Raw genomic sequence first — 118,451 nt, forward strand, 5'->3', positions numbered from 1 at the left:
TAGCTTAAATTGATACATCAGCTGATATCCAAACCAAAATAATCATCCATTCAGAAAGCATTCTAAACTTGTGCATTTGTAACTGTCTCTGCCAAGGAGAAGACAGCCTTTGAAGACGGTTTAAAAACTTAAAATCTGTTCAAACTTCAGGGCAGTGCTAAGTGCATTGCGACACCCTGATTCTGTTGCACTTAGATGCAATTCAATCTTTAAAGAGCTGAACAGTTTGGGGAAATGAATGGTCATCTTCACCTGTGTAGTCTTGCCAGTTTCTCAAAAAATAATAAAAAGATTATTATCCCACACACGTCTTTAAGATTAATTAGGCTAATAGATGTAAGGCAGCCTTCATGGTAGTAACTTCAGAGTAATTCACAGCCCTTGCTATGAGACTAATTGTGCCTCCTATGGCAAAGTCCTTTATTATATCCGCAAAATCATTTCAAAAACTGCCCATTCTGAAGCAATGTTTTTATAAAATACAGTGTTCTTATAATTTTATACATCTTAACTATATTTCATTTTAAATGCATTTGATCCCTGGTGGTTGGCATGCTACTAATAGTCTCTAAATACTTGAAATAAAAATGGAGGGGAAATTTGAAACCCACACATTAAATGTTCCAGGGGGACACAAAATTACAGAATACTTCATGGGTTGTTGTGTTGTTAAACACTTTTATGGTTGGAATCACTGGGTGGCTGTGAGTTTTCCGGGCTATATGGCCATGTTCCAAAGCATTCTCTCCTGACATTTCGCCCACATCTATGGCAGGCATCCTTAGAGGAAACCGATATATCCCACAACCTCTGAGGATGCCTGCCATAGATGTGGGTGAAATCTCAGGAGAGAATGCTTCTGAAACATGGCCATACAGCCCGGAAAACTCACAGCAACCCACTTCATGGGTTCCTGAGAAAGACCTACAGTAGTAAGTGGGCAGGGAGAAGAAATGTAACGTTTTTCCAATTCTGATCTTTGACCTGTTTTTCGTTGAAAATCTGTTTTAGTACTAATACCATTAAAAAATGAAGGGTCAAATGCAGAGGGGTCACTTCTTTTCTTGCTGAAGACAACCCTGTGAAATTCATGACATTGCCACAAGTCAACAAGCAACCTGAAAGCACTCACACACACATAATGTACATGTTAAATATAAGCTTTTAAAACTCAACCACAATGTACATTTACAACAATAGAAGTTATTTTGAAAGGCTGAAAGATATGTTACTGCATAAAGTACAAATGAATCAGAAATGCATTTACAAGCTGTGTTTATTGAAATAATAATTTCCTCATTTTCTGTGAGGTCTTTTATGCTCTGAGCATGTTTTTCTTTTGTCTATTTGAATGGTTTAAAAATCAAGGTTACTAATTTTTAAATAATTTTTATTAAAGATTTTCATACTACTTATACAGCAAAACATTATTTTTAGGAAAGTTTGAAAAGTTACTATTTTTATTAACTGAACTGCGGAAAAAGGTAGCTTTGTTGGCCTAGCCTACAGGTTAACTCGGAAACAGAAAATGTGACTTCTGGGAAGCAATCTGCTGATTTTCCATTCACTGTTCTACATGCAACTGCTGACATGTTGCCTTTTTGAAACCCAGCCAAAAGGGAGCTTTCACTTCGAGAGATGCTGTTTCTTCCCTGTGCAAGTTCTTTTCTTTCACAGTCTTGTAATTTATCTGGATATCAAATTTGAACAGTGACCTGTGAAATCTTATTAGAATGTCACAATGTAAACTTATTGACTTCTGAATCCCTGCTTATTTACAGGAATGCCCTGGATAACATTAAAAGCTAATGCAGTGGGCTCATGGTATTCTCTGGGTTTGGTCCCAGAACCCTTTGTGGATAACTCAATTCTCATTATATATCATAGTTAAGTAAAATGGTGTTCCTTACACAAAATGGCAAAATCAATGTTTATCTTTTGGAATATTTTGTCAAATATTTTCAAGTTGTAAATAGTTTACTCCATGGCTGTGGAATATGTGAATATGATGGGCGAACTCCTTTCTATGCCTTCACTGCCATCTCTTGACTCAAAAAAGGGATCAGGTTCTGGGGGAAGGGGGAGAGAGTATATTTCTAAATTCGGAATGGGGCAATTCTCTAGGGAAAAGAAACCATACACAAGCTTCTCCCAAGTGCCGAGGAACATCCTATATTCAGACATCTACCACAAGCCAATGGGCAGGCAGTCTGTGTGTCTACTTATCAGGAAAGATGTAGAAATTGTTTATCACATTTTGCCAGTTCTAGAAATGACTTGTTTACATTTTTAGGAAGCATTTTTAGCTTTGTTTTCTACAGCATCACTGATGGGTCCCAGAACTAGAACCTGTCCAAATGTAATGATATTGGATTGCTTTGAAATAAATCTATGCTTATTTAACTTTGCTTTTATTGAGGCTCTGTGCAGAACCCATCAAACCCCATTTACAAATTATATATTTCTCAGAGAAAAATAGAAAGACTATCCTTAAACGGTAAGCTGGAAAACACAATTTATGAAATCCTGTTGTGGAAGTTTAAGTGCCATTAATCCAATCCCCCAAATTAATAATACTAGGGCAGATACAGACTATAGAAGGAGAAATACAATTATTTCTTTCTCCATCCAAAAAGCAAGGAAGTAAGGAAAATTCAGCAGAGGTTTAAAGGGAATGATCTCATTACATAAACTAGTATGCTTCTCGGGTTTCAAAAGTATCAAAACATATATAAACTAATACTGTGGCAGATTGGAATATTACACCACAATATGGATGACAACATAAAATTCATCCATCTGTAACTATAATTATAAGTAAAGATTGTGAACTTTGCAAAAACATTTTCCTGACCTATACAATACTTGAGGTAGGTAAGGAATCAGATGTTTGGTTATGAAAATGAAGACTGACAATGAGAATGATATCTGCAATTTTGCATAAAGGCACTTACTTATGTGCCAAGTGGTTATATTTGTCGGATTGAGAGCATATTTGCCATTACATGTATGGAGTCAAATTAAAGTTCAATGTTCTGAACTTTCACACAATACATATATTTTCATTCCATAAAATATATCTGTGCAAACATTTTTCTCAATTTAATTATTAAAAACAACAAATACAAATACTGCTTTCAAGCCAGTAGCAATACACCTGGAAGGAGATGATTATGCATTATGTGCATTGTGTTTCATGAATGTTCCATTTAAGGGCACATTTAAATATAACACTACTGTGTTAAGAGTTGTATTTTATATATATATATTCATTTAATTAAATTAAGTTCCACAAACCAACTAGGAAATCTTTTCAGTTGCAAATAAAAGGACACTTTTGTTTACCGTACCGAGTGTGAATATTATGTGCACATAAAAAAGTTATCATCCTTTTGCCAGTATAGTTACTTCCACAGGTTTGCTCCATTACAAAACTTTTCTCAAAAGTTTGTTGTGGGTGGAGAATGTGGTTCACTATAGGGGATGACGTCTGGAAGTAGCCATTTTACATGGCTGCTACAAGTTGGTTGTTTCTTGGAAAGCAAATTTCTTAAACCTTTTTTACCCACCAAGATTTGGTTTAGAATCCCATTGGAACTCCTTCACTGGCAAAAAATGTCTATTGCTGAAAGGTGGAGGTTAACAAGTAACAGAAAGTTTGGGGACCCTTTTGAAAAGTGTGAGAGGGGGTGCAGTGAAGAGAGGAAATTGCCAAAATCTCCTATCTCCCCTCATTTTACTGGCAAGTGTCATTAATGGAGATTGCCAATTGGATGTCACCCAAAAGGCCAACCTACCCCACTCCCACCCTCATGTATCGTTATTCAGGATCATATCCTAGAATCGGTGCCAGCCACTTTTCAATCTCTGCTACAGACATATTTTTCCTTAAGGCATAATCTTCAACCTGCAGAATGAAATAGAGGATCACCAAGTTAGCATTTAAATTTCAAAAGCTCCCATTTGCACATGATCAGAATATGTGGAAAAGCACCTTTTCATCACGGGTCTGAATGAAAAGAACAATTTTTTCACTTTCCCATACATCTGTGCTCTCTATGAACATATATCAACATTTCAACTTTCTTCCTATATATAAAATGATACAAATCATAGCTACATTAAGAAATAAAATATTCAAATTAGGATTTCATAAAGTACAGATCTAAAACGGGCATTTTACACTAAATGGTTTCCTATATAATATACACTAGCAATTTTTATCATCTATATCATATTTTGATCTTTAACTACAGATTCTATGCTTGCCCTACCCTCCAAACAGTCATATGTATCTGTTCCCCAATTTCCACCCACAATTTAACACTTTTTGGTCTCTCAGTTAATTTCTAAAATTTAACAAAAATAATCAATGTACACTAAATCAATGGTTCTTTGGAGGAAAGTTCCTTAAATTATAGGTCATGGGGGTCCAAATAGGTTCTTACTACAAAGAAATCAATTCAATCACCATTTTAAAAAATACATGGTTGTCTACACACAACTTTCATCAGATGTGACAGCTATACTTTGAAGGCTCAATTGGCACAAACATTACGGCTGTTTAGGTGAAAACATTGTTATTTAAAAAAGCTTTTGATCCCTCACTAATTTTGCACTAATTTTTGGTTCATTTTAAACTATTTTAATACTTCTAATTTGCTGATTGTTTGATAGGTTTTTAGTCTTTTAAAATTACCGTATATACTCAAGTATAAGCCAGGTATATACTGAAAAGGCCTCCCTCAGTCTATACTTGAGTGAGGGTCCTAGCCAGCTTATATAAAGGTCGGCTTATATTCGAGTATATAGGTAATCAGAATTTGACAGTCTTGTCTTATTAAAGTCTTATTATCTAAAATTATCGTTTTATGTAAATATTCAAAAACATTTAACCTACAGATGCCTCAATAAATGTAATTTTATTGGTATCTATTTTTATTTTTGAAATTTACCAGTCACTGCTGCATTTTCCGCCCTTGTCTTATACTCAAGTCAATATGTTTTCCAGCTTTCTGTGGTAAAATTAGGTGCCTCAGCTTATATTCGGGCTGGTTTATACTTGAGTATATACGGTATTTATATTAAATGTTGTTGGATTCTTTTTATCCTATTCCCCTCTGTGACCTTTGGATAAAAGACTGGGTATACATATAAAATAAATAACATTACAAACTCTGGACATTTTATATGCTCCCCATGGTAGCTGGCCAGTCTTACCTGGTCTTTTAATATTTTGCCAACAGCAAAGTATTGGGAACCAGGATTGGAAAAGTAAAGGCCAGATACTGCTGAAGCAGGTAACATTGCAAGGGATTCCGTTAGCTGAATACCTGTGGGGAGCAAAAAATATGAGAACTGAATCTTTACGAGAGCAGATACAATATTATGGTTAAGACAGTGAGCTGAGATAGTTCTGGTACAAGTTTCATGTCAGCATGGGCTTCAGACAAGACACTGTTCCCAGTCCTTATCACTGCATACACCCTGTAATAAGGGTGCAACAACACTGGTCTGACTCATTATTGTTCTGAGGATAACATATCTTAAATACATACTCTATTTGTTACTCCACATTTGCAGTTTTGAGAATTGCTAAAGTGCCTTTCTCCTTCCTGTGCTGCCAGAGCACCACAATCGCAAGGCTTAACAACATAATGATAAGCAGATTTGGAGAGTGTTGCCCCAGGACTCATGGGTCATACAAATGCATACCAATGATTGAAAATTAAAATAGGAATTGGCCAGAAGTACACTTCTGATTGCAAATGTGTTTTGGGAATTTATTTGAATTTAAAGGTGGGAGCTTTGAAGAGTTCTCTAACCTCTTTTATGGCAAAAAAGTGAGGAATAAAAATTTTGACAGAATGATGGGTTTGTTTGGTTTTCAGACCACATGTTAAATGGCTGCTCATGGGTTAGGAACCACAAAAAACTTTCACCTTGCCCATCTTTGGCCTAGATATCAAAAGACAGCAAAAAGAGGGCAGATCAAGACTCTCCTGTAAGCAAATTCCAAAGCTTAGGAACAACCACAGAGAAATCTCTCTCCTGTGTTTGGGAGGATGGTAAAGTGGAGAGAAAGCCCTTCCTGAAAATTGTGAGCCTCGGGCAAGACTTGTACAGGAAGATAAAGGCTTTGAGATAGACTGGACATAAGCAATAATAACAACATCAACAACAATAACAACAATAATATACTTTTTTTCTGTTTCTCCTAATTTGTAAAATGCCAGGCTTACAAATCTACTGAAAATGGTTAATTTCTATCAAAAACATTTTGAAAATAAAGCCTTCATAGCCAAATATTCAACCTACCAGTTGCTTCCTCAATGTCTGCAAACTTCCACATAGTGATTTTTTCAGTGTGGTCAGGTTGACATGGATAGCCAGGTGCTGGTCGAATGCCATTATATCTAATCCTCCGCAGGTCTGAAAACTCCAGCTGTTCATTTTCAGAATAAGCCCAGAATTCTTTGCGAACTCTTTCATGCAGTTCTTCTGCAAATGCCTTGGAATAAAACAGAAGCAAACTGCAATGTTGGCTGTGCTAAAACCAGATACTTGATTCATACATAGCTTTAGTCATTCCTTCACTATCGTACGTTGCCCTACTTAGACCAATGGCGTCCCACCCACTGGGAGAAGACTCTCTAATTTAACTAGAAGCTTCTGTCACTGTAACAGGAAGAAGCAATTTTAGCTTCTCTCTGGAGTCCCTTTAATCTATTACTTCAGTACATGGTAGGAAAGAATCCTGAAGAAACCACACTATTTTCCATTTCTCTGCCTGCAAAAACGAATGCAGTAGGCCTTCTACATTTGCTGAGAAAGTGGGGGAAATGTAACGCAAACCTACTTTTTACCTATGTGAATATCATAGGTAAAATCACATTTCGAGGAATATTGAAGTCCTCCAGCAGTTGTCTATAGAATTTCACTGGAGGACCTACTAACTGCCTAGAGAAGTGCTACTTCTAGGAATCTCTAGGTCCTCCAGTGTGACTCTATGGTCAATTTCTGGATAAGTTATACTAGAGGACCTAAAGATTCCTACAGAGAGTACAGCGATTAAATAATCAAATCCACAAAAGTTAGATGTGCAAAATTGCAAATGTGAACGGTCAACTGTAATTTCATATGCTTCTTCCCCATCTGAAGGATTACACAAGTTTCCCTGCTTCTGGGAATTTTTTGATTGAAAACTCAATATTGTGGTATAAAAGAAAACTTTTTTTGCAAAAAGGGGGGGGGAACTAAGAAATGGGGGTTATTTTATACAAATTAATTTTTCAAAAGGACTGCAACTATATAGTATCTGGTGGCAGTTAAGACTTTTTCTTAACAGGATGTCCCAATGTCTTCTAAATATTTTCTATGACATGTACAAGTCCCTACTTATTCATAGGTTGCCCCTTTTCAATGGTTTGAGAATACAGAAAAGTAACCAGGGCCATGATTTCTTTCCTAAATAAAAGCTATCTGGAAGCCCTGATCAAGCCACAACCTTTAAAAAAAGGGGGAGGGAAGGCAGGGAAAGAAATTGCAGATTGTAGGTATGAAATTATAGCTTTTGGATCCACAAATGACAGTAAAATAGGAAAGCTAAATTCAATTAGTTTTTCACAGAAGTACTACTGAAACTCGATACTTTCCATACAAATGGTATATTTATTGATTATATGGATAAGTATTGAGTGAGGGAAACTAGGTTTTTGGTTCCTTTCAACATCTCCAGATGAAGTGGTCATTCTCCTGAATCTCATGAAAACAAGCCCTTATGGATATTATTGAGTGGTAGCTTGCTCATAACATAATCATAAAATTTATTATCATCTTTCCCAAATTATTACGGTATGAATTACAGTTATAAAAACCTGAAGTAAAAATATCAGTATCAAATAAAAAAAACAAATCCCTTGGGAAGCACTGAAGTCCCACCTCATGCTATCTTAATTTAAATCACACATCTATCTCAAAAGAATAAACTCAGTTGAGGCAACTCTCCCAGCTTGTCCAAGCTTGTTCCCAGAAAGAAAGCCAGAAAGGATTTTCATGCTGTCAATACAGGTCAAAAAATAACAGGGCAACATGTCCCAACATGTCAGCCCACTGACTTCAGAAAATCATAGATATTTACAAATTAATAATGATTATATGGAGAACATGAGCAGAATACAACTTGCTTACTTGTCAGCAACTCTTCCGTTTGTTTGCCATACATTGGGTCCAGACCAGAGCTTAGGACCTTGTCACACTAGGATATACATCAGTATGCATCCTGTATTTTTTTAGGACTGGGATTCATACTGACCCCATCACACCCAATTCTTACAGTTTGAAAATACTGTACTTTTACCCATCACACCACAGAAGACTGGTTCTTCTAAATCTGTTCAAATGCCTCCCTACATCACTTAAAAAAAAGTTCCTAATATTGCACAGTGACGTAACCTGGAAGTCTCAATCTATCATTCTCACGATATTTCAGCTAATCTATATATATAAAAGAGTAATGGAATCAGGGCACCGGACAAAACAACAAAACTATAGGCCCCCCAACCTCGAAATTTGACAACACAACCCATCATCCACAGCTCTAGGTTGATACAACAAAAACAAAATAAAGTCCTAATTAGAAGGACAGAAATAATTGTTTTTATCCAATTGCTGCCAGTTAGAGGGCTAAGCTCCGCCCACTTGGTCTCCTAGCAACCGACTCAACCCAGGGGACAGGCACAGTTAGGCCTCACTTAGGCCTTTTCCACAGATTATCTGATTTTAACTGGATTATATGGCAGTGTAGACTCAAGGCCCTTCCACACAGCTATATTACCCATTTATAATCTTATATTATCTGCTTTGAACTGGATTATCTTGAGTCCACACTACCAGATAATTCACTTCAGTGTGCATTTTATACAGCTGTGTAGAAGGGGCCTCATATAATCCAGTTCTAAACAGATAATATAAGATTATAAATATACAGTAGAGTCTCACTTATCCAACATAAACAGGCCAGCAGAACGTTGGATAAGTGAATATGTTGGATAATAAGGGATTCAGAAAAAGCCTATTAAACATCAAATTATGAAATGATTATACAAACTAAGCACCAAACATCATGTTATACAACAAATTTGACAGAAAAAGTAGTTCAATAGTAATGCTATGTTGTAATTACTGTATTTACAAATTTAGCACCAAAATATCACAATGAATTTAAAACATTGACTACAAAAACATTGACTACTAAAAGGCAGACTGCGTTGGATAATCCAGAACACTGGATAAGCGAATGTTGGATAAGTGAGATTCTACTGTAATATGAAATAATTACTGTGGTAATACAGTCCAACCCAATTCTGCCATGGAGGACACAATCCAAGCACACCCAACAGATGGCCACCCAGCCTCTCAATAATAATAATAATAATAATAATAATAATAATAATAATAATAATAATAATAATATACAATCATAAGGTTAGGAGACACCCCTAAGGATCATCCAGTTCAACTTCCTTCTACCATGCAGGACGACACAAACCAAGCACTCCTGACAGATGGCCATCCAAGATCTACACAGTAATAATACAAGTCGAATCATACAATCAGACAGTTAGGAGAGACCCCTAAAGGCCATCCAGTCCAACCCAACTCTGCAATTGGACGATACAATCCAAGCACTCCCAACAGACGGCCAGCCAGCCTCTCAATAATAATAAGAATAAGAATATCATACAATCCTAAGGTTACCAGATACCCCTAAGGATCATCCAGTTCAACTTCCTTCTACCATGCAGGAGGACACAATCCAACCACTCCTGGCAGATGGCCATCCAATATCTGCACAATAATAATACACATCGGATCATACCATCAGACAGTTAGGAGACACCCCTAAAGGCTATCCAGTCCAACCCAATTCTGCCATGCAGGACACAATCCAAGCACTCCCAACAGATGGCCACCCAGCCTCTCAATACTAATACTAATAATAACAACAACAATAACATACAGTCCTAAGGTTTGGAGTGACCCCTAAGGATCATCCAGATCAACTTCCTTCTACCATGCAGGAGGACACAATCCAAGCACTCCTGACAGATGGCCATCCAGCCTCTACATAATAATGATGATGATGATGATGATGATGATAACAATAATAATAATAATAATAATAATAATAGAAGCATAGAATCCAAGAGTTTGGAGAGACCCCTAAGGGCCATCCAGCCCAACCCTTTCTACTATGCAGCAGGACACAATCCAAGCATTCACAACACATGGACAATGTATAAATACTATACAATACTACACAGGGACATAGACCCCCTCTATCCTCTACCACTTTCACAGTACACAAACAACCAAATGCATACTAAACATAAAGACAACCATACAACAGACATTCAATACCATCACTACCTCAACAATTTCTCACCAACACCACCAGACAACGCCACAGCAACGCATGGCCGGGCACAGCTAGTGGAATATATACTGATTTTCTGACCACACATAAAAACAGCGCCTCGAAACTGTATGAAATAAAAAACACAATTAGAATCCTGTGTGCAATTATTCTGTTTCTGTGACATTCTGCAGACTGATTCCAGCTGATAGAATGGGGCAAACATCATGTGATAGGACCTGTTTGAAATTGCGTTCAAAGAGTCTCAAAAACTGAGTAAAATGCAATGTCATAAGGTCCTTATGGAAGTTACTATTGTGAATGACAATTCCCAAAATATCCCAAGCCTTAGCTGTCATGCTGGTTGGAGGATTAAGGGAACTATAGTTTTTTTAAAAAAACATTTTTTCCACTGTCTGGCCTAGGGTGCTCTCATTCTGTTCATAAAGAAAAAGGTTCTCTGAAGAAGACTTGGCATGGGGTTGAAGTTAGAAGCACCCCCACCCACTACTTCCCAGAGGCTAGCCCCTACTCACTAAATAAGGAGTGATGATTAAGCCACAGTTTAATACATGAGTTGAGCATAATATTCCTTAAGTCATGGATGAGTATAAGTCAATGAGCGGTGAAGAAACATAAGAATGTAGAAGTGCATTCATTCTCTTATTTGGCATGACCCAATAGACCAGCAGATTCGGACTTATGCAAGCAGTTTCACAAGTTGTTTTGAAAGTAGTGAGGAAATAGGGAAGATTGGAGAGCTGCAGGCAGGACTGCAATAAACACCTATCATCTGAACACTGCCTCAATAAAAACCAAATATGCAAATTCTGTACTTTCCAGCAAATAAGTAAAGGGAAGGCAGGCTACTGCTCTCATGTTTTGGATCTTTTCTTATGGTGACAATTTCATGCCGAGGGAATGTTTTCTTCAGCATTTGACATCAGTCCTCAAGTCAAATGCATGCTCATTTTTGCATGACTGCAACTGTATCTCAGGGGTTTTTTTTAAATATAATGCTGCTTTTCTTGTAAATACTGGAAGTCATTACCTCTGCTAAGCGATCTGCCAATGCTTTTATCATTATGATGTTGTAGTCATCACACTGTTTCTCATACTCCTTGCACAATTCATCTACTCCAAAGCATGCGACAGCAAACAGGCCCAAATAATCAGGAATGCCATATTTCAGAGGGCTTATAAAGTCAGACAAACAATAATAGGGATCTGTGGAAGAAGAATCTTTCTCAGCCTGAAAGAATAAATGGAACAAGGCATTACATAAAAAAGAATTCTTACTGACCAAGCTTCAGTATAATATAGAACATTCACTGCTTTCCTTCCCTAGGGATATATATGATCAAAATTTTTAAATAGAAAAAAGGACCTGGTGGCACAGTGTGTTAAAGCGCTGAGCTGCTGAACTTGTGGACCAAAAGGTCCCAGGTTCAAATCCCGGGAGCAGAATGAGCGCCTGCTGTTAGCCCCAGCTCCTGCCAACCTAGCAGTTCGAAAAAAAGCAAATGTGAGTAGATCAATAGGTACCGCTCCGGCGGGAAAGTAACAGCACTCCATGCAGTCATGCCAGCCACATGACCTGGAGGTGTCTATGGACAACGCCGACTCTTCGGCTTAGAAATGGAGATGAGCACCAACCCCCAGAGTCGGTCACGACTGGACTTAATGTCAGGGGAAACCTTTACCTTTTATACAGGTGTAACATTTTACAGCTTCAGAGCATTTATTTAATTTTAGCAGTGATGTTTAAGTAATTGCAATGTTCATCTTAATGAATGCTATAGTTTTTAAGCTGTTACTTTAATTTGCTTCCTTTTATTCAAATAAGAACTTCAAAACTAAAGCTAGGAGCACAGGACTCTTAAGTTTGCACTCATAAACACAGTTTATCCACAAATAATAACAAAATGCAACAGCAACTATTACAACTAGATATGGGTACAACTGTACTTTAAAAATACAGGTTGGTCTCAAGAAGAAATTACAGTGAGCCCCAGGTATCTGCTAGATTTTGGTAGGATCTCCGGTGTGACTAGAATCCATGAGTGAATTTGCAATGGCATTGTAAAATTGTGTCCCTTATATAAATGGAGCAATCAAGGTTTGTTTTTTGGATGAAAAATGTTTTCAAGACATGGATGCTTGAATGCATGCATACATACGGAGGGCTGACTGTACAGAGAAAAACAAGGAGCCACCAACTGAGCTAAATGGGAACTTACCTACTAAAGTAAAACTGAAAATGTCTCTGTATTGAATTTCATAAGATATCTAGATTAAAAATGTTAATTCAAGTGTTTCACATTTAATGAAACCAGAAAATTTGTAGGTGTTTATTACTTATGCAATGGTACATATAGCAAAATCAAGTCATGTCTCGCATAATGTAACATAAATACATTTGATCTATGTGAAACTAAGGTTTGTAGTAATAATAATAATAAATATTTATTTATACCCCGCTTTATTTATACCCCTCTTTTCTCCCTCACAGGACCCAAAGCAGGTTACACACTACCTGTTGCCTTAAGCCATAGAATTTAGCTACTGGCTCTGAAGATTCCACATCATCGTCAGTGTCATATAAATAAATATCATCCTGGACACTCCGTGCTGGCCAAAATCCAACTAGACCTTTGGCTGTCAGTTTTTTTTCTGCAATCAAAATTCTCAGCAAGTTCTGAGCTTCATTGTAGACTTTTTTTGCCTCGTCCCCTAATAAAAGTAAGAATGCATTAAAAGTTGAAGCAATGTCCCAACATAGCTTTTAAAAAGAATGTCTATTTCTGTTTTTCCCCACTATATCATTATGGAACTTTATTTTCTCTATTATGGTCAACATCTCATTTCATGTGGACAACCTCAGTATAGCTACAAAAGGGGTTCGTGCAGTTAATGCTAGAGAGCTGCAATTTTCAGTAGGCCTATCCCCTAGAGCCAACAGTGATGAATGCTGGGAATTGTAGTCCAAGAACATCTGGTAGATCTATAAGGCTGCAACAACACCAAAAAATATATATTAAGACTTACTGGAAGCAATTGGGTCAGAACAAAAAATAAAGAATAGGGAGTAAAAGCTTGCATTCTTCCTGGAGATTTTGCTGTATAAAATTGTATGCTTGCAGAAGCTCAAACAATATACATAGAACATCATTGCCATTAAGTCCACAAATCCTGGCATTTGCATTTTAGGAAGGGGCATTCAGAATTCTCTGTTCTAGTGCTTCTCTAACTATAAATCCCAGAATCCTATCAGTTATAGTCACAACGGAACACAGAAGTATAACTATGTAGAATGAAAGGACCCCAGACATGTGGCTCTTCATAAGGATTTTATAACATACTAGCTGTACCTGGCCACACGTTGCTATGTCCCAGTCTGGTTCAATGGGAAAGAAGATAGAGAATCATGTTATTTTCCTGCTGAGAGAGGCCATCGGCCCCTTCCTGGGACCGATCCCAGTGCCCCCTCCTCCCTTTTATTGAAAATCTGGCTACCAATATTAAAAAAACTCTGAAATCAGGACAGTAAATGATGTACACCACTCAGAAAACAAAGGAATTCCAGGCATGAAACAATCAAGACAAGCTAACACCTCCCAACAAAGGATTCCCTTTGGCAGGAAGAAGCCAGGCTTTAAAGCTGCAAGGCTATTCAATGCTAATCAAGCTGGCTGATTGCATCATTCAGACTTTCTTTCTCCCACCCCGGACCTTCCACAGATATATTTATATTATTATTTTATTTAATTATACTATAATACAATCATAATATGGTATTACAATATACAATAAGTGTAATAATAAACTATAATAATAATGTAATACAATTATAATAATATAATATGTAGTGGTATCTCTGGAGCCCCCTGTGGCACAGTGGGTTAAACCACTGAGCTGCCGAACTTGCTGACTGAAAGGTTGGCGATTCAAATCCGGGGAGATGGGTAGCTCCTGCTGCTAGCCCCAGCTTCTGCCAACCTAACAGTTCAAAAACATGCAAATATGAGTAGATCAATGCCTCTGTGTCTGTCTAAAAACTGAATGTTGTTTGTCTATTGGCATTGAATGTTTGCCATATATGTGTTCATTGTATTCCGCCCTGAGTCCCCTTCGGGGTGAGAAGGGCGGAATATAAATACTGTAAATAAATAAATAAATAAATACTGCTTTGGCAGGAAGGTAACGGCGCTCCATGCAGTCATGCTGGCCACATATCCTTGGAGGTGTCTATGGACAACGCTGGCTCTTTGGCTTAGAAATGGAGATGAGCACCAACCCCCAGAGTTGGCCATGACTTGACTTAATGTCAGGGGAAAACCTTTACCTTAGTAATATCTCTCACTCACCTCGTTGGAGCGCATGATAAGGATTTTCACTCTCAGTACCCCTTCTTTCCATGGCTAGGCCACAAAGCCTTGGCTTCGTGTAACTTGCCAAGCTGAACTGAGTGGCGAGGAAAAGGGCCTAGCCGTCCCTTTAGCAACCCACACTAGTTGCTAAAGGGAGGAGACTGCTTGGCCATTGCTAGCACCGTTGGTAAGGGTAGGAGCTGTCTGCTACGGCGGTTGCGAAGGGAGGAAAGGAGTGCTTGGCTGTTGCTAAGGGAGGAGGAGACTGATTGGCCGTTGTTAAGGGGTATGGTTTTACCTGTCTCAGGTGTGACAGATTTGTGATAGTAGGCATGTGAATAGCTTAAAACACTTGTAGGTTCAAATACTACATTGTGTCTAAATTTTGTAGCAATCGGTGAAATAGTTTGGGAGATATAAGATTCTCGCAAACTGACATTACATTTTTATTTATATAGATTATTCAGAAAAAATTATCTACAATTGCCAAAAATGAATAGGGAGAGGTGAATTAGCTAGTAACTCTTTTGTCGAGGACTACTAATGGACAGTTATAATGTTAGATTAGCATTTTCTTTCTCTCTCTTATTTACACTATTAGTTCTGCTTTGTGCATATTCACACAAACTGATGGTGCTTTAAATTATCCTTGATCTCCCTTATAGGTTATCCATTACAAAACTTCAGTGGCTACTCACCCACAGTTTTATCATTGAAGATTTTAGGAAATCCCCTGTTGGGGTATCTGCCTCTAAGCTGCCAGACATCAAAAAAGGGCTTCCAGTCAATGTATTTCACTAGCTTCTGCAAGTCATAATCTTCAAAGACTCTGGTGCTGAGGAACTGTGGTTTAACTGCAGAAACACAATGAGAAGATTTTGCAGCTTAGGACATACTTGGTAGGCTATACCTATCTCTGTTACACAGCACATACCATTTTATTATATTCTTATAGTGTTATTTAGTCTCATTACTGTCACCTCTTGTTAAAGGTCTCTTACAAGCACAGTAAAACACTTTGCTTCAGACACACTGGCCCAGAAAAGTCTGCTTCTTGAAAAAATAAGGAAAAAGAGTGCAAGGAATACCTGATGAGTTCAAGTTACAACACAGCCAGAAGATGCAGATTTCTCTTCTCTTAGTTCAAGAGATATTTTTCAAATTTTACTTAGCTAGATATAATGTTGTAGTGCCTGGCTAGGAACAAGATAGCACCCACTTTGCATTGTATACCCAGAAGCAAACAGGACAAGGACTTCACTCCAGCAATGAGATGATGTCCTCTATCAGACTCAAGGACATGCGAGAAATACAGCTCTAGCCTTCATCAGAGGAAACAGCTTCACCTGACATTAGCCAACACAACATTCTCATGCAATCTTTGTGAAGAAAGGTACCATTTTTATTTCTTTAGCTTTCTTTAGCATGTGTTTTTTTTTGCTTAAATAAAATTGTATTCTCCTATTGTAGCTTATTTTAATGCCATGTCCTCTCAGATGTTATTGAAAAGATATATAATAACTTTTGATGAAAGCTGACATTCAGTCACCCTGTTAGATCTCTGTACCAAAGCAGACATTCTTTATAATACATAAGAGTGGGTTTTTGAATATTTGAGATATGAATATTGTAGCTGAAGCAACTAAATAACCATATACTTCATTTTGTCAAGTGACTACCTAGAATATCACAATAGAGAGAAGCAGATGAAAAATGTTATATATATATTGAGGTTTCTTTTGTAACATGAAATTGTAAATATTTATATCTCTTTTCATACCAAGGCAAAAGTTAGAAAAATAGAAGAGAAATATGCAACAGTAACTAGAGGACAAGACTGATATTCACACCACTCTGTTTCCTCTGAGGATAATAGATCTGTGATTTAGTGAAACACAAATATTTTTAAAGATAAATTAACCTGGTCTGCAGTCATTTAGCCAGTCAAAGGAGAAGCCCTTGTTCCTTGCTTGCTGTAATGATAAATATTTTCTTTCCTGTATGGAAAAGAAACAGAAGTTCAGTTCTGAATCAGTAAGTTTGTTGATTTTAAATTGGTATGAAAGGACCTGTAACTAGGGATAATAAAGCACAGTGTTAATGTGATAATAAACTAGTGACAATAAACCACTATTGACCATAAGAGCGAGTCCAAAATCTGTATTATGGCAATATGTCAAGCAAGGAAAAATATGAAAATCTCTTTACAAGTTTTTAAAACCACAGGAACCTTCATCTGGCAAATACACTGGAAAAAAGCATACAGCGTAAAATATGGATTAAAATCTTGAGACACCTTTGTCATGTCCAAAACTTCCCCTACCTGTATTTAAACATCGTCATTTGATGAAATTTGACATTTTGACATTTTTGCAAGGAGATTTCAATGCCTTTAGTTATGTTGGTTAAGAATTGTTAACAAATATCTTACGCCAATATTCATTTAATGGACTTAACATCTTTTCTACTTACTTTGAGAGAGTCATAGTGATCCTGCCTAATGTCTTCATACTCTTCTTGTATTTCTTCAAAGAAGTCATCCTTTACATTTTCATCCAAAAGTTGAGAGCACTAAAACAAACACAGAACGCTCTAAACCTAATTTCAGTCTTAACCTCTCTGTATGTGTCAACCTGTTAAATTCCCTCAGCATATTATAAACGTGTGTAAGAATGGCTATTTATTTAGATAGTTGTTGTTATGTGCTATCAAGTTGGTTCTAATTTACACAGAGTTTATCACAGAGTTTTCTTGCCAAGATTTATTCAAGATTTATTATGCCACTGACTTGTCTAAAGCTGAGCGAGCATGACTTCTCTACTAGTACAGTAGAGTCTCACTTATCCAACATAAACTGGCCGGCAGAATGTTGGATAAGCGAATATGTTGGATAATAAGGAGGGATTAAGGAAAAGCTTATTAAACATCAAATTAGGTTATGATTTTACAAATGAAGCACCAAAACATCATGTTAGACAACAAATTTGGCAGAAAAAGTAGTTCAATACGCAGTAATGCTATGTAGTAATTACTGTATTTATGAATTTAGCACCAAAATATCATGATATATTGAAAACATTGACAAAAATGCGTTGGATAATCCAGAACGTTGGATAAGCGAGTGTTGGATAAGTGAGACTCTACTGTATTTACATAAGGAATATTGCTTGAAAGCAAGGAAGGTCAATACACAAAACTGATAAAAGATTTAAAATATATAGAAATAGCAAGCACCCCTTTACATTCTGGTGACAAAACTTAGGGGACTTGTATTTGTAATAAGCAGCAGTCTGGAAATGTAAGAGCTGAAAGTCTAGCAACGCAAATGCAATATATTTTCATCTACAGTCAAGCTGTATCTGAAATTTCTGTTATTCATTAATCAAGCTGTTCTAGTCAGATTTAATTAAGTCCCTGACTGCCTTAAACATCCAAAAGCACTGGTCCAAACAGAAATATGTACTGCAACATAAAAAGTCTTTACAAAGATAATGTTCATAATTCTTTATATTTTATTAGATACATGATGACCATGTTGCAGTGTTTTTAGACATTAACAAAATAATTTGAGAATCACTTATACTACTGGTAAAGAGGATTAGCAGCTAGCATATAGGGAATAACTCAAGGGTGCCTGTGTATTTTTTCACATCAATTATTAAGTTGTGGGCAATAGTTGTACAGGTGAGTGGGATGTCAGCAAGTAAGAATAAATTGGGATGATCTTTTAAATCCATGTACTTGCTAGTATAATTGTTCTGTATGAACCAAATAATGGTGGCTGCATTACAATAAAGCACTAGGCATATTGGTGGAAAGCAGCAACAATTCCACAGCTTATGTCTTGGAGAAAGATCATTAACAAAGAAGCCTAAAATGATTTATTCGTTCACAATATACACAGACCTTATAGAACAGCTGCTTTTCACAGTAGCAAATGTATTTTAGTGATTTTTAATTTTTCTTTGTAAGTAGCTTTGAATAACCCCTTTTTGAGGGGAAAACAAAAGCATCGATTTCTTGACTGAATAAATGAAAATATTTCACAGATGATTACTGCAATCATTCAATCTCCTAAAATAGACGATATAGGAAAGCTCACATTTCCATCCGAAATAAGTACCTCATGTGAAAGTAACAGCAGGCTTCTCTTTATGTGGCATTGCTAAAACTGTGAAGTATTTTAATTTGATCACTGTACTGAACGGGACAAACATGAAGAACAAAGGGGTGGGGTATGAAGGAATCCAGAGGCACCTTTGAGACTAAATGGTTTATTTTAACATGAGCTTTTGGAGTCTCAATGTACTTCTTCAAAAGTATTGCTGAATTTCTTAACCCTGCTTCCTTCTACTTATGCTGTAACAGACTAACATGGTTATCTATTTTAGAACTTTGAAATCCACTAAATGAGACAACAATCTTATTCAGTAAAAGACTAGGCCAAAGATGCACAAATTCCCCAACTTACAACCACCACACTCTTTGATGCATCCAGGACATGAATGACAGGAGCACTGTATCGAGGAGCAATTTTCACAGCTGTGTGTGTTCTGAAATGACAAAGAGGACACAGAAGGTAACAACATTATGGAAGACATTGCCACGCATTGAGTTGCTGATGTGCAAATCGTTTTATGATTCAATAAGAAAGCAATAAAGAAAACTGCATAATGTTCTCCAAGCTCATTTTCCTTTCATGGATATTATAGCCCATCTGTAATTCATAAAAAGGCAAAGGAGCACATCCCATGTTAATTTGCTACAGTGTGGATTCTCCGTGGTTTTCAGAGAGTTCACTAATCCTTGAAGTGAAATTATGACATGTCAATATTTAGTGGCAAAGGTTGTCACAATTATTTATTTGTTAGTTACATTTATTTCCTTCAATGAGCTTAAGTCAACATACACAACTGCATGCTAATATAACCTTAAAATGTGCCATATAACCTAGTAGTACCTACAGACTGTAGAATGGAGACCATGAGATATGTAACATTATTTCCTACTTTCCGTATTGTAGCAGCTCGCTTACATTTCAGATTAGGAAGACTGCCATGTTATAGAGGTTGGCTGGAAATTTCCCTATGAATCAATACATTGGACAACATATGGAACAGGCAGTGGACAGATTTTTTAAATGTACATTGGTTACTTGGTAAAGATCTGTATTGTACTTTACAAAAAGATAAGATTTAGAGCTTTTAATAACCGATGTACTAGTGAGGATTAGGGAAAATAAAAGATATAGGTAAAAGCCATAAATTAGGCTATTCATCATGTCTCCAACACAGAAAAGAAGGCAATAATGTCGTCTTCCAGCTATGCTGTTCCTATCAACCCTTGCTGGTTGCCCTACAATGCAGATTGATGTTGATATACATCTAGACAGTACTATAGAACAGGTATTTGCTTAAGTAGTTACAATTGATATATGACAAATATAGATTAATATAAGATAGACGGCATGCAATATATTATAATGGAATTATCATGACACTCCCATACATGAAAGATGTTTAAAGTGGAATAATATTTGACATTAATCTGGCCTGATGTTATGTGATAATCTCATCAGATTTTTTATTTATTTACTTTGTTTCATATCCCACCCTCTTTCCCTCATTGAGAGAATGAGAGCAGCTAATATACAGCAGCTATTCGATGCCATTAAGCATACACCACATCATAGTCCAAATACAAATCAATAAATACATATAAAATTTATCCAGCTAATGTAGAAACATGAGATCACGAAGAGCCAGAAATGACTGAACAAATAAACAACAAAAATGTAAAAACAATAATACAGGATATCTGATTTGAATGGGATTATCTGAGTCTCCACTGCCATAAAATCTGGGATAAGGAGATAATCTGGGATCAGATCCTGGGATATAGGAACAGTGTAGAAGGAGCCTGGGTCTCTTAGAAACATTAACTTCAATCTACTGTAGATTAAAGTGATGCTTTTGCTCATTTTTGGCATTTTTCATTTTTTGGTACTTCCAATATCACTGAGGAAGCGAACATGTCTAAAAACCACCCTCCCACTGTAGAGCACAAGCTAGTGTTTCTGAGATACTGAGTGGGAGGGAAAATTTATGCATACCTATTCTAAGCCAGCATCTTCATCTGTCACATTTCTCTAAAAATCCCTTCTGAAAACATTTTCCCTCTAGAATAACCTTCTTTTCAGTCCTGTAAATATATTCCCTTAGGGCTTTGATGGATATATAACAGAGCTCAGCTCCATATTGCTCTTGAGAGAGCTTTCTTTAGCAGTCTGTCAGGTCTTCTGAGAATCCTGGGATGTTAGTTGTCATTTAAAAAAAAAACCAAACCATTCCATGATTTGTTATACAGAGAAAATCTGACTACAAGATGGCAAAAATTACGGCATGATTTTTATGACAATGAGTTATGAACTCTCCGTTTTACAAATTTCTGTGCAGACTGTGTCCTAACTAGAAGGAACTGTTATGTATCTTTCTAACAGGTAAATTTGTAATTCAAATTTAAGCAACATTTTTCTCTTGAGTTTCTGGGCTGTATGGCCATGTTCTAGCAGCATTTTCTCCTAATGTTTCACCTGCATCTGTAGCTGGCATCTTCAGAGGATCTGCTGTTAGAACATGACCACACAGACTGGAAAACACACAACACTCTAATGATTCCGGCAATGAAAGCCTTTGACAAAACATTTTTTTTATTCAACAACATAAACTATGACACTGATATAATTACACATCTTAAGTATTTTATGTTTAGATGTACAGCTTCTACAAAATGCATATAGTGTTTCCCTTTTTCTTGCAGTTTCCACCCCGTTGGTCACCCATTATAAAGTTAGAAAAATCCACAGTATAAATCTCTTATTTATCTATTTGTAGGGCTTGTATGCCACTTAATATACTAAAATCTCAATAGGAATTCCCACTATTCCTTCCCCCGTGAAACTTAGGCATCAATTGAGACATTGTATGTTTGCACTTGTATATTCTATATTTTGTAATTTTGTTAGTATCATATTACCCAATGGTCCTATAGTATAGGTCAGGGGTCCCCAAACTAAGGCCCGGGGGCCGGATGCGGCCCTCCAAGGCCATTTACCTGGCCCCCGCTCTCAGTTTTAGACTTAGGCTTGCCCAAAGTCTGAAATGACTTGAAGGCACACAATAACAACAATCCTACTTAATGATCTCATTGGCCAGAAGCAGGCCCACACTTCCCACTGAAATCTTGATAAGTTTACAGTATGTTGGTTACAATTATTTTTATTTTTTAAATATTGTATTGTTCTTTCATTTACCAATATTGTAAATGAAATATTGTAAATGAATGATATGGTAATAATATATTGTGTATACATATAATATTAATAATAATATTATAATGTAATACAATATAATATTTATTTATTTATTACAGTATTTCTACCCCGTCCTTCTCACCCAATAGGAGACTCAGGGCGGCTAATAATAATAATACAATATAATAATATTGTATAATATAATAATATTAATTATATATTATATATTAAATGTAATATTACTAATAATATTACGGTATAATGGTATAGTACAATATAGTAATATATAATGCTAATATTGTGCTATGCTAGTAATGTAATATATTGTATGTACAATATATTATATTACTAACATAGCGCAATATGCTATGTGGGGTATAAATGTAGTAAATAAATAAGTAATTGTTGCTATTATTTTTTTTGCACTACAAATAAGACGTGTGCAGTGAGCATAGGAATTTGTTCTTTTTTTTTTTCAAATGATAATTCGCCCCTCAACAATCTGCGGGAGTATGAATCGGCCCTCCACTTAAAAAGCTTGAGGACCCCTGGTATAGGTATACCCAGATGGATTTTTGAAAATGTGTCAGGTAACCTAATGGAAATGCAAATATATTTTAACATTTAAAATATATATTAACATCTAAACATTTGAACAGCTAAAAATACCCCCAATGCCTAAGAGTGTTGATTAGTGCGAATGAACAGGAGAGGGCCATTTGGTGGCTGCTCCCAGACTGTGGAACTCCCTCCTAAGAGAGACCAGGGTGGCCTCATCCCTGCTGGCCTTCTGCAAGAAGATCAAGACCTTTTTCTGCCAGAAGGCATTTGGAGAAGGATAAGGGGCACACTGCTGGGAAAATTGTGGATGAGATTTTGGGGAGGAATTGCAAGAAATACCATTAAAAGAACAATGGCTAGAAAAAATAGATGAAATCTACGATATGGATAAATTGACCTTCCTGTTAAAAGAAAGCAACAGATTGGAAGAAATATGAAGAATATAGGAAATAAAGCAAGGGTCTAGAAAATAACAATGAGTTCCTGCAAATTTGCATATGAATGAGTCTAGTAAACTTTGAAAAGAATAAACTTAACAGAACAATAACTACATGAAGAACAAAGAACGGAAGACCAAAAACTCCCCCCATACCCTGGATCTCCTCTCCCCTCTCTTTTCTTTCTCTTTTTTTCCTTTTTTTTAAACTTAGATATTTACCCCTCCCCCATTTTTTCCCCTTTGCCATATATCCCCTGTTTACAGATTGTGTTTCCCCCCCTTTTATGTATTGCACCTGGAAACTGAATAAAAATTATATTAAAAAAAGATTTGGGGGGGGGGGGGCTAAAATGCATTTTAAATGGTATTTATTATATTTTAACTGTATTTTTAACCTAACATACACAGTACTGATTAATTGTTTGGTAACTTTTGTATTTGCTGTATTTTAAATTGATAAAAGTGTGTGGTTATTAACTACCTTGAGTCCCTTTGGAGAGAAAGATTGGGTATAAATAAAATAAATATAATAAAATAAAATAAAAGATGAAGGGTATTCTGTATCAGTCAACTACCCAGAGTTTTGAATCCTACTTTGGGAGAAAGGCATGACAGAAATTCAATAAATAAAATAAATACATTTTGAATAGCTGACAGTGAGAAGATACATTATGAAACTGTAGCATCTGTTGCCATACTTTCTGCTTTTCAAAAGATTCTAATGACATTTTGCAATCATACAATGTTTCTAGATTATATTTTTCTTTTCTGCAATATTCTGAAGTCATTTGCTCCTACCAAAAGCTGAACTTTGAAAAAAATACTGATGCATTGGGTCAACATGCCTGATGACCCCAATGATGACTGATGTGGGAATATGTGACATGTGGCTAAAACCCAGGAATGTTGTTTATATCCCTACATGTGGCAACGTAAAGCAATATTTTTTCTTCGTGTACTCTGTGAATGCACACTAATGGAGAAGCTGCGCCTGCGCAGGTTCTGACGGAAACTCTTCCAAGCTGAAGTTCAAATTTTGGCGGTAACCACGCCCCCCCTTCCCAAGGGGCATATAAGGCGGCCCCAGGCGCCCGCTCTCCAGTTCCTTTTTTTCCGCCGCAAGGTTCACTTCGGACTCTTCGCATGTCTACTACTCGTTTCAAGCATTGCACGCAGTGTGCTGCTAAAATTCCTGACTCGGACGGCCACGCCAAGTGCCTCTTCTGTCTTGGCGAGGCTCATGTGGTCAGTACCTGCCGTTTCTGCCTAGCTCTCACAGCTCAGGCCAGAAAGAACAGAGCCGCTAGGCTTAGAGCGGCACTTTACGAAAAATCTCTCGCGCCAGAACCGACTCCGTCGACGTCGGGTACGTCGTCGTCTTCAGCCCTAAGAGCTATGTCGGCGCCACCAGCTAAGCCTCCGTCAGCTAAAGCCTCCTCGGTCTCGTCCAGGGCGTCCAGGACCTCCAGGGCCGCTAAGCCGGTCAAGCCACCGTGTACCGTGACGACGGCTACCGTATCGACCCGCTCCGGAAAGGTGGGGCCTTCCTCGACGTCGAGCTCTTTGGCTTCGGTGACCTCGATCCGCTCTCGTATCAGCTCCCCTCCGTCCTCCTCTGCTATCAAAATAGCCTTTAAAAGGGCTCACGAGGAGTCTCGTCGAGCGCAATCTGACTCAGCTGTGGTTCCTCCCACACCTGGCAAGTCCTTGAAGGTTGCTTCCAAGCAACCGCCGACAAAGAAACTGCTGACTCAGCGCTCCTCTTCCTCGGCCTCCTCAAGGAGAGACCAGCCATCTTCCTCGGCAACCTCCTCGAGAAGATCCTCTCCAATTGTGCCAGCACAGAGGCCTAGAGATGTTTCTCAATCTCCATTGCACCCCCTGTCTGACGGGGAGCTGCAGGACTCACCCCACCACTCTACCCAAACGGTGGTCAGGGTGCCGGTGCCGGAGCCCCTTGCGCCGCCTCACTCGTCGCGCCAACAGCTCTTCCCTCCCACCTCGACACCGGAGCGTGGCAGACAAACGGCTCGCCTGGCTCGAGCAGCTCAGGCCTCAGCCTCCAAGGATCCTCGGCTTCCGACCCTCTCTTCCCGCGAGGCCATGCCTCCTCCCGAGACTGTGCTTTCTTCTCCCCCTCAGTCCCCCCAAGGGGCTGAGGAGGAAGATGTTGATGTTGACCGCCCAGACTCTGTCCTCTCGGCCTCGGTGGTCTCTCTCGGTCTCGACCTCTCTCCTCCCCACGATGCGTATGAGGCGGACCCGCCTTCTCCTACTGACAATATTCGTGCTTTCTCTGATCAAATGGTCAGAATGGCCGACGCCCTGGGTTTGGAGATCAAGCAGACTTCCAAAGCAGTGTCTGATCCAGTTTTCAAAAGGGTGCAGGCCCAAGCTCCGCCGGCCACGCTACTCCCTTTCCTGCCTTATCTGTTGGACGTTATCCAGGCCTCCTGGAAAACCCCTTCCTCCATTCCTCCGACCTCGAAGAGGATCGAGACTTGGTACCGTACCGACGATGATACCTTGGAATGGCTCAAACACCACCCCGACCCCAACTCCCTGGTCGTTAAGGCCTCTCAATCCTCAGGTCGTCAGTCGAACACTCCGGCCGACAGAGAAGGGAAGCGCTTCGACGCCGTGGGTCGAAAACTTTACTCCGGAGCCCTTTTGCTTTGCCGCATGGCGAACTATGGAGCCTGCATGGGTGCCTACCAGCAGATTATCTGGGAGAAGGCACAGCCCTTCTTCGCTAAGATGTCGGACGAAGACCGCTCCGTCCTCACTACCCTCCAACAGGAAGCAGACTCGCTTGCTCACCACCAAATACAAATGGCGAAACATACAGGTGATACTGCGGGCAAGATGATTGCCCACGCGATATCCATCCGCCGCCACGCCTGGCTGAGGTCTTCGGGTCTCTCCTCATCTTCCAGACAGGTCATTGAAGACCTTCCCTTTGACGCGCTCGGACTATTTAACTCCGGTACCGATGACAAACTCAAGTCTAATCATGACTTTAAAATTCTTGCGTCTAAATGTGGCGACCAACCGCAACCTCAGCGCACCCGCTGGTTCCCGCACCGCTCCCGCCGCTTCCCGCCGCAATCTTTCAGACACCACTCTTTCAGGCGGCCTTCGGGCTCGAATAATCAAACCCATCACCAACCTCGTCGGGGACCTCATCCGCAAAAGCAACGTGGTCGAACCACCCCCGCTCCTCCGCAGGCTAACCGGCGTACCTGACGCCAACCCCTGCCAAAGCTCCTCGCCCGCTACCGATGCAGAGCCCACGCTGCCTCGACCCTCCGGCGCCTTTGCAGACCGCCTAGCCCCCTTCTACAATCAATGGGAGTCTATTACTTCAGATGCATGGGTTCTTCGCATTGTCCAAGACGGCTACGCCTTAGAGTTCACGGACCTCCCACCTACAGGTCGCATTCTCCACTCAACTCCTTCCCCAGAGATACTGGCCGAAGTCGAGGCATTACTGGCCAAAGGCGCCATCCGTCCCTCCCCTCCCGAACTGGACCCTTTAAGTTTCTTCTCCAGATACTTTACAGTCCCGAAGAGAGGAGGCGGGCTACGGCCCATTCTGGACCTAAGGGCCCTCAATATATTCATTCGCCCTTCCAAATTCAGGATGGTCTCTATTGCCTCTATCCTCCCGATGCTGCAGCGGGGAGACTACTTTGCCTCCATAGACTTATGAGACGCCTACTTCCACGTGGCGATACGGGAGGCGCACAGACGGTTCCTCTGTTTCAAAGTTCTCGACCAAACCTACCAATTTACCGTTTTACCCTTCGGTCTCGTTACGGCCCCGAGGGTCTTTACCAAGGTCGTCGCCGCCGTAGCGGCCCACCTCAGGCTACATGGCATCACGGTCTTTCCTTATCTGGACGACTGGCTTCTCGTCGGGCCCGATCCGGTTCTTCTCGAAAACCACGTTTCCTTCACGCTGCGTCTTCTAAAATCTCTCGGCCTCCAACTCAACTCCGAGAAGTCAAATCTCTCCCCGTCAACCCGAATCCGGTTCATCGGGGCCCTCTTCGACTCCGTCACAGAGACTGTTTCACTTCCGTTCGACAGATTCCTAGCTCTCCGTCACCACATCGCCTTTTGTCGATCTGCCCGGAGGGTCAGAGCCCGTGCCATCCAAGTCCTTCTGGGCCACATGGCCTCCACGGTTCTCACGACCCCGTTTGCCAGGCTGCGCCTTCGGGTCCTGCAAAGGTGGTTTATAGACACTTTCAAGCCGTTCTACCACCACAACTCCAGATATCTGTCGGTACCGTCGTTCGTCCGCCAGTCCCTCTTCATGGTGGACGTCTCACCAAAACGTGTGCAGGGGCCTCCCATTTCATCCAGCCCCGCCGTCGCTAACCATAACCACGGACTCCTCCACCTACGCTTGGGGAGCCCACATGAGCGGTCTAACGGTTCAAGATCTTTGGTCCCCATCCGAGAGGGCCAACCACATAAACTTTCTCGAGCTTCTCGCCATTCTCAAAGCCCTGAAAGCATTCTCCCGCCTCATCCGTCACAAGTCCATCCTCATTCAATCGGACAACCTCGTAGCAGTATTCTACATCAACAAACAGGGCGGTACGGGTTCGAGGAAGTTGATGCTCCTCTCCTCCCGTCTCTGGGTTTGGTGCATAGCCCACGACGTACAGGTCTCTGCAATCCACCTGCCGGGCGCCCAAAACGACCTAGCAGATGCCCTCAGCAGGATGACATCTTCCTCTCACGAGTGGAAGCTCGATCCCGAGATCCTCGACGGTCTGTTCCTCGACTGGGGACGCCCTACTCTGGATCTCTTCGCGTCTCCCCACAACGCTCAGCTACCCCGCTACGGGGCGAGACTTCCCCCGAACTCCTTCCCCGGCTGTCTAGGAGATGCCTTTCTACTGGACTGGTCGGCGGAGATGCTTTATCTTTTTCCACCGATTCCTCTCATACCGAAAGTTCTCGAAAGACTTCTCTCGATCTCGGTCACAGCGATTCTCATAGCTCCGGCCTGGCCCCGCCAACCGTGGTATCCGGCCCTTCTTCGTCTCTCCAGAGCAACGTTTCGCCCTCTGCCTCCCTCGCCGCACCTTCTCTCAAGGGAGGACGGCAAAATTCTTCACCCGGACCTCCCTTCCCTTCATCTCACTGCATGGAGGATTCTTACCTAGCCTCCCTTCCGCAGAACCTGCAAGACGTCCTTCGGGCAGCCCATAAGCCGTCTACTACCAAGGCTTATTCCTATAAACTCTCTCGCTTTCACGCCTTCCTTCGATCCCGTAACGTCGACACCTTCCCGACCTCGGTATCGGTGGTCCTCGACTTCCTCATGACCCTCGTCGAGAAGAAACTCTCTCTCGCTTCTATTAAAGCTTATCTCGCAGCTCTTTCCTGGTCTTTTCAACGCCACGGTCAACCATCTCTCTTTTCTCACCACTTGATCAAAACCTTTCTCCGAGGCTACAATAACATCTGCCCGCCGTCGCTACCACCTACGCCGGGCTGGAATCTCGAACTTGTACTTTCTCAACTCACTTCTGCTCCCTTCGAACCGCTTGCCTTGACCGATCTCCGTCTGCTTTCCTGGAAGTTGGCCTTTCTAGTGGCGATCACGTCGGCACGACGGCCATCCGAGCTTGCTGCTCTCAGGGTCGACGAGCCTTATCTACGTTTTCACCATGACCGCGCTGTTCTTCGCCCGGACATTACCTTTCTCCCTAAGGTGGTGTCAGCTTTCCACCTCAATCAAGACATTGTCCTACCAGCTTTCTTCTCTAACCCCTCCTCTCCTCTAGAGCAAAAACTGCACCTTCTCGACGTTCGAAGGGCACTTCTCTTCTACAGGGACTGTACCAAAGACATCCGTAAGACACAAAGACTCTTTGTCGCCTATGCCCAGGACAAGTTGGGTAATCCCATCTCTTCCCAAAGACTGTCCCACTGGATCGCTCAGGCCATCGAGTTGGCCTACGAACTAGCCAAGCGACCTCCTCCTCCATCCATCCGCCCGAGGTCGACTAGGGGCCTCTCGGCTTCAACCGCCTTCCTTAGGGGTATTCCGCTTGACTCCATATGCAAAGCGGCTATCTGGTCAAACCCTCTTACCTTTGTCTCTCACTACAGGCTGGACAATAAAGCCTTAAAGGACTCGGCCTTCGCAAGATCAGTACTCTCATCTTGCCTCTCCTGACTCTCAAACGTCTTTTCTCCTTATATTCACCCACAGGTGACTCTCTATACCTCTCCTTCAAGTTTTCGGCCGGTCGTTTTCCCCATACCTACCTCTAGGGATGTGTTTTTCCCTGATTGTGTTGAGCAGTTGCTCTGTTACTTGGTACCGCCTTATTGACCCTGGCGGATATGTCAAAGACCACGATGTGTTTGTCCCTCTCCCCCCTGGGAGAGCGTTTATATGCACTATACGCAATTGTCACAACCCAGGCTGCAGAGCACCAATAACCATACACAGAGGCCAGAATCTATCTAATATCTTTATTGTAGGAATATATAAAGTTAATAAAAACAAGTGTAGAAAATAGTCCAGAATTAGACCTTTCAGGAAAGGTCAGAATTAGTCCAAAAAAGCAATGTCCAATAAGAAATATTAAGGTCCAAAGTTGTAATCCAATAACCGAAACACTCACTTTGCCAAGCAAAGTGAGGGGAGATGACAAGGTCCTTTAGTCCATGAAACTTGAGTGAGGCTAGGAAATAACTTGATACTTGAAACAAGGCTTGAACGTGGAACAAGGTAACTAAGAACAAGAACAAGGTCCGTGGAATAACTTGATAAATCCGTGGAACAAGGCAAGGATTGATCCTGGGAAACAAGGCAAGGTCCGTAGATAAACAAAGGCTGGGAAGCAAGGCGAAGGCTGGATAGCAAGGCAAGGCTTGAGCAGTAGCGAGGCTTGAACCGGAGCGCGCTGTCCAGACACAACTCGCTCCGTAGGCTGACGAATTGACTCCGCGAAGTTACTACGCGGGCAAAACACCTATATAGAGTCTAACTTTCCCACCGAAGCAGTTCTCTGGGAATCAGAAACGAAAGCTAAACTCTGAGACCAGATGTTAAACTCCTTAAAGATTCTCACGAGAAGCAGTCTTAATTGGCTACATTCTTAGCTGCAATTCTTGCACTCCTGCGCGAAGCTGAATCTAAACTTCTCTGTTGTTTACAAAACTCCCGGCGCAAGAATACGGGAGAAGTAGGCTCTGGGCTTGTTTGACATACTTCTGGGAGACAACTTTCTTGCAGGTGCAAGGTTCCCAGATCTGCCTGGGAAAGATCTGGCTGAGAGGAATCCAGTTCAGACTGGGAAGGTAAAAAACCCAAGTTTTCATCTTCATCAGGAATTACAATGTCCTGAGCAGGACTACAAGGCCCATGAGTCATCACACTATCCCCCTCCTCAGGGCCCCTCCCAAACTGGGACTCTCTCCCCGAAGCGCGAGGCCGCGGTTTGGTGGGATAGGTCTGATGAAAGCGACGGGTTAGATCAGGAGCGTGAACTGTGGAGGCGTCTTCCCAAGAGCGCTCCTCAGGGCCAAAACCCACCCAGTCAATGAGATATTGTAGGCGGCGGCGGTGAAAGCGAGAATCCAAAATGTCCTCAACCTCGAACTCCTCCTCCCCATTCATCAAAACAGGAGGGGGGGCCGGTTGGTCTGTATCAGGACGCACACCTTCCGCCGGAAGGAGCAGGGAGCGGTGAAACACTGGGTGAATGCGCATTGAACACGGAAGTTGGAGTTTGAAAGTCACGGGGTTTAATTGCGCCACCACTGGATAGGGGCCAATGAAACGGGCATCTAACTTCCGGCAAGGGCGGTGGGAGGGCAGAAAGCGAGTGGACAGGAAAACCCGATCTCCTACCTTGATTTCGGGACCCGGCTGGCGATGTTTGTCAGCGTGGCGTTTATAGTCCTCCTTGGCTTGGTCCAGCTGCTGGAGCAAAAGTTGTTGCACCGCTGTGAGTTCCTGCAGCCAATCCTCTGCTGCGGGAACCTCTGAAGTTTCAATGACAGGGGGAAAGAAACGTGGATGAAAGCCGTAGTTTGCAAAGAACGGCGTTTCTTTTGTAGAAGCTTGAACTCCATTGTTGTAGGCAAACTCAGACAGTGGTAACAGAGAAGCCCAATTGTCCTGTTGATAGTTTACATAACAGCGAAGATACTGCTCCAAAGTGGCATTGGTGCGCTCCGTTTGCCCATCTGTTTGGGGATGATGAGCTGAAGATAAGCGAGAGTCTATGCCCAATAGTTTTTGTAGTGCCTTCCAAAAACGAGAGGTGAATTGAGATCCACGGTCTGTGACTAAACTCTTGGGCAATCCATGTAGTCTGAAGACATGTTGAAGAAATAAATCCGCAGTTTCCTTGGCCGTGGGGAGGCCTTCGCAGGGAATGAAATGGGCTAACTTGGTGAATAGGTCCACCACCACTAAGATCGTGGTGAACCCACAGGAAGGTGGTAGGTCAGTGATGAAATCCGCGGAAATTATTTCCCATGGGCGAGATGGGGTAGGAAGGGGGTGTAAAAGCCCTGAGGGCTTCTCCCTTCGTATCTTGGAGCGCTGGCATACTGGGCAGGTGTTGACATATTTTTCCACATCCTTGCGGATCTTGGGCCACCAAAAATCCCTTAGGATCAGATGCATAGTTTTAAATAGTCCGAAGTGCCCTGCTGGTTTGCAGTCATGACACAGACGAAGCGCCTTTTCCCTGCCCGGTCCGGGTGGGATATAGACATGATTTCTATAGCAGAGCAGCCCATCTTTAAGCGAAAAGGGGAAATGCAGACCTTGGCGAAGTTGGTCCTGCGCCCAGGCATCTGCTTGCTGACTAGCCCTGATTTCTTGAGCACAGATGGGTCCTGGAGTAGGGGAAGTTGAACCAATGGGAATGGATTTGGTGTTCCCCACCGTGAGCGTGGCAAAGTTCTCAGGTTGTAGCAGTTGGGATTCAAAGGTCTCCTTGCGTCCTGCAGCGTATTCCGGTTTACGTGACAGGGCGTCTGCTTGCTTGGTTTGGGCTGGGGTCACATAATGGATCTGGAAGTTGAAACGTTCAAAGAATAAAGCCCAACGTTGCTGCCTCTGATTTAGTTTGCGGGCAGTTCTTAGATGTTCTAGATTACGATGATCAGTGTGGACTTCAATGGGAAATTTGGCCCCTTCTAGCCAATGTCTCCAAGTTTCAAAGGCTGCCTTTATGGCCAGTAGTTCTTTTTCCCAAATGGTGTAATTCCTCTCTGGTGTGGTTAGTTGACGAGAATAAAAGGCACAGGGGTGGAGGTGATCTCCCACCGGTTGTAAGAGTACAGCCCCAATTGCCACATCAGAGGCGTCCGCTTGCACCACAAAAGGGGTTCCAGGATTTGGGTGCTGTAGAATTGGCTGGGAGGTGAATAGTTTCTTTAGTTGCTGGAACCCTTTCTCTGCTTGATCAGTCCAGCGGAAAGGCTGCTTACCACGGATGCAGCTAGTGATGGGGTCGGACCAGCGGGCAAAATCTGGAATGAACTTGCGGTAGTAGTTCGCGAACCCCAAGAAACGCTGCACCTCTTTCTTGTTAGTTGGCGCCCGCCATTCCAATACTGCTGAAACTTTGGCTGGATCCATGGAAAGCCCTAGAGGCGAGATGCGGTAACCAAGGAAATCTACCTCTTGTAGATCAAAAGCGCATTTTTCCAGCTTGGCATAAAGTCCATGATCCCGCAATCGTTGTAACACCATTTTGACGTGGTTCTCATGTTCTGATTGTGATCTGGAAAACACCAAAAAATCGTCCAGGTAGATTATCAAGAACCTGTCTAGATAGTCCTGAAAAATGTCATTGACAAAATGCTGGAACGTTGCGGGGGCTCCGCATAAACCGAAATTCATAACTCGGGACTCAAATAATCCGAATTTGGTCTGGAAGGCGGTCTTCCACTCGTCCCCTTCCCTGATGCGAATTAAGTTGTAAGCCCCCCGAAGATCCAGCTTGGTGTAAACCTTGGCTCCTCGAAGCCGATCCAGTAGATCCGAGATTAAAGGCAGGGGATAGCTGTTCCGCTTGGTGATATTGTTCAATGCTCTGTAGTCCACCACCAAGCGTAGTTCCCCTGACTTCTTCTTCACAAACATCACTGGGGAGGCGGCTGGGGATTGAGAGGGTCTGATGAATCCCTTGCGAAGGTTTGTCTCTAGGAATTCCCTGAGAGCTTCTTGCTCTGGTTCAGTCAGGGAGTAGAGATGCCCTCGCGGGATTGGGGCCCCCTCCACCAAGTCAATGGCACAGTCATAAGGTCTATGTGGGGGTAATTTTTCGGCTTCTTTCTCATTGAATACATCCCAATACTCGGAGTACTTCTTTGGCAAGGTGATGATGGGCTCGGTGTCTGTGGCATGGCATACCTTGGCTACGAGGCAATGGTTTTGGCAGTACGGTGAAGCAAACTGCAGTTCTCTGTTGGACCAGGAGATGTTAGGGTCGTGGAGAGTCAGCCATGGAATTCCCAAAATCACAGGGAAATGGGGAACCTCGGTAACAAAGAAGGAAATCTCTTCCATATGTTCCCTTATCCACATCCTGGTGGGTTCCGACCACTGACTTACGGGGCCCGTCTTGAGGGGACGGCCGTCTATGGCTTGCACCACACGGGCATTCTTGAAATCATGATATTGTAATCCCAGAGAGTCGGCATACTCTCTATCGATGAAATTGTTGGTAGCTCCAGAGTCTATCATGGCGTGGATCATGACGGGTCCCCTTTTTGCTGACCATAATGTGACCACGAGAAGGAACAGGACCCCGGTTGGCGGCTCTTGGATGGATTTTTTGACCGGGTTGGCGAGCCCCTCTACACCCGGTCGTTGGCTTCCCCCGCCGGCTGTGTGCCAGTCGGCTCAGACGCCTTCGTCTCCGTGGAGGACGCCGCCGCAAGACGGGCGGCAGGCTTCCCTTTGGCTGGGCACTCTCTGGCGAAGTGGCCCCCGTTCCCGCAGTACCAGCAGAGGTTTAAGCGTTGACGACGGGCCTTCTCGGCGGCATCTAGTCTGGGACGCACATTGCCCAACTGCATCGGCACCTCCTCGCCTCCTCTGGGGTATGGGGTTGGCGGTGGGGGTCTCCACACCGGACGTGGCTGAACGCTGGCGGGAGCGGGGGATTTTGCCCCGGCTCTACCGCCCTGGCCTCGAACCCACTGTTTCCTGTTGGCAATCATGACTTCAGCCCGTAAACATTGATCAATGAGTGCCTCGAGGGTCTGGGGAGGATCCACCTTGGAGATTTCTTCCAGCATTTCAATGTTGAGACCCTCCCGGAATTGTCCCCTGAGGGCTACATCGTTCCAGCCGGTGTTGTGGGCCAGCACTCGGAACTCGGCTATATACTGAGACATAGGTCTGTCCCCTTGGAAAAGGCGACGGAGTTTGTGACCGGCTGCCTCCAAATTGTCCTCGATTCCCCAAGTCTCCTTGAGGTGGTCCAAGAAGTGTTGCGCTGATCTTAGGTGTGGAGAGGCTTGGTCGAACAGTGCCGTCGCCCAGCTGGCCGCTGGCCCGTCTAGAAGACTGTAAACCCATGCCACTTTGATGTCTTCTTGGGGAAACTCGGCAGCACGGGCCTCCAGATAAGCTTGACATTGGCGACGGAAGACATGAACCTTAGAAGCTTCTCCAGTAAACTTGGTTGGCAACGCCATGGCCGGAAGACGAACTCCGCGTTCCTTCAAACCCCTTATTTCTCCATCCTGTGCATTGAGCTTATCACGGATTCGGTCCACCTCTTCCTTGTCGATGGTGTAGGTAATCGGCTGGCCGCTCGGCCCAGGTACGGTTCCGGTAGACATTCTGGCCGAGGTTAATTGGTGCTTAGGGTGGCGGAGTCAAACTGTCACAACCCAGGCTGCAGAGCACCAATAACCATACACAGAGGCCAGAATCTATCTAATATCTTTATTGTAGGAATATATAAAGTTAATAAAAACAAGTGTAGAAAATAGTCCAGAATTAGACCTTTCAGGAAAGGTCAGAATTAGTCCAAAAAAGCAATGTCCAATAAGAAATATTAAGGTCCAAAGTTGTAATCCAATAACCGAAACACTCACTTTGCCAAGCAAAGTGAGGGGAGATGACAAGGTCCTTTAGTCCATGAAACTTGAGTGAGGCTAGGAAATAACTTGATACTTGAAACAAGGCTTGAACGTGGAACAAGGTAACTAAGAACAAGAACAAGGTCCGTGGAATAACTTGATAAATCCGTGGAACAAGGCAAGGATTGATCCTGGGAAACAAGGCAAGGTCCGTAGATAAACAAAGGCTGGGAAGCAAGGCGAAGGCTGGATAGCAAGGCAAGGCTTGAGCAGTAGCGAGGCTTGAACCGGAGCGCGCTGTCCAGACACAACTCGCTCCGTAGGCTGACGAATTGACTCCGCGAAGTTACTACGCGGGCAAAACACCTATATAGAGTCTAACTTTCCCACCGAAGCAGTTCTCTGGGAATCAGAAACGAAAGCTAAACTCTGAGACCAGATGTTAAACTCCTTAAAGATTCTCACGAGAAGCAGTCTTAATTGGCTACATTCTTAGCTGCAATTCTTGCACTCCTGCGCGAAGCTGAATCTAAACTTCTCTGTTGTTTACAAAACTCCCGGCGCAAGAATACGGGAGAAGTAGGCTCTGGGCTTGTTTGACATACTTCTGGGAGACAACTTTCTTGCAGGTGCAAGGTTCCCAGATCTGCCTGGGAAAGATCTGGCTGAGAGGAATCCAGTTCAGACTGGGAAGGTAAAAAACCCAAGTTTTCATCTTCATCAGGAATTACAATGTCCTGAGCAGGACTACAAGGCCCATGAGTCATCACAGCAATTGAGTGTCTTTTTCTATCATGTTTATTGAAAAATTTCTATGTTATGTTTCCTCTTCTACTATGCTCATGTTTGCATTGCACTGGTCCTTTCGGACAATTGATTGCACTGGTCTCTTGGGACTGTTATCTCATTATGTCCTAATAAATATGTGTTTGGACATTCACTAAATTGTCGAGTTTGCCTTGTCCCACCATCCGGGACCTTAGCGTGTCAGTCTCCATTAGTGTGCATTCACAGAGTACACGAAGAAAAAGGACAGGTTGCTCACCTGTAACCATGTTTCTTCGAGTGTACTCTGTGAATTCACACAAACCCGCCCTTCCTTCCCCTCTGGCAAACCTCTCCCTTTCTCGTTGCCTTGGCGGCGTAGGAACTGGAGAGCGGGCGCCTGGGGCCGCCTTATATGCCCCTTGGGAAGGGGGGGCGTGGTTACCGCCAAAATTTGAACTTCAGCTTGGAAGAGTTTCCGTCGGAACCTGCGCAGGCGCAGCTTCTCCATTAGTGTGAATTCACAGAGTACACTCGAAGAAACATGGTTACAGGTGAGCAACCTGTCCTTATCTAGTTGGTTGGATATGTGTGAAATCTACAAAATAGGATTCTGTTGTACAATAATATCCAGACTGCTATGGTAAGGATTAATGCAAAAAAAAAAACCTACAAAAAAGGGAATAGTGGATGAAGTAATTACATTTTTTTAAGACCATACTAAATTAACATGCCTCAAACCAGTGATAAAGACAATATATAGGATTTCAAACAACATTAATAGCAGCAGGCCAGAGACAACAAGTGAACACAGCTGCACACAATCTTAACATGATAAAAAGAAACAGAAAGAAGTACAGTTTGCATATATATAATCTGTAGGGTGACTGGTGTGGGAGTTTTCCCTCTTCCATTGGCAAAGGAATGAAATAAGCTGTGCCATGCATGTCTAAAAGCTTTTCCTCAGCCATATGGGTAAGATAAAAACAAAGTATTAGTTCTCAAGCAGAAGCAGGCAAACTGTTAAAGTACTCACAATACTCCTTTGCTGCCATCGTGTTACAGAAAGATCTAACAGCCTCTGGTCTCCCGCCTCCCCTTCCTTCTTGGGCATCTTTGCTTTTCATGTTCCCCCTTTTCTCTCTTTCTTTCTTTCTCTCCCTCTTTCTCTCTCACATACACTCTCCCAAGCATCCAGCTACCATTTATCAACAAGCTTTGAACCGGGGCTTGTGTTTCTTCCCACAATAAAAGGAGACCCAGGGTGGGACCCTCTTATGTGAGTCATTGGAACTGTAGATTTATTGCATTAGTCCCCTCAAGTAGAATAATTGGGGAAATTTACCATGTCATTTCCTAATAGAAGAACAATTCCAATAGCATAATTCTCATAAACAATACAATATAATGCCTACAATGATAAAACATTTTTAGGGAGGATCACTTGTTTTATCTCTTTCTGTGTCTCTTCCACTACTGCGGAGGTGGATAATAAAGAGGAGGGATGGCATGACTTCGACTATGGCAATGAGATAGAGCTGGTTTTAATAAAGCTGGCTTTAATATTGTTTTATTATGCATTGTTGTTTTTATGAGTTGTTAAAAAAGCTTTGTGTTGCTTGATTTACATGTATTTGAGTTTGTATTGTCCTAGGTTTAAATGGCATCAAATTATTTCCAACTATTAGCCATTCTGAGTCCCTCTGTGATGGAGAGAAGGCAGGGCATAAAACAAAGTAAATAAAATAAATAAATACTTAGGATTGAATATAGTTCGTTTCCAGGAGTGTCTGTAATCTATGTTAGAAGTAGCAGAAATTAGTCTGGCGTTTTGCCTTTGCTATCATGTGTCTTCAAGTCATTTACAACTTATGGAAACCTTATGATGACCCTATCTTGGAGCTTTCATAGCATGATATATTCAGAGGGGAATTACTATTACTTTCTTCTGAGGCTGAAAGAGACTTGCCCATAGTCACCCAGTGGGTTGCAGAGTCCTAACACTCAAACCCCTACGCCATGCTTGCTTCCTATCTGCCTTGCTTTGCTTATTACCTATGTGGGTTGTTAAAATTAATATTGTTTGAAATAATATACCATGTCTATCTTTTGTCTAATTTATTTACAATGGTCTTGTTTGTTAGAACTTCCTTTATTTAAGATATTTCCCTCGTGGATTGGTTAATTATACAAAAGGTACAACAGAGTATTTAAAAATTATATTAGAAAATGTTTAGGGAATAAAACCTTCCATATTTACATTGATTCCTTCTCAGGGAACATCAGAAAGAATTAAACTTACTTGGACGTAGTTGCTCCTCCAATAAGCAAAGGAATCTTTATTTCTAATCTCTCCATTTCCTTGGCAACAAAAATCATCTCATCCAAAGAGGGAGTGATGAGGCCTGACAGCCCAATGATATCTATTATACATAAATAATTCAAAAGATTTATATCCATAAAATTTCAGACATTAGAAGAAAAAAAGTCAGCTGTGCAATGAACTAATATGTTGTAATCTAAATCAAACTTCAACTCATTGCCGTAATATAATTTCCATAATCCTCAACCAGAAAAGAAAAGATTGGGGGAGACTAATGTGAGTGTTTCCACAAACATATTAAAATAGCATTAAGCATTGGAATAATCTGCGAAATGAGTATCAACAGGATACAAGATCCAGGATGACCCTTGAGTACCAACACTGTTCATCTTTCAGTACCAGGAAAGAATATGTTGGTTCTTCTAGATTTTTAATATATTATATAACTTTATTGTAATTTAATTTTGATCTTGTTCATGTTTTGATATATCACTCTGGGAATTTTCATGAAAGGTGCTATTTTAATCTTTTCAATAAAGAAAATACAGTTGTAGGTTGGGATGTTAAGTGATTCACTACATCTCTGCATTAAGATACATTAAGGATGAAGAAATAGCCACATACTCCAATAGAATACTGATTATCTAGATCAAAATAATAATCTGTTATTTAAACTTACTCCATCCTTATTTTCCTGACAAGACTTATGGCATTTTAATCAGACTAATGTCTAAACACCTGATACAGCATGAATTTATCGGCTGAGAACATTTCATTTTCCTGAGATCAGTCAGCATGAGCCTTCAAAGATATGAGCTCAATATCATAATGACAAAATCTTTTTAAAAGACATATACAGATGGAACCTCCTCCTACCAGCTTTGTTTTCAAGAGCAGATCTCAGTATCTTGTCACATGGCGTCATGACTCCCAAATCAATAACCCTGAGGAGAAAACGTACTTTGCTTGTCATCATGCATATGGACTCAAATAAACCAATTCTGTTATAGTGGATCATGAAGAACAGTTACTCTTTCACAGAAGTCCAAGTGAACAGAATGTGTTTCTCTCATGCACCAGTAGTATGGAACTTTCTGGCACTAGTATGGGATAAATAAAGGTCTTACATCAATACCGTGTTTCCCCGAAAATAAGACCTCCCCAAAGAATAAGACCTAGCAGGGGTTTGGGGGGATTGCCAAATATAAGGCCTCCCCTGAAAGTAAGACCTAGCAACTAAGGCTGCAGCAGAGTTCCATTGGGAAGCATGGCTGCAGGGCTAAAGCAACACTCATACGCACACCGGAGGGAGGGAGGGAGGGAAAGTGCTTGCTTTCTGTGCCTCCCTCCCTCCCTGCCTTGCCTTTCCTTGCCTGTCTCCCAGCCGCGGCTTGAAAAACCTTCCGTGGCTGCTGCTGCGCTGCCGTTTCTTCCTTCCTTCCGTCTCCCTCCTGGCTATGCTGCCTTGCTTCCCAGAGGCTTCTGATTGGCTCCTGGAGCCCGGGCAAGGGAGGGTGGGAGGGAAGGAAGGAAGAGGGCTTTCCACTCATCCCTAAGGCTTCTGTGCTCCTTAAAGGTACAGGACGCATTGGGATTCTCCTCTCATCCTTATTCCTATCCTATGCCATGAAACTGATTATTTTATACTATTATTCTATTGCCATATTATTATCATCATATTCTGTTACTATTATTATATCCCATTATTATATTATCCTATTAATATATTTTATATCATTATATTATATTTTTCTATTATTATTATTATATCATTATATTATTATTCTATTATATTTCCATATTATTATATTATTATTCTGTTATTATTATATTCCATTTTATATTATCCTATTAATATATTTTATATCATTATATTCTATACTATTATTCTATTCTATTATCATATTATTATTTTATCATTATTAGCATATTCTGTTATTATTATATTCCTTTTTATATTATCCTATTAATATATTTTATATCATTCTATTCCATTCTATTATTCTATTATATTATCCTATTATTATTATATTATTATGCTATTCTGTTATTATATCCCATTATTATATTATCCTATTAATACCATATTATTATCATATTCTGTTATTATTATATCCTATTATTATATTGTCTAATTAATATATTGTATATCATTATATTATTATTATATTATCATATTATTATTATAGTATATTATATTATTCATCATTCATGACTACATTGAAACTAGAATAGAGAGAAATCAGCGTGGAAACCTTGTGAAACCTAAACTGCAAGAGGTACCATAGATTGTTGCACATGTAAATAATGGTAGTAACAAGAAATTCTTGATAGGATTCACAGTTTGTCTGGTTATGCTGGTTTGTGATGACAACTACTTTACAGTATATAATAAATGTTCATTTTGTTGTTCAACAATAAATGTGAGCTCTTCTTCATGGAAAAATAAGACATCCCCTGAAAATAAGACCTAGTGCATCTTTGGGAGCAAAAATTAATATAAGACCCTGTCTTATTTTCGGGGAAACAAGGTAGGTGTGTGTGATCCACTGCATTCTGTCAAAACAACAAGTGGAATACAAATGAAATAATAAAAAATTAAATTAAATTAATGTAATATGAGTATTTCTTGAGGGCCAGCTATTGAAATGTCCTCACAATGAAAAAGTTTTATTTATTCTCGGGGGGGGGGGGGGGGGGCAGCTGACCACCAGAGAATGTCACTTCTGTGATGATGCATTATGATTCACTAAAAATCAGCATGACATTTATCAACAAAGTTGTTGCAATGGTTTTTTCTTGTTTACAATTTGTGTAAAATAAAGTGACTGAAATTCAGGGACACCATTTACAGGTCACAGTGTCACAGAATCGCTACACTGTGGTTCTAAGTCTATGTGGATTTTACTACAAAGCATATTTAGGAGACAAAAATGTTATTTTTCCAGTGAATGAGTTAACTGAATTTGCAGATTTCAACCTTTCCTAAGCACCTCATCCTCTTCCAAAAATCCGCTTTTTCCTTGTTACCACACCTGTTTGAGACACACATCTAACATGCATGTGAACCTGATAACATGTCCTGGAAGCAATTCCCCTCTGAAAGGCAGCTGATGTAAACATCAGTCTGGTACTGGGAAACTAATTCCTTCTCCTCAAAATACCACATTGCCAATCTGTCTGGTAAAATTCGTAGAGCAAACTTGTCCTTTAGTCAATTTGCCCACTTGAAGGAGATAATTCTCACAATAAAGAACAATAATGTAAGGGGAAAGGAGAAAGCTTTGTTACCTGAAATTATTGCATCCCAGGACAACTCCCACAATGTTCTTGCCAATATCATGGACATCACCTTTCACAGTAGCTAACACAATTGTGCCATGGTAAGGGTCCTGCAATAATTAAATATTATAATCAGGATTTATGAAAACTTGAGAAATTCACACTACATGAAGAAGGCTGATGTACTGAATCAGATTTAGCTTTTTAAGCAGAAGCAAATCTTTCAGAATTAAACAACAGATGTTTTTTGTATGTGGATATATCCTCTGGTTTCAGTCAGCTACATTATTGAGAGAATGTATCTCCCTACTCCCTCCACCAGTTCACTTTACAATTTGTAAGAATCTCCAGTGAGACAGATGCAGTGAGACGGATGAAACAGAACATTCAACAAAGCATAAGGGGAAAAAAGGCGGGAAATGCCGCAGAAACACAAAACAAAGAGATAGCAAGGTATTGTTCGGTGTTTCTCAAAGTAGTGCCAGGAGCCATCTTGTGTGATCCATGAAGCTCAGTTTTTCCTTCTATCAGCTGAGAAAGAGAAATCCTCTGCCTATTCCCTTCACTCACAGGTGGAAAAGGAAGAGGAGGGAGAAATTACAAAGAAATTACAAAGAAATTACAAAACACCTCATCCCTCCTCCCTTCAGGGAGAAGCAAGTGAAACCCCTTGGTAGAAAAACAGAAAAACACTGACAGTACAGCTGCTGCTATGAAGTTGGAGGAGATGGCATGATAACTATTTAGGTCAGAGGAAAAGCATCACAGCTTCCAGGGCAGTAGTTGTCTTTGGGTAGTGGAGTGCAGACATCCTCAAGTCCTATGGGGTGGAACGATGGGGGATTTCTAAAGAAAACCCAACTAACTACTGTTACTCTCAATTTACTCTGGAAAAATCAATTTTGGCACAACTGAGAAAAATACTTTGAAAATTATGCATAGATGGTACTACTATCCACTGAAACTACATAGAATTAATAATGGAATTCCCAAATTATGTTGGAGAAAATATAGAGAAATAGAGCCACATGTGGCCAATGTGTCCAAAAGCATGAAGATTCTAGGATGAAGTTCTAACACGAATAAGGCAAATAATGGGGGAAACAATACACTTCAAGGGAGCTCTACTAAGGATTTCTGTATTTGAAAATAAGAATAGAATTTGTAAACAAAAATCTTATATTACCTATGTTAAGTTAGGTCAGGCTTTCTCTGCCAAAGATTGCTTGTACCTTGTCATTCATTCGTTCAGTCGCTTTTATGTCTAACTGCAACCCAGCTTTTGCACTTCCTTCTTTGACTTTGGTTAAAAGGCTCCTCAGCTCCTCCTCGCTTTCAGCCATCAAAGTAATATCATCTGCATATCTAAGGTGGTTAATGTTTCTTGCAGCAATTTTAACTCCATCCTTGGATTCATCAAGCCCTGCACATCGCATGATGTGTCTGCATACAAGTTGAATAGGTAGGGTGAAAGAATATAAACCTGCCATACTCCTTTCCCACTCTTGAACCAGTCTGCTGTTCCGTGGTCTGTTCTTACTGTTCTTACAGTTTATTATGATCCGCACAGTCAAAGGATTTATTAGTCAATAAAATAGAAATAGATATTTTTCTGAAACTCCGTAACTTCATCTATTATCCAGCAGATATTGGCTATTTGGTCTCTTGATCCTCTGCCTTTTCTAAACTCAGCTTGTACATCTGGCAATTCTCACTCCATATATTGCTGGAATCTACCTTCCAGGATCTTGAGTATTACCTTACTAGCATGAGAAATAAGTGCCACTGTACGAAAGTTTAAGCATTCTTTAGCGTTTCCCTTCTTTGGTATGGGGACATAAGTTGATTTTTTTCCCAATCTGATGGCCATTCTTGTGTTTTCCATATTTGCTGGCATATGGCATGCATCACCTTGACAGCATCATCTTTCAGGATTTTAAACAGTTCAGCTGGTATTCTGTCATCTCCTGCTGCCTTGTTATTAACAATGCTTCTTAAGGCCTATTCAACCTCGCTCCTCAGGGTGTGGTTCTACTTCACTCACCACACCGTCAAAGCTATCCTCGAGATTTTTATCCTTTCTATACAAATCTTCTGTATATTCTCGCCACCTTCTCTTGATCTCTTCAGGTTCTGTTAGGTCTTTGCCATCTTTGTTTTTGATCATGCCCATTTTTGCTTGAAATTTACCTCCGATGTTTCTAATTTTCTAGGTCTCCTGTCCTTTCTATTCTATTGTCTTCTTCCACTTCCATGCATTGCTTGTTTAAAAATAGTTCCTTCTTCTGGCTAACCTCTGGAATTGTGCATTTAATTGAGCATTTTCCCCCCAATCACTGTTTCATTTTGCTTTCCTTCTTTCTTGGGCTACTTTCAGTGTCTCAGCAGACAACCATCTTGACTTCTTGGTTTTCTTTTTCTTTGGGGTGTACTTTGTTGGCGCATCCTGAACTATGTTGCAAACTTCTGTCCATAGTTCTTCTGGGACTCTATTTACTAAATCTCGTCCCTGAAATCTATTCTTCACCTCTTACTAGGAATATTAGTGAGATCATATCTAACTGGTTTGTGTGTTTTCCCTAATCTCTTTAGTCTGGTTCTAAATTGTGCAATAAGAAGTTCGTGATTTGAACAACAGTCAGCTCCAGGTCTTGTTTTCACCGACTGGATGGATATCCACCACCTTTGGCTGCAAAGGATGCAGTCAGTCTGATTTCGGTGTTGACCATCTGGTGAAGTCCATGTATAAAGTTGTTTTTTAAGTTGTTGGAAGAGAGTGTTTATTATGTACAGTGAGTTTTCCTGGCAAAATTCTATCAGCCTACATCCCGCTTCATTTTGTTGTCCCAAACCATGCATGTCTATGATCCCAGTTGTCATTTGACCTTAGCATTCCAGTCTCCTGTAATGAACCTTAGCAAACTATAAATTCCATGATTTCATAGTATGTGTCTGCTTGTGTGTGTGTGTTAACCATGAAGAGGGGAAATAAGCCAGGATATATTTGTGGGCATCTCTTTTGTTCTTCACTACAATATCACCATCCCTAGCCTTGTCTGCGATTGGCACAAATCTGGGTTGAAACAAATGGCACTGCACCATGATTTGTAATTTGAACTTACTGCTCTAACCCCTTTATTGTTTCTGTGTGTATATATGTGTTGTCTGAGAAGTACTGCATATGGTGTAAAGGTCATTCTCTTCTGCCTTTCTAAAATGTGGCGATTTCAAGAATGATCATCTGAAGCATTACCAAATGACTATGCAACCCGGCATCATTCTCCATAAATGCTGGAAGGCTCACACAGTTAAGGCAGAAAGGCAGGTTCATTTAATTCCATCCAAAAATAATCAATTCCTATAGTGAAATGGTCAAAAAACAGCTGAACAGTGAGGAAACTTCTAAGAAAAACAGAACGGGAAGTACTGAAAAAGAAGGAAATGCTCCCAACCCCAATGAATGCTACAATGTTGAAAACAGCATGTATTAGGTTTTGAGAAGTCTCCCACATAAAAACAAGGAGCTTTCAAGCATTAAATGAATTGGAGCACTCCAATGCTGGGAACAGAACCAAATAGCTTTCCTTTTCAATCCTGGCAGAAGTCTGCAAGCCCAACCATTCACTCTAAAAAATAACAATCAGGCTTTTTAATGTTCTGGCACTCTGGAGAGAAACCACACCAGGAGAAATGTATTTGACTTTAAGGCAGAATGGCACAAGCTACTTCATTTTTAATATACATTTGTAACATTCATTCTCTCCCTCTCTCTCTTTGTTTGCCTGCAAGAGCACTTTGTAGCACACACCAAGTATTAATAAACTATAATACAGAACCAACTTAATGCTGTACATATTCCTCTTTTTTATAGACATACACCTTTTAAGAAATAATAAAATTCCTTGCAATAGGTCTTTTCCTGTAGCTGTGTCTGCATTAGAATATTTCACTCCCTTCCCACATGTCAAAAAAGGCATAACATGCTCAATTTCATTTTAGAATTCAGCCTAGTCTCAATTTGAACTACAAGAACAACTGCTGCTATTTCATTTTCATGCTTGTTAGGACAAAAAAAATGCAGCTACAGCACAGACCTACAGGTTTTATTGAGCTCAAGGATTCTGTCCAAAAAAAGAGGAACTAAATATCCATTTAGATATGCTTTCCTAAGTGGCTCGCATGTAGCTTATATAAACCAAGAACCATTTTGTTCTAGAAAGCATCTAGGTGTTGCTATCTCTATAACTTTGTCTTGTGGATTAGCCTTCAGAACATATTCTGCCAATTCGAAGAAAAAAGGGGGGGGGGGGTGTTGTGATGATATAAGGCTACATTTGATCAACATTTGGAAAAAAATCTGATGATTCAGACACCCCAAGTGATGGGTAGATCAGGACAACAGATTTTAATCCCAACACAGTTTCTCCTTGTGTGGTTAATGGGAAAGCATAAAATATTTTCACCTTGCCATAAATCTCAGGGAGATTTTGCAGATTTTCAAGAATGATTTTCTTTTTTGAGACATTTCTTCACCCTGTCCTTTTGTATTTGTTGTGTATGTTTAACGTCACAAAGGAAACAATAATTCTATGCAAAATGAGAACACAACAGACCCCATCTTATATTGGATAACAAACCCCTCACAAGGGTTGAAATGTACTCAAGTGACTGTATCAAGATGCCAGAACAGCCGGGCTCAATCAAAATCTCATCAATGATGCAATTTTTCCAAATCACCATTATACTTCTCTAAATTTAGTAAATTTAGTGGTTTTGAACCTAAAGAAGTACAAAACATGCTCATGAAATCTATCTAGTGTTTGCTATGCTGATTCATATCAATCATAAGAAGTGTGAATGCTGGGCTAGTCCTACTGAGACAAGACACTGTGCCTTAACCTATTTTTATGAAGCACTATATGGGCCTCTCAAGATGCATGGTGAAAAGCAATGACATAGCAGAATGACTGTCCTACCAATTAAGAACTATGTTTATGTTACAGATCACTGTACACTGTTACCATATATCTGTTTTTATTAGCAACTTGTCAAAAAGCCAATTTTAAATGCTACCATAAGTTTTTCATTGTTGTGATTAAGAGCACAACAAATGGATCAATCTATTCACAGACACTGCTATACAAGCAACAGAAAAATAACATGCACACAAAAAATAATTCAAGACAACCAGGCATTATAGCATTGTAAACTTGCCTCTTCCTCTGTGCTATTGGACATGGCACGCATTTCCTCTCGCTCCTGCTCCATGAAGGGAATGAGATGCCCAACTGCTTTTTTCATAACTCGCGCAGATTTAATCACCTAAAAAGCCAGATGAAAGGACTTTTGCAGTTACTGAAATACTTATTTAAGGATACATCAAAAGAACATGCTTTCCTTTCCGTAGGACAATCATAAGCTCCACTCAGGCATTTGATGATCTATTTTAACATAATATGAGAGGAAGAATATATGCCAACTCTGCCCCTCTCAGTTGTCACTCTCCATGTTTAGGAGTAGAGTTTGCAACTACAGAGAGCACCTCCACATGCAAAACCGAGTCTCCACATTAGACTAGTTCTCCATGGAATGATGATGGACAAAAATAAAAGCTCAGCAGTAACACATGCCACAGTCAATTTCTGGTATCTCCCGTGAAAACTGGAGCAGGGGACATATTATAAAGGAAAATCCTGAGATGGCAAAGAGTCACTATCATCCACAGTAGAAAAGATCAGATGGAGACACATTCAGACCTGATGTATGGCAAGTGCTTTCTCAAATTTTCATTATCAGACCACAATCAAGAGTAACATTCTTAGTTGAAGAGACTACTGGTCTAACCTGGTATTAATTAATTAAGGAGGCTTTTGGTCTGTAATTCTTAGATTCATGCTATGCTTACTTCTTGTTTACCTGGGGAAGAAACATCTTTCCAGCTCCAAAAAGATCACCAACAGTTTTCATGCCATTCATCAGAGGTCCCTCAATTATATGCAGTGGTCTGGAGTATTTTTCTTTATTCAGTCTAGCTTCCTCTGTGTCCTCAACCACATATTTTTCAATGCCCTGCAAATAAACCACACTGATTGAGGTACAAACAAAAATATAGTGAAGCTATATTAACATTGACAAATTCTTATTATACATATTACATTAGAAGTGTGGACCTGAAAACAATTGAACTATTTGAGCAGACTCTTCCTTCAAGTTACAGTTATGAAAGTAACCATATTTATGACATATGGTGACACTAAAGCAAACCTATTATGGGATTTGCTTGGCAAGATTACTCAGTTTTCCTTTGCTCTGATGCTGAGAGTTGACTTGACCAAGGTCACCTAATAGATTTCCATTTCCAACAGGGGATTCTAATCCAACACTCACACTACACTGCACTATGCTGGCTCTCTCCTTGGATAAATCTTCACTCAAGATGTGTAAGAAATTATACCACCCATTTCAAAATTCTCTTTCTACTGATTCAATATATTTGGCAATGATATGGACAAGAAAGCAGGATTTTTATAAAGGAAACAGATTTTAGCTTTGTTAAGGAAAGAGGAAAATAAGTTCACCTTGACGAGAGCATACTCCAGTCTTTCTTCTACAGAACTATTTCTCCATTCATCAGTCTGTACCACTTTCTTTCCTCCTTGAGCATGTGTCTAAATTGAGATTACAAGTGTTAAATAACAACAACAACAACAACAACAACAACAACAACAACAACAACAACAACCACCACCACCAAACCTTAAGGGGGGAAACATGTATGCATTTCCCATGTTTTCTTAGAAACATACTATCTGATTCTTCTCAAAGGTGGGCGTTTTATGGTCCAGGACACAAAATACTATATTTCCTATCATTTCCAAGTCTGCTTGGGCACCAAACTGAGAATGGTTGATTCAGAACAGTGGTTATCAAAGTATGGACTTCCAGGTGCTTTGGACTTCAACTCTCAGGAATCTTGGCAATCAGTCATGTTGTCTTGAGGCCTCTAGGAGCTGATGATCAAAACATCTGAATGACCAAAGTTTGACAATCACTAGTTTAGACTATTGCTTGACATTCCACAACAGCTATTACTGTAAAATGGGCACATAATATGGTGAGTTTCTCTTTGTTTTCTTTTTGGTGTCCATGTTTGGGACTTTTCCACCTCTTGTCCAACACATTGCAATCCTAAGCTTCCCTGACTCTATCAGTCAACTAAAGAACTAAAGTAGACTTTACTCAATAATATATATATATATATAGATATAGATATAGATATATCCTAACTCCTGTCACCTGAAATAAATAATGCAAGACAATCCAGAAAAAAGAAAGAAAAAACTAACCCTGGCAGAATCAGTGATTGGCAATGAAGGCATGAACAGAAAACTAATGTTCTCCTATTCCAGTACGAGGCATGTTCTTACAGTGCAAGCAGGGTTTTTAGTTCCACAGATTATATTTTGCTCACTTTGAACTTAGAAATATATTGCTGTTGGATATATATATCCAACTACTTGGATATTGCTTGCCATGGGCATAATTACATAGATGGCTTGGTAGAAAATTGATGAATGGACAATACAGTATATATGGTTTTGCATCAGTGTGTTCTGAACTAGAGTCAGCCATGCCACAACAATGTTGATCTGTCTATATAACTGCAGACATGCACCTCAGCAGTACTGATGTTATGCATAGAAACTTTTGTATACATTTGGGAATAAAAGGCTGCTAATTATTTTCAAAAAGTCCTTATTTTTAAAACAGGAATGGCATCATACAATTTATCGTATCATAAATGTTCCAAGGACAGGAAAAGATATGCTATAAGGAATGAAGCATTGGATTTTTATTTCTGGAAATTTAATTTAAATTTATCCCTAGTCAGCCAGAGAGTAATTCTTTTTAAAGGTCTAACAAATTAACTTGGCATCAGTACAGTTCTTGTTTGCGTCAGTTATAATGTCACGTAACAGATCACTAATGAATCAAAAGCTTTACTAAACTACAATACTTCATCAGCCTAAATCCACAGCCTATCCCTTTTCACTTAATTTGGGTCACCTCCCACCCTCTACCCCCCCCCCCCCCCCAAATATAATACTTAAAATCTTCAACTCTTACCTAAATGTCAAGTGGCCCCTGCAGTGGGTTTTGGGCATGTGCCAATGACCTCTGGGTTCAAAGCTACTCCAGGTAAATGTAACATTAGACAATGAGCCATTTGTCCTGAGTATTCTGCTTAGACATGGAGAACAGCAACCAACCTCACCGCTCATAAGAACAGACAGTCATAAAACTTTCTGCACATCAAAGGTCCATTATAAATTAAGAGTGTGTATAGTTCTATAATCAGTCCTACACAATTGCAGGTTTGATGCTTACAGATTTGAATATTAGTGGATTTGACCTAAAGATTCCTAGAGAAAACACCTCTCTAGGAATCTGTAGGTCCTCTGGTACAATTTTATGCTTATCTTCCAGCAGAAATTGACCATAAAGTCATGCCGGAGAACCTAGAAACGCCTACAGATGTGCTATTTCTCAGGTTAAAAATGTATTTCTTTTTTTTTTTTAAGTATGCATTTTCCCATTTTGCAGGGATCCTGCACTCTTAACCCTCAAGAATGTGGAGGGCTGACTCTATTTCTTGTTATTAATCGCCATCAGGTCAGCCTTGTCTTACAGCAACCCATGAACAAGAGCCTTCCAAAACAGCCTGTCATCAACACTCCTGCGAATTCAGGGTTGTGGCTTCTTTGATTGGGTCTCTCCACCTGTAATTTGGTCTCCTTATTTCCTACTGCCTCCTACTTTGCCAAACATTATTACCTTTTCTAATGAGACTATATGTAGGATAGAGGATCAATTTTTGTTCCATGTTTATACTCTCCATTCATCCCCCCACTCCTCTCTCTTTCTTTCTCACACAGCTTTTTATCTTACTCCATACTATTTTTCACCCTTCCTTCATTTTTTCCCTTCAGCGTATACATTATTGAAACTGTGGTTGGCCACCTGTATGAATTCCCACTTGTTTCTGAATCCACTCTATCAGCTTCAAAAGTAGTGAAGAATGTGTATGCTGTCACTTCTGCACTGTCAAAATTCACTGGTGGGTGGGGAACCATGACACCAATGTGAAAGCTTCCATTCTCAGAAGTTGTCCACTACTCTTATGAATGATAAAACATCACTTCCCCTGCTGCGTGTTCTCTGTTTATTTAGATTGTAGATTGACATTCTTAATGTCGGCTTTCCGATACTGAGCACTGACCTCCTTATTTTTAGTCTTGTTTCTTCTAGGCAACAAAACTCCAATCCCCAAATGTTCAGAAGACAACAGTATAGTATCTGTACATGTTTGCTTAGAAACATGTACAGCTTGAATTCACACACAGTTGCTGCGTGTATGTACGTATGTCCTAGTAATAAGGCAATTAGATACAAAAAACGGGGTTTTTTTTTCCTTTCTGGCCTGCAAATTAGGGGTTCTAGACTGTTCTCCTTCTAGTAGGCTGGAACTTTAAAATTTCCCTTCACTGTAAGCACACCCCTGTAAGCTGGAAGGAGGAGCCTGGGAAAAATCTGAGTCTCTGGAATTGATCGGACAGGCATTTACCAAGGGAGCAGTTGTTTTACTCCATCCTTTAAGAGTTTATAAGCAAAAAGGTAAGAGGAATCCATGTAAAGTTAACATAAGCTTGTTCTTGCCTTCAGGGAAAATTCTCATGCATCAAATTACAGATTACTACAATCATACACATGTTCAGCAGTATCACACAGCAATATCTTTTTGAGGCTAAATCATTTCGCAATATCAAATATTTTTAATAAAACATTTTAACTTTGGGCTTTTGTTGCCTAGAAGAAACAAGATTCAAAATTTAGAGTAAGGTTCTCAACAGCAGAGTACTTATTCAAAGTAATACTCAGTCAAATAACCATCACTGCCTCATCGTACAACACTGAACTAATACTATTTTAGGAAGTCTTATTCTGAATACAATGACTAGTTTTGATATTCACACAGGCAATGTGAATGTGAGTACCCAGAGGGTGATAAGAGGCACCAGATCCCATCTGATCTTGGAAGCTAAGCACGAACAGCCGTGGTTAATATTTGGAAACTGCCAATGAAAAGCAGATGCTGTAGGCCAGCGGGTCTCAACCTGTGGATCACCAGATGTTTTGGCCTTCAACTTCCAGAAATCCTAACAGCTGGTAAACTGGATGGGATTTCTGGGAGTTGCAGGCCAAAACACCTGGGGAATCACAAATTGAGACCCACTGCTGTAGACTGTATTTAGGTGGAAGGAACTGGCAAAACCATCTCTGGGTATTCTCTGTATAAGATAACTCCATAAAATGAATGGGGCCACCATAAATTGACAGGCAACTTGATGAAGTGTGCATGCACATACCCAGAGCTGAATTAATTTAAAAGCTTTCTAAGGATTAGTTAAACCTGATAGCGCCGGTTTCTTGTTACAAAGAGACTTCATAAAACTGTATTATCAAAATATGCCTAGAAGTCACCTCAGTACATTTGTGACTTGTGTCAAGAAATGTGCAAGTACATGGGGACAGGTGGGGACGCTGGGGGCATGAAATGGTGTATACCTCTAGCCTCATAAATTTAAGCTTTTAGTCTTATGAAGTCAGGGGGCACACCTTGAATTTTTAGAGTGTAACAAGGTCTTTTGGAGATCCCTTGCTTTTAGGATCAATACATTATGAAGTCAATTGTTATCCATTAACAACAAGAATAATACAAAATAAGAAAACAAAAAAACAATCCTTTCTAAAAAGGCAGACTTAAAAGGGTGACTTTCTAAAGAGCTTAAATATATCCACCTGAGCTCTAAAACCACACTATTGAAACAATACATTTGCTTCAATGAGCATTTCAGAGAAGCCACAAAATGAACAGCAGTTTAAGCCACAAAATGAACAGCAGTTGAGGAAATGGCAGTTTGACCTCCCCAATTGTGATTTGTTTCTGGTTTATCTGTTATTTCCCACCGTCATTAGTTTTTGTTTTTTGGTGGGAAGCTGGTGGAATCAAAAATGATCAGAAAGATACAGGGACACACGCTACTACACATTGTGATTTAAAGAAATAAAAAAAATTGATTCAAATTGTGGCTTGTACCTGATCAGAAACCATATCTTGTTGGGAAACAGGTTTATATACCAAACTAAGCAAGTAAGCAATATTATTCCTGCTGTATCTTGTTGTGAGTCTGCTAATGTAATAAATGGTTTGAATGCCTAAGAGAACTTTTTGAAGCTCTGCTGACAGAAAATGCCATCCATCAAGACAGACAAATTTGGAGAGCATTTATTTTTAATGTATCAAAAATGTAAACGTTACCTGAGCATAATGCAAAAGCTTTTCTGTTGCATCTGAATCTTTACTCCATATCAAATCTTCACAAAGCTGCAAAAGCTCCTTATGGATATCATCGTACACTGGCAGATTCCCAGCATTGACAATGCCCATGTCCATTCCACACTAAGAAAAAGGATTTAAAAGGAGAGGGGAAAAAGATAATACATGCCTGTGACAAGTGTCTCCTGTCCACATACTATTCTGTCAAGATGCCTGTCTTACCTTAATTGCATGGTAAAGAAAAACTCCATGCATCGCTTCTCGAATAGCATCCATGCCCCGGAAGGAAAAGGATAGATTGGAAAGGCCACCACTTATTTTCACTCCTGGAAGAGTTTCCTGCCAACAACAGCATGGATATCAGCAAGTGTATAAAACTTCATACAATATACTTCCCTATTAGAAATCTAAAAGCAATCAGTAAATATATTAATCACATTCTCAAGAGAAGAAGTAGCTAGCTACTAGGTAACACGCTGCTGCAGTATATGAACAGCAAAGAAAAAGAAGATGAGAAAGCCATACACACATTCCTCGGCCTGTTTACTGGAAGAGAAATGAAGTTATATCATAACAAATAGGGGGGAAATGGTAATAGGTGGCTGTTTCAGAACATAGCTTATCCCACATTCAAGACTGTTTGTCTTCCACATTGTGCTACACAAAATCATGCTAGTATCATTCCTTTTAAGACTTTTTTTTAATGCAGGAACATTTGGAAGTTGTTCAACATTAGATCTGATTTTCTGGACTCCTGTTCTCCACTGGCATTGCATAATTGTCAGGAAGTGGGGGGGAGGTATCCAGATTGAAAACAAGTAGGTCAAGGGTATATGGAGCAGTGCCTGGTGGAAACTTGCAATTTGCCGGGGAAATGCAGGATCTTAACCTAACATCCCAAAAGAGTGGATGGGTCAGAATCAATGAAATAAATGCAACTACTCTTCCTTTTAACTGCCATGGCTTTATAAATAGGTCAAAGAAGCATTCAGTGATTAATTGGTTGCAAAAGTCATTTTTCAAGTGGTGTGTTTCTGGGTTGTATTTTTAACCTTATTGTTATGTTTCAAAATGATTTTACACTTTTAAAATAGCATGGGATTTTAGAGTCACAGAAACAAGAAGGACTACAAGGGCATTCTAGTCTACCCCCCTGTGCCCCTTCTTTTACACTGTTTCTCAATTTGGGGGTCGGGACCCCTGGGGGGTCATGGGGGGGTCAGAGGGCTGCCAAAGACCATCAGAAAACACATATTTCTGATTGTCTCAGGAGGAACCCCTTTGGCAGAGAAGACTGAAGATCTCTCTCAAAGACAATGCCCACCAAAGTCTTCCAGTATTTTCTGTTGGTCATGGGAATTCTGTGTGCCAAGACTGGTTCAATTCCATCATTGGTGGAGTTCAGAATGCTCTTTGATTGTAGGTTAACTATAAGTCCCAGCAACTACAACTCCCAAATGACAAAACCAATCCTTTCCAACCCCACCAGTATTCAAATTTGGTTGTATTGTGTATTTGTGCCAATTTTGGTCCAATGAATGTAAATACATCTTGCATATCAAATATTTACATTACGATTCATAATAGTAGCAAAATAACAGTTATGAAGTAGCAACAAAAATAATTTTATGGTTGAGGGTCACCACAACACGAGGAACTGTATTATGGGGTCACGGCATTAGGAAAGTTGAAAACCACTGTTCTACATGATATTCCAGCCATTTAAAGATGGCTGCTATGTCACTTTTTAGATTTCTGTCCTCCAAGCCAAACATTCCTTGGTTTTCACATTTTTTTACCATCTTAGTCACCTTCTTCTGAAAAGTCCCAGCTTATCAATAACCTTATTGAACTGTGCTGCTAGTACTGGGCATAATATTTCAGATTTTTTTCAACAAAATAATTCATTACCTTTACAAGTTTTGCAACATTTGGAGTCCTTTCCTCGTCTTTCCACCACCCATTTTAGTTAATGAGCCAAATGTATGTCAATATCTATCACTGTGCATCTGACATATCTTCCCAATATTAACTGGTTTATGTTATAACATAACATTCAGAATACATTTTTTCCAACAGAAAATTAAATCCAGAGTTCACGCAATTTACATAAATAATAAAATGCTTCCAAATGTCTTGAATTTTAAATTAATTTCTCTTCTTCTTTATTTCATTTTATATGTTAAAATGCTCAGGCAAACTATTTTCTATTTTTGTATTGAAAGTTCCTCAAATGTTTCCCATGATTTCACTATTTCTAACCTTGCAGTGTTTACCAACAGGGCTACAAGGTCTTTATCTAGCAAACTTCCAGTTTTGTTTTCAAATATGAAAATTAACAATATTGCTCTTTTATAATGCATTATAGAGGTGTAGAGTTTTAAACTGACAATGATATATGTGGTTTTTATGCTTAGTTATATTTTTGTAATTTGGGTTTATACAATGTGTGATTTATCATTCATATGTTGGGTTGTGGGATAAGGGGTTTTTGTATTATGTATTTGTTGCGGTCTTATGTACACCACTTTGAGTCGAATCATGGAAGAAAAGCAGGATAACAGTAAATAATAATAATAATAATAATAATAATAATAATAATAATAATAATTCTTTCTCCTGGTACTTTGCTTAGTAATTTTCCCATAAACGTATTATTTGATACATACGTGTCCAATTTCCAATTTTACTCCCATCCTTTCTAGCACAGTTTTGACAGGTCATTCTTAATTTTATAGATTTCAAGTGGATAAAACTACCAGTTGTGAATTATCAATACATTTTCTTTAGCCTGGGCAGAAATACAATCCTAGGATGGGGTTATCTAAATATGTAGCATTATCCAAATCTAAAAGATTACTCAGATTTGGGAACATAGTTATCAGAGAAACAATGTGATACAATTTGGCCACAGTATTTCAGATGGGCTCTAACCAAAAAAGAGCAGAATGACACGAATAAATTCCCTGGTCTTGACACTATACTCCTAACTGATGCAGCCTAGCATTACATTAGCTTTTTGGCTGCCTTATCTCATGGCTGACATTGATAATAGAACTTGTTTAATTGAATTTAACTTTTTTCTATCAAACTTTTAGCTTTTCTAGTATTTTTGTAAGCTAGAATAAATCTCACCTCGGAGAGAGAGGATCAATATTAAAGAAAGGCATAATAACACTGTAACAGAGGCTAATAAAGATATAAATAAGTAATAACAATTTTTGTTCTATATGCATGGATATGCAAAAACAAATATACATATATAGGTGTATATACAGCCACACATGCTAGACAGAATGAAGAATATCATTTTTCTAGGACACAGTAGAATTATATTGACAATACTAGAGCTTGTCCTAATTAAATGAGTCTGGGCAAAGGCTTTTTGGCTAACTACCAACATTTTGTGAATGTTGTTCTATTTAATTACTGTATTTACAGTACAGCTAATAGTCAGTAATATTCTTAGGCTGCTATTTCTGCGACTGGAAATAATGCTGAGAAAACAGTTAAGTACAGATAGTTGCTTAATTTTAGTTAGGCGATTGCTTATGTTCTCCTTGCTTTTTATGCCCCTCTTGCCAAATACTGTTAGAAAAGAACCAAAAGCTAGATATTAAAGAACTTCCTGGACTCACTTTTATGGTTTTAGTTGCATTGATAAAATTAATTGCATATAAATTATGTTCTTCCATTCCAGTACCTATGGTCAGAATGTTTGGGTCAAAAATGATATCATTTGGATTGAAGCCCACTTTGTTCACCAGGAGACGGTAGGCTCTGGTGCAGATTGAAATTTTCTCTTTCGTTTCTGTAGCCTGAAAAAATAATAATAAATGAAATGAGAGTGGAGGGAAAAAGTAACATATATAAATATAAACAGAACAATTGAGTTTTGTTTATCTTAATGTCTAATATTACTTTTTACACCATTACAAGTACTCAGATATCATATGCAAAAGCAATAACACCAGAAATAATATCACTGTTGCATTTCTCTTATTCATTCAATATCTTTGGGACCTAATGCTAGAAGAGAATTTCTAAATGTTGATAAAACTATAACATCTTCAGGTTTAGATCCAATGTATGAGCCATAAAAGTATGTTGTTCCTACAATACGATAGCAAAGCAAGCTAACCTCATGCTTCCCACTTATCTCAGGTTACAAATACGCTGTGTAAAACGAATCAAAGGATCGTATTGGAAGTCTGAAAACAGATCATACAACAAACAGGTAATAAAATAAAGGAGCATGCAAATCTTACACTTTCTTGTGCCCATGAAAAAGGTCAGGGGAGAATCATGATCCAACATTTGGAGGCTACACATTTCCCACTCCTACTGAGAAATCAGTAAAGAGAAACCACTAAAGAAATATATTAGACCTGAGCTCTTGACAGACCTGGACAGAACTAATCTGCCAAGATCTGTCTGTTAAGTGAAGCTATTTGGAGAAGGGCATAGATAGTACAAATCCAAACATTTTTCTTATACCATCAGCTTCATGAAGAAGTTCATTTCAACATCGCTATGAAATTTCTATCCCCTCAGGCTTTGGTTCAGTATACTGCTTAAACTGAGAGCAATCATGGGGTAGTGCTTTGGGCACTGCACTTTGGCTCTAGAAACCAGGGTTCGAATCCCCACTCAGCCATGGAATTGGAAACCCACTGGTTTTGCCATAAGGTCATCACAAGCCAGAAATGACTTGAAAGAACGTATTGACAGTAATTGTTTAAACTATATGCATTTTAATGCATAATTCTACACTACACACATGGTTTCTTTCTTTACCAAAGCTACAGAAAACATAGATCTCTGCAACAAAATGCATTTTGTTTTGTTGCCAGTCCTGGGAAGCATTTTCATAAAGAACCCTGAACTCAGCAAAATCCTCTTCTCTCCTCAACCAGGGCTGAGAATTATTCTCAGAGGCTTTTGCTGTGCACTGCTTCTTTACTATTCTAGGCTACAAATGAGACACTGAGACACTACAAATGAGAACCACTGCCCTTAAGGCAGTGGTTCTCAACTTGTGGGTCCCCAGAAATCCCAACAGCTGGAAAACTGGTTAGGATTTCTGCGATTGGTAGACCAAAACACCTGGGGACCCACAGGTTGAGAACCAATGCCTTAGGGTGTTATTTTTAATAAGCCACAGAAGTCCCCAAGCATCAAGTTTAAGGATTCTGGGCATAGCAGTCCAAATAACAACTTTTTCAGGCCGTCCGAGAAAGCCAATCTCAGACATGTTAAGGAAAAAACAAACAGCACCAACCTGACCCACTTCATCAAAGGCCATAACCACCACAGCTGCTCCATATTTCCTTATTTTTCTGGCTTTTGCAAAGAAATCCTCTTCGCCCTCTTTCAGACTGATGCTGTTCACTATGCATTTGCCTTGACAACACTTCAACCCGGCCTCTATCACAGTGAAATTGGATGAGTCAATGCAAAGTGGCACCTGATACCAGTGGACCAAAAATAAAAGGGTTAACATCATTTAAAAAAGAAAACAAACAAAACTGGTGATATGCTGTTTCAAATATATTTGAAAGGGGGAATCATCATGTTCTCTGTCAGGATTGAGAATGTATCAGGAAGTGTTGTTAAACTGCAACTCCCAAAAACCTTAGGCAGCCTAGCCAATAGTGATGAATACCAGGAGTTGGTTCTTTGACTTTTGGAAGGCTACACAATTCTTTTTTCTATGTCGTTGGAAGAGAGGAGGCAGGACAAAAAATTGTAAATTTCATGTGCATAGTTGATAGAGATAACTCAGAATTACTTAGCAATTATATGCAACTTTGTATTCATGACTTGAAGTTCCCAGATAGCATTCCTAAGAGTTGATGTATGCTATGACCACAGAAATAAAGTAGGAGATATTTATTTATTTATTTATTTATTTACAGTATTTATATTCTGCCCTTCTCACCCCGAAGGGGACTCAGGGCAGATTACAATGAAGATATATATGGCAAACATTCAATGCCATCAGACAAACAACATACAGTATAGACACACACAGAGGCAATTTTTTAACATTTCCAGCTTCATGAGAGTATGCTCAATTCCAGCCACAGGGGGAGCTATTGCTTCATTATCCACGAGTGACACTGAGTGCTGTACTTCCTCATTCCTTTCCACGTGCTGGCAGTTTTATGGTGTTGTAAATTAGTTAAATTAGCCTCCCGCATGAAGCGTACCTAAATTTCCTAGTTGACAGATGCAGCTGTCTTTCGGGCTGCTTAGGTAAACAGCAAGCTGGGCTATTTAATGGTCGGGGGCTTCGAACTCATGACCTCTCGGTCAGTAATGATTTATTGCAGCTGGTTACTAGCCAGCTGCGCCACAGCCCATCCCTTATGGCATGACACAGTTTATTTTGTCACTGTACCAGCAGACACCAGAAAAATCTATCCTTACCACACTAGAGTAATGTGTGGTATGCCTTAAGGTCTACTTTTCAATCAGCCAATGACCTTTTCACATGGCCCTTTCGGGCTGGGCAATCATCAGATGGCAGAAAGGGCAGCAACGCATGTTGCCCCACCACCCTTTCCTCCATCACACAAGAAAATGGGAAGGAAAGTGTGGGTAGCTTCATTGCAGCTACCCAAAATACACTTTCTTCCCCATAGTTGTGGAAGAAGCGCCTTTTGGCATTTCCCCCCAACTTTGGGAGAAAAGTGGGCAAGGCCTGTTGTGCGTCGTGTGAGGGTGCACAGCAGGCCCCATCCTTGCTGTGAAGCAAAGCAGCAAAACAGGGCAAAATTGCCCCATGTGAAGTGATGGTAAGAAGCCAGAATACTCTGGGCCTGCACTTTCAAAGGCAGCACATAGATCTCTCATTTTCTGTCTGCATACAATTCCACAGAGAAGCCCTCTCATTTGAGCTAATGCCTATCACTGTTGAAGTCACCAGCAGTCTTCCAACCTACTCCATGACTTGCTTAATTTTGCCACTAAGAATCTAATTCCTTTGTTTTCTTTCCTCCTTCCCAGACCCTTTTTATTTCATGATACTTCTTTTTATCTGCAAATCTGTGGACAGGGATTACATTTTTTCTTCACCCTTATTAGTTTCTCTGAGAGTCTTTTCATTCAAAACACTAAGGGGAAACAAAAACATTTAAATAAACAACCTTATCTCAGAGATGAGAAGAGAAAGTATTAACACAGAGTCACCAAGAAAGAGGAAGACTCAACTTTGATTTCTATTAAAGCAGGGGTATCAAACTCATTTTCATGGAGAGCCACACCAGCCTTATGATTGCCTTCAAAGAGCCGCTGAATCCATGGACAGAGAATCCATAGATACAGAAGGCCAACTATATACATACATACATACATACATACATACATACATAGCAGTCTTTAATTTTTACAGTTTGGGTCCCCAGATGGTATTAAATGACAACTCCCATGAGTTTCGATTGGGAATTTGATTGGCATAATGGGAACTACAATGCAACAGCACTTGTGGCTCTGAAGATGGGGTTAAAGGACATTTTAAAGTCAGATCATCATAGCTAAATTCAAACACCACTCTCCTGACTAAACAGCAAACTGCAATATTCCCAATCCCATCAGCTCCAATCATGATGTCTAATGATGACGAATACAGGACTAGGTTGAAAGGGTGCTTGGAGGGCCACATAAAATGGCACAATGGGCCAGATTCAGCCCGCAGGTCTTGAGTTTGACACATGTATTAAATGGAAGACACTATAATAGTTCACAGCATGTCTGTACTGAATATGGACACATATTATACTGCCTTCCAAGAGCTCATTTTGAGATGCTTTTTGCATAATATCCTCTGAAAACACTTCTTGCCAGTTACATCAATATTAGGCTGGCAGAGATATTGAGATTTATGAAGGACATTAAAAAGGTACAGCCAAAGAGAGAACAGTGAGCACATCATTTTCATGCCAAATTCCAAATGGCATGCACCAGTTGGATGGCCAAAAAGAAAAAAGATTTCAGGCAAAAACTAATAAGAAAAGGTACATTCCTTCAATGACAATTTCATTTCTTGCTTTTCTTCATATCCATCTCACACTGCCAGAGGTGGCAGCTAGTTCCCTAATGCTCATGACCACCAGAAAAACAAACAGTCATTAGCCTATGAATTCTTCTAGTGATATTAGAATGCACAAGTATATTAGAAGAGTGCACTGGTAGGAAAGTGAATTGGGTTGTTCACACTCAAGCTCCATTAATTTCATTTAAAAAAGAAAGATTTTGATGCTGATTCAGTCACTGTCTGGCTGCAAGAGAGAGATATTCTCCTTCCTGTCTGGTGCACTAAGATATTGCTTACCTATCTTCAAAACTGCAATTTGTGGGTCCTGATTAAGTGAGATTCACTCTTCAAGGTTTGACAGAGTTAACTATGTAACACCAAGCCATAGTTCTAACATTATATCAAAATTAACTAAGGATTGATTACATTTTCAAGGCAAGCTTTGCCTTCTTTATGTAAGACTGAGAATATTACACCTCTTGAATTCAATGCAATCAAAGGCCACAATGAGATACAAAAATAAACAAGCGAGTGATAGCAGCTCTCTAATTCTACTGCCAGGTATATATCACATCACACATCCCCACACACTATATATCATTTTAAGGGGGGAGGATTTACTGGTTGGTTGGCTTTTAATTTAGTACCTTTCAGAGCAAACACTCTGCATTATAACTGTGAAAGAACTCATCTGCTTCAGAAGGAAAAAAGCAACAATCCTGCTTTCCAAGGGCACTCATTTCAGCAGCAGCATGAAAACTGTTTTTAATACCAAGGGACTGCTGTAACAGGTGAGAAATGCAACCCTCCATGTGGTGTTTGTTTTACTGTCTGTGCCCCTATTCAGAAGATTTCACATCACTTTCTGTCCCTGTGACAATTGAATTTTGACAAATTTGACTTTTTGTGGATACAAAGATTGGTGAGAAAGCTTCAATGAAGACACCTTTCCCCCATGAGAACACTTTCTGGAGTGAACTTCCCTTCCTAGGAGTACATTTCTCTCACTGCCTGTTGTCTTACCCCCATTCTTAACTATGAGTCATTTATAAGTCAGATGTGTGTAACTTGGGGCTGTCTGTACTTTTTTGCAAAAAAAAAAAAAATCTTCGCCCTCTACTACATGCACAAATATTATACGAGACACTAGAAGCTGTACAATACAACCTTAGCAATATCAGGTTCCGAAGCAATGTAGTTGCAGAATCTAGCCATGGCACTTGGCCCATCTAACATGCCATCGTCCATATTGATATCCAAGATTTGAGCTCCCATCTCCACTTGGGCCTTGGCTACACTCAGTGCTTCCTACAATTGATCACAAAATCATAACAAAAAAGTAGTTAGTCTTCACACAAATACCTTTATCTCCTTCTGATGTATTCCGGGGTTGTCGTTGATAGAGAATAAAGCTCAAACTATTTTTATTTAGAGAATCTTTATCTCCTCCTTAGCTACAAACACACTCAAAGCAACGTACAAAATTTTAATTTGCCCTCAAGCTTACAATTGGCCTGAAACAGTCCTATTTTTCTTCCTGTAGAGCTCCAATTGACACATTACCACAGTAGTGTGGAGGCTGCTTCTCCATGGCCTCCTCCCACACTGCTCCAGTATTATTTATAACAGTGTGACTACATTTGTTCAGCATATGTTCCCATCCCATTGGGCAACTCAGCAACAGCAAATCTAGCAACACAGTAGTAATGGGTGCAATTATCAGTAGGCTTAGAGACTCCCAAATGATCTCAGGCTTTTACTGATAGGTTGCACCATCATGTCTGCAGTGAGCAATTCAATTACAAATGGAAATAAGATTGACTAGTATTCCTTTATAGTTGATCCAAGATACAGCCAAGCTCAACAGCTGCTTCATGCATTACTGAGTATGCATCAACAGCAGAAGAAAGCAAGGGGGGAGATAAGGCTGTATCACCAGTTACCACTAGCAAGTCTGGGCACCCAAACAGAAATCACAACAATAAAGCCTTCTAATAAAAGAAAAAGTAATCCCTAGAAAAGGCCTTCAGGTGGTCTCCAGAAGGTTCAAAATGTTTTTAATGCAAAGTTTACCTGATCTGGTTGTTCAATTCACATGTGCATGCTCCTACTTTTGAATTTAAAAATTGCTGGAATATGTTGAACTGCCTCTCTTTTTTGTGACATTGGAATCAACCCTATTCTTTCTACTGCTGGTACCAAATATTACATCTAAAAAGCAATGGCCGGGAACACATTTATTTCATTAACTGATGAACGATCCCTATGACTGACCTCTTACCCACACCGTTTCTTTATCCATTTCACTCATTTCTACACAAACATCACTCTTACTATGCCAGCAGTTGCACCTTCTCTAGAGTCAAGATAACAGTGCTGACAGAAGGCAGATAGCAATGTACTTATCGAGTGTCTTCATTCCTTCCTATTCACAGCACCCATGGCCTATTGCCTCCTGCCACCAACTCCTAAAACTGTGTAGCTACTCCATGAGGATTCTAGTTTAGATTAAAAAGGTAAAGGTTTTCCCCTGACATTAGGTCTAGTCATGTCTGACTCTGGGGGTTAGTGCTCCTCTCAATTTCTAAGCTGAAGAACCGCCGTTGTCCATAGACCCCTTCAAGGTCATGTGCCCTGAATGACTGCATGGAGCGCCGTTACCTTCCTGCCAAAGCAGTACCTATTGATCTAAATTTGCCTGTTTTCGAACTGCTAGGTTGGTAGAAGTTGGGACTAACAGAGGAAGCTCCCCTCCCCCGGATTCAAGCTGCTGACCTTTCAGTCAGCAAGCTCAGTAGCTCAATGGTTTAACCCACTGCGCCACCAGGGGTAGTTTAGATTATCTCATCCCAATTAGAGAAGAGGACTCACAATTTATTACAAGCTGTTTATTTCATATCTAATGGCTGCACTTCAGATAACTGGAAAACTACCTCCTGGTTATTTATCCAGTAGAAACTACATACATAGGAGGATTATATTATATCAAATCCATTCTAGCATCTTAAAGTAAACTTACTTCATATTTGTTTGCCATGATGAGCTTAGCAAACCTTCTTGACCCCGCAACATTGCAGCGTTCCCCAATGTTGACAAAATTGGTGTACTGCCCAATCCTGAATGGTTCTAGACCTAGAAAGAAAGTGTTATGAGTACTGCATAAAGAAAACGAATAACAAGGGAAGGGAGATGTTGACAAGCTCGAATGTGTCCAGAGAAGGGCAACTAAAATGATCAAAGGTCTGGAGAACAAGCCCTATGAGGAGCGGCTTAAAAAACTGGGCATATTTAGCCTGCAGAAGAGAAGGCTAAGAGGAGACATGATAGCCATGTACAAACATGTGAGGGGAAGTCATAGGGAGGAGGGAGCAAGCTTGTTTTCTGCTGCCCTGGAGACTAGATGCGGAATAATGGCTTCAAACTACAAGAAAGGAGATTCCACCTGAACATCAGGAAGAACTTCCTCACTGTGAGGGCTGTTCGGCAGTGGAACTCTCTCCCCCAGACTGTGGTGGAGGCTCCTTCTTTGGAGGCTTTAAAACAGAGGCTGGATGGCCATCTGTCGGGGGTGCTTTGAATGCGATTTCCTGCTTCTTGGCAGGGGGTTGGACTGGATGGCCCATGAGGTCTCTTCTAACTCTATGATTCTATCAACAACAACAACAACAACATTAAAAACTTATATCATTCTATATAGATGGTCCTTGTATATCAAGAGCGTGCAAAGTGCATCCTTAAGCTGCGTGTGACTCCTAGGATTAATTTTGAAATCCCCAAAGCAGCCCAGTCAATCCCCACCCCCATATTATAATCAGTATCTAAATTTATGAGATGAATATAATAATTCTAGTCTCCAGCAATTCCACACTTAGAATGTAAGCATGAAGTCCTGGAGCAGTGTCATTGCGTGCTTTTACTTACTCTATTTATACCACGCCTTTCTCTACCCCGCAGGGGACTCAAGGCGGCAATTATTCGATGCCTTAAAACATATACAATTTTAAAAAATTAAATTAAATTAGATTTAAATCAGGCATATTAAACATTTAAAAACATTACATTACATTAAAAAAATCATGCCATCCATAGTCGTAGTACAAGCCTTTCCATAGTCATTCCATATATTTCAAAACTGTCATTCACTAAAACCCTATTCACTAAAAGCCTGATCACACAGCCAAGTTTTTACCTTTTTTCTAAATGTTAAGAGGGAGGAGGCTGATCTAATGTCACTGGGGAGAGAGTTCCATAGCTGAGGGCCACCACTGAGAAGGCCCTGTCTCTTGTTCACACCAGTCATGCCTACGAAGGAGGTGGGGCCGAGAGCAGAGCTTCCCCAGATGATCCTAATCTCCAAGATGGTTAATAGGGAGAGATATGTTTAGACAGGTAAATTTCACCTTATGGCAAAATTTGTACAAAGTAGTTTGCTTCTGCCTCCTCTGAGGCTGAGGGCAAGTCTATGGGCCAATCCACTAACTGCTCCTATGATGTTTGCCAACTTTTAGTGCTTTACTCTGACTCTGCCCACTTTGGTAAAATTGGGGGACATTCCAGGGCTTGCTAGAAACTCCAGAGTATCTCAGAATTGTCTGGACAGCTCTAACGGGTCCAACTCCACACAATATGCTATGCAAAACAGAACTGGGAAAAGGAATAGCTCATTCCATGTCACCATCACTGCGATCTCCTGTCTTCTTGCTGGTCATGTAGGTGGCTTGTTCATTAGGAGAGGCACCCACAATGACCAAGAGACTGGATGAAGATTTGTGTCTAGTTGAGAATGGCAGAGGCAACATGGAAAGTGATGTGGTGGTCCAGCAAGGGAGATGTGGTTTCAACCTCACTGGATCAGCTAGATGCCGTCAAATACCACTGTGGGTTTGGCCAGGTGCATCTGGCATATCTGGAACCAGTCCAGAGCTCCAGGTTCGCCCCGGCTTTAATAACCAGACTTACCCTGAGAGAAAGCAACTTGATTAAGGTCATCCAATGGTTTTTCCTGGCCAAGTGGGGATTCAAACCTTGATTTTCAGAGTGATGACACTCAAATCAGTATACATACTGGCTCTTTGGCATTTCAGACTTTACTTTATAAACAAATAATAGCAAAGTACACTCTACAGCTGAGAGGCTATTGTAACACCTCATCAATTTTTGTCTTTGCATTTGATATCTCCAAGGGGAATAAAACAGCTGTCACGAAGAATTCTGAACACATTCAAACGAGTGCATATCAAGATGTCTGCACAGACATCAGGTTCTCTCACCTGACAGCAACATGTAGCCTTCTGAGAAAGCGGAGTTAGGTATGCGAGGCTTGCATCCCTTTACTGCTTCAGCAATCTCCCTGTATTATAAAACAAGAACAGAGACAATTATAGCACAGAGCTTTACAAGAAGGAACTCAAATGAACACATTTATGTTTTCTTTTTGGGGTTTTTTTTTTACTATGCTCTACTCTTCTCTTACTCTTCCAGTAAGGAACTCACAGGTGAAGAGATATCTATCCATTTGAGAGCAAACATTACAAGGACTAACAGAACTTTAATAAATTAAAAAAAAAAACATTACAGCCTCTGCCATCTTTGGTTGTAGAAGCCAAATTTGTGAGAAGTGCTGTATGATTTTTTGTGTGTGTGTGTGTGTGTGTGTGTATATATATATATATATACACATACATATATACATATATATACATATATATACACACACACACACACACACACACACACACACACACACACATATATATATATATATATATATATATATATATATATATATATATATATATATATATATTCTCTAGTGGTAAGGCCACAGAATTAGAACTTCAGAACTTAAGCCAATACTCAGTCCCTTATGGACTACTTTTAAGAAGGCTGCCTCCTTTGTTTTTTGTTTACATTTAGCATTCACAAGAGCTTGTTTATATTTCTGTATTGTTTCTTAATGACAGTGTTTTGATCATTTATTCAAGTTTTCTGTCAACAAATAGCATGAAGTGGATGAGCCAATAAAGAGTCATTATATTGCCTGTGCTGTATTTTTCGTTCTCTGGGGTGGTAATGCCACTCTTTACCTCAATAAATTCTTAAGGCATATAAAAAACCTACCATAATAATCCCATCACCTTTCATTTTTTCCTTCCACCTCCTCCCACCTCCATCTTAGTGTTTGCTCAGAAACTCTTTAAGCTCTTGCCTATCAGTTTTTATTACAAGAGGGAAATGGCTAAGCTCTTGCCATCAGCCAAAGAGTGAGAATTTCCAATTAACTAGATATGGAGGTGCTGAAAAACATTCATGAAAGCAACTCTAAGTAAACAAATTATTTATTTAACTTAATTACATTGTGCTGTCATGCATTGCTCAATCAACAGCCTCCATAACTGGCACAGAAGTTCTTTGAATCATGAATAAAAGGTGCCGAGCCTAAAGCACAATGAACCGAAATTCTCTGGAGATGGTTCATGGCCCAAGTCTCATCTTTGCAGTCTGCTTGTGAACTATTTCTGGTGGCTGTTCCTCAACCAATATCCAGCACATGGATGGTATAATGACGGTCACTTTCTGGTCCCAATTCAAGGTGCAGGTAATCACCTACAAAGCCCTGTACGGTTCAGGACCCGTCTACCTTCGCAACCGCCTTTCCCCTTATGAGCCTGCATGATCTCTTAGATCTTCAGGGGAGGCCCTCCTCTCGTTCCCGTCACTATCGCAGGCTCGGCTTGCTGGAACGAGGGGGAGGGCCTTCTCTGTAGGGGCCCCTCGGCTCTGGAATTCCCTCCCTAGGGAGATTAGACTGGCCCCAACCCTTTCTGTCTTTATCAAACAGCTGAAGACATGGCTCTGCCAGCGTGCGTTTGAATAACCACCGATTTGATAGACCCCTATCACTGAGTGTCAGGACCCAGGCTGCAGAGCACCAATAATCTTACACAGAGGCCAGAACCTATCTAATATCTTTATTATAGAAATATATAAAGTCAATAAAAACAAGTGAAGAATAAAGTTCAGAAGCAGACCTTCCAGATGAGGTCAAATATAGTCCAGAAATGTATTGTCCAATATAAGATATTAGAGTCCAAAGTTATAATCCACTTGACCGAAACACACACTTTGCCAAGCAATAGTGTGGGGGATGACAGAGTCTTTAAGGTCCAATGTAGCTTGACAACTAGGCTGGAAAATAAACTTGATTCTTGGCTAGATCAAAGACTTGGAACGAGGCAAACATGAAACATGAACAGAGTCCAAGGAAGTCCGTGAAACAAGGCAAGGCTGGAAACTTGATCCGGGAAACAAGGAACTGGGGTTACGAAGTCCACACACGATCTCTCTCCTCAAGCTGAACAATTGACTCCGCAAAGTCCCCCTTGCGACCAGCACCTATATTGGGTCTCGTTTCCCGCCAACAGAACACTTTCCCTAGAGAACGAGAAGTGAAACCCAACTCTGTCCAGATGCATGACTCCTTAGAATTTCCCAAGGGAAGCAGACCTAATCAACTAGTTGTTTGGCAGCGATTCTCAGGCTTTGGCGATTAGCCTCTCTGGCTCCCCTATCTCTATTATAATTGTCCCTCCGGGAAAACGGGGGGGAATTCTGCCCAAGGCCTGTTTGGCTACATTCTTGAGGACAAACATCCTCCAGGTGGAGAGGCTCCGGTTCTGGCTGAAACGGCGGAAATCCCATGTTTTCCTCTTCGTCTGCCACAATAGTACTAGGAACAGGACTACAAGGCCCATGAGTCATCACACTGAGACATTACTTTCTAGCACTTTCTTTCCTTCCTATATATCCTACCCCGCTTTATCCCAGCCAACTCTCTGACAATTGTCCATGCACTTTATCAAAAGCCCTTGAAATTGTGTATTTTCTTATGCTCAACCCTTTTTATCCATAGTGGTTTATGTTTGTATCATTACCTCATTTTGCTTGGTCATTTTGTTTTATTGTATGTTATGTTTTAACTTATTATTTTACTTGATTGTTGTACTATTGTTTTTAGTTATTGATATGTGTCTTAAATTGTTATACTTTGTTTCTGTGTTGGGCTTAGCCCCATGTTAGCCGCCCTGAGTCCCTCCGGGGAGATGGTGGCAGAATAGAAAAATAAAGTATTATTATTATTATTATTATTATTATTATTATTATTATTACTATTATTTATAATGAAACCTCATTGCTTCAGGCACTGCTTATTCCAACTCCAGATTATGCTACAGTATACAGGCTTTTGTCCCTCATATACAGTCCTCTATCCACAGATTCCTTTCCTAGCAGCCTCATGCATGCAACTTTCTGAAGGACATAATGAATGGTGTCACCACTACATCCGGTGAAAAAGCTCCCACAGGTGGCTGGGAGAGGGGGCCAGTTAGCCCTTGTCCCTGTCACCTCTGTGGAGATACACCAGCAGGATGGGATAGCCACTGCTACCAAAGAATTAGGTCAGTATATCCTATGGTACATTTTCACATAATACCTACAGGAAAAATGTGTTAATTATGTCTTAAGAATATGAATCACCTTCTCTCCAAATTCCAGCCTGCCAAAATAGAATGAGTGACACCAATTGACAACAGGAGATGTTAAAGGGATGTAGGAATCTTAGTGGACCCCAAGCTCAAAATGAATCAAAAGTGTGGTGTGGTATTTCAAAAAGTCAATGTGATTCTAAGATGCACCAATGAGAGTATAATGTCTAGACTGATAAAAAAATATCAGTGCAAGTCTATGCAATTTTGGTTAGACTTCACCTGGAATACTGTGTCCATAGAATCACAGAGTTGGAAGAGACCTCGTGGCCCATTTATCCAACCCACTGTGAAGAAGCAGGAAAATTGCATTCAAAGCACCTCGACAGATGGCCATCCAGCCTCTGTTTAAAAGCCTCTGGGGCAGAGAGTTCCACTGCTGAACAGCTCTCTCTCACAGTAAGGAATTTCTTCATAATGTTCAGGTGGAATATTCTTTCCTGTAATTTGAAGCCATTGTTCTGCATCCTAGTCTCTAGGGCTCCTAGTCGCCAAGTCCAGACCTAGGCAGCACAAGTGAAAAAGGATATTGACAAGTCAGAGAAGGGCAACCAAAATGGTAAAAATCCTGGAAGCCAAGCCCTATGAGGAATGGCTTAGGGTGCTGAGTACATTAGCTTGGGGAAGACAAGTTTAAGTTTGATATGATAGCCGATTTCAAATATTTGAAATTATATCATAATGAAGCTGGATCAAGGCTGTTTTCTGCTGTTTCAAAGACTAGGCATAGAGCTGTTTGGCAGTGGAATATGTTGCCTTGGAGTGTGTTGGAGTGCATGGAGCTGTTTGGCAGTGGAATATGTTGCCTTGGAGTGTGTTGGAGTCTCCTTTTCTAGATTTTTTAAAGTAGAGATGGGATGACCATCTGGGGATTGGACTGGATAGCCCTTGTGATCTCTTGCAACCCAACAGTTCTATGAAAATTTGTCTAAATATGGTAGAAACCTTCAACTGTACTGCAATATGCCCTAATAACCTCTTGATTGTCCACCCATACATATAGGCGAGGTTGCTGTTAGTATATAAGTGAAGTTACCGGATATGTGCTGGAGTGGTCCCACAGCAGCCACCAACTATATTCACCAAGCCATCTAATGCAAAAGTCTGCAAATGAAAAAAAAATCACCTTTTAGATACCAGTTAAAGGGAGAAGGATTTAATGTTTACTAAAGGGGGAAAAAACAGGATGTTACATTGTTTCATGTATTACTATGGGGTATTAAAATAATTAAAATGAAATTTGATTCATTATGGATACTTGCTATGGGCACACTCACTGCCTTTTTCAGTAAAACTGGAAATCATCACTGTTGCAATGGTCGTACAACAAGATGCCTGTTCACTTCATTCTCAAGCATCTTTGACTCTTAAAACGCCTTTGAACAGGGCAAGTGCGGAGGAGGGTTAAAGCAATTATAAATTATAATGAATCACACATAGAAATAAGAATGCAGTAAATTTATCCAAAACAGCCATTTTGAAGCTTGAAACTCCGCCCTCCAAGAAACACAGGTTACAATGGGGATGAGCCCTAAGCATTTTGACATAGTTTCTGGAGACAGGAAATGCTTACTTTGGTAGTAATTGACACAGATATACTTTTTTACAACGATTTTGTGGTTAGAGACAATATTTGTGCATAATGAGATTTTCCCCATGGGGAGAGCAGCCTTAATAATAACTGACTTCCTTCCCCAGCCTGAACGTAAGACTGATTTTAAGTGGTTTCAATTGAAGCACAAGCCATTCCATGTTCTTTGCTTCTCTCTTTAGTTTGTATTGCTAAGAACTGCTGTTTTTGAGTTTTCATTCATTCCTTTTCCCTCTTTTGTTTGATTCTGTATTTCCAAACTAACTTGTACAATGGTGAGAAACCTAATTCGTGTAACAGGAAATGAAAACTGAGATAGTGTCATGGAATCTTCAAACAACCACTAGCTGAGATGAAGGCGAATGAAGCTGCCTATGTGTGTGTGTATGTGTATGTGTATGTGTATGTGTGTGTGTATATATATATATATATATATATATATATATATATATATATATATATATATATATTAAATACTCCTATCTTTAATCAGCCACATATTTAAAATGTGTGTGTGAAAGAAGCACTTAAGCCTGTCTTAAATTCTTACATCACTCTTCCTTCTTCCAAAAACAGATAAAAGTGTTAGGATAAAAGCCCAATTATTAAAACAGCATCTCCCTCCTATAGTTACTGAAAGCTTGAGTTCCTCCCCTCAAATAATAGATCTGGGTTCTGTACCAAGATAGAAATTAAATTAAACAGCAATAAATTAATAAACAAATAAATAAATAAAGCCATTTCCTTCACAAGTATCTATTTTATATCACTTACGAAGCCCTGTCTTATAAGTAACCACAGAGCTATATCATAAAATGCTGCTACAAGTTGGTTGACTGTGATTCAAATGGGAAACTTTTTCACATGTTACATTTTCATATCATTTTCACACCTTCCCTGTGATTGATATTGGTAATCTTGGATATCTGAAGCATCTATTAGAAAAAAAAGAGATTGAATCCCTATGCAGAATTACCTGGAAAAAAAGTCCCAGTGCATTTAAGAAACAGGGCAGCCTTCTGTATATGAACTACAAAAGATTCACTAGGATTTACTTTCAGTTAAGTAAATATCAGATGGCTCTCTAATTTAGACTTTTAGAAAACTGAAACAAAAATACAATATTTCCAAAAATGTATATGTACATAAATTAGATTTTCCCACACACCAGGAGCAATATTATATGCCATACCTTAAGGTGTTTGGCAGTCACTTCAGGTGTTTCATCATAACCACCAAAAGTGTTTGGAAGACCTAGAGAAATATTATAATACATTTAACTCAATTATAATCTATACATGAACATACTCTTATTAAAGTTACAATTTTAGTCAAACACCATTTATAAATTTGCTATATACAACATGTAGCAAAATTTCCGTACATATGGATCCTTCATATGCATAACCCTTAGTAAGTTTTTTTTAATTCTAAGAAGGATAGTAATTTGCTTTGAAACAATTTTAAAGCATCACTGCAGCAACATTATTCTTTGGTTAGTTTTTTTTAAATAGACTTTCCTAGGCAATCACTTAGCTTTAAAATATTTACTTTTCAATATTATCCATAGGTCTCTATCTTATTTTTGAAAACAAATTTGTTTATGTATTCAATAAAACCTCAACCAAAACATTAACACCCTGTAGTGTAGAAACAATTGTTGCACTTTTTAAGTGACCAGAATTAGTTTCAATGTGGTTGACAGATTCATTCACAAGCTGGACATCTTCTTCCACAAATATGGAGTGGAAATGTTTACATTTTATTTTTTATATTTCCATCTTACTACTTAAAATTAGAAGCATTCTAACTGTATAGGGAGGCATCACCAGAGCTGGCAAAATTTACTTTCTTTGGGAACATAAATCATTGTGTTGACAGTAACAAACTGTTCTGAGGATGAGAACAAGAATATGTCCAAAAACTACACCGCTGTAAAAGATTCTATGCCAGGCTTTGCATAGGTGGTAAACCCATTTATAAGAATTGCAAAGACCATTGAGAACTCACATTTATTATGATGTATTGATGTATAAGAACATGGATCAGTTATTTAGAAAAGGGATAATATGAATGCAAGGACAGAAGAGCAGTCCCATCTCTTCCACTGTAAATTGCCCATAGTACCTTATATTCAAAGATGATATAAATAATGTGGCCAGCTTCAGTACCTGATGGATTGTCCAGAAATATTTAGCAATTATATAGGCATCTTTCATTCTTCGTATAAATGATATGAGATGTATAAAAATTATCAAGAGAAGCCATAACAGTAGTTTTACTCTCTTCCACAGAATTCCCACATATGATGGTATTATAATCCAACATTTTTGGATGTTTTTGTATAGCACTGTTTGCATAATGATTATATTGACTATTAAATTATATCAAACACACAAAGGATAATGTTTAAATATATATGCTGTGGTTGATAATACATATGACTTGTACTGATACAGAAAGGTTAGATTTATATTACCTGCATTGGGATAGCAAATGATGTAGGCAGTTGTACACTTCCCAATAGTTTCAATGAAAGGTCTCATTTCCAGTGCTCCCAAAGCACAATTTAATCCAATGCTAGAAAACCAAAACACAAACAGAATATTTCGGATGTTTACTGCTATGTAAACAACAACAAAAAATAATTGACTGCAAATATTAGTATGTCAGCCTGATGTAGGCAACATATTTAAGAAACACGAACACATACTTTTCAGCCAATGACATAGCTATCTTGCTGAAGCTAAAGACAACATTACCTAAACTGATATAATCTTGGGATTCCAGGGAAAGTGGGATATACATATACTACACAAATAACCAGTACTGAGATCATATATAATGTGAGCTAGATGTACAAAAATTGAATACATGGATAAGTATATACAGTTATTCAGAAAAGGTACAATATGTACACAAGGGGGGAATGGCAGTTAGATGAAACCATTGCCAGTTCTTCATGTATGTGACCCTCTGAAAAGATGATACTCTCTTTCAAGTGAAGGTTCCTCATTTGATTAAGGATCCTGAAAAATCTGGGTTCCCCCACACTCACAGAATGATCAAAGAGAAACTATTTGTATTCTCATGCTCTTCACATTCTCAAATGAACTTGTTTACAAACATCTGAATGCCTGACATTGAAAGAAACCAGGCAAAAAGAATATACTATAATCTAGGTTAGGGAGGAAAAGTAGAGAATTGTGCGGAAACTGAAAAAAAAAACCCTTCCAAAATCAATTCCCTGCTCTTTAAAATGTTTTTAGGCAAGACAAACTTGAGAATGCATCTGCCTAGAGCTAGCATTAACAGTGTGGAATTGAATTATCTGCCTCAGTTCTTATGCAGGAAAGGTTTCTCTTCTGTGAATAAAGAACATCCAGCAATGTTCAAGAAATTATTAGTGAGAAAATATCAATACCAAACATGGGAAAGAAATCAGACCTTAATCTCAGGGGTAGGACATCAGAGGTAGCAGTGGGAGGAGGGAAGAGCAGTGGGAAGATTTTGCAGTAACCACTCTTATAGTAGTGAACTTAATAAGGAATTCCAAGAATGTGTGGCAAGCCTAACTATAGACAAGACTGCAGTCCTCATTAAGTCCCGAGCTGCCAAGACTGCTGCTGTAGAGCAACTCTCACTGCCCTTGCCTTCCTCCCACCATCACCATCATGCCCACCTGCCCTGGCCCTCTCTTCCCCATCACACTCTTGGTCTGCTCCAAAAACCAGTGCAAAGCCGGACTCCTTCCTCTCACTCACTCCATCCCATTCCATCACTTTCTCTTCCCTCCTTCCACTCCCCCATTCAATCCCTTTTGTCTCGCACCCAATCCAGAGAACAAGCAAAACAATGCATATGTAGCCTGGCCCACTTTGATATCTTCCCACACAGCACTGGTGTTATCAAAGTTTCTCTTTAAAAAGGCAGCAGAGGAGGCAGAAGCAAATGCAGCAATCTGCAAGTAATTAAATCTAAGAATGCTTACACAGCAAATGTGAAATAGCTGTATAAAGAAAGATATTGCTTGACTCTTTTTCCCAAAGAAAAGAATCAACAATACAATATAACTTATTATAAGTGTATATAATCTAAGTCAACAATCCCTAACACACTTTCCTGAGAACAAGCATCTAGGAATTTAATGGGAATTACATCTGAATAAACAATTGTGTCAAAGATAATAAAGTATTTTTAACACAAATTCTTATAAAAACTGCGAGTAGCTAGCTATACACACAAACACACACACACAGTCAAAGGTCAGACGCCAGCCAAATAGACAAATATAGTTTATTCAAAAATAACTCAAAAAAGCTCAGCACAAAGTCCAGAGAGCTCACAACACTTTAACTTCAGTGTGATTAAACAGTTCAGAGCAAAGAAATCTCAAAAACGCAAACCGGAATATAATCCGGATTATCCGGAGATATAATCCGGATTAAAACCAAAGCGCTTGAAAACAGCTCAAAATTGCAAGGCAGAGTCAAAACGGCAAAACAAACCAGGGGAAGAAATCCCAAAGGCCCAAAACCTCCCCAAAACCCCAAGAGTACAGCAGAAAGCCCAAAACTAAAAAGAAAACTAAAAAGAAAGCTTGCTATCTACCTAGCAACATGCACGTCTGACTCCTTCGCCACCCCGGGCGCTGGTGTTGCCGGCCCCGGCGTGACGAAGGAGCCGAGGCACGGGTGGGCAGGTGGGTGAACGAATGAGCTTTCTTCCTTTGGCGAAGGCTTGGAGCCAGGGAAGCGGGAGTTGCTTCCCTGGCTCCAGGCCTCCGCCAAAGGGAGGGAGAGCCCCTTCATTCCGCGGGTGCTTCCTTCAAGCACCCGCCGAACGAAGGAGCTTTGTTCCTTTGGCGAAGGTTTGTAGCCAGGGAAGCAGGAGTCGCTTCCCTGGCTCCAAGCCTCCGCCAAAGGGAGGGAGAGCCCCTTCATTCCGTGGGTGCTTCCTTCAAGCACCCGCCGAACAAAGGAGCTTTCTTCCTTTGGCGAAGGCTTGGAGCCAGGGAAGCAGGAGTCGCTTCACTGGCTCCAAGCCTCCGCCCAAGTGAAGGAGAGCCCCTTCGTTCCACGGCTGCTCCCAACCACGGGGAGGCCTCTCCATGGGGACGAGGGCTGGATCAGGAGGTGCTGCAAGCGCCTCCCGATCCAGCCTTCGTCCCCACGGAGAGGCCTCCCCGCGGTTGGGACGAGGGCTGGATCGGGAGGTACTTGCAGCGCCTCCCGATCTAGCCTTCGTCCCCACGGAGAGGCCTCCCCGTGGTTGGGACGAGGGCTGGATCGGGAGGTGCTTGCAGCGCCTCCCGATCCAGCCTGCGTCCCAACAGAGAGGAAGCCTGGTAATCCGAGTTATCTGGTTGACCGAGTTGAGGTCCGCCTGTTTAACTCGGACTACCGGGGTTCTACTGTAGTAATAACAATGCAGTCCAAACAGAAAACCTACACAGTTCCAGTCCTCCGTCGTAGAATAACCCGGATCAGACTTACATTGGTTGCAAAGTCCCAAGCCAGTCTTCGGAGTCAAATACAGGAAACCCAATGGCGCCCAACAACACCTTGCCACACGCAAGGAACAATGGCCAAACCCCCCCCCCCAATTTATTTAGGTTTCCTTGGGCGTCCAAACAACCAACGCCTTAGGATCAGGTGTCCCAAGTGCCTCATCAGAATCTGAGCTCCAAACAGCCAACGCCTTAGGATCAGGTGTCCCAAGTGCCTCATCAGAATCTGAGCTCCAAACAGCCAACGCCTTAGGATCAGGCGTCCCAAGTTCCTCATCAGAGTCAAAATCACTGTGCCTACACCCAACCCTGTCCACACATGTGGAATTGCCCTCATTCCTCCAGGCAGACCATGTGGGGTCTGCTTCTGAAGAAACCCAAGCCTCTCCTGCGTCCTCAGCATCCATGGGCCCAGTTTCCTCCCCAAGATCCTCCGGAGCCCGTGCCCAGTCTATGCCAACCCCTTCTGCCACCACCGGGTCCTCAACAGTCATTTCCACCTCAGGATTCCCTTCCAACTCCCCAAATAAATCCTCATCTGAAGATTCCTCATCTATCTCCCTGACTCTCTTCCTATGTAAATCTTCCAGCGAGCCCTCCTCGCAAGGATTCTTCCTTCCCCTCCTGATCCTACCATTATCACTCACAGCCTCAGAAGACTCATTCACAACACACATACCATCTCTTTCTCTCACCAACACATGAAATGAAATCCAAAGTTGTGCATCAAATGTACATTGAGTTTATTTTTCTCTATTACGTGTTGTTTTTGTGATGAGGCTAATGAAATAATTAACGCATTTATGCACTGATATCAATTAGAACTCCAACTTGACATCCCCAGCACCATGGCATGCTTATGAGCAGAACACCTTGGCAATTACTGGGTAGATGTGCATACGGCTTCCATATTTTTTGACATTCTAACGGTCCTAGGACTGCCGGGGATTTTCTTTTCAGTGTGGATCCAGTTGCCAGAACGCTATAGTAAAATTGTTTTCTACTCTGGTATAGATGCATTCTGACCGAGCATGAAGCATGCACAGAACTCTTTGCATTGTTATCACAGAATAGTTGTTCTGATAATACACTTGAACAACAAAGCCCCAATATTCACCGGTCCAACTCATGATGGTACTGAAAATGACAGGGCCTAACCTACTCCTGAATTACACCTGCCCCACCTCTCTACCCCTACTACAGCCTCCTCAAACTATGGGAGATTTCTATTCCCCAACCTGTATTATCTTGCTGATAAGTCTAGCAGATTGTCTTGAGGAAAGACAAACTAGAATTGCATGCATAAAGGATCAATTCTCTCTACTTTCCTGTAGTTGTGTATATAGATAGCCTCAACAGAAAGGATATATCAAGGAGCATGCCATGACAAAGAGGAAAATAAGACTGACGCTTTCTTATAAATCAATTACTGAAGAAATACTAGAGCCAAGATAAGGATAGCTACCTTGTCAAAATATACAGAAATAGATTTCAGCCTATGCTGTTATCTAGGCTGATTTATAAGCTTCCTCCACTGCTTCCTCCCCACATTCCAGGCTTATTGTCACTCTAAGTTTCTATCTTTTTCTTTATTTCTTTTCAACACCCCATCTGTCTCTGTCACACACTCCAAGTCTCATGCTTAATTTCTCCAGAGCTATATGTGGAAGGTGACAATAAATGACTAGAATTATAGTATTATTGTTGGTGTGATGGGCATTCAAGTCATTTCCAACTTATGGAGACCTTATGGGGAACCTCTCTTGACAATATTTGCTTGAATTTCTTTACCTTTTCCAGAGGCTGAAAAAATAGTTTAACTTTCCCAAGACTCCTCAAGTCTTTCCTGCTCCTCTTGTCTGGAGATGTATTTAACATCTAGGGTTTTCGCATTAGGGCAAAACTTCATGATGCATATGCAGACTACAGAATCCATATAATCTCCTTCTGATTAGTTATGCAGTCAAATAATAATAATAATAATAATAATAATAATATAATAATAATAATAATAATAATAATAATAACAACAACAACAATAACTTTATTTTTGTATCCTGCCTCCATCTCCCCGAAGGGATTCGGGGCGGCTAACACAGGGCCAAGCCCAAACAATTACAGTAAAACAACATTAAATATAAACAAGGCACATGACCGCATCCAATAAAATGCCTATATAATAACTGAGTAAAACAAAACAAAGTGACAATGGCATAATAAAACAAAGTATAAAAAACAGTACAAAGTTTAAAACGAAGGCGAGCTGGGCCAAAATGTAAAAATTGTAAAACCTGTGGGTAAGGTAGATAAAGTGCTGAATGTAGTGAGATCTAGTGAGAAATACAGAAAATGGGGAATGTGATGCATACCATACACATTTAAACCTGGCAGCCAGAGGATTCTTTGATGTAGTCCAAAGAAAGGCCTTTTCGCTTTAACTACTATGGCAATTTTCTATGGATACCATAGAGAACTAGAGCTCCATGACTAGAAATAATGTTAGGTAAAGTCAAAGGCAGTTGGACAAAAAACGAAGAAGACACCCAGGTAGATTCACTCAATAAAGGAACCCACAAATCTGAATGTTCAAGACCTAAGTAGTGACAAACTGCATTCATTTTAGTGTCAATGAGCTCCAAAATTTCCCTGAGCAAAAGAGTGCATCTGCTTAAGGAGGCCTTCCATCATCTCTGTTCCTCTGACAATGTCCAGTTATGTTAGACTGGAGGATGGACAATCACAAATAAAAATGCATGGTCAACACTGTGAAAAATTCAAAATTTCTGAATCTATCTTAGAAAAACTAGAAATATATAAATTCTACAACTTAATCATTAGCAGATTCTGGAATATGTTATCTCACCAGAGAGGTTCACTGTGAGATGTACTGATGACAAATGCTTCCCCAGTCTGACCAGAGAGAGTACGCCCACTTTTATCGACAATGGTTCCAGACACCTAAAGAATGCAAGGGTAGTGGAAAGAAAGGAAAAATCACAAGTTGAGAAGTCTACAAACAGCAGAAGTTAAATTGAAGCAAACAATGCCTAATTAAAATTCAGAAGAGGCATCCACTGCGCTGACCGTTCTGTGCAGCCACCTCTGAAAAACATTTGTCTGGTCACAAAGTAAAAAAAAAATGTTATCTCTCTTCTTCTATCAAAAGGTAAAACAAGGGGAAGGAGGGAAACTTTTAAAATATATATATACTCTTTGGGAATCTGAACAATATGTAGAGACCATCACAGAAACACTAATGAAGCACTAAATCATATTTTTCCACTTTTTAAAGAGAATACAGTTGTCACTTCATATTTGCAATTTTTACTTCTGCAGATTTTATTCAGATTTGTTTAAAATGTTCTTTCTAGGTCTCTCCAGGTCCCTGGTGTGATTCTATGGTCAACTTCCCCCAGTCATACCGTACTGGAAGTTCTAGAGATTTCTAGTGAGAACATTTCTAGGAATCTCGAGGTCCCCCAGTGCGATTCTATGGTTAACTTCCAATGGAATCCAATGAGAGTCATGCTGGAAGACCTACAGTTTTCTAGAGAAGTGTTCTCTCGGGTTTAAAAAAGTGGTTTCACGTGGGTCCTGCGCCTCAAAACTTCAGCAAACGTGGAAGGCCATTTCTACTTATGGATTATCTTAATTGGAAGGAAGAGATGGCTCCTCCTCTTCCTCATCCTCATCTCCTTCAGTCTACAATTTGGCATTTTGGGAATCTCATTTTGACGTTCTTTTGCTTTAGCATTATTTTTTCACCATTCTATATAAATGGAGCCTGACTGATGTAATATTCTCAGCACTCTAAGAGGATTGCCATGGAAACAAATAGCATATTACACAACCAGGATTAACAACAAAATTAACTGCAAAACACAAGCCTTTTAATTAATTCCAAAGTTCTGGTCCATCAATGGAATTTCTTCATGTTCCAATCAGATCAAAAACCAACACAAACAAAACTGAGTTCTCTTTTTGCTGATGTTTTTCCTAACATGCTGGTTTCAATAAAAACTCACATGAGTATATCTAATGAACAAAAGCCATAAATTAAAGGGTATCATCATGTAGGCATTTGAGCACTTGGCTATGCTTATGGAAAGAAAGATTTTATCACAACTTGGCCATGGAACCCACTAAGTAACCCTGAACAAATTATTGCCACACAGCACCAGAAAACTCAATGATAGGATCACCTTAGGGTCACCGTAAGTCAGAAACAACTTGAAGCCACACAAACATTTGGGATTATAACTAGAACAAGTTAATAATAAAAATAACAACACCAAGTTAAGACTGATACCAAATAATAATAATAATAATTAATAATAATAATAATAATAATAATAATAATAAAAGCCAAAATTGAAAATTCGACAGATCCCAAATGTAGACTCTGCAAGGAAGCAGATGAAACAATAGATCACATCCTCAGCGGCTGCAAGAAGATCACACAGACAGACTACAAGCAGAGGCATAACACCGTTGCTCAGATGATTCATTGGAACTTGTGCCACAAATACCATCTGCCTGTGACAAAGAACTGGTGGGATCACAAGCCAGAAAAAGTTACAGAGAATGAACATGTCAAGCTACTCTGAGACTTCTGAATTCAGACAGACAGGGTTTTGGAGCACAATACTCCTGACCTCATGATCGTGTTAAAAAACAAAGTATGGATTGTCGATGTTGCAATCCCAAGGGACAGCAGGATTGAAGAAAAACAACTTGAAAAGCTGACACGATATGAGGACTTAAAGATCGAATTGCAAAGCCTCTGGCACAAGCCAGTGATTGGCACACTGGGTGCAGTGCCTAAAGACCTTGGCCTGCACTTAAACTCAATCGGCGCTGACAAAATTACTATCTGCCAGGTGCAGAAGGCGACCTTACTGGGATCTGCATGCATTATTCGCCGATACATCACACAGTCCTAGACACTTGGGAAGTGTCCAACGTGTGATCCAGTACAACAGCCAGCAGAGTGTCTGCTGTGGACTAATCTTGTTGTGTTTCAAATAATAATACAGTAGAGTCTCATTTATCCAAGCATTGCTTATCCAAGCCTCTGGATTATCCAAGCCATTTTTGTAGTCAATGTTTTCAATATATCATGATATTTTGGTGCTAAATTCGTAAATACAGTAATTACAACATAACATTACTGCGTATTGAACTACTTTTTCTGTCAAATTTGTTGTATAACATGATCTTTTGGTGCTTAATTTGTAAAATCATAACCTAATTTGATGTTTAATAGGCTTTTCCTTAATCCCTCCTTATTGTCCAAGATATTCACTTATCCAAGCTTCTGCCGGCCCGTTTAGCTTAGATAAGTGAGACTCTACTGTAATAATAATAAAGACTCTGGCACAGGCCAGTCAAGGTGGTCCCAGTGGTGATCGACACACTGGGTGCAGTGCCTAAAGACCTTGGCCTGCACTTAAACACAATCGGTGCTAACAAAATTACCACCTGCCAGATGGAGAAGGCCACCTTACTGGGATCTGTACGCATTATTCACCGATACATCACAGAGTCCTAGAAACTTGGGAAGTGTCCAACGTGTGATCCAAAACAACAGCCAGCAGAGTGTCTGCTGTGGACTCATCTTGTTGTGTTTCTAATAATAATAATAACAATAATAATAATAATAATAATAATAATAATAATAATAATAATAAACATTGACAAAATTACGATCTGTCAACTGCAAAAAGCCACCTTACTGGGATCTCCGCACATCATTCATCACACAGTCCTAAACACTTGGGAAGTGTTCGACTTGTGATTCTGTGATACGAAATCCAACATATATATCTCCGTTGCTGTGTCATACTCTGTCTTTGTGTTAACAACAACAACAACAACAACAACAACAACAACAACAAGTTAAGAGTGATACCAAATGTTACATACGTATTACTTCAGCCATATACCTAATAATAGCTAACCCATGCATCACTGACCCTGCCACCAGAAGAAAATATGGGAGGCTTTTGTGCCAGGCACAAGATCATGCGTGTTATTTCATGTGTATCCCATAGGATCCTGTGACAATACAGTAGAGTCTCACTTATCCAACACTCGCTTATCCAACGTTCTGGATTATCCAACGCATTTTTGTAGTCAATGTTTTCAATACATCGTGATATTTTGGTGCTAAATTTGTAAATACAGTAATTACTACATAGCATTACTGCGTATTGAACTACTTTTTCTGTCAAATTTGTTGTATAACATGATGTTTTGGTGCTTAATTTGTAAAATCATAACCTAATTTGATGTTTAATAGGTTTTTCCTTAATCCCTCCTTATTATCCAACATATTCGCTTATCCAACGTTCTGCCGGCCCATTTATGTTGGATAAGTGAGACTCTACTGTATTTTCCTCCACAGTCAGCTGCCTTCAAAGCAGGATGCACTCCAATGAATATAGCCCAACACAACTAGAACTCATCTGCACTTAATCAACAGCACCCTCATGCAAGCCGCTTTCCCTATGTATGCAAGCTGCTCCTAGCAGGAGCACAGGGTAACATATGGAGTCATAAGGGAGAGTTGTAAACATAATGCCAGTGGTAAACCACAGGAGAGCTTTAGTAGTTCCTGAACAGCCCAGCAGAGTCAGAGCATGGTGGAAGAATACGCACAAAAGACACACAGAATCCAGTGACTATGTAGAACTTTACACTATGGATAATAATACTATTTTCATTGTGCTTGCCCACAATGCTCTGCCTCATGCACAGAGGAAGAATTGTTGAAAGGTACAGACAATGCAGTCACTGTTGCCTGTTTTTGGTCTAAAATTATTTAGCCGCTTGTGCTTCCTGTATTTTATCAGTTTCATACTTATTTATGCAATGCTTTTGACATGAAATAAATAGAAATAGTATTTCTATTTTTAGCCTGGTCAGGAGATACTGCATTTTAAACATTAAGTACTGGTATATTTAGTAAGGAAAAAGATAATACAGTTGATGAAATCACCGCTTCCCCTCTCCAACATTAAGACTTGTTACGAAATGCCACCACAAAGAAGATCTTATGTCCAGTGGCAATTTGCAAGTCTCCAACCTGGAGGCCCAGGTTTCTGCAGTGACCAGAAGTGCTTTTGTATGTTAAAAACTTAGACATCAACTGTCCCTGTTCCTTGCGATGCCAGATCTGGCCACGGTACATGCCTTAGTTATATCCTGTTTGGATTACTGTAATGCACTCTACATGGGGCTAGCTTCAAAGAGTGTTCGGAAACAGCTGGTCCAAAGAGCTAAAAGAAGGAGATTTTTAAGATCAAGTCAGACGGGGCTGAATAGGTTTTTAATTGGTTTAAGGGTTTTAACTGTTTATTTTTAATACTGTTATTATTTAATTTAATTTTAATGTTTGTATATATTTAGGTTTTATACTGTATTGTACTGGTTTTATTGTGAACCACTTTGAGTCTCTTTTAGAGAGAAAAAACAGAACACAAATACTACTACTACTACTACTACTACTACTACTACTACTAATAATAATAATAATAATAATAGCCATTTATATAATTTAGTATAAGGACAGTATCATTAACAGACCACCCTCAGTCAATGTGAAAGGCTGCATGGAGACAAATGCTGGAAACACCTCATTCAAACTTCAGGAAAAAAATTATTACACTTTGTAGATTCTTATGCCAACATGCCCAGCACTTATCCAACCTAACAGATTCCTAGCCCTTCTTGTCTGCCATTGTCATGATAGTGTTTTAAAATATGCATTTGGAAACTTAAGAAAAGTACCTTGAAAAGAGATAGCTGGGAAGTAGGTAATGTACAACACATAGTTGTCTGTTGTACTCCAATCAATCATGTTAGGTAAGTGAGAAATCAAAAATGAACTTCTAACAATTGGCAAACCCTAGTGTTCAGAGGGAACGACTAACAAACAAACACATTGCAAAATTGTTCGTATTTCATAAAAACTCTTGCTTCTTAACAAGTGGCTAGTACAAGGAGTCAAGACAAAACATGATAGGTGCCTGTGTCCACAGATGAAACAACGTGTTGAACTACTACAGTTGTACGGAATCCAACTTTCTTTAACTTAAATTGATTGAGGTGAGCAAAGCTGAAAGTTCTACAGTTGTGCCTCAGCAAAAGGAAGGTAAAGTGTTGATATAAGATAGGTAAAGCTCTCCCTATGTACGTATCTTAAATTATGTATTGTTCTTTCAACTGTAGTCATTTTTGTTACATATGAGGAAAGTATATACCATTTCCATTACATTATTACAAATATTTCAACAAAATAATCTCCATATAAAGCTTGAAGTCTTTGAACACCACATTTAAATCAAACATGCTACATCTGGTGACATTATTTAAACCACCAGAAAATGATCTAGTTCAAGTGCATAAGCTAAACAGAAGCATTGAGGCCTCAGTCACAGAAACTGTAAATTTATCATACTCACAAATAACGGTCTGGGCTCATACTCTTCTTCAAACAAATTCTGGAGAGCAAAGAGAGCAGCCTGTGCAGTAAAAAATGTCACAAACTATTAGCATTTTAGTTTCATCCCATTTTGCAGTTGTCAAAGTCCTTCACATAATTTGACAGAGGCCTTTTAATGCAGGAGAGAAATAAAAATACAAAAAAAACTCCCCCCGCCCCCTACCCCTAGAGAAGGCTCAATTTCCCCCAAATCAAATTAGCTACAGAGGATCACAATGGAACCAAAGGCTCTATAATTGCAGTGAGAAAAGCTGCTCTACTAGAAATCTGCAAAGAAATGCAGGTCAAAGTTATGAGCCTGTTTGAAAACCAACTTTTATAAAATGCAAAACAATGAATTGCTTTGAACTCTTTACATCTCTGTGTACAACACATAAAAAGTTGGCAGTTGGCACCCAAAACAAATGAGCTCTGAACAGGATCATCCAGGAGTCCAGATGCCCCAGAAGCACCACACACTCCGTCACCAACACGTAGCAATGTTGGGGCAAAATCCAGATGGTCTGGTTGGGCTTCTTCACCCACTTTAGCCTTGCTGGACCATCACCTTACTGTCTGTGTCATTGCTATCACTCCCAAATGGACATGGAGCTCTGCAAAAGCTCCTGACCATCGAAGACGTTCTGTACTGATATCAACAGAGATGCCAGTGCAACCAAGAAGGAGAAGGAGGCAATCTGACTCAGACCTGATCCTGTTGTCCACACTGTGCCAAAGTCACAGTGTTGCTCTCACATTTTAGTAACACTTCTTAACACAGTTTTTTGTAATGCAGCGCTAAACGTAGTTTCCACTGTGACAAGCACCAGAAGTTCAGGAATGTAATGAAGACAGCCAAGAGCAAATATATAGCAAGGACAGGCTTTTAAACCTCAAGGTGATATTCGGGTCTCAAAACAAAAGGTGGTAGAAACTCTCTCCCATCTTTATGTAATATTTATGCAAAAGGCTCAGGTCTGGGGCTGCCTCCCATCCTGCTGCTATTATAGATTGAGCATTCCATATCGGTATTCCAAAATCCAAAATCCTCCAAAATCCAATGTTTTCCACACAGGTTAATGGGATAGTGACACCTTAGCTTTCTGATAATTAAATGTACCCAAACTTTGTTTCATGCATAAAATAATTAAAATATTGTATGAAATTATCTTCATGCTATGTATGATGCATATGAAATATGAGCGAATTTTGTGTTGAGACTTCAGTCCCTTTCCGATGATATCTTAGCATGTACATATATGCAAATATAAGTACTGTATTCCAGTTTTTTAAAATCTAAAATTCAAAACACTTCTGATCCTAAGCATTTTGGACAAGTGATACTCAACCTATATCATCACCACTGTATCTTTTAAGCTTTCCTTATTCCCAATATTCTTTGTATAATGCAAGGGGAATTTTTCAAACCCTAGGATATATACCCCCAGACCCTACCTCCTCAAGGACTCTACAAGTATTACACCCACTTTGAAATTAACTTGTCCAAAACATACTGCATTTTTGTACATGAGACTATGGCATACTATAATCTCATGTACAAGAAATACAGTGTGCTTTGGACTCTTGTCATCTAAAGATACAATTCACAAACTTCCAGTTCACATATGTTGTGTATGTTTGTCTATGTGTGAAAAAAGTCATTACCGGCATTTCTATCACATATTTAGTTTTTGGCTTAGAATTCTTACCTTGGCATTGGCCGTATCAAATATGGTTTCCACTAACATGATATCTACTCCGCCATCTAGAAGTCCTTTGGCTTGTTCTGTGTATGCTTCGACCAACTCATCAAAAGCTGTATTACAAAAAAAAAACAAAAAACAGATTCTCTCATTACATTGAAAAATTCATTCTAATTCCAATGTGAAATGTGGTATTTATGCAACATATGTGTGTGTGTGTGTGTGATGAATCAACTTTGTCTTATAATTTCTGTTAAATGCAACTTATGACATGATACGTTTAGCTGTCCCCAGATAAAGTTGGACTAAACCTACAGAATCTATGAGTTCAAGTCCAACTTCTAGTGACTTAAGTTTGAGTATTAATGTGTTACAGCTTCTTCTAAATTTGCCTGACTACAGACTAGATTTTGTCGCCCACCTCTGAGTTAGTGTCATATAGTGGTTTGAGTGTTAAACTAGGACTAAATGAGATCAGGGTTCAAAAACCCATTCAGCCTTGGAAGGCACTGGGTGACCTTGGGTACAACATGCTCTCTCAATCTCAGACAAAGCCAATGATAACACTCTCCCCATTAATCTTATCAAGTAAATGCATGAGGTGATTTGAAAGCAAAGAACAGCAATCCAACAGATACCACAAGTATTTCTAAATCTGGAAAAACAATTTTACTAGTTGTAGCAAAAACAGAAAATTTATCTCAAAAAGGGTCTTTGGGCTTACCAACTGCACACAATAACAGCATAGTAGTTTACAGTGCAGAATCAGTGTGACAAAGGCAGCAAAAGTAATTATATTTACTAACTAGAAAAAGAATAATTAGCAATACTTACTAACATTCCTATAATCTGGCTTTTCCACTGAAGGAGAAACAGAAAGGGTCTTGTTTGTGGGTCCCATTGCCCCAGCAACGTATTTTTTATGTCCTTTAAACACAAGAGACATAAAAACACAACATTCATATGGCAAACTTTGAATCATAGGATGAATACATCACAAGAGATAAGAAAGAGGACAGGGAATAAGTCCCTATAAAGTGACTTAAAAATTATAGAACAGATAATTGTCTAAGAAAAAGAAATTAACACTAGGAAACAAAGTGTGAGGCAAAGAAGAAAAGACAGAGAACTGAGACAAGTAGTTAATTCAAGAAGGAAACATTTCATAATGTTTGAGAATAGGACAAATATTACAGTGCTTAAAGAAACAAATGCAAGCCAGGCTAATCAACAAACGAAATGGATCCTTGGAATAAAACCTCATTCAAGCCTTCGGAGATTAATCCCTGCAATAGACAGATATGAAATAATGCAACATGATTGGAATGGATACTGGACTAGAATTTGTATCTGTGTGGTTTTAATATTTGTTTTAATGTATTGATATTGATTTCTTAATTTAATTTTATGGATTTTAAGGTATGTGGTTTTTTGTATTTGTATGTTTGTTGGTATGGCATCTAATGGTTGCCAGCTTATAAGCCGCTCTGAATCCCCTTCAGGATGAGATAGAGCGGGGTATAAATGTAGCAAATAAAGAAGTAAATAAATAAATTCAAATACCATTTGTTGATAAGATAGGTTATGATTTTTTTAAAAGAGAGAGAGAGAGAGAGCTTTTTCAGTGGTGGCATTCGGGTTTTGAACAATTCCCAAAACAAATCACAATGTTTTTAAGAGTCAAGTCAAATCATGTTTATTTGTTCAGATATTTACATATATTACTTTCTGTGCTACTTAACAGATTTATGGTCCTCTGTAATATGTAAGTTAATGGTAAGGCTGTTTTTTTTAATGCAGTTGTTATTTGTTTGTTCAATGCCCTAGATTTTTTTCAGAATGACATGTCGGTTAGGTAATCAAGAAAGAAAGAGACTCAAAAAGCAGAAAAGGGAAAAAATGATTTGTGAAGATACATAATTGAGGAAATAATGGGCATAGCATTGTAAGACACACATAAAACCTAGATAAATAAAAGAGGACCAACAGGAATAAAGGACTGGGCAAAATAATGCAATCAGCCCTCCACTTTCATGAGGGTTAGGGGAGTGTGCCCCATGAAAGTGAGAAAACTATTAGTAGAAATGTTCTCTCTAGTATCTTTAGTCCTCTAGAATGATTCTATAGTCAACATTTAGCAGAAAGTGATTGCAGAATCATACTGAAAAGAAGTGTTCTCTCAAGTTTAAAAAAGTACTTGCAATTTTTATTTATAAAGTCATGCTATAATACCATAATCAGAAAATTATCAAATATGTCAGTGCTGAACCCAAATATGGGGAGGAATGACTGGCTACACATGTGGCCTAGGGACAGGAAGAAACCAAGCAAAGCAAATGCCAAGAGGACTCAGTATTGCTGGTCTAGGATCCAGCATAGCAGAAAAATTCTGGCAGCTGTGATTTTGCTCTCACTACAGCATTGCGATGATAGAAGCCTAATGGGCCCAAATGAGCAGGAAGCCTGCATTTTACATACTGATAAATTAGCAAGTCTGATTTGAAGACTTCTAGTAAAAACTGAAAATCTACTCTAGAAAGCTGAGTGGATATGACATGATAAAAGAATATAGCAACTTTGAAAATACTGGAACCAGTATGCTTTTTAAAAATGCTTCTATGCCCTAAGGTGAAAAAGATGGAAGGAGCCTGACCTTAGCAATTACTAGTCCCTTTTACAATATTCCTGGTTTTAAAATAGCAGCACGTTTTTCAAAGCTGCTGAGAGACCACAAATCCTATTTGAAATCATTTTTTCTAGTGAAAGGTTGAAATTTTATATTTCAATATATCTTAAAGCACCACAGTATGAATTCAACCAATGTATTTGTATCATATCCAATTTAATATAAATATTTTTATGCATTCTGTACTCAGAACAAAACAAAACTGTTTTGTCCAGTTTTACTTGAGGACATGTCCAGTAATCACGTACTTTAAGTGACAGCCTAGTAAACTCAAGTGACCCACAGAAACCTACAACACAAGCATAAAATAATGCGTTGTAAAAAAAACCCCAGAAAACTGCTCACCTGTTTCAGCAGTAACATCATCTGCTGCTCTTCTAGCTACTTGTGCTGACATTTTATTCAACCGATAAGCCTAGGCAGTGGAAGAGTAGAAAAGTGAGGAGATCAGAACTAGTAGGCAGAAATATTCCCATTAACACTATATTAACTGTAGTTGAAAGTCTAAGTACACCAGTTCACTTCTATATTAAGTGCTCGGACCAGCACTTGGGCTCAAAACTCTCCATTTAGTTCAGTTAAAGCAATTGATGAGGTTTAAAATCAGACTGCAGTACATTTGAGAACCCTCTGGTCACACGAAAAATGTGTCCCAGTCCTCTAGAACACTTATTCTAGTTCTATGTTGGGGTCACGAAAAATTTGGCAACAGCGACCATCACCTAGTGGCCGATTTAGAAATTTACACAAATCTGTTGTGCAGTGTTTACAGTGGACTCTGCAGAAGATGCTTTGGCTGTACTTCATAAAAAGGGAAATCAGCCTGTTTCGCAAGGTTTCCAAATGCTTGATTTTATATCTTACATCCTATATGCCAGAACTTTCCAAACATTTCATGTTGGTGACACACTTTTTAGACATGCATCATTTCACGATACATAATTCAGTTTTATGTGCAACCAAAGGTTAAACCAACCTATTATAAGAGATATGAGCACATATGTAAACTGTAATAATGAAATGTATGGGGATGGAACATATCTCATAAAAACCTTTCACTGATTTTTTAAAAATACAATGTATTGCTTATTTCCAATAGATGATGTATATTTGTGTGACACACCTGGAAACTACAGCTGACACACAGTTTGGAAAGCTCTGCTATATACCGTGTTTCCCCGAAAATAAGACAGTGTCTTATATTAATTTTTGCTCTCAAAGATGGGCTAGGTCTTATTTTCAGGGGATGTCTTATTTTTCCATCAAGAAGAATTCACTTTTATTGTTGAACAAAAAATGGACATTTATTATATACTGTACAGTAGATGTCATCACAAACCAACATAACCAGCCAAACTGTGAATCCTATCAAGAATTTCTTGTTACTACCATTATTTTCATGTACAGTAATCTATGGTACGTACATTTACGAATCCTGCATGCGCTGGGGTTGTTTAGTGGGCATAATTCCAAACAAAAACTTTGCTAGGTCTTACTTTCGGGGGAGGTCTTATTTTTCCATCAAGAAGAATTCACTTTTATTGTTGAACAAAAAATGGACATTTATTATATACTGTACAGTAGATGTCATCACAAACCAACATAACCAGCCAAACTGTGAATCCTATCAAGAATTTCTTGTTACTACCATTATTTTCATGTACAGTAATCTATGGTACGTACATTTACGAATCCTGCATGCGCTGGGGTTGTTTGGTGGGCATAATTCCAAACAAAAACTTTGCTAGGTCTTACTTTCGGGGGAGGTATTATATTTAGCAATTCAGCAAAATCTCTACTAGGTCTTATTTTCTGGGGATGTCTTATTTTCAGGTAAACAGGGTACCATGAGCTCCACTTCATGAGTTTTTTTAAAGTGCTTATTTATTGTCCTTGTAAAATAAAAGCATTCCCCAAATTACAAACAAGATAGGTTCTGTAGATTTTTCTTAAATTTAATTTGTATTAAAGTCAGAACAAGTACATTTTTAAGTATAACTCCAGCCAAAAATATATGTATATTAGCTTTGGATAGTATAGGAAAGGGTTAACACCCCTGTGGTGTTTGTTTTGCTGTCTGTGCTTCTGTTTAGAAGATTTCACCTCACTTTCTATCCCTGTGATCATTAGATTTTGAAAAATTGTTGTGGAAACAAAAATTGGAGATAAAGCTTCAGCAGAGACACCTTTTTTCCATAACAACTTTTTCAGGAGTGCATTTCCCTTCTGAGGGGTAGATTTCTCTCTCTTCCTGTTTTCTCGGAGACTGCCTGTAGTTCTATAAAGTCAGGTATACCACCCCACTATCACTGGATTCAAGCTCCCTCCCTTCTGCCTATTATAAGTGAACAATTTCTTTGTTAACTAGCTATTATGAAACAGTAAAGTATTAAGGCTGTTAAGCTTTATCTTTCTGATCATTTTAATCCTTCTTTGCAAGGCTCAGCTAACCTTTTAGCTGAAATAAGCAAATCCGTACTATCTGTGCACTCTCAGAAAAACAAATATCTCCTAAGTACACATGCAAGGGGGAAACTGAGTAATGTTAGTCATATAGTCTGCTTGAGTTCCTGAAATTGTACAGAGAAAAGACCATTTACACAGTATAATATTATAACATGATCATTTTCCTCTTTCCGCTTCATGTTTTTCTATCAGTTTCACCTCTTTAAGAAGCATGCAGTTTCAAAAGCTAGTACAGAACACAGTCTGCCTTCTTCATATGGTCTCAGACAGATATTAATTTTCATTTTGGAAGTGAGCTTATATAAACATGTCTGCATTTGTTATCAATGTACATGGCACTTCGTAGGTTCGACCTGTTCGTCTACTTAGCATAGACCCATAGGTATGCCTTCTCAGTATTATACTTAGCACTTTAATGACTACGTCAGTTGGGCAACTACCCCTCCCTGATGACTCTGACATATTTTGCACTTTGGCCCAGATCTGTGATTTTAACCCATGTTTTTAACACCTTTTATGACCGTTTTTATCGATATTGTTGTTTTTATTGCTGTTTTATTGCTTTATTGTTTTGTTTGCTTTTATATTGTTGTGTAAGCCGCCCTGTAAGCCGCCCTGAGTCCCTTCGGGGAGATGGGGCGGGGTATAAGAATAAAGTTATTATTATTATTATTATTATTATTAACAAAAAAAAGAAGCAAATGGACAATTATCCGTCACCTATAACGGGGGGAAACAACAAAGGTAGACCAAAGCTAACTTTTATGAATCATGTCTAAGTCCAAAATCAAGCCAGTGTTATTACAGGAAAACCAAGCAATATTCTTACCATGTGTTCAAGGCCATAGTCAGCTTGTGCTATTCTAGTGCTGCTAAAGGTGTTGGTCTCAATGATATCAGCACCAAACATCAAGTATTCCTAGACGAAGAAGACAGCAAATGAAGAAGCATAACTATCAGGGTAGGAAAAAAATATAATAAGGATTTTTACAAATCAAGTTTATTCAACCTGAAAAAAATCATATATCAAGTACAGTAATTTTTATCAAACTTTCTGTTTGAGTAGAATTCAAACATCTTATTTTAAAATAATATAATATAGGAAAAGAAGCAGTGGAAAAAAGCAGAAACCAAAACTTTTCCACATACTATATTTTTTTGTCCTATACATGTGTGTTTTTGTGTATGTTTAGTAACTAACTGCATTCTTCTGCAATCTTCTGGAAGAAGTGCTACTGATTTGTTTTTAAGCACCAATAATATAATATAATATAATATAATATAATATAATATAATATATATACACACTATATACAAATACTATATACAGCAAAATGTTGGATAAGTGAAAATGTTGGATAATAAGGAGGGATTAAGGAAAAGCCTATTAAACACCAAATTACGCTATGATTTTACAAATTAAGCACCATGTTTTACAACAAATCAACAGAAAAAGCATTCAATACACGGTAATGTTATGTTGTAATTACTGTATTTACGAATTTAGCATCAAAACATCGCAATGTATTGAAAATATTGACTACAAAAACACTGACTACTAACAAATTGACTACAAATAAAGATAGAATTGCATAAAATGAACATAGAGTAACAACACTGTCAAAAATTAAATTCATAAAACATTCAGTTCTTGCTGCCTAGAGAAAGAGCTGGGGATCCGGGCGGGAGGCAGACTGCGTTGGATAATCCAGAACATTGGATAAGCGAATGTTGGATAAGTGAGACTCTACTGTACATGTAAAATACCCACAGTGTCAACAATATCACATAATATACATTATATATACTATAATACACATAAGGTACTCTGAATAATGTAATATAATACACAGTTTCTAAAAACTATACATAACTCAGAATTCATACATTATAAAACCTATACATTCAGCATCTCCAATAAGAAAATTTAAAACGTATTTTTCTACTTATTTCTCAGACTTCTAAAGGATGATCTCACTTTGGGGTTATACAAAGAAAACTGAAAAATAAGCAGCCTCTCAGTGCAGACATTCTCTGTTAATGATTTAAATCAATGGAGCAGAAAATATGGCCCTGCCATTGTTGTTGCCACTGTTGACTCTTGCAGTGAAAACTAAGGCTGATAAGGGATGAAGTCCCAACAATATCCACATAATCCTTATCCCTGTATTAAGCTACATATTTATGGTCCCTCTGTACTTGTACTCTTCTGACTACTTTAACCATAGACCCTCACTATACAATCTTGACTTTAATGACCAAATACAAGTTCTCATGCATGTTGTGAGAAAAAGGTTCCATAGTAATCCTAAATAACATGCAAAAGGTTCACTGGTAATTAAACATGACCATCCTGTGAAGGAGAGAGATAGTGTTGCATATTGGTTTAAGCATAGGACTATGGCCCCAGAGACCAGGGATAGAATTTCCTTGGGCAAGCCATACTCTCTCATATTCAAAAGAAGGCAGAGAGAAATCCCCTCTGAACAAATCTTGCCAAGAAAGTTCTGTGAAAAGTTTGGCTTGGGTTCGCCATAAGTCAGAAAAACTTGTAGGCACACAACAACAAATGTTGTTAATTGAATTATATCCAGTACTGCCATGAGTATATTGTAACTTTAGAATTCAAAGTGATGGTATCCATATGGAGTCAATGTTCCCCAATAGCTCCTTGAATGGCCTATATACAGATTTAATAGCTTCTCTTTCATTGCTGGTAAGTAACCAGGTGTAAAATTGGACTCTCTAATCACTTTAATTCTGCTATTCATCATAGAAGATTAGAACGAAAGCTTAAAAAGTCTCACCATCTGTAAATCCATCTAGTTCCTTTTCATTATTTGAACAGTAGGGGAGGGAAATCTACCATATATTATGTAATTAAGCCATAATTGAAAATGGCAACATCAGCAATTCTTCTTCAATACTCATGCTGTTCCCCCAAATGAACACACCTCAGTGTCTAAAAATAATGTGTATACTTCTCCAGAGAGTTGAAAAAACTGGTGTAAGTTTATAAAGTGCTAATGTGGCTGTATGTTTAAACCCTTGAGATTTCACTCAATGAAACAAAGAAAATAAATTAGGACAAGGGTAATTACAGCCAATTATATTATAATCAGAATGCTGGCTGGGAGAAATGCTCAACTTAGATTTTCAAAGAAACTCACCGACAATAAATAAGATTCCCTTGGAAATATACACTTTCTAAAAACTAAGGGCAAACTTCTATGGTTATCGGGGTGACAGGAAATGTCATGCGGGGTGTTTTTAAAGCTTTCACTCTTCTGTAACAACTGGTCTTCAATTACAAATGTGCCCCATACATTTTAATATTTAAATAAACATATTCTACTAGTGTGAATAAAAACCTTTAACACAAACTGGAAACTAAAATTCACCCCCGAAAAGGATAGTAATCTGCCTAAATCTGAGTTGGATTAAAATCCTGGGAGACCCCATTCAAGTCCTCACTTAGCCATACAAATCACGGGGTGACCTTGGGCAAGTCACAATCTCTGAGCCTTGGAGGATGACAAAAGTGACTCCCCCGAACAAATTTTGCCAAGAAAACCCTAAGATAAAGTTGTCATAAAATGGAGTAAACCTAAAAGCAAACAACAATAATTAAAGTATATGTGCACGTTCATTTTTACTATAATTTAAACAAAAAACACAATGTAATAACTGGAAAACATATATTCCGGTGACTTGTACTTATTCAGTTCAGGTGCTAACTGTTGACATGTGTCATGAAGGTCCCTGCTTAGTCTTTTTATGGTTTTCCATCTTCAGACTGAATAGAAGAGGCTTTTAACTAGAAGACAACCTCAACCAGAGGACTGTTCTCCGTAAATTAGGATTCATGACTGCCCTAAACACAACTATCCACCCGTCATTCCTTTTGTAAAGGGATGAACTGTTACGAATAGGCAACATCAGTTCTGATATACACCTAAAATTCCACGTTATAGTAAGGGATGGTGCACAGACCAGAGGTATGTTCCAAAGCATTACCATGATGAGACAGATCTAAAGAAGACCATACCAATAGTTCCCTGAAAAACCTATCTTTGGAATGGCAGCATACAAAATACTGGAAGATCCTCTAGCCTGGCTCCATGAACCATTCTCATGTGGTTACTTATGCTGAAGGAGGATTGCTGCCCAAAAATAATCCAGTTGAGCTCCAACAACTGGTGATATTTGTGGAAATATCAAAAACATTTCCCCTCCCCCCTGTCAAATTTGTAGTAACGGGAAGTCAGCGGGACAAAAAAAATCTCACATGTCTGGTAAGGGCCTGATGTTACCAAAACATTCATATGCACAGGCTTTTAAGTCATTGTAAACTATTCTAACTCTTTCCGACTTTTAATGTGCTAATTGTTTATAAAAGACCATTTATAATTATTTTAATTATGTCTACAGTCTTAAATTTGTTAGATTAGTTGTAGACCACCTTGAGATGTTCAGATAAATATTTTAATAAATAAATGTCTCAAAGAATTACAAAACTAAGGATAGAAGCTATGGCCATTAAAAGTGCAGGAATCGTGTATTGTGAAAGAAATCCTGGAAGGCTCCTCTTAATCAAGCATCCATTACATTTGACCAGCTGGAACAATGGCTTGGTTCTCTATAAGGCAATGCCTCATGCCTCTAACATACCGTAGCTTCTTCATTTATTTTTTGTTAATGTAAAACAGATATTAGAGATGACGGGAAATAAACAACTTCTGTACAGACATGTACAGGCTCCTCTCTGTTGCTTCAGGCACTTTTCTCACTAGTCCAGTGAATAAGACGGGGGAGAAAATTGCTAGAAGCAACAGAATACCATGAAGTAAAGCCATGATTGGGAGGCGCCCTTCCTCTAACACCAGTATTCCCCGTATATATTTTTGAACACTTTTTATTTTTAAACTGTATTTTAAAAATTACCCCTATTTACTCAAGTATAATGCACTATTGAATCAAATGTACATCTGAATTTTAGCAATGTAATTTAGCCCCAAAGAGTGAGTGTTAGACTCAAGTAAATATGGTATTATAAAGTACGGTAACTGAAATTTTATATGTTAATAATATATTACTAACACGTTACTCTTAAACTAATAAGCAATGTCAATGCACTATTTTGGGAAGAACAATGTGAGACCCAGGCATGTCTGGACATCAGGGGCGCATATCTAAGGCCTCATATACTTTAGATATAAAGGGGAGCATGTGAATGGAAAACATATAAAGGAAAGACATGTGCATGGAATACATCACTTCTATTTTGGCCTTCACTTGGAGTAATTACACATTAACTCTAACCCTAGATGTGCATCCTTGGAAGTCAAAGGACATAGGCTCTAGCATAATTTTTCTCTGGCTCAGAAAAACATTTGAAAATACTTTCTCAAAGAGGTTGACTACTCAGGGAAAGAACTCATACTGTTTTTGAAAAAGGAACACATAAGCACTGCCCATTAGCTCTTCTCAAAAGAGTGGATTAGCATTACTTGTTACTTTAAGGGTAATATGTTAGTAACAGATTATTAATATGTAACATTTCAGTTACTTTATAATAACTGCTTTTTAAAAAAAAATGAAAATGAAGGAAGTAGTTATAAATGGCCCCAAATCACACCCAGCCTAATATTTTAGAAAGCAGTGTATGTAGTGGCTTATGTGTTAGATAGACTATGACTCTGGAGACCAGGGTTTGAACCCCCAGATATTCATGAAACTCACTAGGTGACCCTGGGGAAGGCATACTTTCTCAGCTTCAGAGAAAGACAATGGCAAACTTCTCCAAAGAAATCTTGCCAAGAACAAGAATTGGACAGTAAATTCAGTGCAATAATATCAAATAAGTCCAATTATCACTGGAACGGCTCCTGGACTATGATTTGGGACTGTGTGGTTTTAACAATTGGTTTTAATATATAATGCTAATATTGTGCTATGCTAATACAGTAGAGTCTCACTTATCCAACGTAAACGGGCCGGCAGAACGTTGGATAAGCGAATATGTTGGATAATAAGGAGATATTAAGGAAAAGCCTATTAAACATCAAATTAGGTTATGATTTTACAAATTAAGCACCAAAACATCATGTTATACAACAAATTTGACAGAAAAAGTAGTTCAATACACAGTAATGCTATGTAGAAATTACTGTATTTACGAATTTAGCACCAAAATATCACGTTGTATTGAAAACATTGACTACAAAAATGTGTTGGATAATCCAGAATGTTGGATAAGCGACTGTTGGATAAGTGAGACTCTACTGTAATATAATATATTGTATGTACATATAATTTGTAAGCCACTCTGAGTCCCCTTCAGGGTGAGAAGGGTGGGATATAAATGAAGTAAATAAATAAAGAAATATTTTTTTGATTTTTTAATCTTTTTAATTCTTGGATTTTTTAATGTATATGTTCTTTTTTATATCTGTTTCATACAGCATTGAATTGCTGCCTACTTGGGGTGAGAGAGGGGGGTATAAATATCGTCAATAAATAAAAAACTTATGATGGATTCACCAGAGGTCAGAAATGATTTGAACGCACACAACAACCACAACAAACATTGCTTATAAAACCAGTAAAATTGATGTAGCTTATCATTTTTGCAGCAGGAAGACTGTCATGTCTTCATTAACACAAAAAGAAAAAAATTGCTGATAGAACCATTATTTGTCATGTTTTGCTGCCAAGCACAGTGTTATTATTATGCTCAGGGGCTGTAAAGAGGACTGACTGTGAAGTTGTCACAGTGAGGAGAAAAGGCCAAGGAAAAGCTTCACAGGATCAGCGCAATAGCTGTTTATGCAAACAGAACAGAAGCTCAGCAAATATAACTAATTGTTCACCACTGCATGTAGGATGGGGATTCAGAGAACAATAAATCAAAGCATACCAAGCACGAAAATCTCAGTCCCAATGTCATACAGCAACTGGTATGATACACTCATTTTAATAGGACAGAATGCCCTGTTCTGTTCATCCCTCCACATTTGCAGTTTTGACTTTTGTGGATTTGATTATTCACAAATTTGATTTAAGATGTTCTCTCTAGAAATCTCTATGGTCAACTTCCTCCAGTCATGATGGAGGACCTATACATTTCTAAAGACAGTAGCTCTTTAGGGATTTCTTGGTCCTCCAAAGAAATCCTATGTTCAGCTTTCAGTGGAAGTTGACCACTGAAGTTGACCACTAGGTCCTGCTGGATGACCTAGTCCCCTTCCATACAGCTGAATAAAATCCCACATTATCTGTTTTGAATTGGAATGTATGGCAGTATGGACTCAAATAACCCAGTTGAAAGCAAATATTGTGGGATTTTCTGCCTTGATATTCTGGGTTATATGGCTGTGGAAGGGTCCCTAGAAATTCTGATCTGCAGAACAGTTTTTAAGCAAAGATATCCATGACGATATGTCTTAAAAGCCATCATACATTCTCTATACAAATCAATATATTCCTTTAATAAGGATCTTTTAAAAAAACAAGTATATATACCTTGTGAATTTTGTAGATTATATCAGGTTGTGTAACACTCAACAGATCATTGTTTCCTTTTAGTGGTTTCAAATGATCCTTAAATTCTTGTCCCTGGAAATCTTCTTCTGTCAAGGTATGTTGCTGGATCATGGTCCCCATGCCTCCATCCAAAACCATAATGCGCTGTCGCAAAATGGATTCAATTTCATCTTTCAGGGTTTTCTTAGTAGCTGTGTTAGGAATAAAGTCGGGTTCTCAGAAATTTGCAGTCAAACATTACTGTATGCAAAAACCTACTTTAATGTATTGCACTCTGCATATAAAAAATATCAAGGCACCTATTCAGTCAGGAGTAATGTAAAGCTTCTGTACTTATCACATACTAGATATAAGACTCATTTCCATAATGGCAGCTATACTGAACACCCAGAGTAGAGAGCAAATAGGCATTTCCCCCCCAGCCAAATTGTTTGCTGAAACTAGTTGATAAATGTCAATGAGAAGAAATGTACATACTAAATATAAAAGCATCTATTCAGCAATATTGTATCTTTTTTCACTGCCTTCCCACAGGGCCACACAAACCTAGCTGCCCACTGTGAAGAATTAGCACAACCTTTTTCAGATAAAATTGCTTAAATCCACCCCAGCTGGGATAGTGTAGCTAATCACCAACATAATGTTAAAATTTAGCAACTAAACAATGGTTTAGCATGACATAATTAATTCTCCCAATAAGCTTGTTAGGATGGCATAAAAGTAATGTTCACACAAACAAGTTAAAGCACATTAAAACAATAAAATGTAACCTTAATAAACTAAAAACATATTGAAGATACTTAGCAATGCAAAGCAAATTAAAACACTTTACAACCATTTGCATTAGCATTTGATCTAGATCAGTGAGGCTTTGGTGACCAGTCATGTTTTCTGGGTTGCTGTGAGTTTTCCGGGCTGTATGGCCATGTTCCAGAACCATTCTCTCCTGGCGTTTCACCCACATCTATAGCAGGCATCCTCAGAGGTTGTGAGGTTTGCTGGAAACTAGGCAAGGGGTTTATATATCTGTAGAAGGTGGGAGAAAGAACACTTGTCTGTTTGAGGCAAGTGTGAATGTTGCAATCGACCACCTTGATTAGCATTGAAAGGCCTTTCAGCTTCAAAGCCTGGCTGCTTCCTGACTGGGGGAATCCTTTGTTGGGAGGTGATTAGCTGGTCCCAATTGTTTCTTGTCTGGAATTCCCCTGTTTTTGAGTGTTCTTTATTTACTGTCCTGATTTTGGAGTTTTTTAAATACCGGTAGCCAGATTTTGTTCATTTTCATGATTTCCTCTCTTCTGTTGAAATTGTCCACATTCTTGTAGATTTCAATGGCTTCTCCGTGTAGTCTAACATAGTGACTGTTTGAGTCGTCCAGCATTTGAAGCTAAAAGGCCATTCAGTGCTAATCAAGGTGGTCAGTTGCAACATTCACACATGCCTCCAAGAGACAAGAGTTCTTTCTCCCACCCTGGACATTCCACAGATATATAAACCTTACTTGCCTAATTTCCAACAGACCTCACAACCTCTGAGGTTGTCTGCCATATATGTGTGCAGAACATCAGGAGAGAATGCTTCTGGAACATAGCCACACAGCCTGGAAAACTCACAGCAATTCCAGCCATGAAAGCCTTTGACAACACAATAATGTTTTCACTTGGTGCCTAAACATGTTGGTACCAATTGTACTAGAGAGACAGTTCATAACTAGAGTGCTACAACTGAAAAGGACCTATTGCTTGTCCTCACATAATGTATTGACCTCGTTGGTGGGACACAAATAAGAATTTCCCCCAGAAGATCTCAATCCTTAACATGCACAAATATACATTCCCTGATGGATGGCAGTTACCAGAAATACAATGGTGGACAATCCAGAAAAGTAATGACGTTGGGTCCAAGCATACCATATATTTGCACTGGAGGGCCTAGATATTCTTAGAGACATCTTTTCTAGGGATTTCCCTGATCCACCGGCTGGCTTCCACAGATGTAGAATTGCACATGAGAATCTAGCAAATGCCAAGAGCAGAGTGTTCCAGACTTTTCATGATGGTGACACCCTTTTTAGAAATGCATCATTTTGTGACACTGTAATTCCGTTTTACTAGTAAACCCAAGGTTAAACCAACCCTTGTAAGAGATACAGACACATGCATAAATTGTAATAAAAATGTATGGGGTGTTGGAAATTACAACTTTCTTCAAGCCTGTTGTGGCTCAGCCATCGCGGCCTATAGTTCATCAAGAGTTGGAGTTGGAAACAGACTATGCTACGGATCCAGGCCCAGAACGAGGCCCCTTGGCCTTGCAGCTGCCTGATATTATTACACAGGAGGATTCGATAATTGGAGAACATTCCGATGCCTCGGCAATCTTGCCTACACCAGATGGTGCTGTCCTGGGCGAAGATGGGGTTTTCAATCGGAGGGAGTGTTTTACGAGAGATAGGAGCAAGAAGGAGGGGATTCGAAAAAGTAAGAGGTTAGCTCTGAGGCTCGATAATGACTAACTGTTTCCCATGGGAAGTTTTGTGGGTCCTGCACTCCCTTAATCTCACAACCTTGGAATCTCCTTAAAAGTGTTCCTCTTTGTGTTCCTCATTGCGGTGTCAACTTTGCCTTTCCTCGGAAGAGGTTCCAGTATCCAGCTCCCAGCCTTGACTCCTGTTTGGAAACTGAGCCAGGTTCCCAATTCCTTGCAAGCCGTTACTCCTGAGTAGACCTCGCCTTGTTACCTTGCTCTCCTTCTTCCTGAGTCGAGACTGACTTCGCCTTATACCCTGCCATCCTTGTTCCTGAGTTGAGACTGACTTCGCCTTGTACCCTGCCATCCTTATTCCTGAGTTGAGACTGACTGTGCCTTGTTTATGTTGCTTTCCTTGTTCTGAGATGGGACTCAAGTGGATTACAGTTGCAATTTGCAGCCTTTGGTTCTTGGTTCGGGTTTAAGAACTGTCCTTGACTTTTGGGTGAAACTATCAAGTTTCACTAGTGGATTACAGAAAGGACTTTGCTGAACTTGTTTAAAAACGCTAAAGACTTTATATTAAGGATTACTTTTAATACTGACTTATTTCGCTAACTGTGCATAGACATATATATATGCTTCAATAAACCGCTTGTGTGTTATACTGGTTTCCTGTCTAACTGTGCTACAATGTTTAAAAGAGTTGAATTCTCTCAACTGAAGAAAACCTGCTTTCTTTGATTCCCCAAGGCAACAGCAGAGATTAAGCGGATTTACTGGTAAACCTGCAGGGCCTTGAGCTATTTACACATCTCTAGCCAGTCAACCTCCAGACTAAATGACAAAGGCATTCTGAAAGTCTGCCAGATATGTGCCTACAGTTCTTTGCAAACAATGTTTTGATTTCCCCCCAAAAAAGTGCCAAAAAGCATCGCAGTCGTCTGTCAGCCAGAGAAACCGGAAGCAAACAGAAGAGTTTTGCACGTGGGTTACTGGAAAAAGAGAAAACCAGACTGAGGCATCTCCTACCACACTCCAAGAAAAAGAAATATACACAAGGCTGGAGGTGAAACCTATAGTGCCTTGCTGTATTCTCTTGGTTTCTTGACAAATGAAAAGGCAACTAATTTTATCTGGGGCTCAGCTTAAATATCTAGATATAGATAGATATGATTTAATCAGCGAGCTGTATTGCATCATTTTCCTCAGTCCTGTACGGCGGCCAACAAGTCATAGAAAAAACCAAAAAGTTCACAATCAATGACTGGTTCCATCTCCAAATTTGATTCAAGTCAAGGAAGCCATGACTTTAATAATAACAGAAGTCTCGACATGCATCTACACAGTAAAATCAATGCAGTTTGACACTACTTTAATTGCCATGACGTGATATATTGAAAGGTGTAGTTTGGCAAGGAACAAGCTGTCAGAGAAGGCTGAAGACCTTGAGTGCATCTACATTGTAGAATTAACAGTTTGATACCACTTTATTTGCCATGGTTCAGTGCTATGGTATTCTGAGAGTCATGATTTGGTGAAATACCAGAACTATTTGGCAGAAAAAAGTTAAAGCCCTTGTAAAACTACAAATTCCAGGATTCCATGTGTGGTGTCTGGCTGCATCCATTCTGCAAGGTAGATGAATAATAATAATAATAATAATGCCTTTATTTATATCCCACCACCATCTCCCAAAAGGGACTCGGGCGGCTTACAGAACAGCACATAAGAGTGACATAAGAACACATAAAATATGTCAACTTTTGTGACAGCAACAATATCAACGTAAGACAACACTTACAAAAATGGGGAGAGAAATTCTTGTTGAACTACAACTCCAATGATTCCGAATCATTGAGAGAGGGAGGTTAAAGCAGTGTCAAACTGCATCAGTTCTACAGTGTAAATGTCCCTCCTTCCTAGGGGAGGCTTGATAGAAATTAAACAACTTAAACATAACTGGCATCCAAACTTGGATCGTTTTTGCATTATCAACTATTTTGGTCACCTGTAAAAGGAAAAAGGTATATTTCACCTTCCACTCTGACAAAGTAATTTCCAAAACAAAAGAAAGAAGATTGCATGAGTGCGACACATCCATGCATCCAAAATATGGAACCTGCCACCTGACTCCAGCTCAGGCATGGGCAAACTTGGGCCCTCTGGGTGTTTTGGACTTCAACTCCCACCATTCCTAACAGCCTACCGGCTGTTAGGAATGGTGGGAGTTGAAGTCCAAAACACCCGGAGGGCCCAAGTTTGCCCATGCTTGATCCAGCCCCAAAAATCTGTGTCTTGTCAAAAGACACAGCCAAAGCAAACTCCAATTGGCAGACAAAGCTGTATTATTAGACCCAGCACTGCAGGCGCATCTACAGCATAAACTTAAGGCAGTTTGGCACCCCTTTGACTGCCTTTTTAGATGCAATCAATGCGATGGAAATCAAGGGAGGTGTAGTCAAGTGAGGCCCCAGCACTCTTGGGCAGAGGGAGCTGAAGAGCGTGTAAAAACTACACATCCCAGGATCCCATCGCCTCCCGACAAACTCCCAGAGAGTTTTCCTTCCCAGGCGGGCGCACCGTTCTCCGGGGGGCTGCTCCTCCGCTCCGTCCTTCCGGGGATCGTGGGCGACATCGTGCCGCGTGTGGGAGGCTCGGGCTCCCGAGAGAAGGCTGGCAGTGGCAGGCAGCCCCACGCGGGAAGGCAGGCGGGGCCGTGGGCGGAGAGAGAGGAGACGGAGGCGCCTACGTGCGCGTCCGCCGAGCGCCAAGGCCGGCCTTAACCCCTTCCTCCCCTGCGCCCTGCCTTCCTGCCCCGAAGCAGAGGCAGGACGCAGCTGGCGAAGCCCCATCAAGCAGGCAGCGCCTCCTTCTGACTCAGGAGAGACGCCCTTTTCCCCACAGCGCCCCAGGACACGCGTCCCACCCATCTTTGGAATGGACTTGCCCTGGAGAAGGGAGAAAGAGCACCCTCAAGGGGAGCTGTCACTTGGTTTTCCTTCTTTCACCCCTTCTTTCCTCTTTTTTGTTTCTATCCCGCCTTTCTAGAATCATAAGAGTTGGAAGAGACCACAAAAGCTGTTGGAAATACATAGCAACCTCCCAAGCCTCTCACTATTTATGTGTTAATGTATATACAGTAGAGTCTCACTTATCCAACATAAACCGGCCGGCAGAATGTTGGATAAGCGAATAAGTTGGATAATAAGGAGGAATTAAGGAAAAGCCTATTAAACATCAAATTAGGTTATGATTTTACAAATTATGCACCAAAACATCATGTTATACAACAAATTTGACAGAAAAAGTAGTTTAATACACAATAATGCTATGTAGTAATTACTGTATTTATGAATTTAGCACCAAAATATCACGATGTATTGAAAACATTGACTACAAAAATGTGTTGGATAATCCAGAACGTTGGATAAGCGAGTGTTGGATAAGTGAGACTCTACTGTATTTGTATTCTATTGTGTATTTTGATTTGGCAGTTTGACTGACCTCTTTGGTGTGGGAGGGGTTATAGACATGGGATGGCACTGAGCATGTTCAGACTCAGGATTCCATTTTGTGTTCAGTCTGATTTACACCTCAATGGAGGTGGATGTATGTTTGCATCAGACCTCGGTGGGGGGTGGATGCATGTTGCTGTTTGGACTTCAGTATAAAAGTATCCTTATGGTCCATCCTCCAGGAAATAATGCCCGGCTGCTCACTGGAGGGAAGGATATTAGAGGCAAAGCTGACGTATTTTGGCCACATCATGAGGAGACAGGGAAGCTTGGAAAGGATCACGATGCTGGGGAAAATGGAAGGAAAAAGGAAGAGAGGCTGACCAAGGGCAAGATGGATGGACGGTATCCTTGAATTGACTGGCTTGACCTTGAAGGAACTGGGGTCGGTGACGGCCGACAGGGAGCTCTGGCGTGGACTGGTCCATGAGGTCACGAAGAGTCAGAGACGACTAAATGACTGAGCATGGACTTCAGTGGGTACAACTACTGAGAGTACAAGTTTTAACGTACAGTAGAGTCTCACTTATCCAAGCCTCTGGATTATCCAGGCCATTTTTGTAGTCAGTGTTTTGTAGCGCCCTTTCTTAAGTTTGGCTCTTCATCTCATGATGCCACAGTGCAGTCTGTTCAGCATCTTCCAAGTCTCCCAGTCTTCTGTGTGCCCAGGTGGGAGTCTCTCATCTGGCGTCAGCCACTGATTGAGGTTCCGGGTTTTAGCCTGCCACTTTTAGACTCTCGCTTGCTGAGGTGTTCCTGCGAGTATCTCTGTAGATCTTAGAAAACTATTTCTTGATTTAGGGTGTTGGCGTGCTGGCTGATACCCAAACGGAATGGGCCGGAGATGTCAATGCCATGGTCCTTTCATTGCTGGCTGCTACTTCCTGGCAGATTTCAGGTGATGCAATGATGGCTAAACAGTATAATTTCTCCATTGGTGTGAGGCGTAGACATCCTGTGATGATGCGGCATGTCTCATTAAGAGCCACATCCACTGTTTTAACTGACACCCCTGACAGATAGCCATCCAACCTCTCTCTAAAAGCCTCCAAGGGAGGAGCTTCCACCACACTCCGAGGCAGAGAGCTCCACTGTTGGAACAGCTCTAAGAGAAAGTTCTTCCTAATGTTCAAAATTCCATATCACAGGCTGAATCTCTTTTCCTGTAATTTGACATAGGGATTATGTCAGAGCAGCTAACAGTGAACATGATGCAATGCAATTCAATGCAAATTAAAAACAAAGCAATCGGTTCAAATTACAAGAAAGGAGAATCCACCTGAACATTAGGAAGAACTTCCTGAATGCAAGAGCTGTTCAAACGTAGAACTCTCTGCTTCAGAGTGTGGTGGAAGCTCCTTTCTTAGAGGTTTTTAAACAGGCTGGATGTCAGGAGTGCTTTGATTGTGCTATTCCTGTATGGCAGGGAGTTGGACTAGATGTGGTCTCTTCCAACTCTATGATTCTGTGTATGTGTATATATGTATCCTTTTGTCATGACATGTACATCTATACACATTGTAAAAGTGAATTACTATTTTGTGTCAAAAACATTGCATAATAAATAAGTTTAAAACTGATAAAGGGATCACAAGCAGCTAAATAGTTTTAGACCAAAAGCAGGCATCAGCTTTTTAAACATAAAAGTGTATATATGTATGTGTGTGTGTGTGTGTGTGTGTGGCTGGGGTGCCCACTTACACAGACAAGGTCCCACTTTCACAAATAGCTAGAGCTCCCACAGCTCAGGAGATACCAATGGCCACCCCTCCAATGACATTGCAGGTTATAGTAAGCACCATGAACATGTCCAAGAGCCCTGCCAATGTCCTCCACAAACACCATACTGCCCACCACCCAAGTGAAGGTTTTCAAACGGGGACAATTTCATCCTAGATTTTCTGTTTTTCTTCCACCACAGACATCCCAGTGTTTCTTACTCTCTCTGTTGGTGTTGCATTTGCATGACCTCGCCCACTGTCTCTCCCATAACCCTTTCGCATTCTTTTCTATGGCACAGAACAGACAGAGGAATTAATCAGCAACTGAACATACTAGAGAAGTTTGGGGAGACTTCAGCATTATTTATAAGGAGCCCTGGTGGCGAAGTGCGTTAAAGCACTGACCTGGAGACCGAAAGGTCCCAGGTTCAAACCCCGGGAGCGGCGGGAGCGGCCGCTGTTAGCTCCAGCTCCTGCCAACCTAGCAGTTCGAAAACATGCCAGTGTGAGTAGATCAATAGGTACCGCTCCGGCGGGAAGGTAACGGCGCTCCATGCAGTCATGCCGGCCACATGACCTTGGAGGTGTCTATGGACAACGCCGGCTCTTCGGCTTAGAAATGGAGATGAGCACCAACCCCCAGAGTCAGACATGACTGGACTTAACGTCAGGGGAAACCTTTACCTTTACGTCCTGGGATTGATAGTTCACCTGCAATCTGAACTCCACCAAAGATGGAATTTGACCAGACTTGGCACACAGAGCCTCCATGACCAGCAAAAAATACTGGACGTATTTGGGGAAAATTCACCTTGATTTGGGTTAGTTGTAGTTCACCTACATCCAGAGAGCAATGTGAACCCAAACACCGATGGATCTGGACCAAATTTGGCATGCATACCTGATATGCCGAAATGTGATTACTGGAGGGGTTTGGGGCAAACTGACCTTCCTTTCTGGGAGTTGTAGTTCATCTACAACTGTGATCGAGGTGACCCCCCCCCCCAGGACTTTGTAAAAGATAGTTCAAAAATCAAGACTTTATGTTCTATATTCCATATATTTATAGTAGAAGGTGATTGAGACTTTTTACTGGAGTTTACTGTGGATTATCCCTGCACTCTGAGGCAAGAGATAACAACTTCATGAATTGTAAAATCATGCTGCTAAAACTCCACTTTTATGAATTTCCATATTGGGTTCCCCAGATGTTGTGAACTTCGTTCTTATCAAATGTTTTCAATTGTTTATATCATTCATGATTCCCCTTTATGCAATGTAACCCACCTTTATGGATTCTCCCTTATTTCCTCGAAATCTATCTATCTGCCTATATGTATTTGTACTCTTTGGGATCCCCGGAAAATATGTATTTTTCCCAGCAGGGTTTATATTCCAACTTTATTTTATTTTTCATTTTATTTCATATAATTGTCAAATCATGAAATCAAATAGGAAATATTTTGAACTCAACATGAACCCCAGATCCTATGACCCAGGCTTCCCTTCCCAAAAACAAAAGGATAATCTGCCACCGCTTAACCCAATCTAATTCAGATTGCATGGACAATATAAGGCTTGAGTCGCCGAATTAAAGGTGATTTGCCCCCAAGGCAAACATTGTCATATCTCATCCTAAGGAAATTCCAGGACACCTCAGGAAGGCGCCCTGTGGAGCCTGTAAATATGGCTCATTACCACCCATCCTTACTTCCACCTCTGACACCCCAAGGCATATCTAAAATCTGTATACGTGACAGGAACCCTTGATTGCTGTCATTAATCCCTTTAGAAATCGGTCTAGCAGGAATTAATATGATATTTCCTGCCCTGTCACTTCATTGTTTCAATAACTCCCGCCTTCTCCTTCCTGATTGGCTCGAGTGGGGACAAAAAGCAGCTCCCTATTGGGCCAACAGAGCAAGGCGGGAAATGAAAGCCCGCCTCGTTCAACCTTCTAGCCTATCCGCGATCAGATGGGCGGGGGAGCGGGGCGGGAAATTCAAAGGGCTGTCAGACTGAAATTTTGTATAAATATGGCTGTATTTTGATTATATGGTACCCTAGTAGACTGAATGATCACTACTAGAGTCCTTTTCAGCTGAATCGCTCAATAAAGACTCCTTGGCGGAATTTTCCTTCAACTTTGGCGGACCTTCTTCATTTCGGCTTCAGGTTGTATTGCGGCTCATATTTTCCTATTGGCTCCGCCAAGGTCCGTTCTCTCAGGACCGGATCGGGACTCTCCTTAAGGGCCCGATCCCCTAAAGCGCGGTCAACAACACAACCAGAGAAACTGTGATCTCCGCCGATGATGAACCTGGACCAAACTTGGCACACAGAACCCCTTGACTAACCCAACCTACTGGAGGGGTTTGAGGGGACTGACTCACCATAATGGGAGTTGTAATTTACTTTACAGCCAGAGAGCACACTGAATCCCACAGATGATGCATCTAGCGCAAATTTGCCCAACATAACAAACTAAGCACTGATGGAGTTTATTGAGGTTAACCTGGAATGATGTCAGTTGTAATTAATCCACAACCTTATGCATTTTGTACAATTAAAATTTGACTTTTTCAAATAATCCGGGCAACGCTGGGTACCCAAACTAGTATTAAAATACAAATAAAATTACAGTTAGAAACTAGACAGGCCTTTCCACCAAATCCTACTCATTTTGGGTGGAGGGGCTTTCTAGTTTTATGTTGTGATAGACTCCAGGTGTTTCAGCACTGTAGAGTTAATGCAGTTGGATATGACTTTAATGTTGTGGGATCCTGGAAATTGTAGTTTTACCAGGTCTTTCACCCTCTGTGCTAAATGCCACTGGTACATCCCCAAACTACAAGTCACAGGATTCCATAGCATTGAGTCATAGCAATTAAAGGAGTACCAAACTGCATTAATCCAACAGTCTATGGACCTGTATTCTTTATACAAGATGAATGAACCTGCCCTGGAGAGGGAAGGAAGAAAAAGCACCTTAAATGTATGCTGCCACATTTCATTTTCCTTTGTTCTGTCCCCTTCTGTTTTGAAAGAGACTTAGAGTTAATTTCCACTGTAGAATTAATGCAGTTTAACACAACTTTAATGTTGCTGTGTTTTATTTTGATAGAAGCTTCCCTGAGTCCCCTCGGGAAGATAGGGCGTCCTATAAATAAAGCATTATTGTTAGTATATTATTATTATTACTGAATTATTACCATGATACTTATTTAAATGCTATTTTCCTCTCTTAACAGAGACTCAAAGCAATGGAACAGTGCTGAAAAAAATAACACCGAACAGTATAAAATCTAAAGGTTATGCATAATAAAATAGAATTAAACCAAGCACTACTTAAAAATAAATAGTTAAAACCATTAAAACATATTTAAAATACTTAAAATACCCCACAACACACATCAGAGCCGGCCCTAGGTATTTTTCAAGTGTAGGCGAACAGAATTTTGCCCCTCCCCCCCCCAAAACCAATCACTGAAAAATAAAAGCGTTGGATAAGCAAAAATGTTGGATAATAAGGAAGGATTAAGGAAAAGCCTATTAAACATCAAATTACATTATGATTTTACAAATTAAGCATCAAAACATCATGTTTTACAACAAATCAATAGAAAAAGCAGTTCAATACATGGTAATGTTATGTAGGAATTACTATATTTGCGAATTTAGCACTAAACATTGAACAGGGATATAGGGCAGTGTCGACTTAGATAACCCAGATAACCCTCAGTATTAATAAAAACCCTCTAAAATCAGGACAATAAATAAAGAACAACACTCCGAAAACAGAAGAAATCCAGACAGTAAACAATCAGGTAAGAAGAAGCCAGGCTTTGAAGCCACAGGGCCATTAAATGCTAATCAAGGTGATTAATTACAACATTCACACCTGCTTCAAAGAAGAGTTATTTCTCCCACCCTGGACCTTCTACAGATATATAAACCCCACATACCTAGCTTCCAAATTCCCACAGACCTCACAATCTCTGAAGGCCCCAAAGGTGGGCTCGCGTGGTGCGAAGGTGGGCTCGCGCCGGCCGGAAGGCCCAGCGCGGGCACCGGGAGGCCCAAAACAGCCGCTGGGAGGCCCAGCGTGGCCGCTGGAAGGCCCGAAGGAGAAGGAGGCGGAGAGTGGCGCCCTCCTCCCAGGACGATGGCGCCCCCGGGAAGATGGCGCCACAGGCGAGTGCCTAGTTCGCCTTATGGTTGGACCGCCTCTGACACACATACATCCCAGCAATTCTGGGCATTGTAGTTTTATAAGGTCTTTCACCCTCTGCTAAATGCAGCTGGTGCCTCACCAAAATACAACCCTCTTGATTACATAGCATTGAGCCATGGCAACTTAAAGTGGTGTCAAATCGCATCAATCCTAAAAGGTAGATAGATAGGCCCATAGTAAGATTGGGTAAGATTGAAGAAGATAAAAACACTAACATTAGAAGGATATGGTTTGAGGTGGGGGTGGCATGGGTATTTATGGCAAGATAAAATTAAAATAGACAGACAATTTGGAAACCATTTTATTAGATCAGCCCTAATTGCAACTTGGCTAAAATACAAAAGATTCCTGTATGAGAAAACACCGCTTTGGTTGTCACCTTTAGAAGCAACACAACGAAGATTGCTCGGCTGGCAAAAATGGCCAATATACTCTGAAATAATAAAAAAAAACAGAGACAAGAGGATCTACACCCCCTATGAAAGAATGGGAGGAAATTAAAAGAGATTATGAAAATATTACATGGCTACAATATTATCAACTAAAAGAATACTATAAAAAAGATAAAATGATAGGTTTTAGCACGACTACCACGTTCTGGGATAATTTACTTAAAAGTGAAAAGAAAATTATAACAATTATATTCAATAAACTATTAGAGTGGAATACAGAAACAGAAATTGTTAAAGAGTCAATGACAAAATGGTCCAGAAATATAGGAAGGCCGATAACCATAGATGAATGGAATGATATATGGAACAAAAAGATTAAATTATGTTATTCGACAGACTTAAAAGAAAATTGGCAAAAAAAAATACATAGATGGTACTTAACACCCAAAAGACTAGGACATGTGTATAAAGACATGGACAATAGGTGTTGGCACTGTAGAGAACAGGTGGGGTCATATTTCCACATGTGGTGGAACTGTAAAGAAATTTAAAAAATTTGGAAAATAATCCACAAAGAATGTAAAAAGATATTAAAATTAGAATTTGAATGTAAACCGGAATACTACCTATTAGATCTATATAACCATAAAGAAGAGAAAAAGACTATGCCAGAGAAAGAAAAAGGTAACAAGGAGAGAGTTTTCACTTATGCTTTAACAGCGGCCAGACTCGTGATAGCAAGAAATTGGAAGGAGAAGAAAAACCTCACTAAAGAATCATGGCTGGAGAAATTAATGGACATTAAAAATATGGATAGATTGACCTTTTTGATGAAAAAATCAACTGGAAGACCAATGAAGGAGACAAACTGGACGCTCCTCGAAGAATACATTCAAGACATGTCGAGATGAAGTAACCAATATGTCAGGAAGATGGAAGTTAACCGATTGGAAGTCACTCCCCCCCTTCCCCCCCCCCTCACTGGTTAGGGCCCTCTTCCATATTGTCGTCCCTCATAACTACCCCCCCCTTTTTTTTCCCCTTTTCCTTTTTTTCCTTTGCTTCTTACCTCAAAGCAATTTAGTTTCAGCTCCCCAAGTTATCCTTATTCTTATCCTTTAGTTTATCTCCATTCCTCCTCCCCCCCCACTTTTCTTTTACCACTGTATAATTCTGAAACTTCAATAAAAAATATTTAAAAAAAGATAGATAGGCCCATAGTATTCTGCCAATTGAGAGACACTCTTTACCAAACTTCCCAAATACATCAGTAAAACGCATCTTTATACAAGATGAGTTGTGTACTCAGCGTTGCCCAAGTATGTATATTCTAATATTGTTTATTAGAATTACTCATTGTTAGCTTTACGTTTTTATGAATGGGCCTATTAAAATGTATACCCATGTATATGTAATTGGACCTTTTTAAAAATGGTATGTGATAGGTTGGAATTCCCATTACCCAAGGCCTGGTTAAGCTGCAATTCCCATAAGCTCTAGATGTGGTCAGGTTGAACTCTCATCATCCCTAGATCTGGCCAGCTGGAAATCTCATCAGCCTCAAATCAGGCTAGGTTGGAACTGGCATTGACACTGGTCTCTGGATTTTGCTGCACTCCAACTGCCATCGTCCTCCATTATGCTCCACCATTCTGATGCTCTTTATATAACTACAATGGGAGTTGTAGTTTACAAGGTTTTCAACCTTCTCTGCCCGAGTGCTAGTACCCCACCAAACTATAGCTCCCATTATTTCATAGCCCTGAGCCATGGCTATCAAAGTGGTGTCAAACGGCATTAACTCTACAGTGTAGATGTACCCTTGGAAACGCTTGCAAGAGCTGTGGTTTTATCTTACCACTACTGTAATCAACCACTGATATTTTCTTATTCTGTTTCATTTTGATTCTTTTAATGCTTTGCAGCCAGTTCCTGTGTGTATTTAAGTCTTAGTAAATCACATCTTCCTCACATGTTGATTTTTATCCAGATTATAAGCTTAATTACAATGAGAGCATTCTAACAGTATTGGTTGCAGCCAGAATTGTATGTGCCAGACACAAGAAAAGTGTTGCTAGGTGCTTTAAACAAGAATGACAGGGCCTGTGAAACAACCCAAGGTGTATAGTAAACCTGTCATACAGTGATGCTCTGAAGAAGATTAAATTGCCAAGATAAACTTCAACAGGGACAGTCGGGTCGGAATCACAGAGTTTGCCAAATGCGATTGTATTGTAACTCCTAGCATTTCTCACCATTGTTTATGTCTGCAAGGACTGCTGGGAGCTGCAATTCAGTTATTTAAAGTCTACATGGCTGCCAACTTTGCAGGGAAGGCCAGAGAAAATGACATTGAGATTGAGAAATGTGAGTGCATAGTCATGGATCCACACAATTATATAAAACTTGTATGTATCTGTATGACTTCGGGTGCATCTGCACTGCAAAATGCATATAGTTTGTCCCCACTTTAACTGCCAGATTCAAGAAAGTTGTCATTTGGTGATGCACCAGCACTCTTTAGCAGAGAAGACTAAAGACCTTGTGAAAACTACGATTTCCATGATTCCATAGCATTGAGCCATGGCACTTAGAGTGGTGTAAAACTTCATTCATGCTTCAATGTCAGCGTGCCCCTTTGACCAGGGGAAAGGGAAGATAAATCCCTTAAGAGAAACATTGCCAAGAAAAACCTGTGATAGTATTGCCATATGTTGAAGGTACACATGATGGACTTTAGTAATAAGTGATTAACTTAAAGCATCTGGACATTTAATATTTAACTAAAAATAGCAGAGTTCCTAAGGAGTTTTATTTTGATTCAGCAAAAATCTCTGACAGGCAGTCCCTTGTTTCCCACTGCTGGTTGAAAGAATGTGGCAAACAGGCCAGAGTATCTCTGAGCGTATGTGTGTATCACACACAGAGAGCATATAGCATACATAATATCACCGTCTGAGCCCTGAAAATGCAGTATTTATTATGCATCAAAGAGTGTTTGAGGATCAGGAGATATGTAGGGAAACCAAGATGCTTGTTTATAAAGCGATTGTTCTTCTAACTGTGTATTGTATGCCACGAAACATGGACCATCTGCAAACGTCACTCTCAATTTCTGGAAAGATTCCATCAGCGTTGCCTCTGAAAAATCTTGCAAATCTCTTGGGAAGACAGGCAGACAAATGTCAGTGTTCTGGAAGAAGTAAAGACCGCCAACACTGAAGCGATGATCCTTTGCCATCAACTTCGCTGGACTGGCCACATTGTCCGAATGCCCAATCACCATCTCCCAAAACAGTTATCTTTATCCTCAGCTCAAGAACAGAAAACTGAATGTTGCTGAACAACAAAAGAGATTTAAAGATGGGCTTTTTTTTCGTTTCAGGAGCAACCTGAGTTGCTTCTGGGGTGAGGGAATTGGCCGTCTGCAAGGACGTTGCCCAGGGGACGCCCGGATGTTTTGATGTTTTTACCATCCTTGTGGGAGGCTTCTCTCATGTCCCCGCATGGAGCTGGAGCTGATAGAGGGAACTCATCCGTGCTCTCCCCGGGTGGGATTCGAACCTGGCAGCCTTCAGGTCAGCAACCCAACCTTCAAGTCACGAGGCTTTTATCCCCTAGGCCACGGGGGCTCCTGAGATGGGCTTAAAATGTGACATAAACACCAAGAACTGGGAAGCCCTGGATCTCGAGTGTTCTAACTGAAGGTCAGCTGTTACCAGCAGTGCTGTCGAATTCGAAGAGGCACCAATGGAGTGAAAGGGAGAAACGTGTCAAGAGGAAGGTGCGTCAAGCCAACCCTTGCCAGGACCACCTTCCATCTGGAAATGTATGTCCTCACTGTGAAAAAACATGCGGATCCAGAATAGGCCTCTACAATCATTTGTTCTAGAATTAATAGTACAGAATCAAGCATATTAACTTCAAGATATAACTGTATTTTTGATACTCTTTCTATGTACACACATATTTCCCAAAAGCAGTAATGACTGAAAAAGATACCAATTGGTTTCTAGAAACAGAGATTGATGATTCAAGTGGTTTCTAAAGGCAGAATTAGCTTGTATATGACAAAATTCACCTTTTGAAATTGAAGTATAGTTGAGAAGAAGAAGCATACAAGAAGAATTGTTTAATTATTTCTCCTGCCAGTAATTCTCCCCTACTTTTCCCCATCATCTGTCTCAGACACTATGGGTCATGAATATGTAAAATCATGAAAGACATATTTTTGCCAGACGATTTTCCTCACCTCCTTATCTTTCATTTAGTGTGCTTTGTTTCGTGATCAGATATTGAAGGTATGTGAGCCAGCATGGTATAGCATGTTGGATCAGCGTTCAAATTCTTGCTTGGCCATGAAAACTATTGGGTGACCTTGGATAAGTCACACAATCTCAGCCTCATGGAAAGACAGTGGCAAATCCCTTCTGAACAAATCTTTCTAAGAAAAGCCTGATCGATCTGCCTTACAATCAGCCCCATGTCAGAAATGACTTGAAAGTACACAACAACATGTTGGAAAGTAAACAGGATTAATTTACAAGTTCGATTACCGAGGAAGTCATATTGTAGAAGTGAAAATGGTTTAATCATATGGAATATGCATGACCATTAATGTGTGAATTGACCCTGTAAGCTAAGGGGAAAGGTTGGGGAGGCTGGTGGAAAACATTTTAAGGATCTGTATGATGTCCACCAATTTTTTTTCACAAATGTTTTTCTACTTGCAATTAAAAAGTTAGGGAGAGGAAAATACATTTCACCATCATCTATAGCAGAGGTTCTCAAACTTTTTCAGCCACAGAGCCCTTTTTGAAGCAAATGTTTCTTATGGCACCCCAATAAATGTTTATAAGTTAGATTGTATATTATATATAATGTGTGTGTGTGTGTGTGTGTGTGTGTGTGTGTGTATATATATATATATATCAATCAGGCATGGGGAGGTGTGCCCCAGGAGGACACTGCTGCTGCTGTTTCCTGTAGCTCCAAACTTTAATTTCCGTGCATTTCTCAGGAGGAGAAAAGAGGAGGCGGGAAGCAACATGGCTCTGTGGAGCCCCTCACTATCACCCATGGAGCCCCAAGGTTCTGCACAGCACAGTTTGAAAACCCCTGTTCTATAGTTTTGCACTACAAATATATGTGAGAGACACAAGAAAGCAATATGCATCATACTGCAAAAATGCAACATGAAGTCTTTGCTTTTGCTTTCTACCTAGAAGGCCAGATTTAATTTGTGCTCCAGTCTTCTTGGAGTAGAAAATTCTTCAACAAATCAAAAAGTACTTAGCAAGGACAATTTTCTGTTGGTGCCAGTGGCTTCCAGCTATCATATAGTGATGTTAGAGAAAATGAAGTATCAGGATTGCAGTCATAGTGGCTGGTGTGTGTTTAAAAGAAAAGATATATATTTGAAACCAGCATTGGCCTTGCATAAGACATGGAAGTCTGAGATAGTGACACCTTTGCTTTCTGATGGTTCAATGTACACAAACCTTTTTTCAGGCATGAAATTATTAAAAGTATTGTATATGCAATTGCTGTAAGGCCATATAAAATGTATGACACATAAATGAATTTTGTGTTCAGATAGACAGACATATATTATTTCAACCAATGACCAGCACTGGGGCTTTTTGTGTTTAGATTTTGGTCTCCTCTCCAACATATACATATCATTGTATGTATATACCAGTATTCCAAAATATGGAACACATCTGGTTGCAAGTATTTTGGGTGAGGGATATTCAACCTATAATAGATATTCTCTATGAACTGTGCACGTTTGACCCATATACTTTCTTTCTATTAGCTGCTTTTTGACTTTAGCATTCCTCAGAGATGGGATATTGCTGATTAACTGGAAGCACTTTGTTCAGAGCTGACAGAGAATTTTTTTGTTCGTCCTTTTCAAGTTTACAGAATTGAAGAGAACTATTAGTTTCTATTTTTGTCTTAAAAATCAGATGCAATGCATACCTTATAGTATGACTAAAACAAAGTTTTAATGCACATTCTTATGCCTTTGTTTAGACAGAACTGCCCTTAGACATTTTGCAGCCTATTGAATGATGTGGCCTAATAGTAATTGCAACAACCACCAAAGTGTATTTGCTTGGTAATTATGTACTCTTAAACACAATGAAATTTCTAGATAAATGCTTGAGTAAATACCCAAAGGACTGGACTGTAAATAAGAGTTTGATCCTTATCACTGCCTTGGAAGGAAGATAGCAGATTATTTTTCTTTATTGGAATGCGTAATTGCCTTGTTCTATGTCTTAATTATAATGTTGTATTTTAGTAGTATATCTGAGCTGCTTTGGACACTTTTTGAAATGTAAACGTGGGGTGTAATGGTTAGAACCTGACAGTGTATTGTATATAAGGGGGTGAGTCTGCTTATCAGGATGAGTTTGATCGGCTGCTCTCGTGGTACAGGGACAATAATCTGATTCTTAACATCAATAAGGCCAAGGAGCTCACAATGTACTACAGAAAGAACAGACCAGAAATCCAGCCCTTGGTCATAAATGGGGACCAAGTGGAGAGGATGGCCAGTTTTAAGTCCCTGGGTATCAC

General features: G+C 39.7%; 1 protein-coding gene across 4 annotated transcripts; it reads right to left on the reverse strand.

The window, feature by feature from the left end:
* Nucleotides 1–1,144: 1,144 nt before the first annotated feature.
* Nucleotides 1,145–104,739, reverse strand: mtr (5-methyltetrahydrofolate-homocysteine methyltransferase). 4 transcript variants are annotated; one of them, XM_003215846.4, is made up of 33 exons: nucleotides 104,582–104,736; nucleotides 99,509–99,720; nucleotides 92,814–92,903; nucleotides 89,864–89,933; nucleotides 87,667–87,759; nucleotides 86,839–86,945; nucleotides 85,110–85,169; nucleotides 79,508–79,602; nucleotides 73,615–73,715; nucleotides 72,328–72,389; nucleotides 70,581–70,648; nucleotides 66,269–66,348; nucleotides 64,018–64,130; nucleotides 62,166–62,306; nucleotides 58,242–58,427; nucleotides 56,599–56,778; nucleotides 53,183–53,299; nucleotides 52,943–53,083; nucleotides 48,141–48,230; nucleotides 47,479–47,631; nucleotides 46,777–46,884; nucleotides 41,572–41,672; nucleotides 39,157–39,224; nucleotides 38,260–38,380; nucleotides 19,259–19,340; nucleotides 17,260–17,358; nucleotides 16,709–16,784; nucleotides 15,486–15,641; nucleotides 12,954–13,150; nucleotides 11,469–11,669; nucleotides 6,319–6,511; nucleotides 5,221–5,333; nucleotides 1,145–3,907 (listed from the first exon to the last, which is right to left on the reverse strand). In XM_003215846.4, the coding sequence occupies exons 1-33, from the start codon at nucleotides 104,634–104,636 to the stop codon at nucleotides 3,821–3,823; spliced, it is 3,816 nt and encodes a 1,271-aa protein (XP_003215894.2). In that variant the 5' UTR covers nucleotides 104,637–104,736; the 3' UTR covers nucleotides 1,145–3,820. The 4 variants fall into 4 exon arrangements, with proteins under 4 accessions (XP_003215894.2, XP_062831310.1, XP_062831311.1 ...); XM_062975240.1 differs by lacking the exon at nucleotides 99,509–99,720 and having other exon boundaries at nucleotides 104,582–104,716; XM_062975241.1 differs by lacking the exons at nucleotides 1,145–3,907; nucleotides 5,221–5,333; nucleotides 6,319–6,511; ... (7 more) ...; nucleotides 39,157–39,224; nucleotides 41,572–41,672 and having other exon boundaries at nucleotides 47,468–47,631.
* Nucleotides 104,740–118,451: the final 13,712 nt, after the last annotated feature.

The sequence above is a fragment of the Anolis carolinensis genome, chromosome 1 (assembly GCF_035594765.1).
Source record: "Anolis carolinensis isolate JA03-04 chromosome 1, rAnoCar3.1.pri, whole genome shotgun sequence".
NCBI lineage: Eukaryota > Metazoa > Chordata > Lepidosauria > Squamata > Dactyloidae > Anolis > Anolis carolinensis.

Bases quoted from the DNA above. Each gene is read 5' to 3' on its own strand.
- mtr (XM_003215846.4), bottom strand. From the start codon at position 104,636: ATGTCGCCCACGATCCCCGGAAGGACGGAGCGGAGGAGCAGCCCCCCG. The intron at 92,904-99,508 runs GTATATATACTT...TTCTTCGTCTAG, and splicing joins TAATCTACAAAATTCACAAG to GAATACTTGATGTTTGGTGC. The intron at 86,946-87,666 runs GTAAGTATTGCT...TTTGTAATACAG, and splicing joins GCCAGATTATAGGAATGTTA to CTTTTGATGAGTTGGTCGAA.